General features: G+C 42.9%; 1 protein-coding gene across 1 annotated transcript; it reads right to left on the reverse strand.

Annotated features, from left to right (window-relative positions):
• Positions 1-45,321: 45,321 nt before the first annotated feature.
• Positions 45,322-111,662, reverse strand: LOC124622719. Its single transcript, XM_047148510.1, has 5 exons — positions 111,611-111,662; positions 84,061-84,164; positions 60,447-60,610; positions 50,828-50,932; positions 45,322-45,483 (listed from the first exon to the last, which is right to left on the reverse strand). Exons 1-5 carry the CDS (start codon positions 111,660-111,662, stop codon positions 45,351-45,353), a joined length of 558 nt encoding a protein of 185 aa, XP_047004466.1. The 3' UTR covers positions 45,322-45,350.
• Positions 111,663-144,179: the final 32,517 nt, after the last annotated feature.

Genomic DNA, 144,179 nt, shown 5'->3' on the forward strand with positions numbered 1-144,179 from the left:
ATACAGGTTGGCTGGCAGCTTTTCTAGGAGCTCTTTGCGGTGTGGAGGAGTAGCCATGTATGTGAAAAACGGTATCCCATTTGAGTCAATTGATGTTTCAAAGTACTGCACTGAAAAGGTGTTTGAATGTTGCGCATGTGTGGTTAAATTTAGTGGAGCTAAACTTCTTACTGTTGTTATTTATAGATCCCCAGACTCCGATTTCACAACATTTTTGCTAAAGCTAGAGGAGGTTCTTGGTTCACTTTATAGGAAATACAAAAAGTTAGTTATATGTGGTGACTTCAATATTAATTGTATAAGTGATTGTGCAAGGAAAAGGATGCTGGTAGACCTCCTTAATTCATATAATCTTATGCAAACCGTATTCTTTCCAACGAGAATGCAAGGGAACAGTAGAACAACCATAGACAATATTTTTGTTCATTCGTCATTATTAGAAGGGCATTCTGTTAGCAAAAAGGTGAATGGCCTTTCACATCATGATGCACAAATTTTAAGTCTAAAAGATTTTTGTGCTGCAACACATGTTAAATATAGTTACCAACTTTTTAGGAAAGCTGATCCAGTTGCTGTACAGACTTTTGTAAACCTTATCAAGGAACAAGAGTGGCAAGATGTTTATAGTGCTGATACAGTAGACGATAAATATAATGCTTTCCTCAAGACTTTTCTCGTGCTCTTTGAAAGTTGCTTTCCGTTAGAACGTTCAAAACAGGGTACTAGCACAAACAGGCAGCCTGGGTGGCTGACTAAAGGGATAAGAATATCTTGTAGAACAAAGTGGCAATTATATCAAAACGTTAGAAACAGTCAAAATCTAAATGCAGCAGCCCATTACAAACAGTATTGTAAGGTGATTAAAAAAGTTATTAGGAAGGCAAAAAGTATGTGGTATGCAGATAGAATAGCTAAGTCTCAGGATAAAATTAAAACCATATGGTCAGTCGTAAAGGAAGTGGCTGGTCTGCAGAGACAGGTCGAGAATATAGAATCAGTGCGTAGTGGGGATGTCCGTGTTACTGATAAGTCGCATATATGTACAGTACTTAATAATCACTTTCTGAATATAGCAGGTGAACTAAATAGAAACCTAGTCCCAACAGGGAATCATATAGCGCTCTTAGAGAAAAGTGTTCCGAGACTGTTACCTGAAATGCTCCTCCATGATACTGACAAGAGGGAGATTGAGTTAATAATTAAATCACTAAAGACCAAGAACTCTCATGGATATGACGGGGTATCTAGCAGAATACTGAAGTATTGTTCCACGTATGTTAGCTCAGTACTTAGCCATATCTGTAACTTTTCCTTTAGGAGTGGTCGGTTTCCTGACCGATTAAAGTACTCGGTAGTGAAGCCACTTTATAAAAAGGGAGACAGGGATAATGTTGACAATTATAGACCTATTTCTATGCCATCGGTGTTTGCTAAAGTTATCGAGAGGGTTGTATATACAAGGTTACTGCAGCATTTAAATTCACATAATTTGCTGTCAAATGTACAGTTTGGTTTTAGAAATGGCTTAACAACTGAAAATGCTATAGTCTCTTTTCTCTGTGAGGTTTTGGATGGATTAAATAAAAGGTTGCGAACGTTAGGTGTTTTCTTTGATTTAACGAAGGCTTTTGACTGTGTTGACCACAAAATATTACTGCAGAAGTTGGAACATTATGGAGTAAGGGGAGTAGCTTACAATTGGTTCGCCTCCTACTTTAAGAACAGAAAGCAAAAGGTAATCCTCCGCAATATTGAGAGTGGTAATGATGTTCAGTCCCAACGGGGCACTGTTAAATGGGGCGTTCCCCAAGGGTCGGTGCTGGGGCCACTGCTGTTTCTTATTTATGTAAATGATATGCCTTCTAGTATTACAGGTGATTCAAAAATATTTCTGTTTGCTGATGACACCACCTTGGTAGTGAAGGATCTTGTGTGTAATATTGAAACATTATCAAATAATGTAGTTCATGATATAAGTTCGTGGATTGTGGAAAATAATTTGATGCTAAATCACAGTAAGACTCAGTTTTTACAGTTTCTAACCCACAATTCAACAAGAACTGACATTTTAACCAGACAGAATGGGCATGTTATAAACGAGACGGAACAGTTCAAGTTCCTAGGCGTACGGATAGATAGTAAGCTGTTGTGGAAAGCCCATGTTCAGGATCTTGTTCAGAAACTAAATGCCGCTTTATTTACCATTAGAACAGTATCTGAAATAAGTGACATTTCAACACGAAAAGTAGTATACTTCGCATATTTTCATACGCTTATGTCATATGGTATTATTTTTTGGGGTAATTCTTCTGATTCAAAAAGGGTATTTTTGGCTCAAAAACGGGCTGTTCGAGCTATGTATGGTGTAAGTTCGAAAACCTCTTGTCGACCCCTATTCAATAGTCTGGGAATTTTGACATTGCCCTCACAGTATGTATTTTCTTTAATGTCGTTTGTTGTCAGCAATATTAGCTTATTCCCAAGAGTTAGCAGCTTTCACTCAGTTAATACTAGGCAGAAATCAAATCTGCATGTGGAATGCACTTCCTTGACTCTTGTGCAGAAAGGAGTGCAGTATTCTGCTGCATCCATTTTCAATAAGCTACCACAAGAACTCAAAAATCTTAGCAGTAGCCCAAACACTTTTAAGTCTAAACTGAAGAGTTTCCTCATGGCTCACTCCTTCTATTCTGTCGAGGAGCTCCTGGAAGAGCTAAAAAATTAAGCAAATTCCAGTGTTACATTCTTGATTTTCTTTATTTAAACTAACGACTTGTCGCCTGAATATGTTTCTTATATTTCATTTTATCTGTTTCTACAATCGTGTTATAATTTCATGTATTGACTCGTTCCATGACCATGGAGACTTCTCCTAAATGTGGTCCCACGGAACAATAAATAAATAAATAAAATCAATAAAAAAAGAAACCTAGAGGACCTGGCCACGCTACTGTGGCTGGCATGGCTCCACACCTCCCAGAACCTCACTGAATCTCTTCCTGCGTGTCGCACAGCAGTCGGTGCTGCGAAAAGTGGTTATTGAGGCTTTTGACAGGACGGTGTAGTTCTTACCAAATTAGCATGACAGTAGATATCAAACGAATTCACAGACGCGCTGGTAGCATCGTTATATGTCAACATACCTCACACAAAAGTGCAGCAGAGGTAGTGAGTAGATTTTAAAAATCTGTATCCGTGGAAGTCTGAATTATGATCCTGCTGCCTCTATCGTAAATCCTGCTTAAGGGGAGGTTTACTGTCTTTGGCCCGAAAAAAGCATGTCTTCGATAATATTTTTCTCGCGATGTGTTATAGATATCAATGTCAAATTTAGTCAAAATGTTTATTGATATTTCCTCTACAAACTGGAATTTTTTCGACCGGAAATGTAGAAGAGCAAAGGCGGAAGTGCCGTCGGAACGAAACAAAATTTCGATGTAGACCTCCACGCGTGGTGTGTCACAGGTCAGCCGGCTCGTCTGAAATCAAAATTGAGTTGACCTTAGCGAAGTATACAAGATTCTGTACGAGTTGTACCTCGCTTTCGTTATTTACACCATAGGAAACCAAATGGCGGCCATTTGAAAAAAATAGGGTTTTTTCATCGATTTTCCGACTTCGTCGGCCAAATAAAAATATTTGTAGTTGATGGATAGGAATAAAGTGGTACAACTCATAGTCAATTTAGTTAGCTTCGTCGGAAACAAAGAATCATGCCAATCGGTTCAGTAGTTTTGCAGTTACCATACCGCGCGATGAAAAAAAAGTCATTTCGAGAAAAACGCGTTTGAAGTTTTGTGTACATATAAATGCAATATTATGCAACTTACGTTCAATCTGATATTCCGGGTCCATAAGCTAGTCCTTCCTCTTCCTCATAGAGGTTGTTCTGCTCGATCTGGGCCATTCTGCGCTGCTCCAGAGCCGCTCGTACGACCGGTGACAAGCGGTTTTCGGCCGCTTAAATCCTGTGGTCGTCCGAATGCTTGGTGAAAAGCGTCGAATAGAATCGCAGGGTGACGTCCATTGTTGTCATGGTCTTCAGAATTGCTGAATCCAGGAAAGTCGCAATCTGCACAGTCTTCGCACCAGAATGCAAATGCTTGGGGGCTAACTTCCAAACACACGCGTTCAAACTTTCATTTGAATTTTGTGTGTTTCCTCCCAGGCACCGGTACAATAACTCGTCCTCCGAATGGGCCTCGTAGATGGGATGAATCACTTTTTGAACTTCTTTGGAGAGCGGCTGGTCGTGTTGATATTCGTCCAGATGTCCGGTAGCCTCTGCAATGCGCCACTTGCGCCAACTAGTTTCCCCAGCTGGACAATTTTGGAGTTGTGGGTGGTCATCCGTCGAATACTTGTGGAAATAACGTTGTATAAATTGACTTCTTCATTTGTTCCACAGAACTGGAACGCCGTCGGATTGTCAAGCCGCAGTACGTCGTAAGCTCCTCGATCACTTTGTCAGTTTTAGTCATGGGCAAGCGCATAGAATAATTTTTCGTAGCTATAAAGTAGAAATTCTCAAGAAATACTGGTGCATGAAAGAGGCCGATTTCAGGCAGGTGCATTTTTTTTGTTCAACTGCGAATAACAAACATTTCCGTTCCGTATTCGGAAAAACCGTTTCAGGGGTGGATTCTAAACACTTTTATGGATCCAAAAACGCAATTTCAAAAATTGATTTTTTGAACCAAAAGATAGTAAACCTCCCCCTAAGAATAATCAGAATAAGAAGAGAGATTAAGATACGTACAAAAGATCTGTAGTGAAGAAGGAAGTGAATCTGGGGGAATAAGAACCAAGAAATAAAAACAGAGATTAGAGCACGTACAGAGGAATATAATCAATCATTTTTCTCTCTCAGTACACTAATGAAACTGGGGAAAAGGTCGCTAATATTAATACCACAGCATATTTGCTTACGTACTTGGTGATGTTTATTCATAGATGAAGTAGCTCATGTTCTGTATTTCAGTTTCATGTTCATTTCATAGACCCATGGGATGTCATCACATTATTGTTGTTGGGTCTTCAGTCCGGAGACTAGTTTGATGCAGCTCCCGATGCTACTCTATCATGTTCAAACTCTTTCATCTCCAAATAACTGCTGCAACCTACATTCAATTGAATTTGAACCTGCTTACTGTGCTCATCTCTTCGACTCCTTTCACAATTTTTGCCCCCACATTTCCCCCCAGTACTAAACTGATGATACCTTGACGTCTCAGAATATGTCGTATCAGCTGCTCACTTCTATTAAGCAGGATATACCACAAGATTTATTCTGTCCAATACTGTTCAGTACCTCCTCATTTGTTATGCAATCTACTCATCTAATCTCAGATCGTTCTTTTCTTGCACCACATTTCAGAAACGTCTATCTCTTCCTGTCTGAACTGCTTGTGATTCACGTTTCATTACCGCACAAGGCTACACTTTAAATATATTCAGTCAAGACTTCCTAACGCATAAGTATTTATACGATATCAACAAATTTCTCTTTGTTAGAAATACTTTTCTTGGCATTGCCAGTCTCCTTTTTATATTCTTTCTACTTCTGCCACCGTCAGTTCTTTTACTGTCCAAATAACAAAACTCATTTACTACTTTAAGTGTCTCATTTCCTAATCTAATAGCGGCAGAATCCACGATTTCATTCGACTGCATTCAGTTACTCTTGTTTTGCTTTTGTTGATATTCGTCTTGTGTCCTCGTTCCAAGACAGTACTAATTCCGTTCAACTGCTCTCCCAAATCCTTTGCTATTTCTGACAAAATTACAGCGTCGTCGCCAATCTCAAAGTTTTTATTTCTTTTCCCTGTACCTCAATAGCCCATCTAATTTTTTTGTTTCCTTTACTGCTTGCACAATTTACAGATCGAATAACGTCGAGGGTAGGCCATAAACCCCTCCCACTTCCTATTAAATCGTTGCTTTCCTTTCATACCTTTGCCGCTTATAAACGACGACTGGTTTCGGTATAAGTTCTAAATAATCTTTCGCTCCATGTATTTCATCCTGCTACCTTCAGATTTTCAAAGATTGTATTGCAATCAACATTGTGAAAAGCTTTCTGAAAGTCTGCAAATGTTATAAATAGAACTTTCCTTGTTTGCAATCGGTCTTCTGAGATACGTAGCAGAATCAATATTGCGTAGTACGTTTCTAAATTTCTCCGCAACCTAAACTGATCTTCTCCGTGGACAGAGTATATGAGTTTTTATATTCGTATGTAAATAATTCGTGTTAGTATTATACAACTAAGACTTATCACAGAGACAGTTCCATAATATTGAGATCTGTCAGCACATTCATTCCTTGGAATTAGAATTATTAAATACTTCTTGTAGCATGAGGTTATCTCCACAGTCCCACTCATTTCGCACACCAAGCGAAATAGTTTTGGCGTGGCTGGTCCTCCTAAGGGTACTACTAGTTTTGAGGGAATATCTTCTACTCTGGGGGGTCTTGTTTCGACTTAGGACTTTTAGGGTTTGTCCAGTTCCTCTTACAGAATAACATATTTCAACTCATATTGCTCTGCTTCTTCCATCTTTTCTATAACCTTGCCTTCTAGTTAGAGATATGCGAAACAGTTTATTAAAAGTATTTAAATTCAAAATACAAATATATGCTTATTTTTTCTAATTCAAATGTAAATACAAAATGATTTTAAGTAAAAATGTTTAAATACAACAAGAAAACTAAGTCTTTTCAAAATACCTTGATTCAAATTAAATAACTCTAATCAGTAAACATTTTACATGGCATTTTTTCACTGATTTTAACGCTGGTAATTATTTAAATATTTCATCTTTCATTTTCCGCTTTTGCGGCGTCATTATTACTCCAACACAGGAAAATAGCCGTTCAACAGGAGCAGTTGTGATAAGTAGGTATTATACTTAAGGAAAAAAATTTACACTTGAATTTCTGTTTTATAAATCTTAACTATTGTCATTATCTTTCATATACTGTAGTGTTTCCCTATCTATTGTAGCGCCGCCTAAGGGGAAAATGACAGATGAAATATTTAAACTATTATCGGCGTTAAAACCAGTGCAATCAGGAGAATCAGAATCCTCAATAAATACAATAAGATCAACCTTTCCTTATCACAATGTTGAGTGTTTTTCCCATCTTCCTCTTCTTGTTTCATCTTCCACACTTTGGAAATAAACATTTCCTTAATGTATACTCTGCTAGCCTTCAGAAACCATTTCAGTTTGAAAAAAGGATAAGATATGGATGCTAATATGCCGTCCCTTGCCATTAGTTCCTCCAATTTATAGTATTTCTCAAAACATCTATTAAGATTTTCTGTAATGACTCCTGTAAGCTCATCTCAGTATGTAGGCTTATCCATTTGCATGCTGCATAGCATTTTCTGCATTCTTATTTATTCTGGCAGAAGACACCCATAGTTGGTATCTATGTCCCATCCAAAAATTCTGATGCTATCCGCTGAAGGTTTTGATTGCATTTCAATTTCTTTAAAAGCTTTTAATCCGTGTATCCTTCACTGTCAGTAGATTTGAATAGAATTATAATATGAATTCCATCATGTTGGATATGGATAAGTACAGGATATTCTCGTTGATTATACATGTGTTTCACAAGCTATCGAAGATCTTGAACACTCATTCCAAACTGCTTGACATTTTGACACAGTTGCTTCACAAACATTTTGAATTAATTAGAGATATACAAATCTCTTGAAGCTATTAAATGTAACGTGTACGGCCTAGCTCTCTCCTTCATAATATTGCCCTCAAGTACATCGCCCTTTTGTAGAGCCTCTATGTACTCCTTCCATCTCTCTGCTTTCCCTTCTTTGCTTATACCTGGTTTTCCATCTGAGCTCTTAATATTCATACAAGTGGTTCTCTTGTCTCCAAAGGCAGTACCTGTCTTACCCTTAGTGATATATGCCTCTACATTCTTATATTTGTCAGCTAGCCATCCCTGCTTAGCCATTTTGCACTTCTGTCGATCTCATTTTTGAGACGTTTGTATTTCTTTTTGCCTGCCTCATTTACTGCACTTTTATATTTTCTCCTTTCATCAATTAATTTCAATATACGCTCTGTTACGCTAGTATTTCTACCACTCCTCGTCTTTTTACCGACTTGATCCTCCTCTGCCTTCACTATTCATCTCTCAAAGCTATCCATTCTTGCTCAACTGTATTTCTTTCCCGCCGTTCTTTTTAATAGTTCCCTAATGCTCTCTCTGAAACTCTCTACAACCTCTGTTTCTTTCAGCTTATTAAAGTACCATATCCTTAAATTCCCACCTTTTTGCAATTTGCTCAGTTTTAATCTACAGTTCATAACCAATAAATGGTGGTCAGAGTCCACATCTACCCTTGCAAATGTCTTACAATTTAAAAGCTGGTTAATAAATCTGTGTCTTACCATTATATAATCTATTTGAAACCTTCCAGTGTATCCAGGCCTCTTCCATGTACACAGCCTTCTTTCTTGATTCTTAAAGCAAATGTTCTTTCAGCTTATCCAAGTACCACATCCTTAAATTCCCACCTTTATGCAAGTTATGCTCTGTGCAAAATTCTACCAGGAGGCCTCCTATTTCATTCCTTACCCCTATTACATTTTCTCCTACTACTTTTCCTTCTCTCCTTCTTCCTACTATCGAATTCCAGTCCCCCATAAGAATTAAATTTTCGTCTCCCTTCACTATCTGAATAAATTCTTTTCTCGAATCATACATTACTTCACTCTCTTCATCATCATCGGAGGTAGTGGGCATATAAACTTGTACTACTGCGGTAGGAGTGAGCTTCGTGCCTACCTTGGCTACAATAATTCGTTCACTGTGCTGTTCGTAGTAGCTTACCCGTACTCCTTTTTTATTCATTTTTAAACATTCTCCTGCATTACCCCAATTTGATTCTGTATTTGTAACCCTGTATTCACCTGACCAGAAGTCTTGTTCCTTCTGCCACCGAGCTTCAGTAATTCCCACTATATCTAACTTTAACCTGTCCATTTCTCTTTTTCAATTTTCTAACCTACCTGCCCGGTTAAGGGATCTGACATTCCACGCTCCGATACGTAGAATGCCAGTTTCCTTTCTGCTGATAATGATGTCCTCTTGAGTAGTCCCCTTGCAGAAATCCGAATGGGGACTAATTTACCTCTGGAATATTTTATCCAAGAGGACGCCATCATTATTTAACCATGCGGCAAAGCCGTATGCCCTTGGTAAAAATTACGGTGTAGGTTCTCTTTGCTTTCAGTCGTTCGCAGTACCAGCACAGCAAGGCTGTTTCGGTTAATGTTACAAGGCTAGATCAGTCAGTCATCCAGACTGTCGCCCCTGCAACTACTGAAAAGGCTGTTGTACCTCTCCACATTTGTCTGGTCTCCCAACAGATACCCCTCCTTTATGGTAGCACCTACGGTACGGCTATCTGTATCGCTGAGGGTGGCAAACCTCTCCACCAACAGCAAGGTCCATGGTTCATTTGGGGGGGGGGGGGGTTAATTTATGTATAGGAGATGAGATAATTATTGTTCCCTAGATATACGTGTTCTAAAGACTTACATTTGTGAAAAACAGGGCCTGTATTCTCTTCCGGCTGCTTCATTTGCTGTATTTTTATATTTTCTCCTTTCCGTAATTACATTCGATATCTCTCGTAATACGCAATCATTTCTATTAGGCCTTGGCGGTTACCTATTTCATCCTCTGCTGACTCACTATTACATGTCTCAAAGCTACTCAGTCTTCTGCTGTATTCCTTTCCTATATTCCATTCAATGTTGCCTAACGCTCCGTCTGAAATTGTCGAAACCTCTGGTTTTGTCAACTTACCGAAGTCCCATCCATTTAATTTGCTGCCTTTTCGCAGTATCTTTAGTTTTAATCTGCAGTTCATTACCAATAAATGACAGTCAGAGTACACACCCGCCCATTGTTTGAAACCTCCCAAAACCTTCACGTCTATTCTTCAGCCAAGTGTTAGCGATCATCAAATTACGACCTGTGCAAAATTGTACCAGGCGGCTCGGTCTTTCATTTATTTCCCACAGTACAAATTTCCTATCTACTATTCTTTTCCAGTTATGGAATTCCAGTCCCGCATCAAAATTAAGTATTCGTCTGTCTTAACTATCGGAATAATCTCGTCATACATTTCTTCAATTTCTTCATCATCTGCGGGGATAATTGCTGATAAACTTCCGCTATTGTCGGCCTTGTGTCCATCTTGGCTACGATAATGCATTCAGTATGATGTTCATAGTAGCTTACCCACTTTCCTGTTTTCTTATTTATTATTACACCTACCCTTGTCATTACCCTATTTGATTTTGTATTTATAACCCTCTACTCATCTGACAAGAAGTGCTGTTCATTCTGCCACCGAACTTCACTGATATCCACTATAGCTAAATCTGATCTAGTCATTTCCATTTTTAAATTCTGTAACCTACCTCTGTGGTTAACTTTCGAGTGGGTGCGCAGATTTTTTTAATTTTTTTTGCAAGAGTAGATGCGTGGGTTATTTAGTACCGCATCTTCTATAGTGGCGTCCAAAATTAAAGCAACAAGGCGCCATTTCCACGTCCTGTGTCTAATTCACGATATGATCATACAGACTGTCAACAGATGTTCGTACGATCGTGTTCTGCACGAAAGATGGCATTCTGATCAACGAAAAATCACGCTAACGATGACTTCAGGATACCTATGGAATGGGGCACTGTTTGCCGGGTAGTCCCATATCCATGGTTGCTGTGTACACAGTCAAGGATGGTGGATTATGGCGCATAACAAGACGCCTAACAGACTCTCTGCAGTGGAGGGTCATAGGAAGAATGGAAGGACAGTCGCGAACTGTTATGGCCCAAAAGCTTAATGTGAACCGTTGTGCTGTTTCTCGCATGTGGCGATAGTTTATAGACCAGAACAGGCCGGCCACGTTTGGCATCAAAAAGAGAGGAGCTTTGTTTGACAGTAAGGGCACGTCAATACCGCCTTAGCACTGCGTGGCAACTGGCGTCTAAAATGGCAGCATCCACAGGACGTATTGTATCGAGGCAAATTGGGTACAGAAGTCTTCGGCAGAGTGGTCTTCAGTGTCGGAGACCTGTTGTATGTGTACCTCTGACGTGTCTTCATAGAAGGGAACGTCTAGGGTGGAGTCGTCAGCATGCCACCTGGACGGAACCGTGGGCCAGTGTTCTTTTCAAAGATGATTCCCGATTTAGTACGGAGAGTGATTTTCGGTGGATTCGCATCTAGATGGAACGCGGAATACGATTTCGATACGCGAACGTTGTGGAAAGAGACCGATATGGCAAGGTTCAACTGCAGTTAGGTATCGTGACGCGATGTTGGGACCTCATGTGCAGTTGTTGCGAGGTGCTGTGCGCGCAGACACCGTACTGATAGACGATAATGCTCGACCGCGTAGAGTATGGGCGGTTGATGTTTTCTTGAAAACGGAGGCTAGGGCACACATGGCATGGCCTGCTCGCTCTTCCTATTTACATCCTATAGAGCATGTCTGGGATGCACTAGAGAGACAGGTTGTATCACGTCGGTATCCAACAACCACTTTCGAAGTCTTGCCTCAACATGAGATTGATGACATCATTCACAGCATTCCCCAGTTTTTATACTGAGCACATTAACCAGTTGGAGTTTGGTGCGAATCCATTAAGCTGGAAAAAAGAAGAACATTTTTGTCTATTGTTATGTGTGTAGCAGCTGTTTATGTTTTTTTATTCTTTACATTGTTTCTACTTTACTACCAGCTGTATATGCCGCTTTGCGGCAAAATAAACGCAATCTTGCAAAATTTCCTTTTCTTGCTTTAATTTTGAACTCCAGTGAATGATAAGTTATAATTTCTTTAGGAATCAGTTAAATATTTATATTTACACAACGTACTATAAAGAGAAACCTTTCAGAGCTAGTTGTGGCCCTCTGGATACCCATACCAGTACCGTCTGCTCCCAAAGTTCTTTTAAGTTTACATGTTGATTTTTTTTTACTCTCGTCAAAAATAAAACACCAAATTGGGAAATGATTTCATGTCTAGCAATAGCTTTAGAATCTCTTGTTCGTTTGAGGTTTGTTCTGAGTTTGTCAGTGTATTTGTTAGTATGGGATAGTACCATATCTATTACATCAGTTTCAGAAACCTTGTAAAAACGCATCTATCTCATCATAAATGTTGTACGAATAGCTTGTGAGACCAGGTAAAACTTTTATAATAATTTTTTGCTTACCTTACTTTGTTCGTTTAGAGGCCAGTTTTTTTGCTCCATTTGAAGTCATCTTCACCTAAGAACACCTCAATTTCTGAACTTATTCCTTCCTAACTCCCATTTTTGTCTTCCTGTTCAGAGATAGGGCGTAAGAAGGGTCAGATAAACAAATACCTAGAGCTGCCACATGACAGGGCTCAGCGTTACGCTACAGCATTACGAAATTCCGCAATGTGGAACTCAGTACCGCAGTGCACATCCTAGAAGGTTAAGGGATCTAACATTCCACACTCCAACAGGTGGAACTCCAGTTTTTATTTTCCTGATGACGGCATCCTCCTTAGTAACCCCCACGCACAGATCCGTTTTGGGGACTACTTTACTGCGAAATATTGAATGGTATAATCTTTCCAGGGAGAAGTTCATGAAATTCACCAAAAATCTCAGTTTTCAATTTATTTTTTATTTGTTAATAGAACTCATGAACTATAAGTTCTCAAAGTTTCAATTATGAAATCGAATCCAAAGCGCCTGAAAAATCATTAAATGTGTGATATGACATTCCTGCCATTCCCACCGTTTGAAGTAACACTTCAGTACTAGCTCGGTGAACAACGATCCCGTGCGTTATTTACAAGCAAACGCGCACGGAATACATATAGAAGGCTGTGATATATGCTCTCTGGTTTTATACATCTTCAGTGGCTTTGTTCCATTTTGTTCCATATCTTAGACACAATAACAAACCAGCTGAGTTGTTTACGAAGAAGCAGTTCTTTTTTTGCCACGTTTTCATCTGCTACATTTGTCAGAATTGAAATTTATGATGCATTTCTTGTATTTAGTTATGGGAACGTACGGAGTATGTACGTATTATAAAAGATATATTGAAAAAAAATAGATTCTGAGCACCTCTGTGTATCTGAAAGGTCAGTTGAATAATTGATAAAGGAAAGAAAGCAGAAAACAAGAAATCAGAATATTAGCCTTTAGGGAAAGAAGATTCTGAGCACAAATATTGGACCTTCTGAATTACTGACTTTAGGAAAAACTTAAGGTTGATCTTTAAATTGCATTTCCAAAAGATTGTGTTTTTTACAGTTTATCTGTCTTTTCTCAGAATCTATGAAGTCTATAATTATGAAATGTTGTACACTTATTTCTATAAACCAAATACATATTGTCTCAAGAGTAAATTTTGAAATTCTGAGTTTAAGCAGAGCAAAGTGCCTGGGATTTTCATACACTATTATATTTAAAAAATTATTAAAATAGTCCTATTCGATATATTCAAAAAATCTCATGTGAGAAGCTTACTATATGCAAAGGGATTAAATAGAGCAAATTTTTTAGAAATGTCTAGAGTAGTTCGTGAGAAGAAAGTACATATATTGTTGTTTGAAAATAAAATTTTTAAATTACATAAAAAATTTTAAGCTGTATGATCCAGGAAAATTAACAGTGCGTTTGTTAATTTCATGTAAAGTGTGGTACAAAATATCATTGTGGATGTGGTGCATCTCTTCAGTAGTGCGTGATTTTCTTGGATGTTTCCCCTTAACTATACAGCAAAGCTACAGACCATCAGGAAATGTAACAGCTGTAGTTTTCCTTTGCTATTAGTTGCTCACAGTACCAGCACAGCAAGCCGACGTTGACTGATGTTGTAAAGCCAGATCAATCCATCATGCAGAGTCTCGTCCCTGCAGCTACTGCAAAGCCTGCTACTCCTGTTCAGGAAGAACATGTTTGTCTGGCCTCTCCACAGATACTCACACGCTGTGTCTGTGCCTACAGTGCAGCTATCTGGGTTTGAACCTGGCTTTCCTACAAATTTTCACTCGTATCTTCAGTCTGTATATATACATCATAGACTTTTGAGACACTCGGAAAGGTCTCTGGAACCATACAGTTTCATTTGACAACTGAATAGACCATTCGCATTCCTCTTCAGGCTAAAATGACTTTATTAGGAGAAACGCGTCCTACTTGAGCTTTTGCTAGATTGGATTAAAACCATGATAATATTTGAACAGATATGTAATATAAGAAAAAAATTGATGTTGGTGAGTACTCTTACTCTCTCAAGAGATTTAGGAACTAAGGCCGGTATTACACTATCAAATTTCTTTGTCAAATATCTTTGTCAAAAATGTTTGATGGTGTAATAGGGAACTTTGTCAAATGTCGTCCAATATTTGATCAAATCTAGGGCCTCGCTGTAGATTTGATCAGAGAAGTCGCTTGTCTTCTGTTCACTACAATGTGACACATTACCACATGGAGCGCTAGCATCGCTGCAGCGTTCTGTCGTCTGTAGTGTTTTAATAAACATTGCTAGTAAATACAATTGGTGTGTGCCCACAACTACAAAGTTAATAGAGACGTATGAAGCCGATGAGGCGCTTTACAACGTGAGGCACCCTGAATACAGAAATAGATTAAGAAGATTGGAGACCTGACCTAACCTAACCTAACCTAACATAACCCTCTCCTGTTGCAAGGACTCGGGGTGTTACAGTGAGCCTGTCTTCTGCAGATGTAGTAGCAGTTCTTAAGTGAATATTGTGCTTTGTGATGTGAGGATACACTTCACTGAGCACATACAGAAATGTATGCTCATCCATTCTTAAGTAATTGATGTACGACTTGACGTCCTCCACTATAAGCTCACGTAACAAGTTCTGTAAAATGCTTTTGTCGTGTCGTCGTAAAACCCACGGCTTCACCCAGGTGTGTTTCCTTTTTTTCCCCCCGCTTCTCTTCCGCATGTGCGCGCGGTGCAATTGTGGTACATGCAACTGCTGCGTTTAATAACAAGTTGTTGTTGTCAGCTATCTTGAACTTTGACGAAAAATATTATGACAGTGTAATACGCCATCTCGCGCTACGTCAAAGATCTTTGTCGAATATATTTGACGGAATATTTGATCACATCTTTGATCAAATCTTTGACAAAGAAATTTGATAGTGTAATACCGGCCTAAGGAATGTAAAACTGGTCAGGCAATCAGCAGTGGACTTGAGCATCAAATCCACAGTGTGGGAACGAGAAGAAGGTTTAGAGAAGATTAGTTTAGCTAAAACAGCGCCAGAAAAAATGTCTCCATTATTGAAACATAGTATAAGAAAGTAAAAATCGTTCTTGGTTCTTTCCTTGCTGTAACAACGAGGACGCAAGTTAAACTTAATGATATCATTCACTTAATCCCCTGGACAGAGAAGATTTGTTTCAGAGCTGCTATGATTTCTCTGACGTGTTCAAACAATAGACAAGACAATCGAGTAAAAGCGGCCTGGATTTCTGATCACACATTCAGTCACTCAAACGTACTTCCTGAGAGCTCTTTCTACATTTTTACAAGGATGAAAGTATGGATATCTTGTTTGTAGACACATTGTAAAGGGAACGTTTTCCATTTTCAGAGCTCTCGATTTTTGTTCCAATGCGTGAGGCGGAAAATTGCTGCCTCCAAATGGAACAGCAGGGCGACCCCCCGGTACGGGTCGGCTGGCGACGCCACCGGCGGGAACCAGAGAGTCGTAGGAAGCGGTAATCGCTCGGCGCTGGCGGGGAGGTGTGGGGGCGGAGGAGGCGGAGGAGGAGGCGGAAGCGGTGAAAGGCCAATAGTCGATTGCCGCCCCCATGATGGAGCGCGACGGGGGACACCTCTCTACTATTGCGTTCTGTTCCGCTGCTACCGACAACAGAGGTTGTTTGACGGCCGACTTCGGCACACTTGTAGCGAAGACATATTGTTATAGTTCCTTTATTAGTATGGATTACTTGTATTGCTGTCTCCCCGTCGCACTGTGGTACTGGCGTAGCCAAGGAAACAGTTCTGCTGTCGACCAACTGCATACAACTTCGTTTTTACTTGGAAGCGCTATTTGCCAGTGTTATTAATAAACTACTACCCATTAACCCACGCAATACCAAGATTGGTGCAGGGTAATTACTTGCGCACCATCCGAAAATTTTGCGATATAGTCAGTTCCTGCATACGACAAAATTATGAGAAAAGCTCATTGTTTTTAATGAATTCTGAGAATTCTTCTACCTGATTCCATGTGTGTTTTACACTACTGGCCATTAAAACTGCTACACCAAGAAGAAATGCAAATAATAAATGGGTATTCATTGGATAAATATATTATACTAGAACTGACATGTGATTACATTTTCACGCAATTTGGGTGCATACATCCTGAGAAATCAGTACCCAGAACAAACACCTCTGGCCGTAATAATGGCCTTGATACGCCTGGGCACTGAGTCAAACCGAGCTTGGATGTCGTGTACAGGTACAGCTGCCCATTCAGTTTCAACACGATACCACAGTTCATCAAGAGTAGTGACTGGCGTATTGTGACGAGCCAGTTGCTCGGCCATCATTGACCAGACGCTTTCAATTGGTGAGAGGTCTGGAGAATTTGCTGGCCAGGACAGCAGTCGATCATTTTCTATATCCAGACAGGCCCGTACAGGACCTGCAACATGCAGTCGTGCATTATCCTGCTGAAATGTAGGGTTTCGCAGGGATCGAATGAAGGGTAGAGCCACGGGTCGTAACACATCTGAAATGTAACGTCCACTGTACAAAGTGCCGTCAATGCGAACAAGACGTGACCGAGACGCGTAACCAATAGTACCCCATACCATCACGCCAGGTGGTACGCCAGTGCGGCGATAACGAATACACGCTTCCAATGTGCGTTCACCGCGATGTCGCCAAACACGGATGCTATCATCATGATGCTGTACACAGAACCTGGATTCATCGGAAAAAATGACGTTTTGCCATTCGTGCACAAAGGTTCGTCGTTGAGTACACCATCGCAGGCGCTCTTGTCTGTGATGCAGCGTCAAGGGTAACCGCAGCCATGGTCTCCGAGCTGATAGTCCATGCTGCTGCAAACGTCGTCGAACTGTTCGTGCAGATGGTTTTTGTCTTGCAAACGTCCCCATCTGTTGACTCAGGGATGGACATGTGGTTGTACGATCCGTTACAGCCATGCGGATAACATGCCCGTCTTCTCGACTGCTAGTGATACGAGGCCGTTGGGATCCAGCACGGCGTTCCGTATTACCCTCCTGAACCCAGCGATTCCATATTCTGCTAACAGTCATTGGATCTCGACCAACGCGAGCAACAATGTCGCGATACGATAAACCGCTATCTCGATAGGCTACAATCCGATCTTTATCAAAGTCGGAAACGGTTCGCATTTCTCCTCCTTACATGAGGCATCACAACAACGTTTCATCAGGCAACGCCGGTCAACTGCTGTTTGTGTATGAGAAATCGGCTGGAAACTTTCGTCATGTCAGCACGTTGTAAGTGTCGCCACCGGCGCTAACTTTGTGTGAATGCTCTGAAAAGCTAATCATTTGCATATCGCAGCATCTTCTTCCTGTCAGTTAAATTTCGCGGCTGTAGCACGTCATCTTCGTGGTGTGTCAATTTTAATGGCAAGTAGTGTACATTTAACCTTGGAGCTGGCGCGCTGGGGTGCAACATTGCGGTATTTCGTAATGCTGCAGCTTAACGCTGAGCCCTGAGATGTGGCAGCCGTAGGTGTTTGTTTACCTGTGTCTCCTTCCCCCCAGCCCCCTCCTTCCCTCTGCCCCCTCTCCTCTACTCAGAGCCATCAGTACGGCGTTGTTTCCAAGGAAAACCGTAGTGGGGCACTCCGTACCTCGCACGGCCACTAGCGCTATACTTGTTTCTTTCTGACAATTTTGAACGTGTGTGCCATTTTCACTTTACTTAAGCAGAAGATTGAACTGTGAAATACCATTTCACGACAGTATTTGTTACAAGGATCGAAAAATATATACGTAACCTTTTTATACAGGGTGGAGAAAAATTGTGTCACGAAATTTTAACGCTGGATAGTTGATGGCAGTAGAAACCAAAATTACTAATGTTGTGTAGGTCGACAACCCACAATTTTTAAACTACGGAAACTTGGCGCTCCGGTTGGCCACGGGATTGGCCTGTTGCCGGATGCTCTGGACACTGCTGAAGACCGCGAATCCTATTTCACACGTGTGCGTATCACGTTGGGGCAGTGACGGGTCGAGGGACGTTTGCGCGTGTGTACCGACAACCATAGCGCTGCCCGTCAACCGACGAACGGCAACAGGGAAATCCTACCGCCAATCGGAGCGCGTGGCGCCATGTTTCCGTAGTTTAAAAATTGTGCGTTGTCGACCTGCACAGCATTAGCGATTTTGGTTCCTACTGGCATCAGCTATCCAGGATTAAAATTTCGTGGCACAATATTTACCCACCCTGTATATTTTTCGCGATGTAAGAGTCTTTAGCCAACACTTAGAATTTTTTGTCTACTTGTTTTTGGGTTCAAAGATTTTATAAAGCTTGATGACGTACCAGCGTACCTCCAAGAACTCGACGAAGCCGAGATACTTGGAATAAATCTTGCTGAGTTAGCTGGAAGCCAGGGTGGTCTGAGTGATGGTAAAGTTCTTTTTAACAACCAAGACCATGAAACTAATTGCAAATCGGAAGATGAAAGTGGGACTGAAGAAGAAAGGAGTTCAGAAATTGCGTATTTCTTAGGAAAGGACAGACAATGAAAACAAAAAAACCTAAGCAAAAAATATTACATATTTTCACCTGGTCTTCATTATACAAGAAATATTTCTAACGAAATTAACGCGTTTCAAGCTTTTTGAAACTAATATAATATATACGACAGTATCCCACACCAACAAATATATTGACAACCTTAAACCACACTTTAAACGTATGAGAGGCTGTGAAGTTATAGACAGATGTGGAATTACGGCACAATTGCCTGTTTTGTTTTTGATAGGTTAAAGAAAGGTCAACATATAAATGTAAAAGAACGTTGGGAGTCAGACGGTACAGTTACGGATCCCGAGGGCAACAATGAGCTATAAAAGACTTCTATTTGTAATGCATTGTATGAGGTTTGATGATGTTTCCACTCGAAAAGAAAGGAGAAAAAGCTTGAAAAATTAGCTGCTATCGGAAAGCTTTTACATTCCTTCTCATGCAACATGAAACGATGTATAATCCTACTGAATATGTTACGATCAGTCAAATGTTGACAGAATTTAAGGGCTGCTACTCTTTGATCCAGTACATAACACTGCACCCAGACCCGCCAAATACGGGATAAAAATATTTGCCACATCTGACGCAAACCCGTTCTACACTAGTAATATTGAAGTATATGTGGGAAAGAAGTGAGATGTGCCATTTCAAGTATTAAAATCAAACAGCAGAAACTGTACAAAGGCTTCTCAACGGCACCAAAGGTACACACAGGAATGTGACTAGTGGTTACTGGTACATTAGCAGCCAGTTGATAGGAATAGAGGTCGGCACAAGCCCAGATAACGATCTCACCTCAAGGATTCTGTTAAGGACCTCCGGTGTTGGGTTACACACTTGGGCACTCTGCTTGCCCCTCTCCCTCTCGCCTGGGGAACAATGTGAGTTGATCAAGGCCACCCTGCAGAATCACCCAGGCAGTTGTGTCACATGAGATAAAAATGCGTGGAATCCCCTGTCGACCGATAAGGATCATGCATACCTACCACACCTTCGTCTTTTATGATTGGGGCATTTGCATGGCAGGAGTTATTCAGGAGCTGGAGAGTATAGCGAAAGGATGCGACTATTAATAATAAATACCGTTAAGTCACATCACTTGAGCTCTATGTGTTAATACCAATATTACTTGACACTAATATAGACAACACACAGACAGATATGCAAGTTCTCTGTTTTAAATATTTCTCAATATTTTCCCTAATTTTGCGTATTTTCCACAATTTTTCATAATTTATAAGTGGAGACACTCTGGAGCACAGAGAGACGTCATGTCGTCACGTTTATAACAAATCACGTCACTCAACAACGACTGTCTGATAATAAGAATATTACGTGACACCAGCAGAGACCACACCCAGGCAGATCTGTAAGTGCATCTATTTTTACGTATTTTTCGTATTTTTCCCAGTTTTATGTATTTTCACAATATTCCTGTGTTACAGCTGGAGACATCTTGAACATAGGTATAGACCGAGCCTGTTTTGTTAATAACAAGTCACGATACTTGAGGTCTGTTTGTGTGTGTGTGAAATCTTATGGGACTTGACTGCTAAGGTCATCAGTCCCTAAGCTTACACACTAGTTAACCTAAATTATCCTAAGGGAGGGAGGACTCGAACCTCCACCGGGACCAGCCGCACAGTCCATGACTGCAGCGCCTTAGACCGCTCAGCTAATCCCACGCGGCCAAGAGGTCTGTTTGTTTCATACTTCGAGGCACTAGCTGAGCCCTCACCCAGACGTGAGTACTTTCAATTTTGCCGTGTTTGCCACAATTTTTCACATTGTATCCAGTTACATGCCAACATAGTATCATGTCGCAATGCGTCTCGTCGACATCATGAAGTTGTCATCGTTAGTCGCGATTTATGTATCATTACTAGTGTCTGACGTCATGCAGTTAGAAGCGAACACGTTTGTGGAAATAGTGATGTCGTAGAGAATTCTGAAAGCCATGATATTGTCCAAGAAATACCACACTACATTACTGACCTACGTTACGTTACAGAAAAATTATGATGCTTCCAACCAAAGGTACTTTATTTGCTGCACACGTATAAAGAGAGGCATCAAGTATCTGCACCAATTCCAGCACAAGTCTTGTCGCCTGCTGGAGGGTAGACCACACCGCTCTGACTCAAATGTGGAAGAGCTTAGCTGCAAATTTCAATGCTTGAGGACACTGTGCGCAGCAATTACCGGGAAAGTGGCGGTTGGTGGCTAACATTGACGACCAAGTGATCTCCTTCCTGCAGGAGTAACGGTAAACACATCCTAAGACGAAGGTGGAAACATCAATATACACCTAGATCAACATACACGTAGACTGCGAGAAACCCCTCACATGTATTCGCTAGATACTGCCGATGCGGTATGGAACTACCAGAACGAGTGTGCTCCACATGTATCCCTAACACTACGGCAGGCCATCTCCCCAGGAGTGGGAGAGAAATCTGCGCAATGTAGATGTAATCATTTCCGACCTACTAGCTGTCATAAAAGACGTTCAATCGTCCAGGGAGAGGGCGTCCTGCCACAGCAAATACCTTGAACGTTTAGGGCTAAACTTCTAAACTCATGTTTGTATTTGTTGAAACTTGTGTTTGTATGCATCTGGTTGGTATCTGAGAGATGTATAAAACCAATTTTGACATCTAAATACGCAAATTTCAGTTCAGGGCGACAGAACTGTGTTGAAATTTTGACATGAAATACGTGGAGCTTACGCTACACAATGCGGAAGCCAGACTAGCCAGCACATTAAACAATTCAGCGTGCGAGAAAGCAAGCCGTTTTTAACGAAATTTACACATCTTCAAGGTAAATGATGACAGCCAAAACAGTTTCAGGATAAAGATTTATTAAAATTCTTGACCACGGTTTCGGTATATCTAAATATACCTTCATCAGAAGTAAAATACACCTGTTTTCAGGATTTTAAATGAGATGTCAATGTGTTTCGAAGGTGGCTAGGAGTGGGAGGGGCGGGGGGGCGGTCGGGGTCGGTGTCAGTGTCTAGCGATGGATTCGGAGGTTCGAAAGAATGATGGATGTTCCTGCATTAGGTATGGGATGCTACTAATGCTAGAGCCACACCTAATAATAATATTGCTGTACACATTGCAGTGTGGATCCAGCATGCGCTTCGTCAGAGTCGAATCCATTTGCACAAATAGCCAAGATTTATCCATTTACGCAAAAAAGTTCATGGATCCACCGAAGCATCGTCTGAAAGACGTGTCCGCCAGCGCCACGTCCTGGAACATTGTTAGGGCTGGGTCCAGCACGCAGTGCATTCGGGATGGATTTGCCTGTGCAAATAGCCGGGGCAGCTCTATATGAATAATAATTTCTTGTTAATGATTGTATGGGCCCACCCATTTATGGTCTGGGGTAGCATCTGAAAGGTGAATCATTCTACGTTAAGTCCAACACTGCCGCCGCAGCTACTGCTGCCTCCGGCGTCGGTGGAGAGAGGGAGTGGGAAGTCAAAACGCGAGATAGTGTAAGTATGTGTTTACAGCAGAAGAATGTCAACACACTACCTCCAACAGCAATACACGTGTTTTAGAGGTGCTTTTGCCATTTGCAGGAATAAATATATATCCTGGCTGGGTTGGAGCTTTGTATGAAATTTGGGTGACATAAAACAAAATAGCAAGTCACATCTGGTCATGCAAGCAATTTGGTAGTAATAAGTTCCTATGGGACCAAACTGCTGAGGTTATCGGTCCCTAGGCTTACAAACTTAAACGAACATACACGAAGGACAACACACACACACACACACACCCATTCCCGAAGGACTCGAACGTTCGATGGGGGTAGCGGCGTGAACCGTGGCAAGGAACATGAGACCGGGCGGCTGCATCGTGCGGCTGTAAGCAATAATAGCATGTTTGTTCTTGTACGCTTACATATGGAAAAAAATGCTAAATACCGAAAAACATTGGAAAAGTCAAAGAAATTGGTAAAAAATATCTGGATATGACGTGGACAAACACCATATCTGTATCTATCTTAGATTGTGGTCGGAATGTGACACAAACACTAGACCAAAGTCCCTGGAGAGATCTCCAGGATGCTCTCCTAGAAAGCTACCACGAGTACGAGTGATCTATTTGAATCTACTAGAATCTCTTTCCAAATTGACTGAACTCCGTGCTAAGGTTGAGGGAGAGAGATCTCGTAGCAGACTCCTTAGAAAAAAATATATTGATTTTGTTGTTATCTGTACAGAATAAGTGATAGACATGGCATCAGAGACGTAGTTCGAAGAAAACAAAATCATTATACAGATGTCTCAATTGGTCGAGAGGAGGAACTGTGACGAGTAGATACAGAAGCGACAGCACATTTGCCTTACTAGTGGAGCGATAATGCATTCTAGAGAGACAAGACGAATTTGTTATACTTCCATTAGCTGTTTGGAGGAACTGTAATGTTACTTTATTCTGAAATTTGTGGCATTCTTTAACCCATACATGCTAGTTGCACGTCATATTTATTTGGAATCGTAAAAAATAGTTGGCTTCAGTGTAGACTGGTATTATTTTAGAATCGAAACACGCTGCTTGCATATTGACGAAACTATAGGCGAATTAACGGAGGTTTTCTGATAATGGATACAAAAGGGACTCTGCTGGTAACGTGGGCAGCGTAATTTTCATCTACATGACTCCGATGATCTCCTAATACTATCGTTTGGAGTTGTCTAATTTTATAATCATATTTATCGTACATTTAAATGTTTTTCTACTGTTGTTTCTGGCCACATAAGTTGTGAGGTAAATTTACTAGTTTCGACAAGCATGCGATGGAGTGCTCTGGTGGAGACTGAAAGAGTGTTGGTGAAGGATGGTCTAAGGCGCTTTCAGCGTTTATACTGCTTCCGTCCAGGTTGGACAACAGCTCTAGCTGCCATCCTGCGAGATCCTCCTCTCATAATCCATCGGTTGTAAAAACACTTGGAAACTATTGCTTGTAAACCAGATTTCTGTTTTCCAAACACTGTTGGACATCTTCGGTAAGTGAATTAGTGTGCCGTAGAAACATATTTTCCCTCCTGTCTCAATGCGGTCGGGATGGGAATATCGTCCGTTTGTCAGACATATTACAGTTGGGATTCTGGTAAACGCAAGACTGGGAAGCGTGGTTGTTATTTATGGTTTCCAAAACCGTCAAAAGCGATGTCTTTCCCAAAGATTTTTACTAGTGTGTTAACAATATTGGGGGAAAAGACAAGCGAGAATTATTCTGATAACGCAAAGAAGAGGCCTAGAAAAGATGGCATCGCTATATGACTGAAAGTGCTTCCATTGTTACTGAGATGTTGTTTTCTGTCATCGATACTAGTAATCGTCATCCTGTGTTTACCATACATTTACGAAAGCTGAAACATGAGAGAGAGGTGGCAAATACTAAAACAGGTCGATGTGAGATCTAAAACACATCATTCCGTGGAGTTAAAGTAGGTATGGATGATGTGTAAAGTGCTACACGTATTCCTGACAATCAGGTCGAGTAATCAGTTACGCAACTGTATCCCTATCGTCCAAATATACGTTCCAGCGGTTGATCTCCACAATAATACCGTATTTACATACACAGAATTGCTAAGATACATAGACTGATATAGGATTAACTCACCGCCAAACGGATAATTATTGTTGATATGACTGGCTGGAATGACGTCCACCCCCACCAAACTGGACTGATGAAGTATTACAGAACATACCAAACGGGGTACTGACAGCAGTGTTATGGTCCATATGTTGGTGGTAATCTATGTTACATTTCCAGATGACTATCTATTCGTCGTAAGCAACTCGGCATGGAAAATTCTATAGCAAATAAATCTGAGAATGCAAAGAACAACTACGCATATTCTCTAGAGGGTTTGGTTGGTTGCAATACAGAATACATTACGCCTTCCTGATACATATAGGAGACATTGTTTGTCGAGCAGACTATTTAAATTACAAAGATTGTTCCACAATTTGTCTATTGCAGATGGCTAATATTATCTCAGATGGAACTGATCATGAAGGCATTCCTGGCTATTGATCCTAAATTTTGAATACATCTTATATCTTCAGCTGGGTGTGGATGTCTTGCGAAAGACTGTAGTTTTAATGAGTGTATTTGGTAATGCGACGATGTAATACCTTGATACTCTACTTAAAAAAAGAAAATCAGGGCCTATAAATGTTTATAAAACTGTCTTGTGATACATCGATCGCAATGTAACAGTACGCACGTTGTCAGAACGATTCTTTTTAATGAGTCCGATCACGATGAAGTTACTGCTTATCTGTCTCAGAACGTTTTTCTCCTGGTACAATCGACTTCATAAAGTATCGCTGTGCAGATAGACTCTGCACCGTTACTCTCAGAAGTATTAGGATCCTCATGTATGGTTCGTCATAAACGACATTATGCTGTCGGAGCTCTAACAATACATGAGAGGTGGATTCGTGGTAGAATCTTAACGTCCAACATCTACTGATATTACTATCTATCTATCTATCTATATCCGAATCCCGCTCCAGCTACTGCCGGGTCTGGGTGCTGACGAGTCCTCTCCATTTGGCTCGGTCCTCCCACCACTTTTCTTCCTCCACTTGCTGCCAGGTCACACCTCTCCTTTCAACAGGTATTCTCACTCCCATTTTCCACCGTGTTCTTGGGCGCCCTCTAGGTCTTTTCCTATCCATCTTTAGTTCTTCCATAATTTGGGGGAGTCTCTGCCCATGCATCCTCTTAACATCCCCATATCATCTTAATCTGTTTCTTTCAATTTCTTCTCTCATACTTTCTTGTTTAAGGTCCTTTCTAATCTCTACATTCCTTACTCTGTCCATTATTGTTTTTTCCCTTAACTGCTCTGAGAAATTTCATTTCCCCTGCTTGCAGTCTGCTCCAGTCCCTTTCTGTCATTGTCCAAGTTTCTCCACCATAGGTGACAATAGGGATGTAATAATTCTTATACATAAGGAGTTTTGCTCTTTCTGAAACTTCATTATTCCAAATCAGATGTTTTATTGTTTGATATTACAGTAACGAGTAAAAGTATGACGTGCTTTTGCTACTATACAATGCTTTTTTCTGTTACTAGGACTGTATGCAGCAGCTCACAGCCGTGTAGTATAAATTAGTTTTAGTTCGTTTCTGTTCCTTCGGTTGTTACGGGTCTTCGCCAGGCGGTACACACAGTCGTCATTATGAATGGCCGGCTTTTGCTGATATCGGAGGCGCATGGGCCATCCTCGGCTATTGCTTCAGTTGCCGCATTGCGACCCAGGCGGTGCTAGTTATAAGATGGAAGCCGCTGGAGCAAATCGCAGTCCTGAAGAATGTTCGAAGCAACTTTGCATCGTAATTAGAATAACACAGGCACTGCAATATCGTATTGCTCTGCAAATACCAGGAAAGCGACTTTCAAGTGCAACGCCTGACCTGTACGGGAATACACATAATGGATGTACGAGTACAGGTCGTAGACGCATGGTGGACGATATATGAAAGTTTGGGTCTGGCCGTGACTCGTGCACGTGTAGCCGGAAATCCGGGTTCGTGTCCCGGTCCGGCACAAGTTTTCATTGTCGGCATTCGATTCTACAGCTGATGCGAATACATCGAATGTAATCTATAGAAAGTATTTTTACTAACATTAATAAACAATAATAAAGAACTTAGTTTTTTAATTGTTTTCAGGTGGCATAAAGTACACTCCCCCCCCCCCCCCTCCATTCCTCCTTGAAAATGCACGTTATGGAAAATGCTTACAGTTGAAACTGCTATACCCTGAAGGATATCAACTAACGAATTTGTACTTATTTTTCGTGTAAAAAAATAGATGATTAAATCTGTAAGTGATGTGAGGTATAGGGCGTGCGTAATTTAGTATACAGAGCCGGTTATCACCTCTGGCACGCACAACACATATCAGCAGGGCAGGCATCCAGTCGAACTGAGCTGTGGTGGCAGATACAGGTCCTTCATTCCGAGCTGCTTCAGTCCTCTTCCAGTCTTTCTCAGTCGCAGTGGCTGGCAAACGGTGGCTTTCCAGTCTCGTGGCAACCCATACCCATCACCAGTTGTTCTGGTTAGGAGATACTTCTAGAACATGTGTGTCCAGGGTACAGTGGATCACTCTGCGAGTAGAGCTAGGTCAGGATAGCACGGGCAACAGGCGGTCTTGCGTTATGTTTATTGAAAGATAACGTTATGGAGACCTCAGCCAACGGCCATGCGTCGTCGGATACATCTGTTCTCGTGTAATTGTTGAAGTTAGGCAACGTCGAGCGTGGTCAGTACTTGATGTGTATCCACCTGGGTGCACCAAATGCTGTTAATTGTTTTCCCTTCGCCTTTACGGCAAATGGACAGAATGTTGGTGGCTTAAAGTCCCCGATCACCAGTATCTGGGAATCTCTACTGTGTGGCATGAACTGAGGGCAAGGGACACACTTGATGGTGATCCATCCACCGGTGGGGACGTTAAGCTCAGCGGCCCTTGTAATGTAATTCCAGAGAGGTAAACTATGTCCCGGCACCGGGTGTCACCGTCTCTCTTCTCTCATCATCATTCAACACAAACATGATACCACAGTACGTTCACCCACTACAGCCTCCTACACTTATCATATAAACACCTAATTCTAGTACTTCGCGAAAGCCGAAGGACAGAAAAACGTTCCCGATTAGGCGGCTGAATTTGCCCTTCGTGATCTCTTAGCCAGCAGTACCACATGACGTCGGGGCGACGTGGACTGGAGCAACCGACCACACGAATGCGACAGCTCACGTGTCTCACCGCTTTGCCACCTCAATCACTGAGACTAAGTGTACAACAACACCGTACAGTCTCAGAAACACGATCTACAGAAAACCGCAACTTTACAAACACTTTTGGACCGAAAAAGACGTAATAAGTTCCCACAAAATAATCAAAACTAGAGCGATACCACAACTGCAGATAATCGCTCCGTTAATTGCCTGCCGTATTATCAGCGGGTGTGGCGATAATTGAACGCACTTCAACGGCACTAAACAGAAAATATGGAGCTTGTAGTGAAGGGAGAGCGAGCGGCATTGAAATAAACTGGCAGCGGCGACGCACACGTTGACGACGTTACCCGGACTCGTGCTGAGACTGGGCGGCAGCGTAGGCTGCTGCAACTCTGAGCGCATCCGAGAGGATGTGGCTGAGCGCCTGATGGTCTGCAGGCTCTCCTGGCCACGGTCATCCGCAGAAGTATATGCAAGACTGGGAAAGTTTTTTATATAAATCACTCAGTGAGTTCAAGTATATGTCATGCACCAGGAACCTAATTCGACGGCGAATACAAAAATCTTTTCACATCTCAAACGTTTAATACGAGGGTCACTCCAAAAGAAATGCACATTATTTTTTTAAAACTCCATCTTTTGTTCTACATGTTTGAAAGTTTTCCAGTGTGTAGATACATCTTTTAGTAACAATATTTTCATTTCTCCTCATAATTTCCATCCCTCTTAACTGCCTTACTCCATCTTGGAACCAGCGCCTGTATACCCGCACGGTGAAATTCTGGATCAACCTGTTGGAGCCACTGTTTGGCAGCGTGCACAAAGGAGTCATTGTGGTGTCACCGCCAGACACCACACTTGCTAGGTGGCAGTTTTAAATCGGCCGCGGTCCATTAGTACATGTCGGACCCGCGTGTCGCCACTGTGTGATCGCAGACCGAGCGCCACCACAAGGCAGGTCTCGAGATACGGAATAGCACTCGCCCCAGTTGTACGGACGACTTTGCTAGCGACTAAACTGACGAAGCCACGCTCCTTTGCCGAGCAGATAGAATAGCCTTCAGCTAAGTCCATGGCTACGACCTAGCAAGGCGCCATTAGCCTTACATAGCTTGTATCTAAAGAGTCTCACTTGAATCGTCAAGAGCTATGTACCACAAGGATGGATTAAAGTTAAGTATTCCAGAAGCTACGTACTTTTCTTTATAGCATTCATACGTATCCTGTTTCAGACCTCACGCCATCCTGCTTTAGCTTAGCGCATGCCTTTCGGCTACTTCCGTAGCGTGGCTGTCTTGCTACGCCACAACAGTCATCATCTTCAAACATTGTTCCACGAAGAGAGTCTTTCAGTTTCCCAAAGAGATGATAGTCACATGGAGCCAGGTCAGGACTGTAAGGCGCATGTTTCAGTGTTGTCCATCCAAGTTTTGTGATGGCTTCCATGGTTTTTTGACTGACATGTGGCCGTGCATTGTCGTGCAACAGCAAAACATCCTGCATTTGCCGGTGTGGTCGAACACGACTCAGTTGAGCTTGAAGTTTCTTCAGTGTCGTCACATATGTATCAAAATTTATGGTGGTTCCGCTTGGCATGATGTCCATAAGCAAGAGTCCTTCGGAATCGAAAAACACCGTAGCTGTAACTTTTCCAGCAGAACGTGTGGTTTTGAATTTTTTTTCTTGGGTGAATTTGCATGATGCCACTCCATTGATTGCCTCTTCGTCTCTGGTGAAAAATGATGGAGCCATGTTTCATCACTTGTCACAATTCTTCCAAGAAATTCATATCCACCATTCTCTTGCTGTTCCAAAAGTTCAACATTCTGGGAACCCACCTGGCACAAACTTTTTTTTAACGCCAGCACTTTCAGTATTCTGCAAACACTTCCTTCCCCTATCCCAACGTAGCATGACAATTCGTTCACCGTGATGCGTCTGTCAGCAGTCACCAATTCGTTAACTCTCTACACATTGTCTGCAGTGTGTGCAGTACGAGGCCTGCCGCTGCGAGGACAATCCTCAATATTACCGTGCCCGCTTTCGTCGTGTAACCTGCTTGCCCGCCGACTAACTGTACTGCGATCGACAGCAGCGTCTCCATACACCTTTTTCAACCTCTTGTAGGTGTTTCCCACTGTCTCGTTTTCACAGCACAGGAATGCTATGACAGCACTTTGCTTCTGACGAACGTCAAGTGGAGCAGCCATCTTGAAGACATCCTGTGACGGCGCCACTAACGGGAACAGATTGAACTAAGTTTGGAAACAAGCGCGAAGGATGTATCTACACACTGTAAAACTTTCACACATGCAGAATGAAAACTGTGTTTTTACAAAAATAGTGTGCATTTCTTTTGGAGTGACCCTCGTATTCTTTCAATATTTTTTAAAGGCTGCTTTCAGATCTAAGAGGTACGTATAATTTAGTGGCATGGTGTAGTCTTCCGTCCAAAGGTTAGTTTGCAACAGCTCTCCAAGCTTCTCTTCCCTGTGCAAGGCTGTTCACCTCTTCACAACTACTGCAACTTACATCCATTGAAATTTCTTTATTTAAATGAATGTGTCTGTAATCAAATTGCAGAATGACTTATTTGATTCTGAAACAGCTGAGTAAAACTGAACGTACTGAGCCTACTTCCTCTTTATTTTTTCTTATCATGTCAACACTGACCCACAATATCCTAGCGTAACACAATCTGACTGCTCAAAAAAAAAGGATAACCTGACTTCATTATCCGTAGTATCTTTTAACAATTTCACGTTTGAGCTCTCTGCAAACCGTTAATTTTGTTGCAGTTCAAGGCAACATGTCGCACCCTCTAACATCCCAAATCTTCACTGAGACACGCTGAACAACTGAATGCAATATGTAGACGCAAGATTGCTTCACTTCTATCTTAGGCATTGTTATTCCGTGAATTACCCTGTAAACCAACTCCTAGTTACCCACGTAATAAACAGCAATTGAAGATTTCCTAATGTGGGTTGATTTCTCCGAAAGCATACAACTGTTTGAGGAGAGAAAAGTATCCTTTGCCCTGCTATTTGAACGCTCCTACCATGGTCGAGGTAGCTTGGTTAGAGCTCGTGTAGAACTGTCTGAAACCTTTGAGGAGGTATGTGTTGTGACGGCAAGACAGCCAAGTCACAATGAGAGGAAGCCGAAAGGCACGCGTTAAGCTCACGCAGATTGGCGTGAGGTCTGGAAAAGTTAAAGGAATTAATAGTAGCAAATAAAGTACGTAGTTGATGTAATACTTAACTTTAATCCACAATTGTAGAACATCTCTCTTGACGGTACATGTTATAGCCACAATGTAAAATAATATCAAATGCTATGGCGCCTTGCTAGGTCGTAGCAAATGACGTAGCTGAAGGCTATGCTAACTATCGTCTGGGCAAATGAGAGCGTATTTGTCAGTGATCCATCTCTGGCAAAGTCGGCTGTACAACTGGGGCGAGTGCTAGTACGTCTCTCTAGACCTGCCGTGTGGTGGCGCTCGGTCTGTAATCACTGACAGTGGCGACACGCGGGTCCGGCGTATACTAATGGACCGCGGCCGATTTAAAGGCTACCACCTACCAAGTGTGGTGTCTGGCGGCGACACCACAGTATGTATTCATAACCTCAATATAATGAACACTGTTAGTCGAATAAGTTACAATTGCTAATGTGCTCCCAGTAGTGATGGCCCGCATCCTATTTGTGACGTGCAAGTAACTCGCATATAGTGACTTCGACATCAAATTATTAATGAGCTCACAGAATTAACAGTATGAGAACTGGAAGGATCTGAAGTACACATTGTATCTGTTGCTTTCGGCATTGGTGTCAAAAATTTGGAAGTATGGAAACAGCATGGGCTATTCGCATTTAAAAAATGTTTCTCAAACCACAGAGGTGGTGAGAGTATAGTCTGGTGTTCTGTACTGTAATGCAGCATTGCGGAAATTGCCAAGAAACTACTTACCATACAATGGACTTACCTCCCAAGATATCATAACCGTTACAAAGACATTAATACAGGATATTTCAGTTGCATTACATATATCAGAAGCAGATATGAATATTACTGGACGTGTACGACGAATTGTGAAGGCAGTTGCACAGTTACTTTTACACCACTCCGTCGAAGCTGTGAAATACACTTTAAGGGTGTGCACAGAAAGAAAGTGAGCTACTTGTGCAGAGGGGCCAGCGTGAGGCGGCTTGATCCAGCATAGAAAATATCCCATTGTTATGTAATGAGGCAACACACAATGGCAGCCAGGTGGTGGCAGCGACCTGCGTGGCCGTGCATCTGACAGCGAGCCACAATGAACACGACATTGTTTGCCCGCTTTTGGCGGGCTGGTTGACGATGTGCTGCACCGTCAGAGCCGGCCGCGGTGGTCTCGCGGTTAAGGCGCTCAGTCCGGAACCGCGCGACTGCTACGGTCGCAGGTTCGAATCCTGCCTCGGGCATGGATGTGTGTGATGTCCTTAGGTTAGTTAGGTTTAAGTAGTTCTAAGTTCTAGGGGACTGGTGACCACAGAAGTTAAGTCCCATAGTGCTCAGAGCCATTTGAACCATTTTTTTTTTTTGCACCGTCAGAATCGAGGCGTATGCCCTGAAATCTTTCTCAGACGATTTTGTACAAACTTATCAGTAACAAAAAACGTTTCATGTTACTTGTAGTGTCATATGTCATCTTCATGGTGAAGTGCCCAAAATTGCAAAAAAATTGTCATACTTCTTGAGATATTCTTGTTTAAATAAGAAGTTGCATGAAATTCATAAGTCTGCAATGAAAAATACGAGTCGCTATGATTTTGCGTTTGGTGCATGTTACACGATATGTTGCTGTGAATGAAATTTAGCCAAGATATTGAAATTTCCTTTATACTTGGGAGAAGGTGTCTGTCTCCAGTCTCGAGAAAATGGAATTTCTGTAGCACCTGCACTTCAAACTTCACACGCTTGAGAACAGAATATGCATAACAAGCCTCATAGCTCCTAAAGCTTCTGAGATATCTATACGAGATTTTTGCAAGTCATACCACAAAAAGAGGAGGGTATTTTACTATATGGTTAACTACAGAACTTTCTTATCTGTGGTTGTATAGTAGAGGCACTGGTTGTTATTTTATTTTTTCAGCAGAGTAGTGTAGTTTTTTAAGTGTCTTTGACACCTATTGAATAGAGCATTTGCTACTATGGAAATGAACGTGTAATTTCTTATCTTGTATGACACAGTGAGGTTTCCTATAAGGTACTGACCACTCTGGTCACCCATTGCTTGTTGATCGCTTTCAAACCTAACTATTTTCGGGGGGAAGGAAAATTTTTCTTTGTGCTCTAATGCTTTTAGGTAATTTTGAAATGATTTTAGGTGCATGATTTATACAAATATATGGGCCCGTTTTCATATGGACTCTCAACATTTGGCGTCATTTTGTCTACTAAAATAAATAATTTTGAAGTATTCACTGTTACAATAAATCAACCTATAATTCGATAATTACGACACAAAATAAAAAAACAATATTTAATTATACATTGGAGTAAATCTGATCAACAACTCCAATGAATTCTTGGAGTCACCAGCTGCTGCACGCTACTATATTCACTTGCTGATATTTTTACAGTGATACCCAACACGTAGAAGCACATGTGCACGATGAAAAGATTGAACATTCACAGATGTGTACATGAGGTTTGCATTGAAGAAAAATATTTCTGTTGTAGATAATACACACTAAATATTAATGTATACAATTGCAGCAAGGACTCATGAAAGGGTAAATAAGACACTCTGTTTCAGTATTCTATCACAATAGCCATTTCAAGGTAAGTTTGTGCAGTTTACACTTATTTCGGTAAAAAAGCAAAATTATACCTGACTACAAGAGACATGTAGCCTTTCTTATAACTGATGAAGCTTCTTCACATGAGAAATGGTTAACAGTTCAGACAAAAATAAATCGCCAAAGCCCTTAGAGTTTTGAAAGAATCCTGTAATCCACAGTACTTCTAATAGTGAAGGACTGGGATGAAAATTTAGTAAAGAATTTTCTCTCTTTCTTTCATCAGAGAAACGTGAAAATAATTCGCTGCTAATGGTGTATCATATTTCCGTTTCTATCCCCTTTCAGAGCGAAGTGGTGAACTACTCGTGAGTAAAAAAGTTATAAATATATGTAGTCTGTCTGTAAGAAAATAAAAGATGATTGTGGTGCAGAAGTTCACAACTTCTCTCTGAATATGGTACACTATTTCCTGCGAATTGTTTTCACATTTCTCAGATGAAGAAAGGAGAGAAAAATGCTTTGGTAAGATTCCATGTCAGTCATTTACTATAAAATGTATGATGGGTTAAGGAATTATGCCAAAATTTCAACAGAATTGTCCAGTTATTTTTGTTTGAATTGTTAAGCTTTCCTCCTTTAAAGAACCATCATCAGTTATGATGAACGGTTACATTTTTGTTGTTTAATTTTGCTTTTTTGCCAAAACACAGTATAATGTGTACAAACTCGCCTTGCAGTAGCATAATTCTGAAACAGTGTCGTATTGCGGTTGGCGACCAGAGAGATCAAAAGCTTACAGAAAACATCATTGTTTCGGTTCACAGTAACATAAGGGAAGAAATTCCATGTTTATTTTCATACTAGCGAAATCTCTTTTCAATAGCTGTTGAAGACTCTTAAAAAAGCACAGTACACTGGACTGAAAAATTAAAAAAAAAGAAGTAGCTTCTGCTATATCGCCGTAGATAAGAAAGTTTTTTGTTTTAACCATATAGCAAAATACTAGCCCCTTCGCACGCTATCAATTTCCAAAATCTCATATCGATATCTCGAACAGATTAGGATATATAAGAGATGTTATCGATATTTCATTCTCATGCATGTGCGGTCGGCAATGAACGTGCTAGAATTCCATTTTCTCGAGATAGGAAACAAGTAGCGACCTCCTCACAAGTCTAAAGAAAAATTCAATATCTTAACTAAATTTCAATCAGAGCAACATATGGTGTAGTACGCATAAAACGCGAAATTGTAGCGACGCTATTTGTCATCACATACTTTTTCGAACTTCGTGCAGCAATTTACTGAAATGAAAATATCACAGTAAGTATGACCATTAGCAAGACTATGGGCACTTCACGATGAAGATGAGTAGCAGACTAACCAGCGTTCTTTGTATGCACCCATTGGCGTGTATAGCCACGCTGGACGGCGCGGCGAATCGGTATGCAGTCTGCAGGCTTTCATTCTGAGGCAAGAAAAAAACGACGCACCTCGGAGTTACGCGAATGGGACGGAAATCGGTAGATATGATGCACGTATACAGACAAACGAATGATTACAATTTCAAAAAAACTGGATCATTTGTTCAAGAGAAAGAGCTTCACAAATTGAGCAAGTCATAAACTCATTGGTCCGTTTCTGCCCCTTACGGAAGTAGTTATTAGGCTTGCCATTGCTTGCCAGAGTTGTTTGATATCATCTTGGATGGTTTAGTGCCAGATACTGTCCAGTTGGTGCATTAGGTCGTCAAAATTCACAGCTGGTTGGAGAGCCCTGCCCATAATGCTCCAAATCTCAACTGGGGAGATCCCGGAGACCTTGCTGGCCAAGGAAGGATTTAGCAAGGGCGAAGGCAAGCTTTAGAAACTAAAACCGCCTGCGAGCTTCATTGCTGAAATGGAGACAAAATAGGGCGTAGAATGACGTCTACGTACCACTATGCTGTAAGGATGACGCGGATGACAACCGAAGGGGTCCTGCTGTGAGATGAACTGGCACCCCAGACCATCACTCCAGGTACTCGGGCCGAATGCCGGGCAAGTCACATTAGTGTCCCACCGCCGTCCGGGGCGCCTCCAGACACCCCTTCACTCGTGACAGGGCTTCAGTTCGAGAACGGGATGCATCACTGAAGACAATTCTACACTCATGCTCATAAATTAAGGATAATTCCAGAATGTGGTGCCACACAACGTGACACTACACAAAACTGGCGCTAATAGCATAGGCACATAGGGAACACACACGACACAGATCTCTAAGTCCACGGTATTGGTGATAAGTTGAGAAAACCGTCCTGAAACACATGTGCAACAAAATACCACTGCTTCCTCCGCATGTACGCCGACATCAATATGGGATATGATCACCGTGCACACGTACACAGGCCGCACAACGGGTTGGTATACTCTGGATCAGGTGGTCGAGCAGCTGCTGGGGTATAGCCTCCCATTCTTGTACCAGTGCCTGTCGGAACTCCTGAAGTGTCCTAGGGGTTTGAAGACGTACAGCGATACGTCGACCGAGAGCATCCCAGACGTGCTCGATGGGGTTTACGTCTGGAGAACAGGGAGGCCACTCCATTCGCCTGGTACTCCTCCACGATGGCAGCTCGATGGGGCCGTACGTTATCATCCATCAGGAGGAAGGTGGGACCCACTGCACCCCTGAAAAGGCGGACATACTGGTGCAAAATCACGTCCCGTTACACCTGACTTGTTACATTTCCTCTGTCAAAGACATGCAGGGTTGTACGTGCACCAATCATAATCCCAGCCCACACCATCAATCCACGACCTCCATACAGGTCCCTTACAAGGACATTAAGGGGTTGGTATCTGGTTCCTGGTTCACGCCAGATGAAAACCCGGTGAGAATCACTGTTCAGACTATACCTGGACTCGTCCGTAAACATAACCTGGGACAACTGTTCCAATGACCATATACTGTGTTCTTGACACCAGGATTTACGGGCTCTCCTGTGACCAGGGGTCAGTGGAATACACCTTGCAGGTCTCCAGGGGAATAAACCATATCTGGTCAGTCGTCTGCAGATTGTGTGTCTGGAGACAACTGTTCCAACGGCTGGGGTAAGGTCCCGAGCAAGGCTACCTTCAGTACTCCTTGGCCGTCTGCGGGCACTGATGGTGAGATATCGGTCTTCTTGTGGTGTTGTACACTGTGGACGTCCCGTACTGCAGTGCCTGGACACGTTTCCTGTCTGCTAGAATCGTTGCCATAATCCTGAGATCGCACTTTGTGGCACACGGAGGGCCCGTGCTACGACATGCTGTGTTTGACCAGCCTCCAGTCGTCATCAATATGTGTTCTTTGAGCCATTTTCAAAAAACAGTCACCCGTAGCACGACTGAAAACGTCTGCACACTTGTTAGCTGCACCGTACTCTGACTTGCACCAACACACCTCTGCATATGCGAACTGCTGCCAGTGCCACCATGCAACGACCGCAGGTCAAATGCACCTTATGGTCATACCCCGAGGTGATTTAAACCCGCAAACCGCCCACCAGAGCATTTTTTCACCATGTATCAGCATTATCCTTAATATATGAGCATGACGGTACTTCAGTCAATTATATTCCACATTGAAACACATCTGGAGACAATCTTATATTTCACTCTACACTTCTCTGAGAAGTGACATGGCCATTAGCATCAGCATCAAAGTTTCTCGTTGACGTCATCTTATTTGTGTGTTGATAACGAAGCTAAACGGAAACTATGTAAAGTAACAAAAAAATGGTTCAAATAGCTCTGAGCAGTATGGGACTTAACATCTAAGGTCATCAGTCCCCTAGAACTTAGAAATACTTAAACCTAACTAACCTAAGGCAGGATTCGAACCTGCGACCGTAGCAGTCGCGCGGTTCCGGACTGAAGCGCCTAGAACCGCTCGGTCATAGCGGCCGGCTGTAACGTAACATCCTGTGTTTTATGGGGCATGTTGTTGCAATGAGTGACAGCACAGTGATTTGTCTACTCTTATTTACTTCACCAGTAATTCAGTTTTCAGTACAAAACTTCAGCTCGCAACACGAACTACATCTCTACCCGCACACGAAAAGCGCACTACTTAGACACGGCAGCTAGGTGTCTTCACTATGACGTCACAGCAGGCAGCCCTGGCTGACCGAGTTCTGGGCGGGAAGCTAGGGTGCATCCCATTGGGTCTCAGGCATTGTCACATACTGAAACAAAGTGCATTCACAGAGAACGTATATTACAAAACGCAAAAATGCAGATTCTCTCATGTAGCTAATTTTTGTGTGCTATTCGAGCTGGTGAACCGTGCGCGCATTTCAGATGAAGCAGGCACGCGCGTGGTTGTGAACCTGTAAGTAGCAACACAGCTCCAACAATGCACCCTGTTCGCCTTTGTTCTCTATTAACATTAAACTACGAAGAATAACCAGTACTGCAGCAACGACTGAGCAGCATTGCTGCACGGCGGTAAGCGAGTCTCTCTTGTAATGCTGGTTACTTTTCGTGTTTTGTCTGCAGCTCACGGTCTTGTGGTAGCGTTCTCGCTTCCCGCGCACGGGGTCCCTGGTTCGATTCCCTGCGGGGTCAGGGATTTTCCCTGCCTCGAGATGACTGGGTGTTGTTGTTGTCGTCATCATCATCATGACTCATCCCCATTACGGTCGGAGGAAGGCAGTGGCAAACCACCTCCGCTAGGACCTTGTCTAGTCGGCGGTGCGGGTCTCCCGCATCGTTCTCTACGCTCCTCGGAGTATAGGACCTTATCATCATCTCGATGTTTTAGTGTCCCTGTTAATAAATACGGATAAAGCATATATCGCATTAGACTAATTACAGTGCGTTCCAAAGAATGGACACGTAAAATTCCGCTTTAATAATAATTTGGTTTGTAACGGGAAACAAACTGACCCTTTCCGTCGACTCTAGCCGTCGCTTAAAGCCCTGCCGAAACACCAGAGAAAACGCGCCAGAGAGCTTTTAGGACGGACACCATGCATATATTGTAGCCACTTGCTGACAGTGTATTTTACCTCTGACCAGGAAATGTGTTCCCTCCTAAGCAAGTGTTAGTGTTGCATAACCTGAACATCAGTTGTCGCACTGGCTTGAGAAGAAAAACGGATAAAAAAGACCCTAAATTTCCCTATCTGTATGCTAGCAACAGATGAACAGGCATTAAGGGAGGATGTTGAAACGAAGCTGGAAAACACTTGTTCTCGGAAGTTGACGTTATATAACATAGCTGCACTCCAAATCTAGCCCTCCCCCGCCTTCTGCCCACCCACTCCCTCCGTCCTCCACTGTGTTCACCTGGTCTGTAATAGTGGACGGTTGTCCGCCACAGAGCTAACGACATTTTTATAGTTCCTATTGCAGTAACACACCTGTTGCAGTACCATTCTGTGACGTGCCGTGCACATCGACGATTTAGAAGCCACGTTTGCACTGCCTCTACTTCCCGTAGCGTCTTCTTTTGACGTGTAGGTAGCTCTTGTGAGCAGCATTCTGCTAAGGATTGTTTTGTTTTCCGACCACTGCCACATTTTCACGTAAGTGAGCTATGCATTTTCACCTGCCGACGCTGAAAACTAGAAGATTTACTACACAGTACTATTTGAAGCTGCAGACAACAATCGACTACACTTCATGAATTCTGAGTCTTTCTTAGATATACTATTTACAAGCTTACCCTGTTCTTGTCGATCCTGGCACAGCATATTGTAAGCAGAAATGGTTTGTAGTATTCTTCTCTTGTGTGGCATAGAAAGGTGTGAACCATTTGGCCAGCAGCCCAGTTATGTAAATAATTTAATTTCAAATACAATTCTAAATCATATATCACGACAACTCCTTCTACATCATAAATAATGATGAAAATGGTCAGACCGCTACCATATTTTTCATTCACAAAAAGCACTTTAAATATAATACTCACTCTTGTGAGGTAACAATAATGATCGATGTACACGTAAATATCCAAACTAACACTACGTCTGCTGTGCCTGTGTGAAATGTGTAAAAAATAAAATGTTTCCAATACCGTCATCTGTCAATCACAGGTTTGGAAAGACTGTCCATTGCTTTCTGAACTGCCCTACAGATCTTCTGCAGTCTCGCTCATACTGAAACAGATTTGTTAGTATTCTGCTACTATTTATAAGAGTATCATTTCTGTCTTAAGTAGTGGTTGCCTGTCTGGAGCATTCCATATATTGTCTTCTGTAATGTGACCCTAACGCGTGAAGAGCCAAACTGATTGCAGGAACTGTCTCATTGCTATGTGTAATATTTCTTCTTTCTTCTTCCCTGTCGCCTGTTCTTTACTTCTGTATGTCAGGCGAAAACTGTGCGTTTTATACAGCTTTAACCTTGTCAAAGTATTTTCTTACACTTCAGTTCTTTGTTTTTGTACCGTATACACAGGACGTCACATCCTTTAGGGTCGATGTAATACAGACTTCGGGGCGTCCGTAACTGAGTTTTTCAATATAATGAGCTAATAGTTAGGAATGGATATTCATTTATTTAATTAGCATAAATAACTTTTACCTAATAATAATAACTTAGGCGGCTGGAGTGGCCGAGCGGTTCTAGGCGCTACAGCCTGGAACCGCGCGACCGCTACGGTCGCAGGTTCGAATCCTGCCTCGGGCGTGGATGTGTGTGATGTCCTTAGGTTAGTTAGGTTTAAGTAGTTCTAAGTTCTAGGGGACTGATGACCTGAGCAGTTAAGTCCCATAGTGCTCAGAGCCAATAGTAACTTAACCCAATAACTACTATGGCGAATAAGATTTTTACACTCTCTCAGTAATCCCAGTGGTCTCTTGGCAATGAGAAGAGGCAGCTAGGAGCATACCAAGTAGTCCCTTTTTAGTTTCTGCGTGGGTGTTATAAAGTACACAACGCAGACATCAGAGGCGATTGCGTATTATTTTTCTAGGCAGTACCACCAGTGTCGACCAGAAACATAAGCTGTTTGCAAACGTATTCCAACAGCTCTTGAAATGCTCATTCTTGACAATTGCTTCCTTACCTAAAAGACTCGGTGTAGCGTTATCTACTATCTCAATGACTTTGGCTCAAACCACGACTCGAGTCTGTCCACGTGGTTCGTCCCAGTAACCTATTACCTTACGTACGAGTTGGATACTTTTATGTCTGTCACGCTTTTTGTGCTGTTGATCTTTAATACTGATGCAGATACAAGCTGTTTTGAACTGACATGTATCCTGCAATTGATGTCGTTTCATATCAGAGAATAGTGTATTGTCTGACTGAAACTGATTATACTTTTAGGTAATAAAATGACATACAGCTTTTGTACAGCTCATGATTTTTCAAACATAAGGGCAGACAAATGAAAACGAAACATATGGAATAAAGCAAGTAAAGTGATTATTCCAGAATGAGATTTTTCACTCTGCAGCGGAGTGTGCGCTTATATGAAACTTCCTGGCAGATTAAAACTGTGTGCCGGACCGAGACTCGAACTCGGGAACTTTGCCTTTCGCGGGCAAGTGTTCTTCCAACTTTTTTTTATTTTTAATTTTTTTATTATTATTACAGCCATTTGAAACGTGCACACTGTAGTCTCGTCTTGGTCTGCCTCGACAGTTTTTAACTTCTACACTTCCCTCCTTTACCAAACTCAAGACTCCTTGATGGCTCAGATTGTGTCCTACCAACCGATGTCTTTTATAATTATGCTACAGATATCTTTTCTTTACAACTCAAGTCACTAGCTCTCTGTTAGTTATGCGATCAATTCGTCTAAGCTTCAGCATTCTTGTGTGTAAGCACTTGTCGAAAGCTTGTGTTCTCTTTTTGTTTGAAATTTCCATCGATGAAGAGTGACTTCCTTGCTGGCACTTACATTTGGAAAACTTTAATCTTTACTATGTAACTTTTCGTATCATTACTTTCAGAAAGAGAGGTGCTGCACCCTGTGTAAAACCTCGTGAAATTAATCACGGAAGTTTACCAACTGAGCTACCCAAGCACGGCTGACGCCCTGTCCTCACAGCCTTACTTCTGCCAGTACCTCGTCTCCTACCTTCCAAACTTTACAGAAGCTCTCCTGCGAACCTTGCAAAACTAGACTCCTGAAAGAAAGGATATTGCGGAGAATGAGATTCGCACTCTGCAGCGGAGTGTCCGTGATATGAAACTTCCTGGCAGATTAAAAGTGTGTGCCGGACCGAGACTCGAACTCGGGAGTTCGAGTCTCGGTCCGGTACATAGTTTTAATCTGCCAGGAAGTTTCAAAGTGATTATTAGTGAGACATGACTGTCAATGCCTTCATGGAAAAATGTTTTCCTACGGAACCATGACTGTACCCAGGCCCGCCAACGTGTTGCCAAGGTTGTTTTAACTGCACTGTAGGAGATTCGCTGCGAAGCCCTTACACATGTCAATACAGTCCCGATCTCTCCCCGTACAACTACCATATTTTTGGAGCCATGAAGACAGACATTCGTAGCTTTTGATCCGCTTAAGACGAAGAGGTGGACGCCTGGTTAGAATTACGATTCCTTAGGCCATTGCAAACATTTTTCCGTGAAGTCAAAACCGTCTTGTCTCACAGTAGCTTAAACGTATTGATAGTTATGGCGATTACTTTAGAAATAATAAACAGTTTACTTATTTTTTCCTATTGTCTGCCCCTTATCTATTTAGAAACTGTAAATCACTACCACCTTAAAAATGTCACTGTCCTTGACTTATTATTCGATATGGGTTATTCCACTTTATATAGTGTGTAACAGGTAGAAGTGCACATAATTTTATATATGGGACCTTAGTATATACACACATCAGCGTGTGCATTGTTTATTCTCTGTGTCGAACGGTCTCCCCACAAACATGTCACAAACTTTAAGACCTGATATTTTCTGCCCAGCAATAACTGCGCCACTAAGTCCACTACGTCTGCCAGTATAGAGTATCAGTTTTGCGTCCATCCCTCCGCACTTGAACAACTTCTAAGTAGGATGTTTAGGTTTTTATGTTGGCAACGCCACGTAGTGCTCTGTATGAAAATCGCTGACTGCACTGTGGGCAGTCTGTGGCTGGTTGGACTCATTGTTGGAATATTCGCTTGGTGCAGTTGGAGATGAGAGGCCAGCAGTGGTGGATGTGGAGAGAGAGATGCGAGAGTTTTGAGAACGGACGATCTGAACGTGTGTCCGCCAGATAAAGGAGATTTGTAAAGAATGAATTGATAGATATATACGTGATGACTTTTGAACACTATTAAGTTAAATACAATGCTTGTTCTCTATCAAAATGTTTCATTTGATAACTATGCCTGTCAGTAGTTAGTGCCTTCAGTAGGTAGAATCTTTTATTTAGCTGGCAGTACTGTCGCTCGCTGTATTACCGTAGTTCGAGTAACGAAGATTTTTGTGAGGTAAGTGATTCATGAAAGGTATAGGTTATTGTTAGTCAGGGTCATCCTTTTGTAGGGATTATTGAAAGTCAGACTGCGTTGCCCTAAAAATATTGTGTGTCAGTTTAGTAAAGCCGGCCGCGGTGGCCGTGCGGTTCTAGGCGCTCCAGTCTGGAGCCGCGCTGCTGCTGCGGTCGCAGGTTCGAATCCTGCCTCGGGCATGGGTGTGTGTGATGTCCTTAGGTTAGTTAGGTTTAAGTAGTTCTAAGTTCTAGGGGACTGATGACCACAGCAGTTGAGTCCCATAGTGCTCAGAGCCATTTAGTTTAGTGATGATCAGAATAACTAAAGAGAAAAATGTCTAAGTACGTTCAGGTTTGCTCAGCTGTTTGAAAAACATATAACGTAAGAGGTTTACCAGCATAGTAATATAAAATTTTCCAAAGGGGACGTTTCAAACTGACCTGCTACACAGGGGAAAATAAGCATTAATGGTTTCGTTTTATCACATGAACTTGGAGGTATTAACCAACCTAAAAAAGGACAGCTTGTAACAGCTGTAATTATTAGTCTGAAAATGACGAAAATACTGATGTAACATCTGCACTTACACCCATTACGCCCTGTAGATTTATACACTCCTGGAAATTGAAATTAGAACACCGTGAATTCATTGTCCCAGGAAGGGGAAACTTTATTGACACATTCCTGGGGTCAGATACATCACATGATCACACTGACAGAACCACAGGCACATAGACACAGGCAACAGAGCATGCACAATGTCGGCACTAGTACAGTGTATATCCACCTTTCGCAGCAATGCAGGCTGCTATTCTCCCATGGAGACGATCGTAGAGATGCTGGATGTAGTCCTGTGGAACGGCTTGCCATGCCATTTCCACCTGGCGCCTCAGTTGGACCAGCGTTCGTGCTGGACGTGCAGACCGCGTGAGACGACGCTTCATCCAGTCCCAAACATGCTCAATGGGGGACAGATCCGGAGATCTTGCTGGCCAGGGTAGTTGACTTACACCTTCTAGAGCACGTTGGGTGGCACGGGATACATGCGGACGTGCATTGTCCTGTTGGAACAGCAAGTTCCCTTGCCGGTCTAGGAATGGTAGAACGATGGGTTCGCTGACGGTTTGGATGGACCGTGCACTATTCAGAGTCTCCTCGACGATCACCAGTGGTGTACGGCCAGTGTAGGAGATCGCTCCCCTCACCATGATGCCGGGTGTTGGCCCTGTGTGCCTCGGTCGTATGCAGTCCTGATTGTGGCGCTCACCTGCACGGCGCCAAACACGCATACGACCATCATTGGCACCAAGGCAGAAGCGACTCTCATCGCTGAAGACGACACGTCTCCATTCGTCCCTCCATTCACGCCTGTCGCGACACCACTGGAGGCGGGCTGCACGATGTTGGGGCGTGAGCGGAAGACGGCCTAACGGTGTGCGGGACCGTAGCCCAGCTTCATGGAGACGGTTGCGAATGGTCCTCGCCGATACCCCAGGAGCAACAGTGTCCCTAATTTGCTGGGAAGTGGCGGTGCGGTCCCCTACGGCACTGCGTAGGATCCTACGGTCTTGGCGTGCATCCGTGCGTCGCTGCGGTCCGGTCCCAGGTCGACGGGCACGTGCACCTTCCACCGACCACTGGTGACAACATCGGTGTACTGTGGAGACCTCACGCCCCACGTGTTGAGTAATTCGACGGTACGTCCACCCGGCCTCCCACCTGCCCACTATAAGCCTTCGCTCAAAGTCCGTCAACTGCACATACGGTTCACGTCCACGCTGTCGCGGCATGCTACCAGTGTTAAAGACTGCGATGGAGCTCCGTATGCCACGGCAAACTGGCTGACACTGACGGCGGCGGTGCACAAATGCTGCGCAGCTAGCGCCATTCGACGGCCAACACCGCGGTTCCTGGTGTGTCCGCTGTGCCGTGCGTGTGATCATTGCTTGTACAGCCCTCTCGCAGTGTCCGGAGCAAGTATGGTGGGTCTGACACACCGGTGTCAATGTGTTCTTTTTTCCATTTCCAGGAGTGTATAATAGTGCATAATAATTTAAATAAATTCTTATTTGTATATTACTCTCCGAAGATCGTTTCCTACTTATACTATTATGATTTGGTGCTCACCAAATACAATCATTGACAGTTGGTCACTAAGTATATTAAGTCAGAAATTTTAAACTTATATTGCTACTTCGAATTATGAATATATCGTACATCATAACAGATCTCCTTTTGTCCCAGTACCTAGTGTTTCTGTTGTTTCATCATAATGGGCTTGCGTGTTCGACATCAGAGTATGTGGCATTCCTGTGTCATCGGTCATTTTCTGCTCTACATTCCCATGTTCATGTTCAAAAATTGTAAATGTATAAGGAATACACGAAGTTAAATAAAGAAGTTTTCAATGCGGTTGTCAATGGGACCCCTTTTATTGTGTGCACAAACATACGTAGACACATGCTCCAGATGAAAAGCGTTTCCACGTCAGATGTCATCGTCGGGATCGAGCATGACGGTCATGTGGAGCAGCGACAGTGGGCAGGACTCGTGCAGGCGCTCACAGCCCCCCTCCAGCACGTGGTACGGCTGCAGATGCTGGGCCTCGTCTGCTGGTACACTGGAACATAAAAGAGAGCCGCGATCGCAGTTCTCATCCCGTACAGTTAGGTGCTACATCAACCCAAAGATTCATTCACTTGCAGCCAAAGTGAGGCACATAGTTTCAAATGTGTTTTATTTTCAGGCCACGCTCCGGATATGCTATAGATTCCAGACAGGGACTGACTAACATAGGTAAATATGAATTGGAGGGAATCAGATTGCAGACCGCAACTAACAAACTGTAACATAAATTCAGTCTCTCAGGCAAAGTTTTGCTAAGGTGGCTGGATCAGTGCCTATAACGCTACGATATTCTTGTAAGTAGAGTAGATGGTACACTATCACTGAACGTAATTAATGACCTCCTGCATAATTTACGTGCCACTGCCCTTTGATGTAAAAAACACTTGTACTTTATACACTACTGGCCATTAAAATTGCTACACCACGAAGATGACGCGCTACAGATGCGAAATTTAACCGACAGGAAGAAGATGCTGTGATATGCAAATGATTAGATTTTCAGAGCATTTACACAACGTTGGCGCCGGCTGACATGAGGAAAGTTTCCAACCGATTTCTCATACACAAACAGCAGTTGACCGGCGTTAACTGGTGAAACGTTGTTGTGATGCCTCCTGTAAGGGGGAGAAATGCGTACCATCACGTTTCCGACTTTGATAAAGGTCGGATTGTAGCCCACCGCGATTGCGGTTTATCGTATCGCCACATTGCTGCTCGCGTTGGTCGAGATCCAATGACTGTGTAACACCACAGCTCTTATGCTGTATGGATTCATTTTGCTTTATTTAATGTTACATTGTTGATCGCCTGTGAATGTGTTCAAATCGATAGCATAAAATTGTGTATTCTTTTCTTTGTCAAACCTTTGATGTCGTGATTTGATTCTATGCAAAGTAGTGTATCTGCAATTTGTATTCTTTGTCCCATTTGGAGGGAACAGAACTTATTGTATGTAATTGTAATTTTGTGTGAATAATTTTTTGTAGAAGTGTCAATATGTGAAAATGTCCTGTTTTATTTAATGTATTTGTTTGCTGTTATGTAAATTGCTGATCCTCACTTAGGGTTCTTAGTTAGTTTGTATGTAAATGGTGTAGTGGTTCCCCTCGGGAACGGAACTGTGTAGCGCGCGCAAATTGTGGTTGGCCTAGGTGGAAAAGGTGGAACTGATAGTCAGTCGGAGGCGAGCTACGAGTCGGGGACAAGCCACCAGTCGGAAAGGAGCTACCAGTCTGTGCACTGTCAATGTAAAGGTGCATATCATGCTGATTCAGAGAGAGGCTTTTACTGCTTCTTTCCAATGCCTCGGATGGGTGGATAAATAGCTGGATCTATTCTGGAATTTGTATGAATCATCGCCATGAAGATACGATAAAGTCCGGCAATTCTACCTGTAATTCCACCTACCAACATGCAGTTGCCACCACATTGCGCAATCACTGTAACGTAATACTACACTCCTGGAAATGGAAAAAAGAACACATTGACACCGGTGTGTCAGACCCACCATACTTGCTCCGGACACTGCGAAAGGGCTGTACAAGCAATGATCACACGCACGGCACAGCGGACACACCAGGAACCGCGGTGTTGGCCGTCGAATGGCGCTAGCTGCGCAGCATTTGTGCACCGCCGCCGTCAGTGTCAGCCAGTTTGCCGTGGCATACGGAACTCCATCGCAGTCTTTAACACTGGTAGCATGCCGCGACAGCGTGGACGTGAACCGTATGTGCAGTTGACGGATTTTGAGTGAGGGCATATAGTGGGCATGCGGGAGGCCGGGTGGACGTACCGCCGAATTGCTCAACACGTGGGGCGTGAGGTCTCCACAGTACATCGATGTCGTCGCCAGTGGTCGGCGGAAGGTGCACGTGCCCGTCGACCTGGGACCGGACCGCAGCGACGCACGGATGCACGCCAAGACCGTAGGATCCTACGCAGTGCCGTAGGGAACCGCACCGCCACTTCCCAGCAAATTAGGGACACTGTTGCTCCTGGGGTATCGGCGAGGACCATTCGCAACCGTCTCCATGAAGCTGGGCTACGGTCCCGCACACCGTTAGGCCGTCTTCCGCTCACGCCCCAACATCGTGCAGCCCGCCTCCAGTGATGTCGCGACAGGCGTGAATGGAGGGACGAATGGAGACGTGTCGTCTTCAGCGATGAGAGTCGCTTCTGCCTTGGTGCCAATGATGGTCGTATGCGTGTTTGGCGCCGTGCAGGTGAGCGCCACAATCAGGACTGCATACGACCGAGGCACACAGGGCCAACACCCGGCATCATGGTGTGGGGAGCGATCTCCTACACTGGCCGTACACCACTGGTGATCGTCGAGGGGACACTGAATAGTGCACGGTACATCCAAACCGTCATCGAACCCATCGTTCTACCATTCCTAGACCGGCAAGGGAACTTGCTGTTCCAACAGGACAATGCACGTCCGCATGTATCCCGTGCCACCCAACGTGCTCTAGAAGGTGTAAGTCAACTACCCTGGCCAGCAAGATCTCCGGATCTGTCCCCCATTGAGCATGTTTGGGACTGGATGAAGCGTCGTCTCACGCGGTCTGCACGTCCAGCACGAACGCTGGTCCAACTGAGGCGCCAGGTGGAAATGGCATGGCAAGCCGTTCCACAGGACTACATCCAGCATCTCTACGATCGTCTCCATGGGAGAATAGCAGTCTGCATTGCTGCGAAAGGTGGATATACACTGTACTAGTGCCGACATTGTGCATGCTCTGTTGCCTGTGTCTATGTGCCTGTGGTTCTGTCAGTGTGATCATGTGATGTATCTGACCCCAGGAATGTGTCAATAAAGTTTCCCCTTCCTGGGACAATGAATTCATGGTGTTCTTATTTCAATTTCCAGGAGTGTATATTGATGTACAGTGAAGGATCAGCCTAATGGATGTGTTAGTGTGCTGAAATATAAGGTAATTCACATCGGAATTTATTTACCTACCTTGATTTTACTCCTCATCATAACACCTCTCAGGGTCCTCTCCGTTTGAAGTAAAGTGATTACCGAGTGTCCTTACTGAAAGTACGTTGAAGCCTAGAGCTTTGTTAAATAATGCCTCTTGAACTTATTAGAAAGGTAGTTAAAGCTAATGTGGTAACAGAGTGAGTTAAGGCAAATGTTATTTGTCCAATAATAATTTTCATATTGAAACTGTTATTTAAAGTGCTGTTACCTACTTCAAACTTTAGGCTGAGTCTTATAAAGTTAATGATCACGTTGTTGTCGGTAGTAAATTCTAAAAAGGAGAGTCAGTTCCTTGCCATTTTGTCAACATTGTGTTTCGTTGTAGTAAAAGTGAGAAAGCTGCAGTTGTGAAACGTTACATTCTCATGTATGCCAAGTGTTTGTCTCTCTTGTGTGCATATTAACGGTATAAAGACCACTCAGTTTGTGTAAACCCTGAAAGTGATACTGTTTTTCTGTACTTGTTATAATTTTGAAAATAGTTCCTGCTGCTCCAACTGTTAGCTTCAATCTTAAAACATATGTGTGTTAGAGTTCATTGCACTCGCGTGTTGCTAAGTCTAGGATGTGTCTGTTGTGTTGTCCATTATAGTTACTTATACCTACTTTCATAAACGAGAATGTTAATCTTTCTATTGCCTAATTAGGCTGGCGACCGTTCCCCTTATTCTATAAACAGTATAGCTAGGCAAAATTTTGTTTGTCACTATTCCAATATTAACGTAATTATGACTTTCATTTCCGATAAGCCACTTCCATTAGGAACAATACGGTCAACTTAACAAAATTCCTCTCAGAGGGTAACACTGCTCTGTTGCTTTGTGCCATAGTTACTTTTACAAAATTGTTTTATGTTACAACCTGCTTCTGGCATTGAGGTTATGGTACAGTAGTTAGCAGACGGGGAGTGTTATAACTGTTAGCAGAATATAGATCGGTAGGTACAGGAGGGTAATACAGCACGCCGTACTGGGTCCCAACGGCCTCGTATCAGAAGCAGTCGAGATGACAGGCATCTTATCCGCATGGCTGTAACGGATCGTGCAGCCACGTCTCGATCCCTGAGTCAACAGATGGGGACGTTTGCTATACAACAACCATCTGCACGAACAGTTCGACGACGTTTGCAGCAGCATGGACTATCAGCTCGGAGACCATGGCTGCGGTTACCCTTGACGCTGCATCACAGACAGGAGCTCCTGCGATGGTGTACCCAACAACGAACCTGCGTGCACGAATGGCGAAACGTCATTTTTTCGGATGAATCCAGGTTCTGTTTACAGCATCATGATGGTCACATCCGTGTTTGGCGACATCGCGGTGGACGCACATTGGAAGCGTGTATTCGTCATCGCCATTCTGGCGCATCACCCGGCGTGTGGGTATAGGGTGCCATTGGTTACACTTCACGGTCACCTCTTGTTCGCATTGACGGCACTTTGAACAGTGGCCGTTACGTTTCAGATGTGTTACGACCCGTGGCTCTACCCTTCATTCGATCCCTGCGAAAACCTACATTTCAGCAGGATAATGCACGACCGCATGTTGCAGGTGCTGTACGGGCCTTTCTGGATAGAGAAAATGTTCGACTGCTGCCCTGGCCAGCACATTCTCCAGATCCCTCACCAACTGAAAACGTCTGGTCAGTGGTGTCCGAGCAACTGGCTCGTCACAATACGCCAGTCACTACTCTTTATGAACTGTGGTATCGTGTTGAAGCTGCATGGGCAGCTGTACCTGTACACGCCATCCAAGCTCTGTTTGACTCAATGCCCAGGCGTATGAAGGTCGTTATTACGGCTAGAGTTGGTTGTTCTGGGTACTGATTTCTCAGGATCTATGCACTCACATTACTTGAAAATGTAATCACATGTCAGTTCTAGTATAATATATTGGTCCAATGAATACCCGTTTATCGTCTGCATTTCTTCTTGGTGTATCAATTTTAATAGCCAGTAGTGTATTACTCCTGTACGTTACCGAGTGGTCAGCTTCGGTTCATGGTGCTCATGGTGCTGAGAAAACGACCATTGGCAGCGGTGGGCTTCAACAGGGGCATTCTGTCGGGCATTATTTCAGAAACACATTAACACACCCGTTGGACTCCGTGTCAAGAGGTCACGATATTCTAACTGACGACAGCTTAATTATGGTTACTGGAAAAAGGACAGTGTCATGGTCTTACAGAAATGAGTCGTGGATATTTTATTTATATCGCTTCCTTCCTTTTGTAGATGTTTCGGTTTCTCGTACACCTTCTACCAATTTATAATTAATCTTTGTACTACGTATTTGAAGATGAAGTGAGCTGGAACTGTTTTCAAGTGTGTTTGTAGTCTATGCTCACCTGAATATCCGGTGCAGCAGCTTCTGCACGAGACCTCGTGGCTTCTCGAGGCTCGCCGCTTCACAGATGGCTCGCAGCACGCATGCGCGGCCGTCCAGACCGTGTCTGTGGGAACACAAGTATCATTTCAGAAAACGGTGTTTTCCTGAGCAGTATTGACAGAGAAAACATTGATCCGGCTGCAGCACTAGCTTCTAACTCTATACATCTGTCTACTTATTCTGTGCTATATTTTGTATAAGGGTCTGAGATGTTCCATCCGCCTCCTTCCTCAGATGCCACAAATGCTGCAGGTGAAGCGATCAGTGCTACCGCAAGAAAGTGCAAAAGTCAAGATCATCTGTTTTAAAAAACGCACTCGTCGGTTCAGGGCGATATAGTTGTTTTATACGGAGAAATGCATCAATCCAGTCGTGGACTCAAGACCGCAACTACAACAACTGCTGTAAAATTGATACCGGACAGTCATAAGACGTTAATCATGGCAGTGAAGTGCCAGTCAGTTGTATGGAATCGACGCCGTCGACGGGTCGATCTAGAGGCGTGACAGAAAGGCGGGAGTGAACCAACGTGTTTTGACGTGCCCGTAATCACACCGCGAATTAAGCTGCCCGATTTGTTGGTGTGTCAACGGGGACTGTCCAACATGCTGTTGTTGTTGTCGTGGTCCTCAGTCGGGGGACTGGCTTGATGCATCTCTCCATATTAGTTTATACTGTGCTAGACACTTCATCCCTGAGTAACTACTGAAACCTACATCCACTTCAAACTGCTTATTGTACTGATGCCCAGGTCATCCTCTACAGTTACCCCCCACCAATCCACACACACACACACACACACACACACACACACACACACATCGATTAAAAAGATTTATCTTTGAAGATTGCTTAAATAGGCTCAGTGCAGTTACAGTTCAAATGGAAATAGAGCTGCCATAGTTGCTAAGCGAGAGAAGCTTGAGAGTGAAAGAAGAATATGGTTCAACATCTTGTATGGGGTATCACATATCGCTACCACCCCACAGGCGTCGTAACGTTGCCAACAGAATTGCAAATTTCCGTCAGACGCAAGTAGCGGTCTTGTGGCATCTGGCGGACCCAATGGTGCTCGCCTGCTGAGCCACACCTGCAGTGGCTCCATATCATAAGCGCCCTCAGCCGCCGCAATGTAGCACGGCCGGCAGCAGGCACACAGCCCACCCAGACTTGGGGTCTCTCTGCTACGCGGCGCTACGCGGACGCCGCCTAGTCAGTGCCTGACACCATCGTTTGTGCTTTACTTCAGAGAGACTCATCTTTGTCGCTACTGTATAAGCTGGATTCTGTTTCTTACTGTAATATTTCAACATTAGAACACAAATGTCCTTCAGTTAACTAATGTTACAAACGTTCGCAATTTTTAAGACACAGAAAAAGTATCTAGCATTTGTGGACTTAGAGTAAGCTTTTGGCAATGTTGACTGTAATACCTTCTTTCAAATTCTGAAGGAGGCAGGGGTAAAATATAGGGAGCGAAAGGCTATTTACAATTGCTACAAAAACCTGATGACAGTTACAAGAGTCGAGGGGCATGAAAGGGAAGCAGTGGATGGGAAGGGAGTGAGACAGGGTTGTAGCCTATCCCCGATGCTATTCAATCTGTATACTGAGCAAGCAGATAAGGAAACAAAAGAAAAATTTGGAGTAGGAATTAAAATCCTTGGAGAAGAAATAAAAACTTTGAGGTTCGCCGATGACATTGTAATTCTGTCAGAGACAGCAAAGGACCTGAAAGAGCAGTTGAACGGAATGGACAGTGTCCTGAAACGAGGATATAAGATGAACATCAACAAATGGAAAACGAGGATAATGGAATGTAGTCGAATTAAATCGGGTGATGATGAGGGAATTAGATTACGAAATGAGACACATAAGGTAGTAAATGAGTTTTACTATTTGGGGAGCAAAATAACTGATGATGGTCGAAGTAGAAAGGATATAAAATGTAGACTGGCAATGGCAAGGAAAGAGTTTCTGAAGAAGGGAAATTTGTTAACATCGAGTATAGATTTAAATGCCTGGAAGACTTTCTGAAAGTATTGTGTGGAGTGTAGCCATGTATGGAAGTGAAACATGGACGACGAATAGTTTAGACAAGAAGAGAATAGAAAATTTCGAAATGGGTGCTACAGAAGAATGCTGAGGATTAGATGGGTAGACCGCAAACTAATGAGGAGGTATTGAATAGAATTGGCGAGAAGAGAAATTTGTGGCACAACTTGACTAGGAGAAGGGATCGATTGGTAGGACATGTTCTGAGGCATTAAGGGACCACCAATTTAGTATTAGAGGGCACCACAGAGGGTAAAAATCGTAGGAGGGAGACCAAGAGATGAATACAGTAAGCAGATTCAGAAGGATGTAGTTGCAGTAGGTACTGGGAGATGAAGAATCTTGCACAGGATAGAGTGGCATGGAGAGCAGTATCAAACCAAGTCTCTGGACTGAAGAACACAACAACAACAAAGAAAAAGTAAGCAAAATTTGGTAACACATTTTATTATTAATTAATTGTCACTAATAAACAATACAGGCAACAGTTTATAACCACAGAAACAATAGTTTTTGACAACAATGAGAACATTTATTTCGAACAATTAGTGCATAATTGCGCTCGATGCTCTTTACAAAATGCCTTGCACAAAAGGTTCTCATTCTTCTGTTTTTCGACGGACATATGTGGCAGATAGTTCTCCTCGGGGCAGATGATGCTCCAATATTTCCACCTATGTTCTCACGATAGGGTTCGATTCCAAGAACAGACTGTATAGTGAGACGCAAGTCATTTGATATTCTTGGTATGTGTAGCTTGCTTTGCATCCATGATGAGAGTAGCTCTTCACTCAGTCGTATTAGGATGTGTTTCCTGTTTGGGACATCCTCCTTTTCACGGGCGGTGTTGTGAACGTGGATTATTCACATATTAACACACATAATTTTCAAAATTCCGTAAAACACAGACAAAAGCCAGCGTTTAGTCTTCCGGCTGCAAGAAATGTTGCGTGACATCTGCTCTAAAGAATCAACGACTTTTCGTGTCGTTGAAGCAATGAATCATCTTAGGTTTCTTAGTTACTTCATCTATTTCAGCTTGGTCGTGCATTGTCGATAACAGAAGGACTATTTTATTTGATTAGGTTTATATGAGACACGAGTCACAGATGAACATGGATGTTCCTATCTCTCTCTTCTTGGTTGTAAGTAGTTCTGGAGGTATTTCTCGCTTATTCTGTCTCAAAGTACCAACGAGAGTGAGGTTCTCATTTAGCAGATCGTCAGATAACTAATTAGATGTGAACCACTTATCAAGTGTAACATTTCGGTTAGATCCTCTCTCTCTCTCTCTCTCTCTCTCTCTCTCTCTCTCTCTTTTATAGATCTCCTTTACGTAGTATTCTCCAAATGGCGGGCCGTTAGTATCTGTGCCTTTGCCGAGATATGGAGAAGCATCAACCATATATTTTGCTTCTGCTTCACACGCCCTGACAATTTTAATCTCATATTTAGCGGGCTTGTTGGCTATGAACATGCGAAACGAATATCTACCTCGAAAAGCAAGGAGTTGTTCGTCCACTGTAATGAATGAGCCTGGTCTGTAATAGTTATGGCAGTTGGTAACAAATTCATCCCATAATTCCCTGACAGCTGCAAATGGACCGGACTGCTTTCGTTCCTCACGAGTCAACTTATCATCAAACCTCAGACAAGAAAATAAAAACTCAAATCGCTCGGAACTCATGGCTGCTTTATATCTAGGGTTACATAAATTACTGTCAAATCAAAGCTGCTGTCAAGATCAGGGTACCAATTATAGCTTTTAATTCTTAATTGGAAGTTGTACTCTGAGTTCTCTCTGGATTTTGATGTTTTGATCCTCATTACCTCCTTGTTCGTGTGATTTACTATTAATTGTAACATGCCATCTGTGAAAAATAAAGAAAATATGTCTAACGGCGTAGTGGCATTCCTAGCGCCATTGATATGGGATTGAATATTATGATTAATATCCCTCTGAGGTGTACGCGCTGTCTATTTTTTTAGGAGCCGGTGACGTCAATTCCTACCCTGTTCGAAGCCGAATGATTCAGTCATTGCCATCGAAAGATGAAGAAACACTTTTACCTAAATTTGAAATGACGGGTGAAAGTGTTGACGAGGAAAATGAAGAAACATTCCTGGGTCGCTTTTTTGATCGCAACAGAGAATCGCTCCCTTTTTCACCAGAATTTGGAGGGTCTCTACCAACGATTTTAGTTTGGCGTTCTTCACCCTCGCCATCTGCAGGGCCAATATCATCATCTTCAACGTTATCATCTTCGCTTTTCGAGTCGTAAATGTTGCTGTCATTCTCCTCTTGCTCCAGCTCATGAAGTAATTTCCTTATTTTGTCTCTCAGGTTTGAGTCATTTGCCTATAGTAAATCTGACATCTGAAATTAAATACGAGATAGTAATAGACTGAGTTTATAAATTCTCGTATTATCATCTCAGTAAACAAAGCCTGGATCATGCATAAAATTAATCATAAATCCATATTGCGAGCATTACTAACCTTATAAGATGAAACGAAGTTACTTCTTGGCAATCATAAGCACATCAATCAGTCTCTAAAGCTGGGAAGGTACTGACGAGATGGAAGCGCTTGTGACCTTCCCGCGCTTTTCAAGCAACAATGAAGAATTGGCAGTCGTAATAATTACGAACGTTAGTGTTATAGGTTTAATAAGTCTTAGTACACTTAGAGAGATACAAGTTAAGTAAGCCTTTTGTTTACTGTGTTAACTTGTTCGCTAATCATTTCTGCTCCTGTCCACCTTTCCAAAGACAACAGCTCCCGCACCACTCTGAAGCCCACCTCTTCTTACTGCTATATACGAAGTCATACACAAGACTGTCCACACTGAAGTCATTAGAGGCGAAGCAAAAGCTCGGGAAATGAACCTTTCGGGAACTCACCGTAGTCGGTTTAAGATCATCGAGGAAAATCTAAATCTCGATAGCCAATCGGAGAGCCTCTCGTCCCAAACGAGTGTTGAGCGCGCAATTTGCGAGTTGTATGCTGGACTGAGACCAACTGGAAAGAGATATGGGGCGTTTTTGGTATGGGATAAACTTAGGCGGGAGAGCTTTTTTCTGCGGTGAACCACGGGTGAAATTTTTTAGTTGAAAGCAACCTTAGTGAGAACGTGTGCAAATTTTACGTAGCAAAAAGAAAAACGGCGCTTTGAGATGACCAGTTTTAAATAAACGAGGAAAGTTTTCACCTGTTTGTAGAGTCGTATTATCACAGGTCGAACAATCCAATTTACACAAATATTTATTTAATTTAACTCTGTAAAGATCTGAGCGCTTGCAGAGATTGATCTTCACATGAGGAAAACGATTCATTGGTATTTGATTGAATTTCTTGATGGATTTCGCACTAGCTATAGCAGTGCGCAACTGATATACAACGTTATACGAAACACGGGGAGTAAGTCAGCTGCAACCCGTGACCTGTTAGCCTTTGTGACTTCGCGAAACCGCATGTGTGTCAGTAGCGCCACAAATATTATCACTTTTCGGTAAGACAGCTACAATAATGTAGATACCACATTGACCTAAAAAGCAGAATTACATAATGTGCTAGGCAACAGTTAGTAATCTTTGCAAAGAAATAGTGTGTTAGCTGCAGTACCTTATCTTATACAGAATCCGCGAGATACACGGGAACGCAAATTACCGTTGTTTCACTCCCAATACGTTTATATAAGTTAAAGGAGTGAGCCGCGTTCCCACAAATCAGGACAAATACAAAAGCAATTGATTATTTAAAATCAAGTTCAATCCTTTAGAGATTAGTTAATTATTTCATTTGTAGTGAAACTGTTTGCGCATGGTGTAAATTTTATCTAAAGAAGAGGCAACATCTCCAATAGCCGTCAGATACGAATACAATGTTAAGCTACAGTACATTGGACACCTCTATTTAAATGTGATACAACAGCGAACATTCACATACATAATTATCATTGGCCATTCCCGACCACATACTAAGAATCTGCCACTCGCTATTACGTCCAGTTGAAATTCAGTTCACTGTCAACAAATGCTCTTGTCGTTTGCACTGAATGTAAGAGAACAGCCCAGATTATAAATTCGATAGAGGTAGAGCAGTTTCTAGGCTGGTCAGGTGAAGCGTGTAACTAACACTGGAGACATGGCTGGAATAGACAAACTGTTATCCGGCTACTGTGGACAGATGGTCAATGGAATATGCAAAAGTAGGTGCAGTCCTCACCAGTCAATATTCTTCCACTCTTCGGAGAAGGAATACGTAAGAAGAGAAATATAAACCAGAAAAATACTATCTCAGCCACCATCGCTCCACACTCTCCATTCGTCTGACCTCGTGGTACTATTCAAACGAACCACTGCTTGATTTTTGTGAAGTTCAGTTTATAGCCATACTACACTTGCTTCTGTAAACTAAACGTCAAGATTTTTATAGTACGCCGAGTGCAAACTCTAAATATGAAATAGATAAAACATTAAAATGAAGTAATTCTTTTCAAAACACCTCTTATTAAAAGGTTTTCCCAAATATTCACATTGTGGGGGTATTGTGCGTTCCCATCAATAAGGGAGAGAGGAAAGAGAGGGCTAGCTTTCTTACGGAAGAGAGTGACCACATCTATAGCTTAAAGTTGTTGTGACAAGTGTTAACTACACTCTGCGGTCCGTGGAGGGCTGTTGTTCACACTACGCAGGCTGAAAGTAAAATTTTAATAAGCAGTGCGGCTTGATACTTGATAAGGTGTTCGTCGCTGATGCAAAAATTAATCAGGAAACAAAATTCAAAAACACAAGATACGTTCGTAGCTCAAAAGGCAAGGTAACAAGTCTTCCGCGAGAAACATCTCATTCAGGAAACAAACAAGTACCAAATTTATTAAGGCGCTGGTATGCACATTTGTTTTCCACGTAGTGTCGACGGTTGTCGTATTATTTGTTCCATAGTTAAACCAATCTGTCGATACCGGCAGCAAAGAAACCAGGAACCAGGTCTAGAAGCAGCTTAAGAAGAGCCTTCTGGAGGTTTGCGTCTGTTCTGGAGTGGCAGACGGTCAGATGCGTCTGTAACGGTTCGAACAGATGGAAATCACTTGGTGTTGAATTCAGATTCCCATGAAGTAATGAGTGCTGTCGACAAGGGATCTCAGATCGATTCCACATTACTAGATTTCCAGAAGTCTTTTGATACCATTCCTCACAGGCGACTATTAATCAAATTGAACGCATATGGAGTATCGTCCCAGTTGTGTAACTGGATTCGTGATTTCCTCTGAGAGAGGTCAGAGTTCGTAGTGATAGACGGCAAAAAGTGCGGGGTCATCCACATGGGTACTAAAAGAAATCCGATAAATTTTGATATACGATAAATTGCATAAATCTAAGGTCTGTCAATTCGACTAAATACCTAGGAATTACAATTACGAGCAGCTTAAATTGGAAAGACCACATAGATAATATTGTGGGGAAGGCGAAACAAAGACTGCGCTTTGTTGGCAGAACACTTAGAAGATGCGATACACCCACTAAAGAGACAGCCTGCATTACACTTGTCCATCCTCTGCTGGAATATTGCTGCGCGGTGTGGCATCCTTACCAAGTAGGACTGACGGAGGACATCGAGAAAACGTAAAGAAGGGCATCTCGTTTCGTGTTTTCGTGCAATAAGGGTGAGAGTGTTGCAGATATGATACACGAGTTGGGGTGGCAGTCACTGAAACAAAGGCCTTTTTCTTTGCGGCGAGATCTATTTACGAAATTTCAATCACCAACTTTCTCTTCCGAATGCGAAAATATTTTGTTGACATCCACCTACCTAGGGGAAAATGATCATCATAATAAAATCAGAGACATCACAGCTCGAACGGAAAGATTTAGGTTTTCCTTTTTCCCACGCGCCATTCGAGAGTGGAATGGTAGAGAAGTAGTATGAAAATGGTTCGATGAACCCTCTGCCAGGCACTTAAGTGTGAACTGCAGAGTAACCGTGTAGATGTAGATATACCGGACCAAAACGCACTTAACCGAAGTCGTATGCGGTCGCCTGTAGTCGTTCAGCAAAATGACACCTGTCTAAAACAGTCCATGTCGATTCCTCTGAATCGCCTTCTGCAATCTTTCTAATGTAGTACAATAAGAGGTAGCATGAACGGAGACTCAACCGCTGTCTTTGCGAGTCGATGCGGTGGAGAAATGGAACACCCTTCCCCTGATAACTCGGTAAGTGCTGGAGGGGCAGCCACATTCCCTTTGCTTCATTCTGATTTACCAGTGTCCCGTGGTAGTACAAAGTGTTGTGCGTGATATACATTACACTGCCAATGGAGATGATGAGTTCGCGAGGAATCTACCTCAAATAAATGCGACGATCGCCTTGAATGAATACTTAGACACTGCTCACGTTGTCGTCTGTGGTGGATGCGTTTGATTGCGCTCACTGTTGTACGTCTCGCACATCTGTTTTGCCTTCATCAAATTTGTAACTCCAAAACCGTACCTGTTTTCGCGATATTACACCTGCTCTGTAACCTACGTCCAGTCGTCGATGAATTGCAGCTGGGATCGTTTCCTTTCGACGCAAAACACTTATTAGACTTAGCATTTCAAACGTCGACAATATACTCAGCAATGCCTCCGACTTGAAACTCTACCGACGAAGCATTTTTTTATGTCATCAGTCTTCTGACGGATTCAATGCGACCCGCCACTGTTTCCTCTGCTGTGCCAGCCCCTTCATCTCGGGGTAGCTTTTGGACCCTTCGTGCTGAAGTATTTCTTGAATTTATTCCAGTCTCAGTCTTCTACAGTTTATAACCCCAACAGCTCCATCTAGTACAATGGAAGTTATCATCTGATGTCTTAACACATCTCCTATCATCCTGTCGATTCTTCTAGTCGGTGTTTTCCAAATGTTCCTTTCTTCGCCCATTCTGCTAATAGCCTCCTCATCCCTTATCTTATTGGTACACCTAATTTTCAACACCCTTCTGCAGCACCACACCTCAGACGCATCGATTCTCATCTTTACTGGTCTGCCCACAGTGAATGATTCACTAGCATACAGTGCTGAGTTCCAAACTTATGTTCTCAGAAATTTCTTCCTCGTATTAAGGCGGATGCTTGATACTACAACACTTTTGTTGACCAAGAAGCCCTCTTTGCCTACGCTAATCTGCCTTTTATTTCATCCTTGCTTCGTCCGTCATGCGTTATTTTGCTACCTATATGGACTTTGGCTTTCATTCCAATGGGATATGAAGCTAGAGTTATTGAGAAGCTCGATAAAGACGCTGAAAACGAGAATGTAATGGTAGTTTTTAAGAAGTAAAGAGGCGAGTATGAGAACTATTACAACAACGCCTATCCAAATCAGTTATTCAAAACATCGTATCAAGCCACATGATCATTTCCTTTTCTCAAAAAGTATCTATTGCACAACCTGTCAACAGCTAGAAGTAAATGCTTCAGGCTCATTTTCGCCGTAGTGTTAACGATGAAACGTGACAAAGAAATATTATTACTCACTGCGAAATAAGGTGTTCCAGATCTCCGTAGACGTCTCTTCGGAATATTCGTTTTAACGGGAAGTCTTTCGCACCTGTAGGCAGTGGATAGTTGACTCTGAATCCGTAAGAGAAGGCGAAGAGATTGGTGTACGGCAATATGTCTTTCTTAATGTTCAGTCGCACCTGCAGAGATAAAGAAAATTATGTAACAAATTTACATTTCTTTATAAATTATTTTACGAAAATGGTGCTTAAATATTCTTAGTGTGAAAAGTAAAACATAGCAAAGTCTGAACCACAAGGCTATTGAATGAGAAGCTCATTAGTAAAGAACTTTTGAAAACAGTCAGACATGTTACAGTGGAAAAATATGCACTAACTGCAATGGAAAATGATATCCTTGAACACCTTGCCCGGACGATACGAAGCTGATATTCCAATATTCCCAAGCCTGTTGTGGTGTCTTCATTAAAGTCTAATCCTTATGCAAGATTATTTTCAGTAATTTAAGTACACAGAAACATAATACTAGGTCTACAACTTCGCTGCCGCCGTTTTTCAACACATGGCAGTAGCGGCAAGTCGTGATGCAGATGGCAAGTCGTGTCATATAATAATCTGAGGCGTTTGTAAACATAACGCCATCAAAATATTAGTCGATTTGTAATTGCAATATAAAGCTGTTCCTGAGTGAATATGTCTACTTACGAGCTTAGTTCTCGTCACTGCCGGGAAGTTTTAATTTTCTGTTTTAATACGAAGTCGTCTGCGGCTGAAGCTCAAAACGTGCGGTAAGATCTGTAGTGAACGAACGTGCAGAGAACGATTTAAAAGCTTCAAGAACAGTGATTTTGATGTGGAAGACCGGCATGACGATGGAAGAGAGAAGGTTTTCGAAGCTACCGAAACCGGTGGACAGAATCACAGGAGATCGTTATCGAATACAGTTGCTGCGTTTGAGTCGAACACTGAAAGACAAACCACCACAGTATAGTGATAGACATTAAAATACGATTTTGCAGTATGACAGTGCTCGTCCCCACGTCGCAAAACCAAGCAAAACATACTTGGAAACGTCTAAATGGGAAGTCCTACCCCACCCGCCGTATTCTCCAAACACTGCTCCCTCTACTTACCACCTTTTTCGATCAATGGCACACGGCCCGGCTGACCAGAACTTTCAGTCATGCTGACATGTGCAAAAGCGGATCGATTCAAGGATCTCCTCAAAAGAAGTCCAGTTCTTCCACCGCTGGATTCGTATGCTGCCCGAAAGATGGGAGAAAGTAGCGGCCAATGATAACAACTACTCTGACTCGTAAATGCTTGTAATTTTTACAATGAAGTCTCAAACATCGAGAAAAAAACAGTGGAAGCAAAGTTGTAGACCTTGTACATGTAATAATATAAATTCCGCGTAGCTCAACGGTCTGATGCGAGTCTTTTAACTGGCACAGCTTTGGCAACTTTCATGTCGTAACTTACCACACTAATTCAATCGGAGAAAGGGGACCTAAATTTTAACGTGAGATCCGGATCACGTGTCGCTCCTAGCAAATCTCCAGATGACAGAGTTGCAGGCTAGGTTAAAGGTCGACTCAAGCATTCCGTGGTCTGACCAACGTTTAGTTCCATGACCTGTCGAGGCACGCATATTAGAACTAGACCCGACTTCTAATTGGCTGTTGGTTGAGTCTAACTGTACTGGAACATTTCAGACGGAAATCGTGGCACAGTATAATAGGAGGACATCATGGTGCGTCTTATCGCCATCTTTCGGACTTTGAGTAAGGTCTAATCACTGGCATGGGCGATATGCGATCATCGCACGGAAACATTGTGTAGACACAGGGCTCAGCCTCAGAGCAATAGTATGATACTAAGAGTAAGCGCGGATCTTTGCGGAACATCTATACTACGAGGAGACAGTAGGATTGTTCGATTGATTCTGACGAATATAGGGATGACAACAACTGAAACTCGGGTGGACGTCACGGGCAGAGTGTCATGTCATCAAGAACCGAGAGGAACAGGTTACTGGAAGGTAGAAACCGAGTCAGTGGTTCACTGAGTGGCACTCTGTGATATCAGCGATAGCAACTTGTACGCAGACGATCTGATGAAAGGTGAAACTAAGTAGTTATTCTAGTGATTCATACCTCCATAATTATTGAAATTGTGGTATGAGGAGCTATTGTATACGACAACAGAAATGATTTTGGGAATTATTGATGAGAGCCTGAACGTTTGCCAGTATGTGGCGAGAATGGTACACACTGCTCTCACAACCTCTATGAATGCGGCACCAAATGACAAATTCCTTTGTAATGATTCCATGACCTAAAAACGCCTTGAAGTACGTACGGATCCTTGACCGGCATGCTCGACACACTCATTTGTTATCCAAAAGGCACGTCTGGGATGCAATACTACGCTCGAGCCAGCGTTTCTCAAACACAGAGCATGTATTTCATGTGTGTTAAAACGTTCTCAACACAACATTCAGACGCTGTTTGCTTCCATAACGTGACGAATGCAAGAGTGTATTCATACTGATGTTGATGATGGACTTCTTTCCGAACAAAATGAAAGTTCAATCATTTGATACCCTTTATATGATGGACGTGTTCACAGAATTTTATAAATGTCGGCCCTATGCTTCATGATGTAAACGTCGCCCTTATAAGAACTTATTTTCGGTCACAAAAAAAGCCATTCCTTGTATGAAAAATAGTGTTCATACGTGGTTGCTGTTACGGGTGTCTAACGTTACCGGAATTTTTCATGTAGCATGCCCAAAAGACGACATTCAGACGTTCTTAGGCGACACGACGTGTATGAGAGTGTATTCGTTTTTTTTTTTTTTTTTTTTTTTTTTTGTAAACATTTTTGGAAAACAGAGATCAATTAATTATTATATTTTGACTAAAGTTCAGTCTTGATCACACCATTTATGTTTTAATGATATAGGTAACCGGTTTCGGTTCTTTCTACAAAACCATCATCAGACCCATGGCTCCCTTAGGATGGTAGGCGGAGCTCTCCTCAGCTGCTACGAAGTCAATTGATCAGTTGACTTCGTAGCAGCTGAGGAGAGCTCCGCCTACCATCCTAAGGGAGCCATGGGTCTGATGATGGTTTTGTAGAAAGAACCGAAACCGGTTACCTATATCATTAAAACATAAATGGTGTGATCAAGACTGAACTTTAGTCAAAATATAAGAGTGTATTCGTGCCTGATTTAGATGATGGACATGAGTTCGAAATGGAATGAAAGTTTTATCATTGAACAACCATAATGCGATGAAAACTCCGCTACGCTTGATAAGTACCGGAAAGGTATAACACTTTGCTTTTTCAATTAAGATTTTCTCCAACATTGTCCTCACTCAACTTACTTACCCACATTTACCAGGGGCCCACAACATGACCATCCACACACACACACACACACACACACACACACAGAGAGAGAGAGAGAGAGAGAGAGAGAGACACAGCAGAGCCACTTACATCTTTTCCTCGCGTCATTAGCTCATCAGTGTCTATTTTCTAAGAGTTCTTGTTTTGCTTTACTTTTGTAAACCTACGCCTGAAGAGGGGCTACTGTTTATCCGATGAGGAGATTTCACAGGTATTCTGTGGACTGAATAGGATGCGTGATTTAAAGTTGGCCCTGAAAATGATGAGAGTGTGTACAGAGATGAAATTAGTGTGAGATGTGTCGATATCCACGCAGCACGCCAGGAATTTTAAAGATAATAGATATAACTCGCAAGAACCTCCCACATGGACTAAACCTCCAGAAATGTCTCAGTTTAGCCACTGAGACCATAGAAGATGGTTTTTTTTTGTTTTGGTTTTACGGCGCAAAACTGCTATGGTCATTAGCGCCCGGTCCGTGACTTAGGAAACAGTAAAAACCGAAAATGGAAACCAGCAGCAATCGGAACGAAACTCAAAAAATTGGAGAAACTAAAAGCAGAAGGAAAGCTTAAAAATCCACTACAGAAAGGGGTTGGTTGTCCCCCAAAAAAAAGCTTCAAATGACTGACGTCATTTCCCTGGCACTAATGAACTCGAGAACGCGATCGGCCGAGCGCGTGTCATCTGCTAAAATTGACGAGATATCAGGCGACAGCTGTAGACGGGCGCGTAACGGAGTAAAATAGGGGCACTCAATTAAAAGGTGTCTTACCGTCCACAGCTGAGAGCAGTGGGGACAGAGTGGGGGAGGATCGCCGCTTAAAAGATGTCGATGACTAAAAAGACAGTGCCCTATCCGGAGTCTAGTTAAAATTACCTCCTCCCAACGAAGCACAAGGAAGACCTTTCACGTCCCGCAATTTATCATGGGGAAGTGTCGAGCAATGTGCGTGCCATAAAAGAACAACACGACGATATAAAATGCTCCGTAGATCGGCGAAGGGAATCGATTGAATAGCTGGCCGAAGAAGAGAGACTGCAGCCTTGGCCGCTATATCGGCCGCCTCATTTCCACCGATACCAACGTGTCCCGGGAGCCAGAGGAACGCCACCGAGACGCCTCCCAGGTGAAGCAAGCGCAGACAGTCCTGAATCCGGTGGACCAGAGGATGCACAGGGTAAAGAGCTTGGAGACTGAGGAGAGAGCTGAAAGAATATGAGCAGATAACATACTGTATCCGCTGATGGCGGCGGATGTAGTGGACAGCCTGGAGAACAGCGTAAAGCTCCGCAGTATAAACCGAACACTGGTCGGGAAGCCGAAATTGATTTGGGGTGTCGCCAACAATATGGGCACTCCCTACACCTAACGATGTTTTCGAGCCGTCAGTGTAGATAAATGTGGCTTCCTTCATTTGTGCACATAGTGCAGCAAATGCCCGACGATAAACAAGTGAAGGGGTACCATCCTTGGGAAATTGACAAAGGTCACGGAGCAGGCAGATCCGGGGACGGAGCCAAGGCGGTGCTGTACCCCAAGTTGTCAAGAAGGTTTTAGGAAAGCGGAAGGAAAGAGAATGGAGCAGTTGACGGAAGCGGACTCCCGGTAGTAGTAGGGAGGAGGGGCGGCTTGCATACCCAACATCAAAGGAGGCGTCGAAATTAATGTCATGGGCTGGATTAGTAGGCATGGAAGACAGATGGCTAGCATAACGACTCAGAAGGACTGCTCGCCGATTGGACAGCGGAGGTTCAGCAGTCTCAGCATAAAGGCTTTCCACAGGGCTGGTGTAAAATGCTCCAGACACTAAAAGTAATCCACGGTGGTGGATAGAGTCGAGACGACGAAGAATAGACGGCCGAGCAGACGAGTAAACTATGCTTCCATAGTACAATTTCGAGCGCACTAAGGCGCGATAGAGGCGGAGAAGGACCACTCGGTCCGCTCCCCAGGAGGTAGCATTCAGGACACGGAGAGTGTTGAGCGATCGCAGATAGCGAGCCGAAAGATAGGAAACGTGGGAGGACCAGCACAGTTTTCTGTCAAACATAAGACCCAAGAATTTAGCGACGTCCGAAAACGGAAGGTTGACCGGTCCTAGGTGTAAGGAGGGTGGAAAAAACTCCTTACGTCGCCAAAAATTAACACAAACGATCTTACTGGTAGAAAAACGGAAGCCGGTTTCAATGCTCCAAGAGTGGAGGCGATCGAGACATCCTTGAAGACGTCGTTCAAGAAGGCTGGTCCGTTGAGAGCTGTAGTAGCTAGCAAAATCGTCCACAAAGAGGGAGCCCGAGACATCAGGAAGGAGACAATCCATGATTGGATTTATGGCAATAGCAAACAGTACAACACTTAGCACGGAGCCCTGGGGTACCCCGTTTTCTTGGGAGAACGTACGGGAGAGAGTAGTGTTCACCCGCACTCTAAATGTGCGCTCTGCCATAAATTCGGGAAGAAAAAGGGGCAGCCGAGCTCGAAAGCCCCAAGAGAACAGTGTGCGGAGGATGCCTGTCCTCCAACAGGTATCGTATGCTCTCTCCAGATCAAAAAATATTGCTATTGTTTGGCGTTTCCGGAGAAAATTGTTCATGATATAAGTGGAGAGAGCAACAAGATGGTCAACTGCAGAACGATGCTTTCGGAGACCGCATTGGGCAGGTGTTAAAAGACTGCGGGACTCCAGCCACCAAGCTAAACGGCAATTCACCATACGCTCCAAAACCTTACAGACACTACTCGTGAGAGAAATGGGGCGATAGCTAGAGGGGAGATGTTTGTCTTTTCCAGGTTTCGGAACAGGAACGACGATAGCGTCCCGTCATCGTCTGGGAAAAGTACTGTCGGTCCAAATTTGATTATAAATGCGAAGGAGGTAACGCAGACTACGGGTTGATAAATGCAGCAACATTTGGATGTGGATACCATCCGGTCCTGGGGCGGAGGAGCGAGAAGAAGAGAGGGCATGTTGGAGTTCCCGCATGGAGAAAACAGTATTATAGTTTTAGCGATTTTGAGAGAAGAAAGCAAGAGGTTGTACTTCCGCTGCACGTTTCTTCGGGAGAAACGCTGGCACGTAATTTGAAGAACTCTAAATCTCAGCAAAGTGTTTACCCAAGAAGTTAGAAATTGCGACGGGGTCCACTAACGTATCACGCGCGACAGTGAGCCCAGAGACTGGGGAGAAACTATTCGCGCCTGATAACCGTCGAATCCGACTCCAAACTTCCGAGAAGGGAGTGAAGGTGTTAAATGAGCTAATAAAGAATTTCCAGCTTGCCTTCTTGCTATCGCGGATGCCGCGACGGCATCGCGCACGGAACTGCTTATAGCGGATACAGTTGGCCAAAGTAGGATGGTGGCGGAAAACGCGAAGAGCACGTCGCCGCTCACGTATTGCGTCACGGCATGCCTCGTTCCACCAAGGAACTGGGGGCCGTCGGGGCAATTCGGAGGTGCGTGGTATTGAACGTTCCGCAGCTGTAAGAATAACGTCGGTAATATGTGTGACCTCATCGTCGACGCTAGGAAAGTGACGGTCATCGAATGTCGCTACAGACGAAAAAAGTGTCCAATCGGCTTGGGCAAACTTCCAGCGTCGCGGGCGCATATAGGGCAGTTGAGGCTGCAGTCTAAGGACACATGGAAAGTGATCACTCGAGTGTGTATCATCAAGGGCGAACCATTCGAAGCGCCGAGCTAGCGGAACAGTACCGACCGAAAGGTCCAAATGAGAGAAATTTGTCGTGGAGGCAGACAAAAATGTAGGGACCCCAGTGTTGAGGCAAACTAGATCCGCTTGGTGGAAGACGTCTAGTAATAGTGAGCCACATGGACAAGGATGTGGAGATCCCCAAAGTGGGTGGTGGCCATTGAAGTCCCCAACCAGCAAATAGGGGGGTGGAAGCTGACCAAGAAGATGAAGGAGATCAGCTCGTGCCATTGGTGTGGACGATGGAATGTATACAGTACAAAGAGAAAAGGTATATCCAGAAAGGGAAAGACGGACAGCGACAGCTTGGAAGGAAGTGTTTAAGTGGATTGGGTGATAATGGAGAGTATCATGGAGAAGAATCATGAGTCCTTCATGGGCTGGAGTGCCTTCAACAGGGGGGAGATCAAATCGGATGGACTGAAAATGGGGGAGAACAAAGCGATCATGGGGACGCAGCTTTGTTTCCTGAGGACAGAAGATGACCGGCGAGTAGGATCGTAAGAGGATCGACAATTCATCCCGATTGGCTCGAATTCCGCGGACATTCCAGTGGATAATGGACATAGGGTGCACAGAAAATGGAGGAATGTGACCAAGGTTGCCGTCAACTCAATGACTGCTTAGAGCTTGCCACCGACAGCATGGAATGGCATTCAGCCGAAGGCAGAAGATCCTGATCCGTAGGTTGTTCTGAAGCAGCTCCTGCCACCAGCGATTGGCCGGTTGATCGGCCGCCAGCAGTGCGCCTCGGCGACACAGAAGACGGCCGAGGGCGATTTCCGCCAGGTGGTGCTGTAGATGGGACACGCCTTGGCAGAGAAGGAGATGAACTGGGTTTCTTAGTAGCCTTCTTGGAAATATGATGTTTAGATGGAGGAGGAACCGATGGTTGTGAAGTTGGGGTACGTAAAAAATCTTCACGAGTATGCTCTTTTTTCGAAATCTTGGTGTCTGACTTTTGGGCTCGAGGTTTAGCAGAACCCGATGAAGGGTGAGCCATAGAGTGGGCGCCGGCCGAAGTGGCCGTGCGGTTAAAGGCGCTGCAGTCTGGAACCGCAAGACCGCTGCGGTCGCAGGTTCGAATCCTGCCTCGGGCATGGATGTTTGTGATGTCCTTAGGTTAGGTTTAACTAGTTCTAAGTTCTAGGGGACTAATGACCTCAGCAGTTGAGTCCCATAGTGCTCAGAGCCATTTGAACCATAGAGTGGGCAGGCGAAAGTGGTGAGGTTGAACGGACGATCTTTGCGCTGGCCGATCTGACGACCGTGGCACTAAAGGTGAGGTCGCAAGTCTGCGTGGCCGCCATTTTGTCGGCCGAGGAGAAGCAAGGACAGTACTATATTTTCCTCTCTGAGGCACGGTGGGCTGTCGACTAGCGAATAATTTTCGAGCAGCAGAGGTCGACACCTTTTCCTTCACTCTGATTTCCTGGATGAGCTTTTCATCTTTAGAAATGGGGCAATCTCGAGAGGAAGCAGCGTGGTCACCCATACAGTTGATGCAGCGAGGGGATGGAGGTGGACAAGCACCCTCATGGGCATCCTTGCCACACGTAACACATTTGGCCGGATTGGAACAGGACTGGCTGGTGTGATTGAACCGCTGACACCAATAGCAATACGTAGGGTTTGGGACATAAGGACGAACAGAAATTATCTCATATCCTGCTTTGATTTTGGATGGGAGTTGAACTATGTCAAATGTCAAGAAGACAGTGCGGGTTGGAATGATGTTCGTGTCAACCCTTTTCATAACTCTATGAACAGCCGTTACGCCCTGGTCAGACAGGTAGTGCCCCCATCGAGGGAGCGTGTATAAACGACTCCACGCGAGGAATTTAAAGTACGGTGCGGTTCCTCCCGGACAGGGAAGGTGTGGAGAAGTGAAGTACGCAGCAATTTTTGTGCCTAGAGGGCACTGACTGTTTCTAACAACGAGGTGCCATTCCGTAATCTGGAACAAGACTTTACAGGACCTGCAATTGCGTCGACACCTTTCTGAATAATGAAAGGGTTGACCGTGGAGAAGTCTTGACCTTCATCAGACTGAGAAACAACAAAGAACTGTGGCAACGATGGAAGAACTGTCTGTGGCTGAGACTCATTGAACTTGCGCTTGTGAGCAGACATAGTGGAAGGTGAGGAAACCATTGCGGAAGAATCCCCCATGATTACCGGCGTCTGCGATGGCGCGCTCCTCCCTTTTGGGGGCCCTCTCTGAGGGCACTCCCGCCTTAGGTGATTGTTCACACCTCAGGTCACACCTCCCGACAAACGGGCGGAGAGACCAATCGGCACTTTCGGAAGGTATCAGCTCGGGTAATCACCCCTCCCTGGGCCTGGCCGTTACCAGGGGGTACGTACGTGTCCTACCTGTCTACCCGGGGAGGGGAATTACGCGTTACCCCGTCACCGGCTACGCACGAAGATGCGTGGGTCGGCCTTCAGACACGCACAGGGAGGAAGAAAGAGAAAGGGAAAAACAAAGAAAGGGGAAGGGAAAGAAGAGAGGTCTCAAACGCTGCAGTGGAGAAAAGGGTAAAGAGAAGAGGTAAGGAAGAGAGAAGGACAAAGGAAGGATGAAGACATACAAGCAGAGAAGGCGAAGAATGCGTTAAATTTACGAGTGTCCGTCTCCGGATGTAGACACAAACCATACTCCCAGAGGGGGAGAAAGGGAAGGAAAGAGCCAGAGGTGAGGGGAGGGTGAGAAAAGATGGGGGATAGGGAAGGATGTGGAAAAGGAAGGTATGCAGCCCGGAAAGGAAGGAGGGCCACATTAGCTCGGGGTCCCGTGCTCGCTATGCACGTATCCACAAAAGAAAAATGGTTCAAATGGCTCTGAGCACTATGGGACTCAACTGCTGAGGTCATTAGTCCCCTAGAACTTAGAACTAGTTAAACCTAACTAACCTAAGGACATCACAAACATCCATGCCCGAGGCAGGATTCGAACCTGCGACCGTAGCGGTCTTGCGGTTCCAGACTGCAGCGCCTTTAACCGCACGGCCACTTCGGCCGGCTATCCACAAAAGAGTTGTGGACCCCCTGGGGGGATAGAAGATGGTATAAGAGGCGTACAGTATTACTGCCCGTGCTTTTACACCCGAGTTTTGCGGAGATTATGACAATCCATCCTTGAACTATTTTCGTGTGTCGCCGTCTATAATTCTTTTTACCTGTTCTGCCGAGAAGTTCTCTAAGTTTATGTCCCTCGCAAAGGCAGTGTCAGGGTGTCGGGTTCTGTGTAAAGTGCAATTTTACATCCTGTGATTCTAAGTGATCAATCGGGAATCTATATGGTTCAGAATAACGTTCAAAATGAATGTCATTATGATGTATTTATTTACTAAACACCATAAACTGGTAATGTCGACAGAGTTGATAATGATTAACTGAAATCTAGCAATTTCCTGAGAGCATGGTCTTACGACAGAACTAGATCAGAAGGCATCCTATTGGCAACTGACTATTATGGCGCACAACCTGTGTCTCGTACTTGCACTCGTTATATTTCATAGCCGTTCGTACATTTTCTTTAGCCTAAACAATATTCATTTTTTTATTAAGTTGAAAGATTTCTGGCGTTATAATATTGTTGCAAGAAAGTATTTATGACCTGTAGGGTTCTCCTTGTATCCGTACTGGAAAAAGCGGATTTATTAAACAAAATTACTTGCTTCCCTACATGAAATCTTTCGCCTGACTGTCTGCGTTCCGCAGTACGACTTACTCTCTGAATGCTACATGATGTCTACAGGCGCGATACAAAACTGTTGAAGTGGACAATTAAAAAATAAAATGTGGGTTAAACCGAAGTGGTACCTAACAAACTGCATTATCGAGATGGAGATCTTTACGTCGAATATGGGTTGAAACGTTAAGATATGCAAGCCCTTTGGTATTGTTCTAGAGGAGCAGGCTGTATGTCGATACTGAAATTCAATGTTTCCCTTCGTCTTCAGCGACACAAACAAAACTCTACTACACTCGTCACATGACGAGTAAATTCATTACACTAAACTGATACAGATAAGGTACCTACACCCATACCTGCACATCGCGATGGCGAGGTCTCAGAGTGCGCAGTGAAGTTTCCGGCTGAACAATGCGACACGACTCTTTACTTTTTTTTCCATGGCGAGCATTGGGACCGAGCGAGGTGGCACACTGCTTACCACAATGGTTCAAATGTCTCTGATCACTATGGGACTTAACTTCTGAGGTCATCAGCCCCCTAAAACTTAGAACTATTTGAACCCAACTATCCTAAGGACATCACACACACCCATGCCCGAGGCAGGATTCGAACCTGCAACCGTAGCGGTCGCGCGGTTCCAGACTGTAGCACCTAGAACCGCACGGCCACCCCGGCCGGCTTACCACAATGCAACTGTGTGCAGCAGGACAACATTTGAAGTTCCCGTCCAGCCATGCAAATTACGTTTGCCGCGATTTCCCAAATTCACGTAAGGCAAACGCCGGGATGGCTCCTTTAAAAAGGCGACGGTCGATTTCCTTTTCCATTATTTCGCTATCGACGTTAAACCCCAATCTGCCTTCCGTCCTTCTTTCTTTCTAGCATCAGAGAGCATCAGATGGTTGATGTTTTGATAAATAAGTTATTTATTAGGAAGTTCAAATGGTTCAAATGGCCCTAAGCACTATGGGACTTAACATTTGAGGTCATCAGCCCCCTAGACTTAGTACTACTTAAACCTAACTTACCTCTGCCGGCACGGTAGCGCAGCGTGTTCGGTCAGAGGGTTAGATACCCTCTGTAATAAAAAACTGAGTGAACGGATCAACGAAGAACCAGAACGAGTGCCATCGGACGTCCGCCCCGAACATATTCAACGAACAATATAGAACAAAATGAGACCAAAAAAAACCTAAGTACTTCACACACATCCATGCCCGAGGCAGGATTCCAACCTGCGACCGTAGCAGCCGCGTGGTTCCGGACTGAAGCGCCTAGAACCGCTCGACCACAGCGGCCAGTTATTAGGAAGTATCCGTTATTTGAAAATGCATTAGGAAATTTAATATTTCAGAAGTAATACCCTTAGACATTCGTCTATGTAAAAAAGAATACAACGAATTAGGTATTCATTGCAGTGTTATTTCTATAAAATACTTGAAGAACGATGCTTAGATCGGTACGAAACGTCCAATGTTGTCAAGGAAAATAAATTCAAAAGTAATAAAAACATCATAATTTCTTTTGGTTTCCATGTGGGCTACTTTACGAAACATTTTTCATTTAAAGAAAACTTTTGTGCTTCTTGTTACACTTACCATGTTCTGATGACTGCGATGATTAACAAGTCCATCTTTGTTAAACCGATTTGTCATTTATTTATTTACTTTTGCCTTCAGTGATAATGAGTGTATTATTTTGTATATTCAACGGGAACAATAAATCGCTCTGATTACTAAATTGTTTGATTTTCACGTGTGAACCATGAACCCCGAGAACATCTTTGTCAGTTGTGCTAAACAACCAGCTAATAATTCGCAATACAGGTCGTAAAATTAAATAATTAGTGAAATAAAGTATGTTCTTCCGTGAAAAACCCGCTAATGAATTCAGGAAAGACACGTCTGGCTACATATACTCCTTTCCGTATCAGCAAAGCATTTTCATTCCGTCGGAATCGCCTTTCCTGTTTACAGCAAGTCAAACGTGAAGCAACATTGCCTCTATCCTACGTAAGTACGTTTTATTTACGAGACACTGTCCTGACGTCACTACGTACGTACGGAAATCCGTGACATCAGCGGCGCCCCAGTTCCTATTAGCCACTTGTCGTCTCAGCTAGCTATTCCGCGCTTCGCATTGGCTCAACTCTAATTAGCACGTATCGTCGCAAATTCCAAAAACAAGCAACCTGTATGAGCAGCTCATTGTGGCAAATGACTAATGCAGACACTCGTGAGTACACACCCGCACACGCACACACACACGGAGAGAGAGAGAGAGAGAGAGAGAAAGAGAGGGGAGGGGGGGGGGGCAGCGAGGGAGACTACACACCGGCGCAGGGGCCTAACGAACTTCGCTAACAAAGTGAGCACCACCGCGGATCGTGACCGACATACTGACGCATGCGGACGTCAGAAATCTCTTTTGTGCTGATGCCCGAATGCTCTTAACCCTTACAATCACTAACATACTTTCCTCCTTCCCGATAAAACATCGTATACCCAAACATTTCTCCAGTTAGTTACAACAGGCTCTTAATAGCACCGTTTTGTAATATAATGACTCTTCGCTTACATCCACTTTTCCTACATAAATTCGAAAAGTAGCGTGTATCAGTGTTTTTGGACTAGAGGCAAATTCTGACTCTGAAGAGGTGCAGCTTGTCTAACACATCTCCTCACTGCCATACTGACTGCAATGAACTCATTCTGTACCACGTTCACACGACTACTTCAAGTATGGTCTGAGGTACCGTCTGCAATTGCAGTTGCTTCTTGGTGTTATCATTAACCGACATAGGAGCTACACCTTTGCTCGCTACCTTCAATATTACCATCTTGACATCAACCACATTTAATGCAGGCTGTCTTCCGGAAGTGAAAGCGGAAATCTATACATAGTTAATTCACAATTTGGATTTTCTAAACAGAAACTTTCCACAGTAGATTTTTCTGTTGCGCTTATTACTAACGCGTTGTAACATCCGAGCAGTAACACATATATGTCTGATATATACTGGCTCACACACAATGTTGTGATAGGTTTCCTCTCATACGGACGTATTATCTCTACAAAATCGTTTACAGTCTACGAATGACATTGCAGGTACATTAACTACGACTGAATGAGAAGGTAAATATTGACAAACGCCATTTCAGAACATACACTACTGGGCATTAAAATTGCTACACCACGAAGATGACGTGCTACAGACGCGCAATTTAACCGACAAGAAGAAGATGCTGTGATATGCAAATGATTAGCTTTTCAGACCATTCACACAGGGTTGGCGCCGGTGGCGACACCTGCAACGAGCTGACACGAGGAAAGTTTCAAACCGATTTCTCATACACAAACAGCAGTTAACTGGCGTTGCCTGGTGAAACGTTGATGTGATGCCTCGTATAAGGAGGAGAAATGCGTACCATCACATTTCCGACTCTGATAAAGGTCGCATTGCAACCTATCGCGATTGCGGCTTATAGTATCGCGACGTTGCTGCTCGCGTTGGTCCAGATTCAATGACTGTTAGCAGAATATGGAATCGGTGGGTTCAGGAGGGTAATAAGGAACGCCGTGCTGGATCCCAACGGCCTCGTATCACCAGGAATCGAGATGGCACGCATCTAATCCGCATAGCTGTAACGGATCGTGCAGCCACGTCTCGATCCGTGAGTCAACAGATGGGGACGTTTGGGAGACAACAACCACCTGCACGAACAGTTCGACGACGTTTGCAGCAGCATGGACTATCAGCTTGGAGACCATGGTTGCGGTTACCCTTGACACGAATGGTATTTCGGTTCAATCCAGGTTCTGTTTACAGCATCATGATCGTCGCATCCGTGTTCAGCGACATCGCGGTGAACACACATTCGAAGCTTGTATTCGTCATCGCCATACTGGCGTATCACCCGGCGTGATGGTATGCGGTGCCATTGGTTACACGTCTCGGTCACCTCTTGTTCGCATTGACGGCACTTTGAACAGTGGGCGTAACATTTCACATGAGTTACGACCCGTGGCTCTACCCTTCATTCGATCCCTGCGAAACCCTACATTTCAACAGGATAAATCTCTTGTTCGCAATGGCGGCACTTTGAACAGTGGACGCTACATTTCAGATGTGTTACGACCCGTGGCTCTACCCTTCATTCGATCCCTGTGAAACCCTACATTTCGGCAGAATAATGCACGACCGCATGTTGCAGGTCCTGTACGGACCTTTCTGGATACAGAAAATGTTCGACTGCTGCCCTGGCCAGCACATTCTCCAGATCTCTCAACAGTTGAAAACGTCTGGCCAATGGCGGCCGAGCAACTGGCTCGTCATAATACGCCAGTCACTACTCTTGATGAACTGTGGTATCGTGTTGCATGGGCAGCTGTACCTGTACACGCCATCCAAGCTGTGTTTGACTCAATGCCCAGGCATATCAAGGCCGCTATTACGGCCAGAGGTGGTTGTTCTGGGTACTGATTTCCCAGGATCTATGCACCCAAATTGCGTGAAAATGTAATCATATGTCAGTTCTAGTATAATACACTCCTGGAAATGGAAAAAAGAACACATTGACACCGGTGTGTCAGACCCACCATACTTGCTCCGGACACTGCGAGAGGGCTGTACAAGCAATGATCACACGCACGGCACAGCGGACACACCAGGAACCGCGGTGTTGGCCGTCGAATGGCGCTAGCTGCGCAGCATTTGTGCACCGCCGCCGTCAGTGTCAGCCAGTTTGCCGTGGCATACGGAGCTCCATCGCAGTCTTTAACACTGGTAGCATGCCGCGACAGCGTGGACGTGAACCGTATGTGCAGTTGACGGACTTTGAGCGAGGGCGTATAGTGGGCATGCGGGAGGCCGGGTGGACGTACCGCCGAATTGCTCAACACGTGGGGCGTGAGGTCTCCACAGTACATCGATGTTGTCGCCAGTGGTCGGCGGAAGGTGCACGTGCCCGTCGACCTGGGACCGGACCGCAGCGACGCACGGATGCACGCCAAGACCGTAGGATCCTACGCAGTGCCGTAGGGGACCGCACCGCCACTTCCCAGCAAATTAGGGACACTGTTGCTCCTGGGGTATCGGCGAGGACCATTCGCAACCGTCTCCATGAAGCTGGGCTACGGTCCCGCACACCGTTAGGCCGTCTTCCGCTCACGCCCCAACATCGTGCAGTCCGCCTCCAGTGGTGTCGCGACAGGCGTGAATGGAGGGACGAATGGAGACGTGTCGTCTTCAGCGATGAGAGTCGCTTCTGCCTTGGTGCCAATGATGGTCGTATGCGTGTTTGGCGCCGTGCAGGTGAGCGCCACAATCAGGACTGCATACGACCGAGGCACACAGGGCCAACACCCGGCATCATGGTGTGGGGAGCGATCTCCTACACTGGCCGTACACCACTGGTGATCGTCGAGGGGACACTGAATAGTGCACGGTACATCCAAACCGTCATCGAACCCATCGTTCTACCATTCCTAGACCGGCAAGGGAACTTGCTGTTCCAACAGGACAATGCACGTCCGCATGTATCCCGTGCCACCCAACGTGCTCTAGAAGGTGTAAGTCAACTACCCTGGCCAGCAAGATCTCCGGATCTGTCCCCCATTGAGCATGTTTGGGACTGGATGAAGCGTCGTCTCACGCGGTCTGCACGTCCAGCACGAACGCTGGTCCAACTGAGGCGCCAGGTGGAAATGGCATGGCAAGCCGTTCCACAGGACTACATCCAGCATCTCTACGATCGTCTCCATGGGAGAATAGCAGCCTGCATTGCTGCGAAAGGGGTGATATACACTGTACTAGTGCCGACATTGTGCATGCTCTGTTGCCTGTGTCTATGTGCCTGTGGTTCTGTCAGTGTGATCATGTGATGTATCTGACCCCAGGAATGTGTCAATAAAGTTCACCCTTCCTGGGACAATGAATTCACGGTGTTCTTATTTCAATTTCCAGGAGTGTATATTTGTCCAATGAATACCCATTTATCATCTGCATTTATTCTTGGTGTAGCAATTTCAATGGCCAGTAGTGTATAACGTTGCGAACTTTAGGAAGTTAAATCCCCACTGTGTTTGTGCATCTTCAGTAACTTTTACGCAAAGGAAGTCGAATACGACATTATATTTCGATTGGTGTATACTCGTTTTTGTGTATGATAACGCAAGACCGAAAAAGGGTAAATTAGGAGCATTTCAGATGTGTTGTGGTAAAAAATTATTAAAAACCAAACGATATATTAATTACCAAATCCGGAGGTAACCATCTACGTGGAGAACAGAACTGGTAGCCTGATCAATGTAGGTGTACAGAACTAACGCAGAAAGGAAAATAAAGTATAAAGTCGTTACAGTTTTCAAAAGATGTAAATAGAATCTAAGTCCGACTCTGCAGCTGAGTGGCCAGCGCGGTCTACTGCCAAGCGAAGGACCGTGTTCGATTCTCGTTGGTGGGAGGACTCGAACGGGCTGCAGTGAGATTCGAGAGACCAACTGAGAAGACCCACGGCCGGGTAATAGCGGCTCCAGGTCATGAAAACTGACAACGGCCTGGAGAGCGGTGTGCTGAATCCACGCTCTTTTCCGTACCACATTCTGTGACGCCTTTAGTAGAAGATGACACGGTGGTCGGTCGGTATCGATGAGGCCTCCGGAGCCTGTGGACAGAGTTTAAATACAGTCTAAACATTCTAGGGAGTTTCTAAGAAGAGCTTAAGATATTATAAAAAGAATTGCAGGCCAGTAACCACTACTGGTGGGCGATACTGAGTTATGACGATGCTCAGAAAACTGGAACAGGGGGGCCCAGTGGTCGAGACAGCTGACTCTCATCTAATAGTATCTGAGTGCGAATTAAATTTTTCTGTGGCTTTCGTAAATCATCCGTGGATAATGCCTTATTGGTTCCTTTGTATAGCCGATGGACGAATGATTTCATTCTACATCCTTATCCAAATGAGAATTTGTAAATTATATAATTAACAGCACAATATTTGATAGAAACATTACTGTGTTAGCGGGATGAATGGCTGTGTAGAGACAGCCAAATAATAATAAAATAAAAAATAAAAAAATTGCAGTTTTACGTCTGCAGCACGGCACGGAAGTACAATTTGGGTTGGCATGGGGACTTAGAAACGGGGATCTCTTGAAGTGTGGTGTCAGAGGTAAATTTTAAAAGCTAAATGGAAGATTAATTGGGAACTGAAGTATTAGACAGAGAAGATGAAGAGAGAGATGTAGAAAGTATTCCTACAAGGGGAAGGATCTGGCTTGGTAAAGTCTGACTAATGGTTAAGATGGGTGGTCTTTTTGTACCTAACATTAATATTATGAGGTTGAGTGTAGGCGATACGTACTAGGAGTAGTCATATGGTTTTAATTATCACTTCGTAAAAAAGTACTTAATTACTTGCTTGTTTGTTTGTAAGTGCATGTCTACAGCCTCGGCACACCCAGATATCCCCACGCCACTGTAACATGGGACGCTACCAGTGAAGCCAAAACAAAATGGCGCAGGCTATTGGCAAAGACCAGTACTGTACGATGTTTCATTTTCTACACTGGGAAGGGAACAGCCCTACGACAATGCACACTAACTAGGGGAACACGACAAGTGCCCTAACCCGATTTCCTAGAAACTTAACTCACTGGAAGAGGAGTCAAAAGCAGCGAAAACGCATCTCGACTTATCCGTAGATACTCGACCGTTTTTGAGAAAAGAACCGTCAAAGTATTCGAAGAATTTAGATGTCTTTTAGCATGCGATGAGCTCGGTGTCGCGGCCTACCAGATTTGTGCTTCGTGTTCGAAACCAGCTTATTGTTTTTATTTTATTTTATGTCCGTAAAAGGTTACTATACGAATGTGTCTTATCGAGGTAAGGTATACAATGGCGTTATATTAATCTTAAAATTATAACTGGGTTTCACAAAAAGTGTCATGCGACCATTGTATACACTACTGGCCATTAAAATAGCTACACCACGAAGATGATGTGCTACAGACGCGAAATTTAACCGATAGGAAGAAGATGCTGTGATATGCAAATGATTAGCTTTCTAGAGCATTCGCACAAGGTTGACACCGGTTGCGACACTTACAACGTGCTGACAAGAGGAAAGTTTCCAACCGATTTCTCATACACAAACAGCAGTTGATCGGCATTGTCTGGTGAAACGTTGTTGTGATGACTCGTGCAAGGAGGAGAAATGCGTACCATCACGTTTCCGACTTTGATAAAGGTCGGATTGTAGCCTGTCGTGATTGCGATTTATCGTATCGCGACATTGCTGCTCGCGTTGGTCGAGATCCAATGACCGTTAGCAAAATATGGAATCGGTGGGTTCAGGAGGGTAATAAGGAACGCCGTGCTGGATCCCAACGGCCTCGTACCACTAGCACTCGAGATGACAGGCATCTTATCCGCATGGCTGTAACGGATCGTGCAGTCACGTCTTGATCCCTGAGTCAACAGATGGGGACGTTTGCAAGACAACAACCATCCGCACGAACAGTTCGACGACGTTTGCAACAGCATGGACTATCAGCTCGGAGACAGTGGCTGCGGTTACCCTTGAGGCTGCATCACAGACAGGAGCGCCTGCGATGGTGTACTCAAGGACGATCCTGGGTGCACGAATGGCAAAACGTCATTTTTTCGGATGAATCCAGGTTCTGTTTACAGCATCATGATGGTCGCATCGGTGTTTGGCGACATCGCGGTGAACGCACATTGGAAGCGTGTATTCGTCATCGCCATACTGGCATATCACCCGGTGTGATGGTACGGGGTGGCATTGGTTACACGTCTCTGTCACCTCTTGTTCGCACTGACGGCACTTTAAACAGTGGGCGTTACATTTCACATGAGTTACGACCCGTGGCTCTACCCTTCATTCGATGCCTGCGAAACCCTACATTTAAGCAGGATAATGCACGACCGCATGTTCCAGGTCCTGTACGGGCCACTCTGGATGCAGAAAATGTTCGACTGCTGCCCTGGCCAGCACATTCTCCAGATCTCTCACCAACTGAAAACGTCTGGTCAATGGTGGCCGAGCAACTGGCTCGTCACAATACGCCAGTCACTACTCTTGATGAACTGTGGTATCGTGTTGAAGCTGCATGAGCAGGTGTACCTGTACACACCATCCAAGCTCTGTTTGACTCAATGCCGAGGCGAATGAAGGTCGTTATTACGGCCAGAGGTGGTTGTTTTGGGTACTGATTTCTCAGGATCTATGCACCCAAATTGCGTGAAAACGTAATTACATGTTAGTTTTAGTATAATATATTTGTCCAATGAATACCCGTTTGTCATCTGCATTTCTTCTTGGTGTAGCAATTTTAATGGACAGTAGAATAACATATCTGTGTGTGGTATATTCAAGAGTTACAATCTTTTTAAATCCTCATATTCTTATATTACGTTCTTATTTCGATTCTTACGTTCTATTCTGATGTGTGATCTTCAGGAAGATCTGGTGCATTTACTGCGGTGATACCGGTCGTAGAAACATTCGAAAGACAGGAATTTCGAACACCACGAGCATCGTGCGAAGGTAAGTTTCCCAAAGAGACATTTCTCCGTAAGAAGCTCACTGGGAAAAAAAGCGTCGTTAACATTTCTGAAGGTTTCATGTGCTGGTAGTAACTTCGCGGCAAACGACCATAACGGATCATTTTTCGAAAACTGGCGCTTACAACTGATTAAAAATCCATATCGACTACAGAAATTTCACCGAAAAGAATTTCAATCAAGTTTTCATTCATTATTGTTTTTTTTTTCATTTTTCTCTAAATTCATTCACCATTCATAAATACAAATAAGGAGAACGTTGTTAGAATATGAAAAGAAAAACATTCGTTTGGCAGTGCACTACGGACGCAGGTACAGAAAGTAAAAACAGAAATTAAAATAATAAATTGGTTTCGAATACAGTGTGCGGGAGCTTGAAACCACGACGCTGATCACAGTGCCACTGCTTTGACTGGTTTCTTTACTCGCGAAAAGGAATGTAGTTAATCGGGAAATTCTGACCGTCGTTTTCTCAGAAACGTTTCTACATTCAAGCCGAAACACATGTTCGCTTCGACCGATGACCTCAGCAGTTTGGCCCCTTAGGAGTAAAAAAATTAAAAAAAAAACGTTCGCTTCATTTGACCTTTCTTCCGCTCAACAAAGGTTCTGGCAAATCGGACTACGCTTCTTGCCGTGTTCACCCTAGAGGGAGCGTACGGCAACAGTGCACCAGTTGCTGACGCAGTTGTCGAGTAGGCCCGTTTGACGAAGAATGAAATGGCACACTATGTTTGATGAACAGTGAGGCTAAGTGAAAATCCTAGTGTTCCAAAACAGGCACATCACAAGTGAGACGAAAATGGAGTAAGGGGAAATTAGTCACGGATCAGATTTCAGCATCTTACACAATTTTTTTAAGCTGAAAAAGTCGCCACACTCTTGTGTTCTGCGACTGCTCAAAAGCATTCAACAATGCCAGCGAGCGGAGTTTAAGGGCGCTCAGTGCAGAGGTTATCAGCAAAATCCGTCCGAAACGAGGTAGCTCCGGAAATGTTGCAGCCATGTCAGGACAATTCAAATGACTTCCTCAGTCTCCTAATAGCCAAGGAACAGCGTGCACCACGAAGCCCATCGAGGCAAAGGATAGAAGCAAACAACGGAAGTACACTGACGAACCAAAACATTACGACCATCTGCTTAGTAGCTTGTTTGTCCGTTTTGAAACCAAATAGATCACTGATTCGATTACTAACACAGGTCCGATACAAGCGCAGGAGAATATCTCCCGTAGTACAATACTGTCCCCAAAAGTCCGCGTCCCTGGCGCCCTGTGCGTTTCGAGCCGCCATTCACCTCGATGACTATGCGGAGACGACCATCGACCTAGTGTAGCAGAAATGTGATTCACGCCAAGAGGGGAGACGTTTGCATGGATCGACGGTCTAATGCCGATGGTTCCGTGACCAATGCACTCATAACTGACCGCGTCGTTGAGTCAACATGTAAACACGTAGGAGTGATCTTCTGCACAGCTCCATGTTCAGCAATGAACGATGAACGGTATGCTTTGAAACACTTGTGGGTATACCAGCATTGTTCTCTTTCGGCAGAGATGCCACAGATCACCATCTAATCTACTTTACAGAGCAAACAAGCCTCCGACCCCGCATTCTGTGAAGAGTTGTAGACATCCAACCATTTAGCGCCTAATGGTAGTTCCACTGTCCTACCTCTTTCCGTAGATGCTCACGACAGTAGCACGTGAACATTCGACCAGCTTCGCCGTTTTGGATATACTCGTTCACAGACTCCGCGAAATAATAATATCCCCTTTATCAAAGTCGGTTATCTCAATGGATTTCCCCGTTAGCAGCCCATATCGTCGCTGGGTCGATCCTCCGTCCGTGTTACCGCATTCCGTGTCGGCAGTGCCAACTGGCAGCATCCAGCATCGCAGTGGGCAGTGGTCATAATGTTTTGGCTTATCTGTGTACGTTTAATCACCACCGCCGAGAAATGCAACAAGCGAGAGATCATCCGACAAAGTGATGTTGAATGGTTTTGTCGGAACTGCAATGGTGTGCTACCAACAAGATAAGGTCGTAAAGAGCAACCGCTGCAGGAACAAACTGGCAAAATGTCCTCACGAGCCGTCTGGAGTGGCCGAGCGTTCAAGGCGCTACAGTCTGGAACCGCGCGACCGCTACAGTCGTAGGTTCGAATCCTGCCTCGGACATGGATGTGTGTGATGTCCTTAGGTTACTTAGGTTTAAGTAGTTCTAAGTTCTAGGGGACTGACGACCTCAGAAGTTAAGTCCCATAGTGCTCAGAACCATTTGAACCATTTTTGTCCTCACGAGGTTACAAGAGGTTGTAAAGACGAAGTGTCGGGGAAAGCTGTTCGTGCTCCACTTTATCGCCCCAGATGACAAAGATGCTGCTTTTCTGGCCTATCAAAGTTTGGCTCATCTCCTTTTTACTCTTATCAGAAGACCCTGCGTAGGAGACACTTCCAGATTCTCTCGAGGTGGGGCGTTTCCTGAACAACTGAAATGTAGATTTTAACACCACGGTCTCTGTGGTGTCACCGCCAGACACCACACTTGCTAGGTGGTAGCTTAAATCGGCCGCGGTCCATTTAGTACATGTCGGACCCGCGTGTCGCCACTGTGTGATCGCAGACCGAGCGCCACCACAAGGCAGGTCTCGAGATACGATATAGCACTCGCCCCAGTTGTACGACGACTTTGCTAGCGACTACACTTACGAAGCCTTTCTCTCATTTGCCGAGAGACTGTTAGAATAGCCTTCAGCTAAGTCCATGGCTACGACCTAGCAAGGCGCCATTAGCCTTACATAGTTTGATAGCTATCGTATAAATTGTCTCATCAAGAATGCTGTATTCACATCAAAGAATAAAAGATAAGTATTCGAGGAGCTGCATACTTTTCTTATTAGAATTCACTACTTATCCTGTTCCAGAATTCACTCCCGTCTCCGTTAGATAGCTTCCATTTCGGCCTCCTCTATCTACAAGGTGTTGGCACATTTACCAACACATCAGTCTCCACCCAGTCACCCGCTGTTGTGAAAAAGTCATCCGATTGAAGTGTAAGTTCGTGGAGCACGACTGACACCGTCGAGAAGATCCATGTTCGCGGGTATATTTTTTTCGAGGTGACGGACAGAACATTACGACTTCGCCTCTTGTGGCTGGCGTTCCAGCTGGTGAGGAGAGAGAGCTGGCCGGACAACTCACCCAGCAGGTGGTGCCCTCGAGGAAGACGAGTCTGCGCTTGACGCGCGCGGCTCGCGGCTCCGCCCCCGCAGCCACCACGAGCAGCACCAGCAGCACGCCGCTGGCGCCCCGCATCCCGCCGCCGCCTCCCACTCGCTCGCCGCCTCCGCACTGCCGGGTCGCCGCCGCCCGCTCGCCGCTTCCCGCTGCGTGCTCCACTCTGCGCTCGCTACGTGCGTCTGCCGCTTGTTTGTCGCGGCGTTTTAGCGCCCGCGTCTTTCACGAGGGTGCCGGCTGGGTCCATACAGTTCCCGCTATTACTCGCTTTCCGGGTCGACCGCTAGGGCCGTGCGTAGCGTCTCGCATGAAACGAGAGCATACTCCTCGAAGGGAGATTCCTCCGTAGTTCCTAACACTGTCAGTGCAGAGAGAGCGATCCGTTATTTTAATGAATGTGGATTTTTTTCTTTTGTAAAATATTTGCTGGCTAAGCTCGCTTATGGTAAAATAGATAACTAGTTTCGACGGTTTCCGATCATCTTGAGAGCTGAGAGATATTGAAATAACGGGTTGCAAGACAGGACTTGCATCAATATTAGTGGTATTTAGAAAAGAATTTAACAAAATTACTGAACAGTGCGTACTACAATACAAAAAGGCGATGTCTAAGTGCTGCCTACTTCTAGCGCTTTCTTCACCTGTGAGGCTGAGCCCTCAACGCCGGGCCAGTCTGTTTACAACCAGCTAATGGTCGCTGGCATCTGCCAATATGACTCTATTGTATGGCGCTTCCAGGCGCGACAACACTGCTCGTCTTTACTCACTATATACTCAGGTTGCAATCACGAGTTCTGAAGTACGCCTTAAATGTAATGTTTTCTTGTAACTTAATGATAGTATTTTGTCATTTGTGACATACATAGGCTCACATTATCTACATCTACATCTACATGGTTACTCTGCAATTCACACTTAAGTGCCTGGAATAGGGTTCATCAAACCATTTTATTACTACTTCTCTACCATTCCACTCTCGAATGGCGCGTGGGAAAAAGGAACACCTAAATCTTTCCGTTCGAGCTCTGATGTCTCTTATTTTATTATGATGATCATTCATCCCTTCGTACGCGGGTGTCAAAAATATGTTTGCGTATTCGGAAGAGAAAGTTGGTGATTGGAATTTCGTAAATAGACCTTGCCGCAAAGAAAACCGCCTTTGTTTCAGTGACTGCCATCCCAACTCACGTATCATATCACTGACACTCTCACCCCTATTGCGCGATAACACGAAACGAGCTGCCCTTGTTTACACTTTTTCGGTGTCCTCCATCAATCCTGCCTGGTAAGGATCCTACACCGCGCATCAATATTCCAGCAGAGGAAGGACAAGTGTAATGTCCGCTGTCTCTTTAGTGGGTGTGTTGCATCTTCTAACTGTTCTCGCAACAAAGCGCCGTCTTTGTTTCGCCTTCCCCAGAATATTATCTACGTGGTCATTCCAATTTAAGTTGTTCGTAATTGTAATTCCTATGTATTTAGTCGAATTGACAGCCCTTGAATTTGTGCGATTTATCGTATACCCAAAATTTATCGGACTTCTTTTAGTACCCATGTGGATGATCTCGCTCTTTTCTTTGTTTAGTACCAATTGCCACTTTTCGCACCATGCAGTAATCCTCTCTAGATCATTTTGTAATTGGAATTGATCGTCTGATGATTTTACTTGACGGTAAATTACAGCGTCATCTGCAAACAATCTAAGGGGGCTGCTCAGATTATCGCCTAGATCATTCATATAAATCAGGAACAGCAGAGGGCCTATGACACTACCTTGCCGAACGCCAGATATCACTTCTGTTCTACTCGATGATTTACCGTCTGTCACTATGAACTGTGACATCCCTGAGAGGAAATGACGAATCCAGTCACACAACTGAGACGACGCTCCATATGCAGGCAATTTTATTAATAGTCGCTTGTGAGGAACGGTATCAAAAACCTTCTGAAAATCTAGGAATATGGAATCGATTTGAGATCACTTGTCGACAGCACTTATAACTTCATGGACAAGAACGATATTTTCTGAATCCGTGTTAGTTATGTGTCAATGAGTCATTTTCTTCAAGGTGATTGATAATGTTCGAGTACAGTATATGGTCCAAAAGCCTAGTGCAAAATGAGGTCAGTGATACGGACCCGTAATTCAGTGGGTTACTCCTATTTCCTTTCTTGAATATTGGTGTGACCTGTGCTACTTTCCAGTCTTTAGGAACAGACCTTTCGTCAAGTGAGCGGTTGTATATGATTGCTAAGAAAGGCACTATTGTGTCTGCATACTCTGAGAGGAACCTGATTGGTATACCATCTGGCCCGGAAGAGTTGCATTTCTTAAGTGATTTGAGTTGTTTCGCAATACATAAGATATCTACTTTTATGTCACTCATACTAACAGCTGTACTGGTTTCGAATTCTGGAATATTTACTTCGTCTTCTTTCGTGAAGGAATTACGGAAAACTAGTTATGAGACGGTCCGACAGAAGCTTGGAATATAAAGTCTTTCGGAAGGCAACACATACGGACAGATATTTACATAAAAATTCTAATCATCATCCACAACAAAAAAGGGGTGTCATAAAAAGTCTTATCGATCGAGCGGAACGGACATGTACACCTCAACATTTGGATGCTGAAGTGAAACATCTGAAGCAGGCTTTTGAAAAAAAAGGCTACTCAAGAAAAGAGATAAATAGAATTTTGCGTCCAAGGAATAGAAGACCAAAAGATAAGAATGAACCACAACGACAGAAAAATACAGTAGTTCTCCCTTTTATTAAAAACGTAACAGATCGGATCGGTAAGATTTTACGAAAACATGACATAAAACCTGTCTTTAAACCAACAAAGAAAATAAGTCAAGTACTACGATCTGTGAAGGACAAACGCCCTCCCCTGTCGACATGTGGTGTGTATAAAATTCCATGTACCTGTGGTAAAGTTTGTATTATTACTACCAAAAGAAGCATAAACACGCGACTGAAAGAGCATAAAAGTCTTTGTCGACTTGGAAAAATAGAAAAATCAGCTGTAGCGGAACATGCTCTTCAACCAGGCAACCACCAAGTGAAGTTTTCGGATACCGAAGTTTTATCTACAACGTTAAATTACTATCCACGGCTATATAGAGAAGCTATTGAAATTTATAAACATCACGATAATTTTAATAGGAAAGAGGAGGCTATGAAACTTAGCGATATATGGTCAGTGGCTCTACAAAATTGTTAACAATTTTTATCTTTGACAAGGTGGTAATCGATAGTCAACCTTATCTTTGCTATGGATTATCACTGCTCATCACGTGTCACCTGAACCACGCCCCCCTTTCTCACAATATATAAGTCGCTCTCAGACACCCGACCAGTCAGTCGGCAAGACTCAGCGAAGCAGCGCCTCTGAGGAAGTCCAGCGCAGTTCTGGACGAAACGTAAGGAGCAGAAAAGTTCTTGGACCACGACCTCACATCCCGGAAAGTATATCAACAGCCATGTCACCCGGTCGTGAAAGCCTTCATTCTACAAACTGAATTTAGTAACTCCGCTTTAGTGGCACCATCATCGGTAACATTTCCATCGCTATCGCGCAGTGACGGTATTGACTGTCTTTTGCCACTGGTGTACTTTACATACGACCAGAATCTCTTTGGTTTTTCTACCATATTTTGAGACAATGCTATTAAAAGCATCTCGCATTGACGTCCCCACTAAATTTCGAACTTCCGTGAAACTTAGCCAGTCTTGGTGATTTTGCGTTCTTCTGAATTTGGCATGCTTTTTTCGTTACTTCTGCAACAGTGTTCTGACGTGTTTTGTGTGCCATGGTTGATCAGTCCCGTCTTTTATTAACTTATGCGTATGAATCTATCTATTGCTGTTGATACTGTATCTTTGAATTTGAGCCATATCTGGTCTACACTTACATAATTAGCTTGGAAGGAATGGAGACTCTCTCCTAGGAAGGCATCAAGAGAATTTTTATCTGCTGTATTAAATAAATATATTTTGCGTTTATTTTTAGTGGTTTTGGTTGATATGGTTTTGAGCCTCACTACAATGATCTTGTGTTCACTAATCCCTGTATCCGTCATGACGCTCCCTATTAGCTCAAGATTATTTGTGGCTAAGAGGTCAAGTGTGTTTTCGCAACCATTTACAATTCGTATGGGCTCGCGAACAAACTGGTCAAAGTAATTCTCAGAGAAAGCATTTAGTACAATTTCGGATGATGTTTTCTGTCTACCACCGGCTTTGAACATCTATTTTCGCCAACAAATCGAGGGTAGATTGAAGTCTCCACCAATTATAACTGTATGACTGGGGTACTTATTTGTAATGATTTTCAAGTTTTGTTTGAAGCTTCCAGCTATTATGATGCTTCTGTGTCCGTTTTACGTCATTTTTAGATAGCAGATGCAGTCGATGCACTTTACAGTTGACATTCTCTTGCGTTGTTAACAACCAATTGACAAATTGGCCTCTTATCTTAAACACAGCTTTTTGTATTGTGGTATGTACTGATCAACAATTTCGTTAAAACATTCTCTAAATACCATTAATGATGAATGTAATTCCTATCTTGCAATACTTCAATCCAATACATTTCAGATCTGGATATGACTGCAAACGGTCGAAACTACTTATCTATTTCTCAATATCCTCTGATGGCTGGTAAGTATTTAAAAAAAATCAACATTCATCATAGATTCATCTATCTGTGATAGAGACTGCGGCGATCGATCACAGGCTTGCACTTACCATTCTGTTTGGGCAAAGCGTGAAGCTAACAGATGCCTTCAAACTTTAACTTCAGTGTTTAACTAGAATCCTCAATAACTTGTAACTGATTTTCAGCTAATTTTCATGGCAGGCGCATGTGGTAACCCAATCAGAATCAATGATACACACTGAGAACGACTAAACTTTTGCAAGCGCAACGTTACATTTGTTTATGTTTCTGAGAAGGAAACTGATGAGTTAAAGTTGGGAGGGTTACATGCAAAACTAATTGATTCCTAGTGTAAAGAGGTTCGCCCTTTATGCAAACACACGTGCAATCCTATGTGATGGCCATTTGTAGGATCTGACTTAGCACTGAAATCTGAGACTATTGTTGTTGTTATTATTGGTCTTCAGTGTGAAGACTGAAGACTACTCTATCCTGTGAAATTCTTTTTATCTCTGGATAAGCACTGCAACCTACATCCTTCTGAATCTGCTTACTCTATTGACCCTTGGTCACCTTCTACGATCTCACCCTCCATCCCTACCCCCCTCTCTGGAACCGCGCGACCGCTACGGACGCAGGTTCGAATCCTACCTCGGGCATGGATGTGTGTGATGTCCTTAGGTTAGTTCGGTTTAAGTAGTTCTAAGTTCTAGGGGGCTGATGACCTTAGAAGTTAAGTCCCATAGTGCTCAGAGCCATTTGAGCCTCCCCCCTCACTTCCCTCCAATAATAAATTGGTGACCCCTCCATGTCTCAGAAAGCGTCCTATCCGTTCTCTTAGTCAAGTTCTGCCACAAATTTCTTGTCTCCCCAGTTCTATTCAGTAACCTCTTTTTGGTTACATCATCTACCCATGTAATTTTCAGCATTCTCCAGGAGCACGACATTTCAAAAGTCCATTCTCTTTTTGCCTAAACAGTTTATTATCCATGTCCACTACCATACATAGATACACGCCAGGCATTGACCTTAAAAAAAAGACTTCCTAAGTCTTAAATCTATATTCGAAATAAGAAATTTCTGTTCTACAGATACGATTTTCTTGCCATTTTTGTCTACATTTTTTATCCTGTCTTCTTCGGCCATCATCAGTTATTTTGCTGACAAATAGCAAAACCCATCTACCACCTTCGGTGCCTCGTTTCCGAATGTGAAATTAGGCCTCCTAAAATATTAACCTCTGATTTAGAGTGATTTCCGACGAACTTATTAAAAGAACTGAGCTGAAGGTAGAGCTGTCAGTGGAACTGCATTCATCAGCAGACTGCGACACAAATATCTACGGGAAAGCTGAAATATAACGTAAAATATGAGACTAATATATGGCGATACGAAGCGAGTGCGCTGCTTGTTTAAACAACAGAGCCGTTAAAAGGGACAAGGAGTCAAGATATGATCGGTTCTGGTCGTGAACATGCAAAGATACGTGATTGGCTCTGAGCACTATGGGACTTAACATCTATGGTCATCAGTCCCCTAGAACTTAGAACTACTTAAACCTAACTAACCTAAGGACATCACACAACACCCAGCCATCACGAGGCAGAGAAAATCCCTGACCCCGCCGGGAATCGAACCCGGGAACCCGGGCGTGGGAAGCGAGAACGCTACCGCACGACCACGAGATGCGGGCGATACGTGATTCCAACGACGAACAAAGGGACTTCCAACAAAATAAGGAGACGAAACCGGATACTGCAGCAAATTCAGTCTGATGTTCACTGTTTGAGGTACGTTATAAGCAGCTTTACATGGGCGACTACAAGCGATGCAAGGGATAACACAAATGGGCATAATATTTTAGCTTTCTACAGTATACAGAAAAATAGCTTCACTAAAACAGTTTGCTCACGTGTCATTGAATGTGAGAGAGCCTAAATTGCGTGAATGCTCACAGATAAAAGAGTACGATTGAGTCTCGCTATCTACGTGCAAACACGATCCTGAACTGGTCAAAAAGGAAGGCAAGATTCGTCCGAATTTGATCAACAACACTGTCGAACCACGCCTCAATAAACAAACGCGCTTTGTATGACTGTACTCAGATTCGCATGAAAAGTGTTGCTTGGCGTAAGAGCAAAAATGGCTCTGAGCACTGTGAGACTCAATATCTGAGGTCATCAGTCCCAGAACTTAGAACTACTTAAACCTAACTAACCTAAGGACATCACGCACATCCATGCCCGAGGCAGGATTCGAACCTGCGACCGTAGCGGTCGCGCGGTTCCAGATTGAAGCGCCTAGAACCGCTGGGCCACACCAGCCGGCTGTGTAAGAGCATGTATCTATCTCACTAACAAGTATGATGCACCATGGAGCAGGCTGTAGCCAGAGTCCGCCACCTCACCGTACGGAATCGGGCCTCAGACAGGTGCGAACAAAACAGAATTCAGCGCCATACAACCGAAAATAGGCGGCCAGTAGCCTCATTGCGTTTTGCCGTCGGCAGTTCCAAACTTGTGCGAGGTAGGTGACGCACGTTTCGTCGAAAGATGCGACAAGCCACCGGAGCATGTTAGCTCTGGAAGTATCTGCTTCTTTGGAAACCAGCAGAGTGCGTATGAAACGAGTCGATGCGAATAGCAGACGCACTGAATGCAGTGGAGTATTGTTCAGACCGCCTTCGCACTATCCAATTTCGCTTAAAATATAACTTTTTCTTGTCCGTGGGACGAAATGATGAATGCACCATGGGCGCGAAAACTTGATGGGTTTCTGGAACATTTCAGTAGCATTAACAGTAACACGCGGTTCACTATGGAAGCAGAAAGCAACGACCCCTTAATCTTCCTCGACATCCTCGCGCGCCACAAATTGAGAGGGTGCTTTGGGCCCACAGTATGTACAGAAAACCTGCGCACGCATACCTTTACTTTCATGCCATTGGCGATCGCTCGACAAAGAAGCGCTCTGTGATTAAGATGTTGGTACAATGTGCAAGAACGACATCAGACGCCGATAACCTACAACGTTAGCTAAACCACCCATGCAATGTCTTCAGAAACAACCATTAAAACGAATATCAGTTATGAAGTGACCTTACATAACAGTCACATAAGAAAAGGTTGAAATGGCTCTAAGCACTACGGGATTTAACATCTGAGGTCATCAGTCCCCTAGACTTAGAACTACTTAAACCTAACCTAAGGACATCACACACATCCATGCTCGAGGCAGGATTCGAACCTGCGACAGTAGCAGAAGGGTGGTTTCGGACTGAAGCGCATAGAACCGCTCGGCCACAGCGGCAGGTATCACATAACACTACCTCCAAAGAGCAGCAACAGAAGTTCACGATTTTGACTTTCTGTGGTGAAACACGTATGTAACGCAGCAGCGATGGCGAGGCATTGTAGCATCTGTGACCAGAGTGTATGCGCTTGACCGCGCGAGTGTTGCGAGCGGCTCTCAGTCAGTAGTAGTCTTTGCGAGTTAGTTGTCGCTATGCAGAGTAGCAGTCAGTCAGTCGTTGCGAGTCTGTAGCTCTGTCTAGTTGAGAGCAGTACTCAGTCGGTAGTCGTCATGCAGAGCGGTCGGTCAGTAGTAGCAGCCCAGTGCGGTTGTGTGATGTAGGCGGTCGGCAACAATGGTCAAGATGAGGAATGAGGTATACTGTTAATTAATATAATCATTAGATAATGAAAAATTTTATTTATTGTAATTATTCTCCAACAAGTCTCCCAATAATAATTTTTTATTTCAAAAGCATTTTCTCAAAAGTTTAATTTTTTGAACTAAAGATCTCGTTGCACTTCCCATTTCATTCCACTTCTTTTTGAAGAAAAATTTCACTAGAATTACAAAAAAAAAGGAGAATATTATTATTTGCAATGTAGTTCCTCCAAGTGGTGCGCAACAGCAAGAGCAGATATGTGACATCCATTTATTCTGAGGTAAGACTTTAATTCTGATTGTTTTTACACAGGGCCAAAAACCGATATTTCGGTTTAATTGAATTTTCTTGTCACTGAATGGACTTTAATTTTTTGAAGGATTTATAATTGAGTCAGATTGCGAATTTCACATTTGTTGCCATTGTCAGTACATTTGATTGTAGGCAGGTTACGCATAGAGCCATGTCCATCAGCATTTCTAATTAGTATCGTCCTTTTCTTTTAAAATTTTTGTAGGGAGGTTACACTTGGCCCCCATTTCTATTAAGTATTGCTATATTTTCTTATAAAAAAAATTGCGGTGGGGAGGTTACACTTGGCGACACCCAGTCCAGGATCGTATTTCGTTGAGAGTCTTTTGAGCGACAGTCAGATATCTGCTCTTATTTGCTTAGATAATTAGGATTTGGCGCAACGCTTTTAATAATATTGTGACTTTCTTTCTACAGGTCAACGGCAATTTGCTGCTTTGTTGTATTTGTGTGTTGCTTTTGCATTGTGCTTATTTGCTTTGTGAAAAATTTTGACTTTTGTAAAAATGCCGCGAAAGACTGTGAATAGTGTATCGCGAAGTATTGTGAATGAAATTACCGACTTAAACAACGTGACCGATAGTAATTGTGATACGCAACGTAATGATGACAATCCTGCGTTCACTAACAATCAGTGCATTCCAACCACTAATGATGACTTTCACCTTAATGATGAACAAACGAACTCAATTGTCTCGTCTGTTAACTTGACGACAATTGATGACGCAGAATGCTCTATGGTAATGAGCGCTGTAGAGCTTAACACACCCGATTTGGAAAATTCAAGTAATGTACAGTCAAATCTGTCTAATGAAAATGAACAGATCACACAAAGTAGGACAGATGTATTTAATTCCGAAACAATGACTGATAGTATACATTTGACTGACAAACCTTTTTGTAAATCTCAGAATAACCAAATGGTTACAGTAAGCGAGAGAGTTCCAGATCCACCACTAAACAGCACAGAGAGTATAAACGCTAACTTTGGCTTTGAACAAATTATGGTAAGATTGCTACAACAACAGAGTGAAAATTTCAAACAGTTTAATGAAAGATTTAATAAAATCGATGAAAATTTCAAACAACAGAACGAAAAACTTGACAATAATGACAAAAAACAAGACAAACTTAGTGAACAAATTAGAGACGTTGCCGCGCAGTGCCATGACACTAAGGAACAGTTGCGCGCGGAAATTGAGGCGTGTTCACAAAAAAATAGCGAAGAAATTAAATCTGTTGCGCAAGAATTAAGAGAAATGCAAACAGTCGCAACAGAAACACTCAGAGACGAAATTAGCGGAGTCGCTAAACAATGCTCTGAAAAAGCTGCACAATTACGGGACGAGTTTAAAGCAATGACGGTAGAACTTTCGCGCACTATGGACGCAAAGATAGACGCGAAATTCGAACAGCAGAACACTCAGATTAACGAGCGCTTTAGTCAGCACATACAGAACAGTGATACGCGTTTCCGCAGATTTATTCAAGATCAAAACAAAGTAAAACGACAAGTCATGGAAACAATCACTGCACAGAGACAAGAGGACAAACGTAAAATATTCGCGAAAGCGAAGACGTATGTAGACAATAATATTACTACAGTGTCCGACAAAATTAATACCATAGAACAATTGAACGAGGAATTACGGGATGAAATTTCTGATCTTAAAGCAAAAACGGATACACACACAGTAAATATTCAAACAGTGACAGATAGATTCGAACAACTAGATCTAACACAGGATTGCGATGTCATCAAAGCTGATGTTAAAAAACTGAGCGAAACTACGCGCAAGTTGCAAAAACAGATTAATGCGTCTGATTCTAAAACCGATGATCAGGTTAAAATACTGACTGAAAAATGTGATGAATTAGCCAGTCGTATTGATGTTATCGAAAATACTAATGACAATAAATCAGACGATACTGCACCGGTTTCTTTTATCCAAACACCTGAATTTCAAAATTTACAGCTGACAATTAATGAAATCGATTCATCTAACAACACGTTACGTCGGAAGTTATCAAATTTACAACAAGAAGTAACAGAGATGAAAAACATTTCAGTTAATAACATACCACAACAGACGCCACTTTATGAACATTTGTCAGACTCACGCAGCGTGTATAATGTGAGCAATTTACAGCAACTACGCGACTTAAAATCCGAAAAGCCACGCGAATTAAAATCTGAAAAGCTACGCAACTTGAAAACCGAAATGACAGAGACGAACAGATTCACACACAAACCCGAACGTGTTCTCAAATTCAGTGACGAGAACGTTGATAATAAGCAGTTTGCATTTGTAAGAAAATGTAAGGAATTTAATAATGGCAGAACACAGATACACGATTTGCACTGTATACGACAATTTATTTTTGTACTTTCACCGCTATTATCTGTAATGGAGAAACTAGCTTTGAACCTGAAGCGACAAATTGCTATTGTATTTTCATCAGCATTGCCTGTAATGAGGAAACTAGAATTAACATGGATACAACTATTTGCTTTTGAATTTTTACCGCTATTGCGTGCAACGCAAAAGCTAAAATTTATTTGCAGTGCGTAATAGACCTCAGGGGATTCATTACGCTTTAATGAATATGTGCCGTAGCGAGCATAGGGCCCCGAGCTGTAGTAGTGCTGTTTCATCTTTAGTTTTCTGCACTGCTGCCTTCTCTTCTACTATCCTTTATATCTATCAAAACTGCTCTTTAACTATTGCTCTTTGTAGAATTAGGAAAAATATGTAATGAAAACCGGATATGACAAATCTTTACCGAATGTGACAATTTTCAGTAGGCACTCCCGTAATGACAACTACCGCAGTAATTTTAATAACAGATAAAATCGTAATCATCAGTATGTGTAAAATTAACAGCAAACGCATTTTTTTAGTAACAATAGACGTTTTTCACCGCAACAGCATGAAAGTCAGCCGCTTAGCATACCTAACCAACAATGCATTCTACAAGGTCAACCAAACTTTAATGTTCCGCCGCGTGCACGTATAGTCCCAGCTCCAACAAATAGTAACGCATGGCAGCAAAGAAATAACTACGTACAGATAACACACTATTTCAACTCGTATCGCAATGCGCCGTATAGAAATTACTATCATGACAGACGTAAAAAAAAATGATGAGCACAATTTTCAGCGTACACTTAATAACAGTCGATCTTATGAGCAGCAACAACATCAACAACAACAAATAATCATGAATGGAACAGACAATAGGTGTCATCCATAGCGTAACACGTCAGTAAGAAATAACAGAACAGTTCATATAGTGGATATGCCACAGCATCCTCCCGTAAATAACAGGACGAACGATAGAATTTAACCAGATACAGCACAGATTGCATACTACAGTAACGCAAACATTACTTTTGACACGCAGAATTTTGTTCACGAGAATGTTATTTGAAACATGCTTTATTGAATGCTCTACTTTTATCGCACCCAGATCTCACCAGAAATTTTTCCATTGCCACTGACAGCTCTAACACCGCTTTAGGTGTACATATTTTTCAGGAAATTGAAGAAGATGGTTCTACAGTAATTAAAAACATCGCATTTGCAAGTCGCATTTTGTCACCTGCTGAACGAAATTATTCCGTTACAGAACTGGAAACATTATGTGTTGTATGGGCTTTTACGAGATTTCGGCACTTTCTTTATGGCAGACATACCACCGTTTACACAGACCATAGAGCGATACAATTTTTACTTTCAGCTAAATTCACTCACGACAGGTTAAGCAGATGGAAACTATATTTACAGGAATTTAATTTTACAATAGTTCACATTCCAGGTACGCAAAATGTTATAGCAGACGCACTATCGCGTTCTCTCAGTAACAATCAGCAAGACGTAACAACCAACTTCTGCAAAGCAAATTTCAGTGTCATGTACATTCAGCAGGTTGCATTTGAAAATTTTATTTCATCGTCATTACAGGACATAGCACAAGAACAAAATAAGGACAATGTGTGGAAAGAAATTAAACACCTTTGGCAAGATAGGAAAAATGTTACGATTAGGAACCACTACACTGTACGCAATGACATTCTGTTTCGCCGCTCTCATCCTGACAGCAACATTTGGTTATTATGCATTCCTGACGAACTGGTTAACAAACTAATTTGGTACACTCATTTAAGTTACGCACATTACGGAGCACGAAAATGTTTTCTTATACTGAGACAGAACTGTTATTTTACCAACATGGAAAAACGTATACGACGAGTTTTAGCGTCTTGTAAAATTTGCCAGAAAGCTAAATCAGACACCACTTCACATATTCCTCCTTTATATCCCATTATACCTGTGAAATTAAGACACATGGCCGCAGTAGATATTTTTGGTCCGATTCCGAGAACTAACAGAGGTTTTTGCTACATTTTTGTCGCTGTTGAGCTCACTTCAAAATTTGTTACTTTCACTCCGTTACGCAAAGCTACTGCTAAAACTGTTTCAAATGCATTTATAAAACATTTTCTATCTCATGTAGGGCATGTAATGAAAGTAATTTCCGACAATGGATCACAATTTCGTAGTAGTATATGGACACGCATGTTACGAGCTAGAAACATTTCTCCGATCTATATATCCAAGTACCACGCTTCTTCGAACCCTTGTGAAAGATTAATGAAGGAAATTGGTAAGCTGTGCAGAATATACTGCCACAAAAGACATATTGATTGGGATACACACATACTCTCATTCCAAGATGTAATTAATTCCATTCCAAATGAATCCACTATGCTATCTCCGACTGTTATACTGAAAAACGTTGAACCACCGAACAAAATTAAAGAATTAATAGAATTCCCCAAAAATCGTCGCCTACGACACCACGAAATAATTGACATTGCGCTGAACAACATCAAACGTGCCGCAGAGCGCCGGAGAAGACAGCAAAAACAGGTTTGTACACGCCGCGACTTTCACGTTGGACAGAAGATATTAGTACGTACACACTATTTATCCAGCAAATTAAAAGGTAAGTGCAGTAAATTTGAACTTCTATACGCAGGTCCGTATCGGATTCGCAGCATCCCTCACCCCAATGTTGTACACGTCGAAACTTTGAGAACCAGAAAATCGAAAGGCAATCACCATATCTCAAACATTAAACCGTTTATTGAGTGAAACCACTGTATGATTCAACACACTATGATGCCATTTACTAATGCAATTAATTCACCTGACTAATTATTGATGATTATCGTATTTTTTTTCTTGGCAAGTGCCCGGCAAGGTAAGGTTAGCAGGTCGCTTTTCTTGTCGTCACACATCAGACCATGCATATTTTTCCAGATGAATTTACACATTTACGACTATTTCTGCAATTATATTTATGTGACTACTTATTGATGATTATCGTATTTTTTTTCTTGGCAAGTGCCCGGCAAGGTAAGGTTAGCAGGTCGCTCTTCTTGTCGTTACACATCAGACCGTGCATATTTTTCCAGATGAATTTACACATTTACGACTATTTCTGCAATTATATTTATGTGACTACTTATTGATGATTATCGTATTTTTTTCTTGGCAAGTGCCCGGCAAGGTAAGGTTAGCAGGTCGCTTTTCTTGTCGTTACACATCAGACCGTGCACATTTTCCATTTTTTTTGTGTATATGACTGTACTCCAGTTTTGTTTGTATGCACTATGAAATAGTTAAGATATAACACACACCAGTCGACTTTGACATTTTTTTTTTGCCTTATGACATCTCAACATCGTGACTGTTTCACATTTTTTTTGCTACTGCATTGTATTATTCTGTGTACATTTTTTCGCATCCGAACACTGTCAATGTCTTGGACATATTACGTTTTCTGTCATGTTATGCTGTATGGTTAATTGTGTCACCATAAACCAGTCATTATTTAGTGGGTATAGGATTTAAATGCAAGACATTAATCTTTGTTCATCAATTTCAGAAAGGAATGATGATTCTAAGAAATAAATTTAACATAAATGGGAATTTCACCTACGGAATAAACGAAAGGAGATGCAATAACTTTATGAGGAAGAGTAAATGGATCAGGATTAACAAACATTAACAAGAATATACTATACTCATCACAGAATAGCAGTCTTAACTAATTTTTTCTTTCAGAATACAAGGTGATTGATGCAGGCTGTCAGACTGAACTACACATCTTAGTTTTAGTGATGAAATATGCTAGAGATAAGGAATAGTTATGTAATGAGTAACGAAGTGATTTTTTGCAGATGATAATGAGTACTGATGAATAATGATGAAGGATATGGTATTATGAATAATGAAGTTTTTCTTTACAGGTGATGATAATGGTGAAGTTATGATGATATGGATAATGAAGTTTTTTTTCTTTATGCCACGTAGTTATTTAAGTATTTGTTGCGGTTTGCTTTGACAGCAGGTGTTACATTGCATAGTAGGATGACGGAAAGTTTTGGAAAGGACAGCTATGGAACACATTTTATACACATTTCACTACTTGTTAATTCGAAGTTCACTACTTTTCAGCATAGCGTGCGTTTCTTCTTTCAGGTCAATAATCCGTTTTTGTATTTTTTCCAGGAGAAGTTTTTCATGACACTTACTAAACCTGTTACTTATTATACCTGTTCTAGTACTTGCATTTTTATATTTTTTTTTACCCATTTGTGTTTATCATTTATAAATGTGATCACATGTACTGCCTTGTTACATAATCTTGCTACAGCTGACTCATGACGAATGACGTTACCTATCCTCATTTGCAGCAATAGGTCAAAAGCAAAAAGTATTATGCCTCAGCAATTAATTATCGATCCCAACGCAATGCATTGCTACCAAAAAAATGTATTACCAGTCCCACATAATGTCACTAGTTTATGATAATTCTGAATAATACTGATCAACTCTGAATAGCATGTCACTCGAGTAATGACCTCTTAATGAGACTATATTCAAAATGATGCTTTGTCACTAGCTAATAACTGCCACTGTTTATTGTAATGAGTGTAATGCCCATGATTATTAATGCTATGACTGTAATTAACTGATTTTTAATAATGACTTCGTAATAATCTGAATAATACTGAATGATGATTTTATTCAATACTTGCTGGCCACTGAGTGCCAATAATTAATGTCACTCCACGAATTGTTATTAATTATGCCATTGATTAGCTCTTGTTTCCAATGTTGATACTTTGTAATTTGAAATGAATGTGACGGTTTAATAATGCTTTGTAATTAATTAAGGCTAATAATTCTTAATATATTGAAATGACAAATGATCAATTAATTAACTGTAATTATACAAATGATTAATTAACTGTAATTAGACAAATGATTAATTAACGACAAATGATTAATTAACTGTAATTAGACAAATGATTAATTAACGACAAATGATTAATTAACTGTAATTATACAAATGATTAATTAACTGTAATTAGACAAATGATTAATTAATGACAAATGATTAATTAACTGTAATTAGGAGAAGGTTAATGATTCTTAATTATACTCTGTAACTGAAAAGAATGCGATTATTTCATAATATTTTGTAACCAGGAAAAGAAGGCTACTGATTCTATGTAAAACAATTAATGAACATTTTTCTGTAATACTACATACTTGGTACAGAAATGTTCAATAACTGGGCTATGAATGCCACGAACTATCAATGAAGACTGTAATTGTCAATATTATGTGACTTGATGTGCTTCACCTCATAAGCTGACTACCCTGAATTACTGCAATGTCCATTTGTCCTGTTTATCCCAGTGATCATGGAGCACTATATTTGGTTTTGCACTAATTCTACGTTGGTGTGCCTTGTAAGAGTGTGGTGTTGACACGACATGCTGTCCACCACCATGAGCGATGAAGACATTATTATGGTCCCACTGTTTGGTGTACCTAATGTACTGCCAAAATGAAAACATGGAACATTACTACGACAGTTCAGTGTCTTGGCTACACTGATAAATTCTGATGGGAAAAGAACTTCAAGTTGTGTCACTTGGTGTTGTACTACTGTGGAAAGATATGGACTTTCAGAGCAGCTGTGTGCAATCTAAAGTGCTACAACCATGATGCAATCCTTCCCTTTCCTATCCTGATTCTTGTCACATAAAGAAAAAATTTTTTTGGTAACATCATTTATGTTCATAGGTTATACATTTTTCGATTCGCTAAACTCCAGTGTGAGTACACTTATGTCACTGGTCGACATGATGTTTGCCATTATGTTTATTTGTTGTGAAAATACTAAAGACATTTTTCAGTGCATGTGCACTTTGGACATGAATTTTTTTTTTGCCATTATGTTTATTTGTTGTGAAAATACTAAAGACATTTTTCAGTGCATGTGCACTTTGGACATGAATTTTTTTTTTGCCATTATGTTTATTTGTTGTGAAAATGCTAAAGACATTTTTCAGTGCATGTACACTTGTCAACATAATATTTTTTGCCAGTCTGTTTATTTGTTCTGAATATGCTAAAGAATTTTTTCAGTGCCTGTGCACTTTGTTATCTGTCAAATAATTTGTATATACTTTTCTGATTTGCTACTATGTTTTGTACTCACATTTTGTCTTTGTCTGATATATTTTGTACTTAGTGCGTGTGCACAACATTTACTTTATGTACTACATCTAATTATTCTTGCCAGTCTGTTTATTTGTTCTGCATATGCTAAAGAATTTTTTCAGTGCCTGTGCACTTTATCTGTCAAAAAGTTTGTATATACTTTTTTCTGATTTGCTACTATGTTTAGTATTCACATTTTGTCCTTGTCTGATATATTTTGTACTTAGTGCGTGTGCACAACATTTAAATATTCTGTAAGTGGTAGGATTTTGTTAATTAAAGAAAAATTTTGCCGCGCTTGGCAAGTCCAAATGACTCACCATCGCTGCCAAATTTTTGCCCCCCGAGTGGAGGGTTATGAAACACGTATGTAACGCAGCAGCGATGGCGAGGCATTGTAGCATCTGTGACCAGAGTGTATGCGCTTGACCGCGCGAGTGTTGCGAGCGGCTCTCAGTCAGTAGTAGTCTTTGCGAGTTAGTTGTCGCTATGCAGAGTAGCAGTCAGTCAGTCGTTGCGAGTCTGTAGCTCTGTCTAGTTGAGAGCAGTACTCAGTCGGTAGTCGTCATGCAGAGCGGTCGGTCAGTAGTAGCAGCCCAGTGCGGTTGTGTGATGTAGGCGGTCGGCAACAATGGTCAAGATGAGGAATGAGGTATACTGTTAATTAATATAATCATTAGATAATGAAAAATTTTATTTATTGTAATTATTCTCCAACAAGTCTCCCAATAATAATTTTTTATTTCAAAAGCATTTTCTCAAAAGTTTAATTTTTTGAACTAAAGATCTCGTTGCACTTCCCATTTCATTCCACTTCTTTTTGAAGAAAAATTTCACTAGAATTACAAAAAAAAAGGAGAATATTATTATTTGCAATGTAGTTCCTCCAAGTGGTGCGCAACAGCAAGAGCAGATATGTGACATCCATTTATTCTGAGGTAAGACTTTAATTCTGATTGTTTTTACACAGGGCCAAAAACCGATATTTCGGTTTAATTGAATTTTCTTGTCACTGAATGGACTTTAATTTTTTGAAGGATTTATAATTGAGTCAGATTGCGAATTTCACATTTGTTGCCATTGTCAGTACATTTGATTGTAGGCAGGTTACGCATAGAGCCATGTCCATCAGCATTTCTAATTAGTATCGTCCTTTTCTTTTAAAATTTTTGTAGGGAGGTTACACTTGGCTCCCATTTGTATTAAGTTTTGTCCTTTTTCTTTTTCTTTTAAAATTACGGTGGGGAGGTTACAGTGGTCACGGGTCAGTTAAGGTAAGACGTCTAGTGAAAAGACATAAAATCAACTCAATATGTAGGCCTTAACAGTAAAACTAGCAAGATCAGTTAAAGATGCGGCATGTCTCAGCACACTCACCATCATCATCATCATCATCATCATCATCATCATCAGCCAATTCAATCATTAAATGATGTGGTTTCGAGTTGTGGATTCAGGTACGCTTTGAGCAGTCTTCTCCAAGTGAGACGGTCTTGGGCAGTTCTCTGCCAGGTGTTACCAGCGATCTTCTTGATGTCTTTCTCCCATCTGTCTGGTGGTCTTCCTCTAGGCCTCCGGTGCTCTCTCGGACTCCCCTCAAGGTTTACAAAATATCCTTCGAGTGCGACCAGTCTTACGTCGGACAAACAGTGCGCTCTGTAGAACAACACAGCAAGGAGCGTAAGATGTTTCATCGTCTCCGCTACTCCGAACGACTTGCCTAGCTGAACATGCTCTAGAAAAATGTCACCCTGTCTAATTTGACGATACTTTTGTGGCGGCTCACGCTAATTGCTCAAGGGACAATCTGATTACTGTAGTCAATTAAATAAAATCGCCGACACAGAGACCGCGGTCTAAAGCTCTGCACGGCATGGGATTCAGAGAATCGCGAGGTTGGAGAGGGCACAAGAACCCAGAGTCGACGTATGCCCATAAGGTACACGGCGATACCGCGGGTACCAATGACGTCACAGTCGGCAGCTAGGGTCCAACTGGATATACGCCTCTCGTGGTGTGCGTCACAGTACATGATACTACAGGTCTTACGAACTGGAGCGACCATATCAGGCAAGGGGCGAGTTCCTACTTCACACAGATTTAATACTTATGCAGTTGTGCATTTAAATACAGTCAAGCAGTCGATAACACATGACTCAGTTAATGACGTCAGTAGGTACCTCTCCTTTCACATATTGATTTCGCGCCTGGTACCGGCCGAAGGCGAGGTTTCACGATGTATGTTGGGCAAGGCAACTAGTGTGACCTATCAATTTCTCGTGGTCTTCTGGCAGCTACAGTACATAAGGCGTACCACTAGGCTATCAAGAATGGCCAAGGTGTACTTCGCTGTGAGGTCATGGCATTTTAATCACTTGACGTCACTGAAAGGTGAAGAACATTTTATTCATTGCTATCGCAGTGAAACTACCGTATTATTACATCTTGATACTCGCTGTCATTCTTGTTATTTACACTGCAGCGCCAAAGAAACTGGTATAGGCATGCGCATTTAAATACAGAGATACGTAAACAGGCAGAACACGGCGCTGCGGTCGGCAAATGGTTCAAATGGCTCTGAGCACTATGCGACTTAACATCTGAGGTCATCAGTCCCCTAGAACTGCTTAAGCCTGACTAACCTAAGGACATCACACGCATCCATACCCCAGGCAAGATTCGAACCTGCGACCGTAGCGGCCGCGCGGTTCCAGACTGAAGATCCTACAACCGCTCAGTCACAACGACCGGCCGGTCGGCAACGCCTATCTAAGACAACAAGTGTCTGGCGCGGTTGTTAGATTGGTTACTGCTGCTACAATGGCAGGTTATCAAGGTTTGGCTCAAATGGCTCTGAGCACTATGGGACTCAACTGCTGTGATTATCAGTCCCCTAGATCTTAGAACTACTTAAACTTAACTAACCTAAGGACATCGCACACATCCATGCCCGAGGCAGGATTCAAACCTGCGACCGTAGAAGTCGCCCGGTTCCGGACTGCGCGCCTAGAACCGCGAGACCACCGCGGCCGGCTTATCAAGGTTTAAGTGAGTTTGAACATAGTACTACACTCGGTGCACGAGCGATGGAGCACAGCATCTCCGAGGCAGCGATGAAGTAAGAATTTTTCCGTACGACCATTTCACGAATGTACAATGACTATCAGGAATCCGGTAAAACATCAAGTCTCCAACATCGCTGCGGCCGGAAAAAGATCGTGCAACATCGGGACCAACAACGGCAGAAGAGAATCGTTCGACGTGACAGAAGTGCATCCCTACCGGATATTGTTGCAGATTTCAGTGCTGGGCCATCAATAAGAGTCAGCGTGTGAACCATTCAACGAAACATCATCGATATGGGCTTTCGGTACCGAAGGCCCACTCGTATACCCTTCATTACTGTATGACACAAAGCTTTACGCCTCGCCTGGACCCGTCAACACCTATATTGGACTGCTGATGACTGGAAACATGTTGCCTGGTCGGATGAGTCTCGTTTCAAATTGTATCGAGCGGATGGGTGTTTACGGCTATGGAGACAACTTCATGAATCCATGGATCCTGCATGTCATCATGGGACTGTTCAAGCTGGTGGAGGCTCTGTAATGGTGTGGGCGTGTGCAGTTGGGGTCTGACCGCCTGCATCCATTCATGTCCATTGTGCATTCCGACGGAGTTGGGCAACTGCAACAGGACAGTGCGACACCCCACACGTCCAGAATTGATACAGAGTAGCTCCAGGAATACTCTTCTGTGTTTAAACACTTCCGCTGGCCACCAAACTCCCCAGACATGAACGTCATTGAGCTTATACGGGATGCCTAGCAACGTGTTGTTCAGACGAGATCTCCATCCCCTCGTACTCTTACGGATTTATGGACAGCCGTGCAGGATTCATGGTGTCCATTCCCTCAAGCAATACTTCAGACATTAGTCGAGTCCATGCCACGTCGTGTTGCGGCGCTTCTGCGTGCTCGTGGGGCCCTACACGATATTAGGCAGGTGTACCAGTTTCTTTGGATCTTCAGTTTGTTAGTTCGTTCATTTTTACATGCTATCGATGCGATGACGGCGGTTTAAATAAAAAGCAGTCGCCAAATCAATTACAGTCTCGAAGAAGCTACGAACTGTTCTGTACGTGTTCAGTGCACCTGCCTTTTACAGATTCCTACAGAGCGAAGGCTGCTGTTTCAGGGTACCTGTTACCTATTGACAGTCAGTCTGACCGTGTAGCCTCAAGCGTTAGCACTGCACTGCAGGGATTCTGAGAGGCTAGCCTTATTCTGCCTCCAATCCGCCTTGCGTATTTACGACGAAGGCTGGTGGACTGGTCAGCTTGGATGGGGGTTTTACGTGGTTTCCCACATCCGACTAGTTGAATGCCAGGCTGCTATCCTTGTCCCGCCTCAGATACACCTTGCACTAACATTCAGTCCGCCCCACTGGGATTGGTGACGCCAGGAACGGCATCCGGCCACTACTTTCACTAACAATGCGAAACCCACATCACAAATGCCGTCCGCGTAGCGTACGGGAAAAGACAACGAAGGAGAAGAAGGCTTTTGACAGTCCGTTTTCAAAAAACATCGATGTCCGATGTTACCACAGGGACGGTGAGAACAGACCTCTGTAGCCACATAGCCTTCATCTCATATGTCACGTCACTACATGTGGTCATCTTCTGATTGCAGGTAGCTTGTAAGCTGTGGGTTTTGGGTTTCAGGGTTGTTATAAGGAAGGTGACAGAAGCTTAATTAATCACTGTTATGTCAGATCTATTAAAACAGATTGTTATTGTGGTATCACCGTCAGACACCACACTTGCTAGGTGGTTGCCTTTAAATCGGCCGCGGTCCGTTAGTATACGCCGGACCCGCGTGTCGCCACTATCTGTGATTGCAGACCGAGCGCCGCCACACGGCAGGTCTAGTCTAGAGAGACTCCCTAGCACTCGCCCCAGTTGTACAGCCGACTTTGTTAGCGATGGTTCACTGACTACATACGCTCTCATTTGCCGAGACGACAGTTTAGCACAGACTTCCGCTACGCAATTTGCTACGACCTAGCAAGACGCCATATTCAGTTACTACGAATGTATTCTGAACAGATAATATTGTGAATCATGTACAGTCAATAACGACGTTCATCATTAATGGATTAAAGTTAAGTATCAAACTAATTACGTCCGCTTTCTGAATTTTAATTCCTTGTCATGTTCCAGACCTCACGTCAGTATAGTCCTTCCCTCCTCACGCCAGCCTGCGTTAGCTAAAACGCGTGCATTTCGGCCTCCACTAGTAACACGGTGTTGGCTCTTCCGCCAACACAACAGTTATCATGTTACAGTTGCAGTAAATTTAAAATTTTGCTTTGTACAACAGTGATAGAATCGTACTTGCAATACGGAGAGAAGTCTTTCATTAACGGAAGTTTTATATCCAGATGTAATGTACCATATGATCTCCCATCGATACCCACACTTACCTTAGCTGTCAAAATGGTTCAAATGGCTCTGAGCACTATGGGACTTAACTGCTGAGGTCATCAGTCCCCTAGAACTTAGAACTACTTAAACGTAACTAACCTAACGACATCACACACATCGATGCCCGAGGCAGGATTCGAACCTGCGTCCGTAGCGGTCGCGCGGGTCCAGACTGTAGCACCTAGAACCGCTCAGCCACTCAGGTCGGCCTTAGCTGTCATCTATTCCTTGAACTTTCAGGACATATTTCCTGTAGTTTTGCGTCGCACTGGCCTGATCTTGTATCGCCGTCAGAAATTCCTTACTTTCTGCATGCAGATCTGTGTCTGTCTATCAACTGTTCGTTGCTTGAAAATAGACATTATCGTGGTTGAAGTCTTCGCATGTTTCCCGCGCGGTTCTCTACTAACACAGCCTGTCATCATGGTGTCAATCATTTCCGTCTTCGACTTTTGGGATGTTCTCGATGTTTCTGCCAGACTGAGTGGCGAGTAATTAATGCGTACGACTGCTATTACCATATGAGTTGGAGAATGCTGTTGTAAAACTACTGCTCCGGATGCCAGTGTCGCTTTTGATGCAGCTGCTCATATATTAGTCTCCTTCCCCATTTTCTGATTTAAGGTGAACTTCCTGAAAATTCCCTTTGTTTTCATCTGCATTTTTTGCAGTTTCCTTTTGTCCAGCAAATGATGTCAAAAGTGTAAGGTAGCACTGGAAATGCATGTGTATTAATGCCCCGAAGGTATTTCTTACATTTAGTTTAGACCTGACTATATTCTGATAACGAAAGCATTCGTGAAGCGTTGTTTAATGGTTTTATGAAACAGCTGTCTTCCTTGAAGGAGATCCAAATACTTGCAATTGTCGAATTCTTCTTATTATTTTTAGCATTCATCTCTTATCACAATGAGAGCAAAGCCACATTCAACAGTTTTCCGCTTTTTTAATGAATCACAGCGCGTTTCGGAGCTTATGCTTCATCTTCAGGTAGTTTCGCAAGTTATATACGATATGATATTTGCTTACTTTTGTTTTCTATCCGTAAACTGTTTTCTACGACAACAGGATTTGTCCCCCTGCACATCGCTCCTATGGATGTGAGGAAAAAATACTCAAGGATTTTTTTCTTCAGAAAGAAATTGTTCCTTAAAGAACAACCACACATGCCTTTTGCTGTACATAAAAGTTCGCATAAAAGTTTGTAGCTATAAATAAGCTCACCAAACAGAATCTTGGTTATTCCGTTAAGATAGCTCTCAGATCGCTTGAGAGCGCTGCAGATGGTGTAGACCTGGTACCACGTACGCACGTGGCATTTCACGGCCAACATACTTCACGATAACAAAGTGGTGTGTATGTGCTAATCTGTCGTACGGAATCAGTGCAGTAAAGTGGGTCGGCATAGAGACGTGACAGAAAGGTAGAAAGGAACTATCACCCTTTGACGCGCCCATGTTCTCACCATGAAACAAGTTCCTCGATTTGTTGGCTTATGATGGCGTGCTGGCCACCGTGTCTGTAAGGAATGCTGTACCACTCTCCGCCGTGTAACACAACGTGAGAACAGTAGTAGTAAAGAGGGCCTAACCGACAGGGACCGCAGAAGATTGTCGGGCCTTATCGTTGACAGTCGGTTTTAAACCTGCAAGGAATTCTGGTGTCAGTGCATGGAGAACCATCTGAAACAGTTTCCAAGCGAAGGTTGCGGAGATAACTGTTTGCAGTGGATATTTGGAGTCTTGTACCTCGAAACAGGCCGTTGCCAGCTGTGGCACTCAATGCTGCCCGTCGTCAGTGGGCCAAGGAACACAGACGGCAGTCATATAGAGTTATCCAATGAGTCGTGATTTCCCCTTGTCATGAAGTGGAGTAATTTTCTAAGGGGCTGAGGTTGTGCATAAAAATTATGTAATGTTGGATGAGGGAGTGCTAAATCGAGTTTCAAGAGACGCAATAGCCGTTTTTGCAGGACGAGGTGGATGCGGCTCGACGGATTTCCCCGAAGGGGCGGTGTGACGTGGAACCGTTCATCGCCATGGAGTTGGAGTCCAGCCGGCCTTGTGCGCCTACAAGAGCAATGGAGTCCAAAAATGGAGCCTAGAATCAAGGTCCGGGAGTTTTTTTGTGTGTCCTATTTCATTTAAAAAATTACTTCCTAAAATCAAGGGACAGAGGCAGAGGGAGTCAGTCTTCGAACGAGGCGGTCTGGACAATTTATTAAATTTTTCGGAGTCACAGATATTGTAAACAAACATTAAGAGATAATGCAGCGTGGAGAGAGGTATCGGCTCCTGGGTCTGTGGCACAGACATTCATGTGCAGACGCTACCACTCGAAAAAGATACTTCGTCCTGGAGACTTGTGCGTTCGCCATGTGGCGTGTTGAAGCAACTTATTGACTCTCTTGACGGCCGAATTGAAACAGTTATGGCTCAAATGCCTCTGAGCACTATGCGACTTAACTTCTGAGGTCATCAGTCCCCTAGAACTTAGAACTACTTAAACCTAACTAACCTAAGGACGTCACACACAACCATGCCCGAGGTAGGATTCGAACCTGCGACCGTAGCGGTCGCGCAGTTCCAGACTGAAGCGCCTACCACCGCTCGGCCACTCCGGCCGGCTTGACACAGTTATCAAGGCTGGGTGCAATGCTACATGCTATTTCCATCATGTCTCCTCGAGGTAACTGATATTTCGTCTTGTGTGTTTATCTTATGACGTACTGTTCAAGTTTTTTACACGCTTATTCACGAGTAGCTAAGCACCCCTCGGGGTTGCTGGTTTCATTAAAGGTAACAGCGATTAAAGGTAGCATCGCTGTTATCTTTAATAAAAAACTTTCGAACTCAGTTGGTTCGTATTGATCCCAACCATCTATTAGTCGATCTCCACCTCCCGCCGCCCTCTCTATGCCAATCTGCTCCTACCCGTATGTTTGTTCATCTTCTCCTCCCCATATCCAGCTCCTCCTTCCCCTCTCTATCTCTTTCGCCTCCTCTCCCAAACTTCTCTGTCCGTCATCCCCACCCCAACAGTAAGTTGGTGGTTCTCACCCTCATAGTAAGTAACATGTGTACCATGTTTGATTGAAATGGATCCACTGGTTTACGAGGCCCTTTTTATCCACAGCTTAACCCGTCTACATCCATGTCACATGTATGTAATATGTTTCACACATATTTGTACGCATATTTCACCTGTATCTCTAGCTAAATTTGCCATACAGTTTCGTTTTCGCGCGCCACAATGTTTTTGACGTATTATCTTCAGAATTACACGTCGTCAGCGATACGATTTTGCAGGTATGTTCAGCGATATATATGTATACTGTGTGCTAAATGTGCTGGGAACAGAGTTAGTAATAAAGAAGCCGTAAATTAAAACGTTATGCACGATGCCGCACTTTTTCACGCATCTCGCTGTTTGTGATGTCATACCTCGTGAATTATTTCTTGCACAGTTATATAATTTGCAGATGCGTTCACTGGTGTATGTGAACAGTGTCTACAAAATGTGTCGCCAGTACAGTTTTACTGCGTACACAAAATGGTTCAAATGGCTCTGAGCACTATGGGACTTAATTGCTGAGGTCATCAGTTCCCTAGAACTTAGAACTACTTAAACCTAACTAACCTAAGGACACCACACACATCCATGCCCAGGCAGGATTCGAACCTGCGACCGTAGCGGTCGCGCGGTTCCAGACTGTAGCGCCCAGAACTGCGTAAACCTGAAAACGTTGTAAGCGATAAACTTTTTTCGTCGTTTTGTGGTAGGTGTCAGACAGCAAAAGTTTCGTAAGGCCTTGAAATTATGCACAAAGTTTGTTTCAAGTGACTAAGTGCTCTCATTCTCAAGTAGCGTATGAATGAAGTCGGGGTATTTGCGCTTCGTGGTCTACACTTCCTTTCCACCCCCGACCCTATCCCTTTCCTAGGAAGATCGTTCTTACTCCCACACCGCGTCTTTCCAGACAGTAAGTGATATGTGTACCAAATTTGGCCCAAACCGATCGGTTAGTTTAGGAGGACACGTGGAAGATACACACATACACACCGTTTTAGAATATTTGTGGATTTTACCAAGTTAAGTCAGTAACAACACAGGGAAGTTCCACAGGAAAATTCCAAGGCTACAATTCACTGCATTTCTGATCCACCTCGCCATAACTGTAAATTTTAGATTTATTTTTATGTATAAACCATAAATATAAACCTAACACTCTCATTGTGGATAAGACTGGGTGTAAACACGATTAGCTAAGTTGGCATATGAGGGGCAACAATTTTCATTTTATCTTAACATGCGACGGAATCAGTGGTACAGCGTGTGAATATCAAGGCAAGGCGTTGTGGTGTCGCCTGGCCGTTGATTGAGAGCAGACAGATTTTTTATCTCTGCATGCTCGTGTAGCCATGGCTTCGTGGGCAACGCTCAGAGCAGCTTAACGTGTTTCTAGTTCGTCACTTCCTCCCTAACCTCTCCAGGTGAAACAACCCACCAGTGGTCGATGCACCCCCACAGTCCTGGCTGGGGCACCCACTCGGTGGCTTCTAATGCTCATTCATCGTTTCCGTCTGCAGTAATTAGACTGAAGATACGGCATCTGAGTTATGAGTGCAGCCTGGAGCTCAGATGGCTGGAACAAAGTAGAATATTAAATCTAAAGAGAAACTACCTGCCACGACTTGGAAACTAAGGATATCAGAGTGGCAGTTAACATCAGGATGAAGCAGGAATCAGACTCAAAGTCTGAAAACTGAGTAGAAATCAGAATTACATACCTCCAGAACGCACAGGCAGAATAAATACCCACTCCGAGTCACTTAGCATCATCTCGCATGAAACTCTCCTGAAAGAATCCTCAGAACGAACCTCAGAATGACTATCTACATGGCTGTCTAGTTGACATTAAAAAATCTTTCCCCCCAGAGGAATCCTTCTCTGTACACAGACCCTTCAAATGGTGTCTTTAGAAGAATCGCAAATGATCTCTTGAATCTTACTGCTCGGCAGTTTTGTTCTTCTTCCCCAACTCTTGTCCTCCAGGGTGTTGAATTTACGGTCATACCAACTTGCTATTGCTCAGTTACCAGTGTCACCTCACGAACGATCGATTCTGGTTAACTCCACCGTGTCAGCTTTGGTTTCAGGGTGGTAGCCTTTTCCATATCGCTTTGAAATGTCTGTGGACTATTACAGGTAGACGTCGAGCACGTGAACTAGGGTGGCGTTTCCACGCCGTCGCCACAGTTTAGACGCCAGCCACCGCTAGCAGTCAGTCTGTTCCCTTGCCCCCCCCCCCCCTTTTTCATTTTTCATGTTTTCAGTGAGTCTTTAAATGGGACACACCTTTCAGTGAGAAGCACAGCACCTGTAATTCTCATCTGTATGTCTTCTGTAGCTTTGAGCGAAGTATCAGGATAACAACGCATGGCGTAAGTGGAAAATCTTACTCCAGAGCATCGGGCTGTAAAGTATTCCAGTAAAAATTCTTTTTAAAAGTAGTTACATGTTTGAAGCTTTTTAAAGGACAATTCAGAGTGCTCTGAGATGAATCAGCAGGCATAAGATCGATTTTACCGGACGCAAAATAATTATTTCTATTTATCTAGATAACTTTTGTGGCGGTACGCCACATAACGTGATAAAAATGATATTAAATAACATCGCAAATACGTGTATACCAAAAGTGACGTTACAACGAAATATGCTATTGTGTGAATTTTCAAAAATATAAATATTATCACTTCTCAGAAAAATAACAAAGACTCTGTAATCACATAATATGATCTGCGAATGTAATTGCAATATCAGTTTTTTTTCTTTTTTGCAAAAAGATTTTCTCTCTTCCCTTTTGTTTTTGTGTAGTGTACGAAGCCATTTTGTGACGAGGCACGGAACCGTGTAAGTTTCATGTCATATTTAGCCTAAATATAATCAAATATTACTTAATAGTGTTGTCAAATTTTGTATGCACCAGCTCAGCTCATGAAGTGGCAAAATTAGTACCTTTATGCAACTTTTATAGGGGGACATTGGTGCAGAATTCAGCGCCATTGCCCTAAATGATAACGGCCCAGAGTCGTAATAAATATCTTAAAATTCTCTGTTTTTTGACAAGTAAAATTAAATGTAGGAGATTCCTCTTGATTAGCAGTTCTTCCTTTGCAACAATAAAGTTATCAGTATTTCCAATATTGAATCATATTTAAGTAAACTTGAGATCAGTAAATTTTTTCGCTTAACGAAATCGTGAGAATCTCCTCAGCGTTGCATTTTCTCGAAAGAAAAAATTAACTATCAAAGATTAATTTTAATAACAAATACAGTCATATACTTGCAATTTTGATTATATATCGAACCAAAACATTAAAGCCCTCACACTTTAAATTACGAGTAGCACATTCAAAACTTAAGTGGTGGCATCTTCTAATATAAAAACAGCGTGTCGGGCAAATTAACTGCGAGAAGCATCGCAACTGAGTCATTGACGTAAATAGTTTACCAGTTGTGAAGCAGGCAAAATAACATTAATTTCAACTTTCCATAATATATAAAAACCATTACATAAAGCACCACCACACTGTGGGTAATTAAGAGTTTATCAGAGGTAAATAAAATTTACTGGATAAAACAACAGGTACATCTCGATTCTATCCTCATATAACTGAGTGACTGAGTGAATGCAGAAGCTTATAGCACAGTTGTTAATTACGTTCTATAGACTACTTGAGCAGTTCTTAACAATGATTTACACACTAAGCTAAAACTCTGTTCGCTTTTTTCCAATTTTATTTGTATCTCCTGTGACATCATCATCTCAGAAGCGAGGCAACAAATGGTGTCTGTTCTGAGTATATGTGTGCTGACAGCAGAAGTTTTGGGTCAACCGTGGAATTCCATGAAATTCTCAGCCTGTAATAATGCTAAAAATTTGAAACTACTCTTAAATTTTTAGCTGCAGCTATATATCTCACCATGAGCAGTTCCAAGCTGAAGCCCATTACCAGATACATGTGATTACCTTACTCTCATGAAAATGGTACTTTACGTGTCACGTCAAGATGCTATTACTTTATATTTCTCACGGTAAACTTCTTGTTGTTTTAATTTGTTCCGTACGATTTAGTACTATTTTAGTTTTCCAGCTTATGTAATGTTATGAAACTAGATCACTGTGATGGAATCAGTGCCACTGCTTAGGAGAAACCTCATCTCTCATATTGTTGCTGCGGTGTTCAGTGCAAAGACTGGTCTGATGCAGCTTTCCACCCTGGTCTATCCTGCCCAGAGCTCCTCATCCCTTCACAACTGCTGCAGTTCCCATCTCTTAGAACATACCAACCTTAGTTAAGTCGTGGACTTCCTCCACAATTTTTAGCACTCACACTTTCTTCAGTTACCAAACTGACAACTGCCTTACACCTTAGGATGTGACCTACCTTTTAATCAGGGTGTGCCATAAATTAATTTCTCCCAAGTCCGATTCAGATCCTCTTCATTAATTTTGCTATTTACCCATCTAATCGTTAACATTTTTCTGTAGCTTCACATTTCATAAGCTTCTATTCTCTTCTTGTACGAATTTTATATCGCACACGTTTCACTTCTGTTCATGTCTACACTCCCGTCAAATACCTTAAGAAAAAACTTCCTAAAGCTTAAATTTATATTCGCTGTTTAAAAAATTCACGTTTAAGAAATGTTTCTGTTGCTGTTGCCAAACTGCATTTTATAGTCTTCATCAGTACTTCTGCTACCAAACAATCGAAACTCCCCCACCACTTTTTAAGCTACATTTCCTTCTTCAATTTCCTCATATCAACTAATTTCATTTAACTTTATTCCATTATCCCTTCTTTACTTTTGTTTGTTTCACCTTATAGTCTCCTTTCGAAACACCATCCATTCCATTCAATGGCTCTTACAAGTCCTTTCCCGTCTCTGAGAGGAATACAATGTCAGTGGCAAACTTCAAACTTTTTAATCTGAAGAAATTACGTTTTTTCGGAGACTTTATTTTCGATAAGGACAGAAGGTTAAGCAATGGCACAAATTTTAATTGATTGCTTCACCTTCTACCCTTATCAAATCCAAAGGTTTTATTTTCTGCCTTCAATTTCAGTTATTTCCAAATTTCTCACTGACTTCCTTCAAATCTTCTGCAGTGTACAGATCGACTAAAACAGTAGGTGCGCTACAACCCCGTCTCATTCCCTTCTCAATCACTGCTTTCCCTTCATATTATTGGCTTATAATAGCAGTCTGGTTCCTATACAAAGTTTAGGTGACCTATTATGTTCGATATAATTGGTACGGGGAAACTAAACTGGGAAAATGCGAGGGTTGACTGAAAAGTAATGCCTACATCTTCGTAACTCTTTAACAGTTGGCAGCATTGGTATGCGGCAGCTATTGGCTTGTTCCGTAGTCTCTTCTCTACAGCTCCAGTTGGCTGGAAGCCTTAGCATTTGTGTTGTTACAGTGTAAAGTGTGGAACCCTGCGCAGACGGTCGGTCAATGTGATGTAAGCAATGCGCAGACATTGAATTTTTGACAGTGGAGGGTGTCACCCCAAGATTCATCAGAGAATGAAAGCAGTTTATGGTGATTGTGTTGATGTGAGTACTGTGCATCTTCATTCTCGTAACGCGAGAGGAGTTCCTGGCAAATTTCAAGTCTGTGCGCTTTCATTTCAGGAGTCAGCATCCGGGGGTACCCATTGTGTACAGATCTTCCGATAGCCAATGAAAGCAATAATGTGACCCACACGATCTTGTGAAATGACGATTGTGCTTGAGTTTCTCTCCGAGTGATACGACGATGGTCCTGAATCAATCTGTTAACATTTTGCTTGTGAAACTCGGTGATTGCTGTCACAGGACGTCCAATTCTTTCTTTGTCACTGAGGTCAGATGTTCTCGCCTCAACATCTTTAAACTTACTCGCCCAACGACACACAGTACTCAAATCAACACAGTACCATAAACTGCTTTCATACTCTGATGAATCTCCTTTGGGATGACACCTTCTGCTGACAAGAATTCAATAACTGCCCGTTGCTTACATAGCACTAACCGACCGTCTGCGCAGGGTTCCATACTTTACTCTGTCAGACCACAACCGTTCAGTGCTACTGGAGCTGTAGAGAAGAGGCTGCGGAACAAGCCAGTACCTGCCGCATACCAATGCTGCCAACTGTTGAAGAGTTACGGAGGAGGAGGCATTACTTTTCAGTCAAACCTCGTATTTACTGACATAGTTACGCTGAATGTACAAACTCCAGAGCCTTTAGGGAAGTATAACTACAACACAAAAAGTGCTTTTTGGAGTATATACAGGGTGTTACAAAAAGGTACGGCCAAACTTTCAGGAAACATTCCTCACACACAAATAAAGAAAAGATGTTATGTGGACATGTGTCCGGAAATGCTTAATTTCCATGTTAGACCTCATTTTAGTTTCGTCAGTATGTACTCCAACGTGATCAAATTGTAAATTTTCACAATCAACATGTATGGGCTGACGAGAATCTGCACGCAATTGTGCAATCACTTCATCAACACAGATTTTCTGTTAGCGTTTGGGCAGGCATTGTTGGTGATGTCTTGATTGGGCCCCATGTTCTTCCACCTACGCTCAATGGAGCACGTTATCATGATTTCATACGGGATACTCTACCTGTGCTGCTAGCACATGTGCCTTTACAAGTACGACACAACATGTGGTTCATGCACGATTGAGCTCTTGCACATTTCAGTCGATGTGTTCGTACGCTTCTCAACAACAGATTTGGTGACCGATGGATTGGTAGAGGCGGACCAATTCCATGGCCTCCACGCTCTCCTGACCTCAACCCTCTTGACTTTCATTTATGGGGGCATTTGAAAGCTCTTGTCCACGCAACCCCGGTACCAAATGTAGAGACTCTTCGTGCTCGTATTGTGGACGGCTGTGATACAATACGCCATTCTCCAGGGCTGCATCAGCGCATCAGGGATTCCATGAAACGCAGGGTGGATGCATGTATCCTCGCTAACGGATGACATTTTGAACATTTTTTGCAACAAAGTGTTTGAAGTTACGCTGGTACGTTCTGTTGCTGTGTGTTTCCATTCCATGATTAATGTGATTTGAAGAGAAGTAATAAAATGAGCTCTAACATGGAAAGTAAGCGTTTCCGGCCTCATGTCCACATAACATATTTTCTTTCTTTGTGTGTGAGGAATGTTTCCTGAAAGTTTGGCCGTATCTTTTTGTAACACCCTGTATATTCAATATTTCTTCAGAAAATTTACTGTGACAAGGAGAATTCTTGAACACTGTAGTAAACAGTACAGATATGTAGAACGTCAATAATCGGAAGACGAGTACTCAGATCCCTTGCTGAACGATGTAACTGGTAGAACGAGCCGCTACATAGCACACGCTAAGTCTGTACCAAGCACGAGTATCGAAAATGTTAATGTTCCTAGATGCAACCTAGGCGCGAAGTTTTGGTTGAAGAGCGGCGGTGGACGACAGACTGGACGGCGGCAGCGGCGATGGCTCTGGCGAAGGTCATCGGTTCTCGACTGCCGATATCACTGTCTTCTGCTGCCCCAGGGCGAGCTTAAACACTCGCCGTGCGGAGTACTGTAACTTTCTGATTGGCTTCATGGCTGGGTCTCGGAAGCAGAAAACAGTCTAGATCGGCGTGCACCGACGCTGTCTGGGCTCGACGATTGATATGTTGGCGCGGCCGCCGCCGTCACTCTTTGATGTTATGCCCGCTGACTTTTTAGCCCAGTTCTAGTGCGGCCGGCAGACATTAGGCCGCCAGCACTCCGCAGTAGGTGCGCCACAGCGTCAAGTTTCGCTCGGTGTATTTTATATCTGCTGCCTTCAGGCTGTCGAAGAGTGTGTTGCGAACATTGTCAAATGCTTTCTCTGAAGCTGCAAACGCTATAAATGTAGCGTTTTTCTTTCCTCAACCTGTCTTGTAATGTAAATCGTAGGCTCAGTATTGCCTCGCGTGATCCTACATTTCTCTGGAAACCAAACTGATCTTCCTCGAGGTCGACTTTACCCGTTTTTCCATTTTTCTGTAAATAAATCGTATCAATATTTTGCAACAATCAATTATGAAATTTTAGAATTGGAGTAGTTACTCTCTTGTTGACGGCTGATGATATTTCATCAGTCTCATACATCTTGAAATACCAGGTGGAACAGTGTTGTCACAGCCCGCTCTTCCAAGGATCTAAATAATTCTGAGGAATGTCTTTTTCTCCAGGGGCCTTATTTCGAACTAGGTCTTTCAATGCTTTGTCAATTACTTCTCCCAGTATCATAACTCCTATCTCATCTTTATTTCCTTCTTCTTCCCTTTCCGTAACATTCTATTCAAGTTCATGTCCCTCTTACATCCTCTTTTAATATTCCTTTCCCCTTTCAGCTTTCTCCCCTTTACGTAGCACTGGCTTCTCGTCCAGGCTCTTGATATTCCGACAACAGCGTCTCTCTCTCTCTCTCTCTCCCTTTTCTTAAGGCCTATTTAATTCTCTTACATACAGCTATTATCATTCTACTAGTCACGTAACTTCTGCAACTTTGCCCTCTGTCTTATAGCCATACCTGTTCATCCATTTTTTACTTTCTGTTCTGTCAGTCTGATGGTTTAGACGTCTGTATTGCCTTTAACAGCTTAATTCGCTACGGTTTTACATTTTCGACTGTTGCGAATTAAATTCAACGTCTCATGTAATATCCAAGGTTTTCTGCTGGTCTTTTCCTTCTTAATTATTTCATCCTCTGCTGCCTTGTCTATTTCATCTCTCAAAGCAACCCTCTCGTCTTCTATTGCATTCCTTCCCCTTTTCCTTTGTGAAACGCCCAACAGCCTCTGGTTCCCTCAATTAATCCAGGTCTCATCTGCTTATCTGCTTATTTTCCTACCTTCATGCAATTTCTTCCATTTCGACCTGAAGTTTAAAGCAAACAAATCATCGCCAGAGCCGATTTCCGCACCTGAAAACTTTTTAAAGTTCGAAATTTAAGTCGAAATCTCTGCTTTACAATCATATAATTTATCTGAATCTTACCTGTGACAGAATACTTCCACGAACACAACTTGCTCTCGAGATTCCTAAATCAAGTGTTTGCAGTGAGTAAATTATGTTTATTGCATAATTCCCCTTTTATTCCTTTCCCCCGGTCCATATTTTGCTGTTATTTTCTCTGCTCTTCCTTTTCCTATCATCGATTTACATCTCCCATCACAATCACATTTTCGTCTGCCTTAACGATTTGAATAATCTGTTTTGTGCCATCGCACATTCTTTGAATCTCTTCTTCATATGCAGAGTTAGTAGGCTTGTGAATCTGTATTAATGTTAATATGTGTTGATTTCGTGTTTATCTTGCCTTCGGTAATACGCTCACTATGCTGCTCTTTGTAGCTTATCCATATTCCTTGTTTCTTTTTCATTATTTGACCTATTCCTGCATTACTCCTATTTGATTTTGTGCTGACAAGTCGTTACTCACCTTACCAGACGCTCTATTCCTCCTCCCAGTGCACTTTACTGGTGTATCGCAGCTGCAAACAAACCACCTGGCACCGGAAAGGTCTCTGTTTCATGGAGCGGATCTTTCAGTGAAACATAGTTTATCTGTATTTGTAAAGAAAAGTAAGGCCCTGAATCCATCTGTTTTTGGTCTCTGCCTATACGTTCCCGTCGCTGACTCACCTGTCTGCGAAAACATCTTTGCCACTGCAATGAAGTATTAATGAGAATGACAGTATTACATGCAAAGGGAAATGGTATGCTGTTGAATACCGGCGATGAAAAGCCCAAGATGAACATTTTTTCAGAAAAATGACTGAAATCCGTGTAAATGACATGCGTACAGAAAAACTGCGGTTCTTCCTTGTTTGAATTTGGTGAACATATTCATTTCTCATTAGCGCTGCTGCTGTGTTGGTTACTGTAATGTAAGTGTAATTAATAATAGTCCATCATACCTCAATGGTTGTAGGTTTGTTGTAATTTATTACGGTTTTTTACTTGTTCACTGATGTAACTGCGTTTATGAGAAATTTTACTGTATTTACATACTGTACTGCACTCAGAACGTGTTGATTGTAGATTCCTAGGTTTTTATCAAAAGCTTATGCCTTCGGTGACGTAAAGAGACATACTGACGAATCCCACAAAATTGTCTACATGGCAAAAGCCATATTATAATTTAATAACGAGCCAAAGGTGTTGATTGCCGGGCTGTGGTTCTGAAAACATGAGACGGGTTTAGCTCGCTGGTAATACATTTGAACTTCCCCTCAGAAAATTAAGAATTACTGTGCTGGAAAAACTTACTTTATTTGATACAGAAACAGCTGAGTAAAACGGAACGTACTGAGACTGTTTTCTCTTTACTTATTCTGATCATTTGTAAACTGACACACAATATTTTTAGGGCAACGCAGCCTGCCTTTCAATAATCCCTACAAAAGAATAGCCCTGACTAACAATAATCTATACCTTTCATGAATCACTTACCTCACAAAAATCTTCGTTGCTCGAACTACTGCAATACAGCGAGCGCCAATACTTCCAGCTAAATAAAAGATTCTAACTACTGAAGGCATTAACTACTGATAGGCATAGTTAGTAAATGAAAGATTTTGATAGAGAACAAACAATGTATTTACCTTAATAGTGTTCAAAAGTCATTATCTCAGTTCATGACACCCAGTCTTACAAATTTCCTTTTTCTGACGGTTCCGCTCATAGTAACCTCTCAAAACTCTGGCATCTCTCTCCCCACATCCACCACTTCTGGCGGCTCACCTAAAAAAATGGTTCAAATGGCTCTAAGCACTACGGGATTTAACATCTGAGGTCATCAGTCCCCTAGACTTAGAACTACTTAAACCTCACCTAAGGACATCACACACATCCATGCCCGAGGCAGGATTCGAACCTGCGACAGTAGCAGAAGGGTGGTTTCGGACTGAAGCGCATAGAACCGCTCGGCCACAGCGGCAGGTATCACATAATACTACCTTCAAAGAGCAGCAACAGAAGTTCACAATTTTGACTTTCTGTGGTCACGGGTCAGTTAAGGTAAGACGTCTAGTGAAAAGACATAAAATCAACTCAATATCTAGGCCTTAACAGTAAAACTAGCAAGATCAGTTAAAGATGCGGCATGTCTCAGCACACTCATCATCATCATCATCATCATCATCAGCCAATTCAATCATTAAATGATGTGGCTTCGAGTTGTGGATCAGGTAAGCTTCAGCAGTCTTCTCCAAGTGAGACGGTCTTGGGCAGTTCTCTGGCAGGTGTTACCAGCGATCTTCTTGATGTCTTTGTCCCATCTGTCTTGTGGTCTTCCTCTAGGCCTCCGGTGCTCTCTCGGACTCCCCTCAAGGTTTACAAAATATCCTTCGAGTGCGACCAATCTTACGTCGGATAAACAGTGCGCTCTGTAGAACAACACAGCAAGGAGCGTAAGATGTTTCATCGTCTCCGCTACTCCGAACGACTTGCCTAGCTGAACATGCTCTAGAAAAATGTCACCGGGCCTAATTTGACGATACTTTTGTGACGGTTCACGCTAATTGCTCAAGGGACAATCTGATTACTGTAGTCAATTAAATAAAATCGCCGACACAGAGACCGCGGTCTAAAGCTCTGCACGGCATGGGATTCAGAGAATCGCGAGGTTGGAGAGGGCACAAGAACCCAGAGTCGACGTATGCCCATAAGCTACACGGCGATACCGCGGGTACCAATGACGTCACAGTCGGCAGCTAGGGTCCAACTGGATATACGCCTCTCGTGGTGTGCGTCACGGTACATGATACTACAGGTCTTACGAACTGGAGCGACCATATCATGCAAGGGGCGAGTTACTACTTCACACAGATTTAATACTTACGCAGTTGTGCATTTAAATACAGTCAAGCAGTCGATAACACATGACTCAGTTAATGACGTCAGTAGGTACCTCTCCTTTCACATATTGATTTCCCGCCTGGTACCGGCCGAAGGCGAGGTTTCACGATGTATGTTGGGCAAGGCAACTAGTGTGACCTATCAATTTCTCGTGGTCTTCTGGCAGCTACAGTACATAAGGCGTACCACTAGGCTATCAAGAATGGCCAAGGTGTACTTCGCTGTGAGGTCATGGCATTTTAATCACTTGACGTCACTGAAAGGTGAAGAACATTTTATTCATTGCTAACGCAGTGAAACTACCGTATTATTACATCTTGATACTCGCTGTCATTCTTGTTATTTACACTGCAGCGCCAAAGAAACTGGTATAGGCATGGGCATTTAAATACAGAGATACGTAAACAGGCAGAACACGGCGCTGCGGTCGGCAAATGGTTCAAATGGCTCTGAGCACTATGGGACTTAACATCTGAGGTCATCAGTCCCCTAGAACTACTTAAGCCTGACTAACCTAAGGACATCACACGCATCCACACCCCAGGCAAGATTCGAACCTGCGACCGTAGCGGCCGCGCGGTTCCAGACTGAAGATCCTACAACCGCTCAGTCACAACGACCGGTCGGTCGGCAACGCCTATCTAAAGACAACCAGTGTCTGGCGCAGTTGTTAGATTGGTTACTGCTGCTACAATGGCAGGTTATCAAGATTTGGCTCAAATGGCTCTGAGCACTATGGGACTCAACTGCTGTGGTTATCAGTCCCCTAGAACTTAGAACTACTTAAACCTAACTAACCTAAGGACATCACACACATCCATGCCCGAGGCAGGATTCGAACCTGCGACCGTAGCAGTCGCACGGTTCCGGACTGCGCGCCTAGAACCGCGAGACCACCGCGGCCGGCTTATCAAGGTTTAAGTGAGTTTGAACATAGTACTACACTCGGTGCACGAGCGATGGGGCACAGCATCTCCGAGGCAGCGATGAAGTAAGAATTTTTCCGTACGACCATTTCACGAATGTACCGTGACTATCAGGAATCCGGTAAAACATCAAGTCTCCAATATCGCTGCGGCCGGAAAAAGATCGTGCAACATCGGGACCAACAACGGCAGAAGAGAATCGTTCGACGTGACAGAAGTGCATCCCTACCGGATATGTTGCAGATTTCAGTGCTGGGCCATCAATAAGAGTCAGCGTGTGAACCATTCAACGAAACATCATCGATATGGGCTTTCGGTACCGAAGGCCCACTCGTATACCCTTCATTACTGTATGACACAAAGCTTTACGCCTCGCCTGGACCCGTCAACACCGATATTGGACTGCTGATGACTGGAAACATGTTGCCTGGTCGGATGAGTCTCGTTTCAAATTGTATCGAGCGGATGGATGTGTACGGCTATGGAGACAACTTCATGAATCCATGGATCCTGCATGTCATCAGGGGACTGTTCAAGCTGGTGGAAGCTCTGTAATGGTGTGGGCGTGTGCAGTTGGGGTCTGATCGCCTGCATCCATTCATGTCCATTGTGCATTCCGACGGAGTTGGGCAACTGCAACAGGACAGTGCGACACCCCACACGTCCAGAATTGATACAGAGTAGCTTCAGGAATACTCTTCTGTGTTTAAACACTTCCGCTGGCCACCAAACTCCCCAGACATGAACGCCATTGAGCTTATACGGGATGCCTAGCAACGTGTTGTTCAGACGAGATTTCCATCCCCTCGTACTCTTACGGATTTATGGACAGCCGTGCAGGATTCATGGTGTCCATTTCCTCAAGCAATACTTCAGACATTAGTCGAGTCCATGCCACGTCGTGTTGCGGCGCTTCTGCGTGCTCGTGGGGCCCTACACGATATTAGGCACGTGTACCAGTTTCTTTGGATCTTCAGTTTGTTAGTTCATTCATTTTTACATGCTATCGATGCGATGACGGCGGTTTAAATAAAAAGCAGTCGCCAAATCAATTACAGTCTCGAAGAAGCTACGAACTGTTCTGTACGTGTTCAGTGCACCTGCCTTTTACAGATTCCTACAGAGCGAAGGCTGCTGTTTCAGGGTACCTGTTACCTATTGACAGTCAGTCTGACCGTGTAGCCTCAAGCGTTAGCACTGCACTGCAGCGATTCTGAGAGGCTAGCCTTATCCTGCCTCCAATCCGCCTTGCGTATTTACGACGAAGGCTGGTGGACTGGTCAGCTTGGATGGGGGTTTTACGTGGTTTCCCACATCCGACTAGTTGAATGCCAGGCTGCTATCCTTGTCCCGCCTCAGATACGCCTTACACTAACATTCAGTCCGCCCCACTGGGATTGGTGACGCCAGGAACGGCATCCGGCCGCTACTTTCACTAACAATGCGAAACCCACACCACAAATGCCGTCCGCGTAGCGTACGGGAAAAGACAACGAAGGAGAAGGAGGCTTTGACAGTCCGTTTTCAAAAACATCGATGTCCGATGTTACCACAGGGACGGTGAGAACAGACCTTTGTAGCCACATAGCCTTCATCTCATATGTCACGTCACTACATGTGGTCATCTTCTGATTGCAGGTAGCTTGTAAGTTGTGGGTTTTGGGTTTCAGGGTTGTTATAAGGAAGGTGACAGAAGCTTAATTAATCACTGTTATGTCAGATCTATTAAAACAGATTGATATTGTGGTATCACCGTCAGACACCACACTTGCTAGGTGGTTGCCTTTAAATCGGCCGCGGTCCGTTAGTATACGCCGGACCCGCGAGTCGCCACTATCAGTGATTGCAGGCCGAGCGCCGCCACACGGCAGGTCTAGTCTAGAGAGACTCCCTAGCACTCGCCCCAGTTGTACAGCCGACTTTGCTAGCGATGGTTCACTGACTACATACGCTCTCATTTGCCGAGACGACGGTTTAGCAAAGACTTCCGCTACGCAATTTGCTACGACCTAGCAAGACGCCATATTCAGTTACTACGAATGTATTCTGAACAGATAATATTGTGAATCATGTACAGTCAATAGCGACGTTCATCATTAATGGATTAAAGTTAAGTATCAAACTAATTACGTCCGCTTTCTGAATTCTAATTCCTTGTCATGTTCCAGACCTCACGTCAGTATAGTCCTTCCCTCCTCACGCCAGCCTACGTGAGCTAAAACGCGTGCATTTCGGCCTCCACTAGTAACACGGTGTTGGCTCTTCCGCCAACACAACAGTTATCATGTTACAGCTGCAGTAAATTTAAAATTTTGCTTTGTACAACAGTGATAGAATCGTACTTGCAATACGGAGAGAAGTCTTTCATTAACGGAAGTTTTATATCCAGATGTAATGTACCATATGATCTCCCATCGATACCCACACTTACCTTAGCACAAAGTTTGTTTCAAGTGACTAAGTGCTCTCATTCTCAAGTAGCGTATGAATGAAGTCGGGGTATTTGCGCTTCGTGGTCTACACTTCCTTTCCACCCCCGACCCTATCCCTTTCCTAGGAAGATCGTTCTTACTCCCACACCGCGTCTTTCCAGACAGTAAGTGATATGTGTACCAAATTTGGCCCAAACCGATCGGTTAGTTTAGGAGGACACGTGGAAGATACACACATACACACCACATATCTGTGGATTTTACCAAGTTAAGTCAGTAACAACGCAGGGAAGTTCCACAGGAAAATTCCAAGGCTACAATTCACTGCATTTCTGATCCACCTCGCCCTAACTGTAAATTTTAGATTTATTTTTATGTATAAACTATAAATATAAACCTAACACTCTCATTGTTGATATGACTGGGTGTAAACACGATTAGCTAAGTTGGCATATGAGGGGCAACGATTAATCATTTTATCTCACCATGCGACGGAATCAGTGGTACAGCGTGATGTCAGCACAATGTGTGAATATCAAGGCAAGGCGTTGTGGTGTCGCCTGGCCGTTGATTGAGAGCAGACAGATTTTTTATCTCTGCATGCTCGTGTAGCCATGGCTTCGTGGGCAGCACTCAGAGCAGCTTAACGTGTTTCTAGTTCGTCACTTCCTCCCTAACCTCTCCAGGTGAAACAACCCACCAGTGGTCGATGCAGCCCCACAGTCCTGGCTGGGGCACCCACTCGGTGGTTTCTAATGCTCATTAATCGTTTCCGTCTGCAGTAATTAAACTGAAGATGCGGCATCTGAGTTGTGAGTGCAGCCTGGAGCTCAGGTGGCTGGAACAAAGTAGAATATTAAATCTAAAGAGAAACTACCTGCCACGACTTGGAAACTAAGGATATCAGAGTGGCAGTTAACATCAGGATGAAGCAGGAATCAGACTCAAAGTCTGAAAACTGAGTAGAAATCAGAATTACATACCTCCAGAACGCACAGGCAGAATAAATACCCACTCCGAATCACTTAGCATCATCTCGCATGAAACTCTCCTGAAAGAATCCTCAGAACGAACCTCAGAATGACTATCTACATGGCTGTCTAGCTGACATTAAAAAATCTTTCCCCCCAGAGGAATCCTTCTCTGTACACAGACCCTTCAAATGGTGTCTTTAGAAGAACCGCAAATGATCTCTTGAATCTTACTGCTCGGCAGTTTTGTTCTTCTTCCCCAACTCTTGTCCTCCAGGGTGTTGAATTTACGGTCATACCAACTTGCTATTGCTCAGTTACCAGTGTCACCTCACGAACGATCGACTCTGGTTAACTCCACCGTGTCAGCTTTGGTTTCAGGGTGGTAGCCTTTTCCATATCGCTTTGAAATGTCTGTGGACTATTACAGGTAGATGTCGAGCACGTGAACTAGGGTGGCGTTTCCACGCCGTCGCCACAGTTTAGACGCCAGCCACCGCTAGCAGTCAGTCTGTTCCCTTGCCCCCCCCCCCTTTTTTCATGTTTTCAGTGAGTCTTTAAATGGGACATACCTTTCAGTGAGAAGCACAGCACCTGTAATTCTCATCTGTATGTCTTCTGTAGCTTTGAGTGAAGTATCAGGATAACAACGCATGGCGTAAGTGGAATCTCTTACTCCAGAGCATCGGGCTGTAAAGTATTCCAGTAAAAATTCTTTTTAAAAGTAGTTACATGTTTGAAGCTTTTTAAAGGACAATTCAGAGTGCTCTGAGATGAATCAGCAGGCATAAGATCGATTTTACCGGACGTAAAATAATTATTTCTATTTATCTAGATAACTTTTGTGGCGGTACGCCACATAACGTGATAAAAATGATATTAAATAACATCGCAAATACGAGTATACCAAAAGTGGCGTTACAACGAAATATGTTATTGTGTGAATTTTCAAAAATATAAATATTATCACTTCTCAGAAAAATAACAAAGACTCTGTAATCACATAATATGATCTGCGAATGTTTTTTTTTTCTTTCTTGCAAAAAGATTTTCTCTCTTCCCTTTTGTTTTTGTGTAGTGTAAGATGCCATTTTTTGACGAGGCACGAAACCGTGTAAGTTTCATGTCATATTTAGCCTAAATATAATCAAATATTACTTAACAGTGTTGTCAAATTTTGTATGCACCAGCTCAGCTCATGAAGTGGCAAAATTAGTACCTTTATGCAACTTTTATAGGGGGACATTGGTGCAGAATTCAGCGCCATTGCCCTAAATGATAACGGCCCAGAGTCGTAATAAATATCTTAAAATTCTCTGTTTTTTGACAAGTAAAATTAAATGTAGGAGATTCCTCTTGATTAGCATTTCTTCCTTTGCAACAATAAAAGTTATCAGTATTTCCAATAGTGAATCATATTTAAGTAAACTTGAGATCAGTAAATTTTTTCGCTTAACGAAATCGTGAGAATCTCCTCAGCGTTGCATTTTCTGGAAAGAAAAAATTAACTATCAAAGATTAATTTTAATAACAAATACAGTCATATACTTGCAATTTTGATTATATATCGAACCAAAACATTAAAGCCCCCACACTTTAAATTACGAGTAGCACATTCAAAACTTAAGTGGTGGCATCTTCTAATATAAAAACAGCGTTTCGGGCAAATTAACTGCGAGAAGCATCGCAACTGAGTCATTGACGTAAATAGTTTACCAGTTGTGAAGCAGGCAAAATAACATTAATTTCAACTTTCCATAATATATAAAAACCATTACATAAAGCACCACATTCAACAAGTTACTAAATTGTGAAGATCCCCCAGAACTTCTTCAGATAAACACAGAAACCCCAATTAAAACACCAGCAGAAAATATAAATCCACCTACAATTAATGAGGTCTACAGAGCTTTGAAAGAACTCAAAAACTACAAAGCAAGTGGAGAAGATCAAACGTTTGCTGAACTTTGGAAATATGCAGCAGAACCAGTAAAGATAGCATTACACCAATGCATAGTAAAAATCTGGAATGAAGAGAAATTACCAGAAAATTGGACTACTGCTATAATACATCCATTACATAAGAAAGGAGAAAAATCAAATCCAGACAACTATAGAGGAATTTCCCTTTTGGACTGCACGTATAAGATCATGTCAAGAATACTATACAACCGCTGTAAAGATCAACTAGAACTGGAACTGGGAGAATATCAAGGAGGGTTTAGATCCTGGAGAAGCTGCCCAGAACAGATAATCACCTTGAAGTTAGTTATGGATGTCTACAAAAGAAGGCAAAAACAACTAGTCATAACCTTTGTAGATTTCAAAAAGGCGTATGATTGCATCCATAGATCTTCAATGATGAAAATATTAAGGAATTTTGGACTTCATCCTAAATTAATAAAAATGATACAGTTAACCTTAACAAACACCAAATCCAAAGTAAAATTTAGAGGAGAAATATCTGAACCATTTACGATTAAAACAGGGTTGAGACAAGGAGATTGTTTATCACCATTGCTATTCAATTGTGCTCTTGAATATGTAATGAGAGAATGGTACAAGGAAAATCCTATGAATATTAAAATTGGAACTAAGAAAGATAAAATAAACCTAAATTGCTTGGGATTTGCTGATGACCTAGCATTACTAGCTAATATTCAGGAAGCCACGAAACAAATAACAAGCTTACAAAATATAGCACAAAAATTAGGACTCCAGATATCATTTGAAAAGACTGAAATAATGGTAACGGATCCACTTGTAATAGATCACATCACAGTGAACAATAGGGAAATTAAAATAGTGAAACAATTTAAATACCTGGGTGAAATTATAACACATAAATTGGACGAGAAACCTGCATGGCGAGCAAGAACTAATAAAATGATAAAAGCTCAAAAACTAACATGGTCTACGTACAATAAAAAATGTCTATCAATTAAAACAAAATTAAAACATTACAAGACGGTGGTTCAACCAGAGGTTACATACGGAAGTGAAACTCTTTTTAAAGTCACCCAGAAAAACAGAATTGACAAAATTTTAAAAGTAGAGAGAAGAATTGCTAGAACATGCATAAATAAGAAATATCAAAAAGCTGGGCAATGGCGGATAGTTCCAAATGAAGTGGTATACAGAGAACTGGAGCCCATCACCGATACTATACGAAAGAAAAGGATCTCTTTTTGTGGTCACATTCTGAGGACACCAGAAACCAGATTATCAAGGAAAATTATTGAGAAACTCTGGAATTTGAAACAACAAGGAGGATGGCTTAAGGAAATAAGAGAGGATATGGAAGAACTGGAAATAGCTCTGGATGATTTGCAGAACAAAACGCCAAATTTAAAGAAGTTGAGGGACACAGAAATAAGATTTAAACCAAAAATTGACAAACGACATACAATGAAAAGGGTATTTACAGATGAGGAACGACGAAAAGCATCGGAAAGAATGAAGAGATACTGGGCCACTCGGAAGGGGAAAATACCAAAGAAGAGGACCAGAAATGATTGACTGAAGTGGTCCAATGAGGCCGTAAAAGCAGAAGAAGAAGAAGAAGAAAGCACCACCTAATTAAGAGTTTATCAGAGGTAAATAAAATTTACTGGATAAAACAACAGGTACATCTCGATTCTATCCTCTTATAACTGAGTGACTGAGTGAATGCAGAAGCTTATAGCACAGTTGTTAATTACGTTCTATAGACAACTTGAGCAGTTCTTAACAATGATTTACACACTAAGCTAAAACTCTGTTCGCTTTTTTCCAATTTTATTTGTATCTCCTGTGACATCATCATTTCAGGAGCGAGGCAACAAATGATGTCTGTTCTGAGTATATGTGTGCTGACAGCAGAAGTTTTGGGTCAACCGTGGAATTCCATGAAATTCTCAGCCTGTAATAATGCTAAAAATTTGAAACTACTCTTAAATTTTTAGCTGCAGCTATATACCTCACCATGAGCAGTGCCAAGCTGAAGCCCATTACCAGATACATGTGATTACCTTACTCTCATCAAAATGGTACTTTACGTGTCACGTCAAGAAGCTATTACTTTATATTTCTCACGGTAAACTTTTTGTTGTTTTAATTTGTTCTGTACGATTTAGTACTATTTTAGTTTTCCAGCTTATGTAATGTTGTGAAACTGGATCACTGTGATGGAATCAGTGCCACTGCCCAGGAGAACCGTCATCTCTCATGTTGTTGCAGCGGTGTTCAGTGCAAAGACTGGTCTGACGCAGCTTTCCACCCTGGTCTATCCTGCGCAGAGCTCCTCATCCCTTCGCAACTGCTGCAGTTCCCATCTCTTAGAACATACCAACCTTAGTTAAGTCGTGGACTTCCTCCACAATTTTTAGCACTCACACTTTCTTCAGTTACCAAACTGACAACTGCCTTACACCTCAGGATGTGACCTACCTTTTAATCAGGGTGTGCCATAAATTATTTTCTCCCAAGTCCGATTCAGATCCTCTTCATTAATTTTGCTATTTACCCATCTAATCGTTAACATTTTTCTGTAGCTTCACATTTCATAAGCTTCTATTCTCTTCTTGTACGAATTTTATATCGCACACGTTTCACTTCTGTTCATGTCTACACTCCCGACAAATACCTTAAGAAAAAACTTCCTAAAGCTTAAATTTATATTCGCTGTTTAAAAAATTCACGTTTAAGAAATGTTTCTGTTGCTGTTGCCAAACTACATTTTATAGTCTTAATCAGTACTTCTGCTACCAAACAATCGAAACTCCTCCACCACTTTTTAAGCTCCATTTCCTTCTTCAATTTCCTCATATCAACTAATTTCATTTAACTTTATTCCATTATCCCTTCTTTACTTTTGTTTGTTTCACCTTATAGTCTCCTTTCGAAACACCATCCATTCCATTCAATGGCTCTTACAAGTCCTTTCCCGTCTCTGAGTGGAATACAATGTCAGTGGCAAACTTCAAACTTTTTAATCTGAAGAAATTACGTTTTTTCGGAGACTTTATTTTCGATAAGGACAGAAGGTTAAGCAATGGCACAAATTTTAATTGATTGCTTCACCTTCTACCCTTATCAAATCCAAAGGTTTTATTTTCTGCCTTCAATTTCAGTTATTTCCAAATTTCTCACTGACTTCCTTCAAATCTTCTGCAGTGTACAGATCGACTAAAACAGTAGGTGCGCTACAACCCCGTCTCATTCCCTTCTCAATCACAGCTTTCCCTTCATATTATTGGCTTATAATAGCAGTCTGGTTCCTATACAAAGTGTAGGTGACCTATTATGTTCGATATAATTGGTACGGGGAAACTAAACTGGGAAAATGCGAGGGTTGACTGAAAAGTAATGCCTACATCTTCGTAACTCTTTAACAGTTGGCAGCATTGGTATGCGGCAGCTATTGGCTTGTTCCGTAGTCTCTTCTCTACAGCTCCAGTTGGCTGGAAGCCTTAGCATTGAACGGTTGTGTTGTTACAGTGTAAAGTGTGGAATCCTGCACAGACGGTCGGTCAATGTGATTTACGAGTAAGCAATGCGCAGACATTGAATTTTTGACAGTGGAAGGTGTCACCCCAAAGGAGATACATCAGAGAATGAAAGCAGTTTATGGTGATTGTGTTGATGTGAGTACTGTGCATCTTCATTCTCGTAACGCGAGAGGAGTTCCTGGCAAATTTCAAGTCTGTGCGCTTTCATTTCAGGAGTCAGCATCCGAGGGTACCCATTGTGTACAGATCTTCCGATAGCCAATGAAAGCAATAATGTGACCCACACGATCTTGTGAAATGACGATTGTGCTTGCAGTTTCTCTCTGAGTGATACGACGATGGTCCTGAATCAATCTGTTGACATTTTGCTTGTGAAACTCGGTGATTGCTGTCACAGGACGTCCAACTCTTTCTTTGTCACTGAGGTCAGATGTTCTCGCCTCAACATCTTTAAACTTACTCGCTCAACGACACACAGTACTCAAATCAACACAGTACCATAAACTGCTTTCATACTCTGTTGAATCTCCTTTGGGATGACACCTTCTGCTGTCAAGAATTCAATAACTGCCCGTTGCTTACATAGCACTAACCGACCGTCTTCGCAGGGTTCCATACTTTACTCTGTCACACCACAACCGTTCAGTGCTACTGGAGCTGTAGAGAAGAGGCTGCGGAACAAGCCAGTACCTGCCGCATACCAATGCTGCCAACTGTTGAAGAGTTACGGAGGAGGAGGCATTGCTTTTCAGTCAAACCTTGTATTTACTGACATAGTTATGCTGAATGTACAAACTCCAGAGCTTTTAGGCAAGTATAACTACAACACAAAAAGTGCTTTTTGGAGTATCTTTCAATACTAATCACTTAACACCATATACAGGGTGTTACAAAAAGGTACGGCCAAACTTTCAGGAAACATTCCTCACACACAAATAAAGAAAAGATGTTATGTGGACATGTGTCCGGAAACGCTTAATTTCCATGTTAGAGCTCATTTTAGTTTCGTCAGTATGTACTCCAACGGGATCAAATTGTAAATTTTCACAATCAACATGTGTGGGCTGACGAGAATCTGCACGCAATTGTGCAATCACGTCATCAACACAGATTTTCTGTGAACGTTTGGGCAGGCATTGTTGGTGATGTCTTGATTGGGCCCCATGTTCTTCCACCTACGCTCAATGGAGCACGTTATCATGATTTCATACGGGATACTCTACCTATGTTGCTAGAACATCTGCCTTTACAAGTACGACACAACATGTGGTTCATGCACGATGGAGCTCCTGCACATTTCAGTCGAAGTGTTCGTACGCTTCTCAACAACAGATTTGGTGACCGATGGATTGGTAGAGGCGTACCAATTCCATGGCCTCCACGCTCTCCTGACCTCAACCCTCTTGGCTTTCATTTATGGGGGCATTTGAAAGCTCTTGTCCACGCAACCCCGGTACCAAATGTAGAGACTCTTCGTGCTCATATTGCGGACGGCTGTGATACAATACGCCATTCTCCAGGGCTGCACCAGCGCATCAGGGATTCCATGAAACGCAGGGTGGATGCATGTATCCTCGCTAACGGAGGACATTTTGAACATTTTTTGCAACAAAGTGTTTGAAGTTACGCTGGTACGTTGTGTTGCTGTGTGTTTCCATTCCATGATTAATGTGATTTGAAGAGAAGTAATAAAATGAGTTCTAACATGGAAAGTAAGCGTTTCCGGCCACATGTCCACATAACATATTTTCTTTCTTTGTGTGTGAGGAATGTTTCCTGAAAGTTTGGCCGTACCTTTTTGTAACACCCTGTATATTCAATATTTCTTCAGAAAATTTACTGTGACAAGGAGAATTCTTGAACACTGTAGTAAACAGTACAGATATGTAGAACGTCAATAATCGGAAGACGAGTACTCAGATCCCTTGCTGGACGATGTAACTGGTAGAACGAGCCGCTACATAGCACACGCTAAGTCTGTACCAAGCACGAGTATCGAAAATGTTAATGTTCCTAGATGCAATCTCAAAATGATGACGAAGTCCAGATGTGCCTAGCCGGCAGAGTCCGGTCCCCGGGGGCGCGAAGTTTTGGTTGAAGAGCGGCGGTGGACGACAGACTGGACGGCGACAGCGGCGGTGGCTCTGGCGAAGGTCATCGGTTCTCGACTGCCGATATCACTGTCTTCTGCTGCTCCAGGGCGAGCTTAAACACTCGCCGTGCGGAGTACTGTAACTTTCTGATTGGCTTCATGGCTGGGTCTCGGAAGCAGAAAACAGTCTAGATCGGCGTGCACCGACGCTGTCTGGGCTCGACGATTGATATGTTGGCGCGGCCGCCGCCGTCACTCTTTGATGTTATGCCCGCTGACTTTTTAGCCCAGTTCCAGTGCGGCCGGCAGACATTAGGCCGCCAGCGCTCCGCAGTAGGAGCGCCACAGCGTCAAGTTTCGCTCGGTGTATTTTATATCTGCTGCCATCAGGCTGTCGAAGAGTGTGTTGCGAACATTGTCAAACGCTTTCTCTGAATCTGCAAACGCTATAAATGTAGCGTTTTTCTTTCCTCAACCTGTCTTGTAATGTAAATCGTAGGCTCAGTATTGCCTCGCGTGATCCTACATTTCTCCGGAAACCAAACTGATCTTCCTCGAGGTCGACTTTACCCCTTTTTCCATTTTTCTGTAAATATTTTGCAACAATCAATTATGAAATTGTAGAATTGGAGTAGTTACTCTCTTGTTGACGGCTGATGATATTTCATCAGTCTCATACATCTTGAAGTACCAGGTGGAACAGTGTTGTCACAGCCCGCTCTTCCAAGGATCTAAATAATTCTGAGGAATGTCTTTTTCTCCAGGGGCCTTATTTCGAACTAGGTCTTTCAATGCTTTGTCAATTACTTCTACCAGTATCATAACTCCTATCTCATCTTTATTTCCTTCTTCTTCCCTTTCTGTAACATTCTATTCAAGTTCATGTCCCTTGTACATCCCCTTTTAATATTCCTTTCCCCTTTCAGCTTTCTCCCCTTTACGTAGCACTGGCTTCTCGTCCAGGCTCTTGATATTCCGACAACAGCGTCTCTCTCTCTCTCTCTCTCTCCCTTTTCTTAAGGCCTATTTAATTCTCTTACATACAGCTATTATCATTCTACTAGTCACGTAACTTCTGCAACTTTGCCCTCTGTTTATAGCCATACCTGTTCATCCATTTTTTACTTTCTGTTCTGTCAGTCTGATGGTTTAGACGTCTGTATTGCCTTTAACAGCTTAATTCGCTACAGTTTTACATTTTCGACTGTTGCGAATTAAATTCAACGTCTCATGTAATATCCAAGGTTTTCTGCTGGTCTTTTCCTTCTTAATTATTTCATCCTCTGCTGGCTTGTCTATTTCATCTCTCAAAGCAACCCGCTCGTCTTCTATTGCATTCCTTCCCCTTTTCCTTTGTGAAACGCTCAACAGCCTCTGTTTCCCTCAATTACTCCAGGTCTCATCTGCTTATCTGCTTTTTTTCCTACCTTCATGCAATTTCTTCCATTTCGACCTGTAGTTTAAAGCAAACAAATCATCGCCAGAGCCGATTTCCGCGCCTGAAAACTTTTTAAAGTTCGAAATTTAAGTCGAAATCTCTGCTTTACAATCATATAATTTATATGAATCTTACCTGTGACAGAATACTTCCACGAACACAACTTGCTCTCGAGATTCCTAAATCGTTTGCAGTGAATTAATTATGTTTATTGCATAATTCCCCTTTTATTCCTTTCCCCCGGTCCATATTTTGCTGTTATTTTCTCTGCTCTTCATTTTCCTATCATCGATTTCCATCTCCCATCACAATCACATTTTCGTCTGCCTTAACAATTTGAATAATTTGTTTTGTGCCATCGCACATTCTTTGAATCTCTTCTTCATATGCAGAGTTAGTAGGCTTGTGAATCCGTATTAATGTTAATATGTGTTGATTTCGTGTTTATCTTGCCTTCGGTAATACGCTCACTATGCTGCTCTTTGTAGCTTATCCATATTCCTTGTTTCTTTTTCATTATTAGACCTACTCCTGCATTACTCCTATGTGATTTTGTGCTGACAAGTCGTTACTCACCTTACCAGACGCTCTATTCCTCCTCCCAGTGCACTTTACTGGTGCATCGCAGCTGCAAACATAGTTTATCTGTATTTGTAAAGAACAGTAAGGCCCTGAATCCATCTGTTTTTGGTCTCTGCCTATACGTTCCCGTCGCTGACTCACCTGTCTGCGAAAACATCTTTGCCACTGCAATGAAGTATTAATGAGAATGACAGTATTACATGCAAAGGGGAATGGTATGCTGTTGAATACCGGCGATGAAAAGCCCAAGGTGAACATTTTTTTCAGAAAAATGACTGAAATCCGTGTAAATGACATGCGTACAGAAAAACTGCGATTCTTCCTTGTGTGAATTTGGTGAACATATTCATTTCTCATTAGCGCTGCTGCTGTGTTGGTTACTGTACGGTATGTGTAATTAATAACAGTCCATCATAGCTCAATGGTTATAGGTTTGTTGTAATTTCTTACGGTTTTTTACTTGTTCACTGACGTAACTGCGTTTATGAGAAATTTTACTGTATTTACATACTGTACTGCACTCAGAACGTGTTGATTGTAGATTCCTAGGTTTTTAACAAAAGCTTATGCCTTCGGTGACGTAAAGAGACATAACTGACGAATCCCACAAAATTGTCTACATGGCAAAAGCCATATTATAATTTAATAACGAGCCAAAGGTGTTGATTGCCGGGCTGTGGTTGTGAAAACATGAGACGGGTTTAGCTCGCTGGTAATACATTTGAACTTCCCCTCAGAAAATTAAGAATGACTGTGCTGGAAAAACTTACTTTATTTGATACAGAAACAGCTGAGTAAAACGGAACGTACTGAGACTGTTTCCTCTTTACTCATTCTGATCATTTCTAAACTGACACACAATATTTTAGCGCAACCCATTCTGACTTTCAATAATCCCTACAAAAGAATAGCCCTGACTAACAATAATCTATTTCATGAATCACTTACCTCACAAAAATCTTCGTTACTCGAACTACTGCAATACAGCGAGCGCCAATACTTCCAGCTAAATAAAAGATTCTAATTACTGAAGGCAGAGTTAGTAGGCTTGTGAATCTGTATTAATGTTAATATGTGTTGATTTCGTGTTTATCTTGAATAGGATTGATAGGAATAGTTAGTAAATGAAAGATTTTGATATAGAACAAACAATGTATTTACCTTAATAGTGTTCAAAAGTCATTATATCAGTTCATGACATCCAGTCTTACAAATTTCCTTTTCGTCCAGATCGCCCGCTCATAGTAACCTCTCAAAACTCTGGCATCTCTCTCCCCACATCCATCACTGCTGGCGGCTCACCTAAAAAATGGTTCAGATGGTTCTAAGCACTATGGGACTTAACATCTGAGGTCATCAGTCCCCTATAACTTAGAACTACTCAAACCTAACTAACCTAAGGACATCACACACACCCATGCCCGAGGCAGGATTCGAACCTGCGATCGCAGCAGCCGCGTGGTTCCAGAGTGAAGCGCCTAGAACGGTTCGGCCACCGCGGCCGGCAGGCTCACGTCCAACTGCCCAACGCTACAAGCTGTTCACATCCAACTGCTCAACGCTACACTAGCAAATATTCCAACAATGAGTCCAACCAGCCACAGCCTGCACACAGTGCAATCAGCGATTTTCGTACAGAGCACTACGTGTCGTTACTAACATAAAAACCTAAACAGCCTACTTACAACGTGGGTAATGTCCTCATGGCCAAGTAATTAATATCCTGCAGATAAAAAAAAAATCATGAAGTACCTGCCTCGTTGTTAGCTCGCCTAATATTTCGCTGATAATAGCTTGGCCCCACCAAGGATCTAATCTTGAGTATAGAGGATCATACATATTACTTTTTAAATCGAAAATTAATCAGTTTGTGTACTAATGTATTATATTTGAATATATGACTATCTGCTTATACTGCACAGTTGATTTATTAGCATTCAGGCACCATGTAGCTTCCTGCTATCATTTCCGTTTGGATATGCTTGTCATCGTGTTTATAGGAGTATTGGGTTATTCATAAGTACCTCTGGGGTTTCACAAATAGCTGTACTAAAACTACAGAGGAAATAGAAAATAGATGCTTCAGTGGATAGAGCAAATTTTTAACTCGCATAAGAGTTGCTCTGTATGTACGCCGTCAGCGACACAGTAAATGGCAATAAGTTCCGTGTGATTGATTGATGTCTCTGCCCTGTTGCCAGGGATGGCGCAGCGAGAGAAGATCGCTTTGGGAATCGGTATGTTGCGTTCATTGTCTGTAGGTGTGAACCAATTCTGTTGTATCACAGATCGATACCACCCTTTCCGGCGCCTTGACGCACGTGTCCGACACACGCCAATAGCGGTAGCGCGGGGATCCGCTGGATCCAATGATGCGCGCCTGCTGAGACAGTGAAGGATGGCCAGCGGCAGCTACACAGCTCAGTCTCAGTAGCAGTCTTCAGACTTGGTCAGCCGTCGACAGTCTGCTCAAACATGATTAAGAGGAGCCTCAAACTGTACGGCGCTCTTTAGTTTGCTTCTTCTAATAACTGATGTTATTGCGATTTGTCCCTTTTGTAAAGTTTCTTCGCAACGCCCTGGAGGAAGCTACAAGTTAAGTAAACCTCTGTTTACTGAGGTTAAATGTCCGCTAGTCATTTCTGCTCCTGTTTAGATTCCCTACGACAACAGCTGCTACACAACTCAGTAGCCCGCCTCTCCTTACCACTATGTACAAAGTCGTATACAAGAAGTTCTATGTGATAATTCCGAGCAGATGATTTGTCTACATGTTCTGACACGCAAGACCCTTGGTGGTGCACTCTGCAACTATATCATGGTGCGTATTATTAATAGAAACTCGGAGATATGTCCTATAAGTTGCTATTGTGTGTAAGTCTCGTAGTTTTTGTGTAGTTGACTTTGGAAATCCTGGCGGTACTAAGCAATAACGCTGTATGTTACTCACATTAGAGCGATGATTTACGATACCGGCTACAGCGTGCTATAGTATCCTCCAACCGATAGAGATTGATAATTCTGGTCTGTAATTCTACATATCCGATTTCTATGTATGTGTATGGTGTCTGTTTTTTCGGACATGTCCAAAAGAACAGACACCATGGTGGGTCGTGACAGCCGTGAAGAATGGAATTTCAATGGATTACAAATATCAGCTGTATGCGGGACGTTGATAGAAATCAACGGGAAGAGATGAAAATTTGTGCCCGACCTGGATTCGAACCCGGGATTTCCTGCTTACTAGGCAGGCAGGAGTACACATCTGATGTATGCTATTTATTGAAATTCGATTCCTACGTTCTTTTCCAGTCACAGGAGATCTTTGCCGAACGAGAGATCCTCGACAAACTTGAGATAGGTAAGCGGCTAATACTGCAGTTATTCAGTGCTAAATCTAATAGGAATTTTCTCACTCTTCTTATCGCTTTCAGAATATACCTGTCTTATTTACAATTCATAGCAGTAATTCCCAATCGTGAATAGATTCGAAACAAGAGAACAAAATAAAAGTGTCTCACTTGTAGTGGTAGGGCCTGTTGCTGCAGCCATGTCATGATAACATGAACTAATATGCCAAACATGGCCAGCAATGCATAAGCTAAATCTGCTTCAGGCACTCATCGTTGGACTGTGTAGACATGTTGCTACATTCGTCTACCAGTGCGATTTTCAAATCACGAGAGGTCCGAGATATGTTCACACATTACACTTGACGTGTCTCGTACAGCATTCGACTGTAGGTGTGTGGGAATTAGCCTAGTGACCACGCAGTCCGCTCTGTTCAGCGGTCGTGCTCACGCAGCAGGGTCCCAATTAAGCTGGCTGTTCCCTGCGGCTATTCGGTGCGAGGAATACAGCTAATTACAGCGCGACTTGGTGCAGTGGCTCATCAGTACCCCGAAATGTCCTGACGCCCTGGCATGTGGGCATTTCGTTTCAGTTTGTGGAACGTACCTGCTCGAGCACAACAAGACTCAAACATTCCCACTTACCTTCTATTTGTGTCGGCCCAACACACTACAAAATATTTAAGTTCCTCCGCGTCATCGTATATTGCGCCAAGACAGTTTGTGAACTTTCGTCATCCTTTGTTTACATTGTTTACATACAAGTATTTAGGCCCATACTGGAAAATTCTTCAGGTTTGATACTTTATTCGCCATTTTATATTCCTCGAAATTTTGATTTTGTCAGAGATGAAAAAATACAAATTGGCCTGAAGAAACACGCGTTTATTTTTACAAAACAATACTTTTTCTGTTTTCAACATAATCCCCTTGAACATTTATGTACTTGTTCCAACGGGCTACAAGCTTTTTTTTATTGTGGCTGCAAAGAACTCTTTATCTTGATGTGTTAACCAATTTCCTGCAAACTTTTTCACGTACTCGTTGTCCTGGAACCTCTTCCCACGTAATGCCTCCTTCAGTGCACCAACAAAAGGAAATAAATCACTCGGCGCTAAATCAGGACTGTAAGGAGATGAAGCAGTACTTCCCAGCCCATTTTGTCGCTGGTTTCACGGGTTAGTTGAGCAATATGAGGAAGTGCGGTATCTTGCTGGAGAATGACACCTCTCCACCGCGTGGAGTGGCCGCGAGGTTCGAGACGCCATGTGACGGACTGCGCGGCCCCTCCCGCCGGAGGTTCGAGATCTCCCTCGGGCATGGGTATGTGTGTTGTTCTTAGCATAAGTTAGTTTAAGTAGTGTGTAAGTCTAGGGACCGATGACTTCAGCAGTTTGGTCCCTTAGGAGCTGACACACATTTGAACATTTTGACACCTCTCCTCTGAGATCCACGACGTCTCTCTCTCTCTCTCATGGTTGGCTTCACCTTGTTTAAAAGCAAATCCGACTAGTGTTGGCTGCTCATTTTACGCTGACCTTCGAGATAATCACAAAAAAGTGGACCTTCAGCATCCCAAAATACCGTTATCATGACTTTTCCTGATGATGCTTGGGTTTTCAATTTTTTGTTGACAGGTGAACTGGTGTGCTTTCACTCCATGCTTTGTCTTTATGATTTTGGCTCATAATAGTGAACTCAAGTTTCATCACATGTTAAAATTTTATTGAGGAATTGCTGACCTTCTCTTTCATAACATTCCTTTATCTCTGTGCACACTCACGTCCTTGTTTCCTTGTGTAGCCGCGTCAACTCCTTTGGGACCCATCCTGCACATGTTTTGCGGCACTTCAGCTTGTTACAGATAATGTTATGAACTGTACCAGTACTAACTTGAACCTTAGTAACTATCATTTCCACAGTCATACGTTAGTCGACACGAAAAATGTCATCAATTCGACTTTCAAGTGAGGGAGTTGAAGCTGCAACTGCTCGGCCAAAACGGTGCTCGTCAGTCACTGAGTCGCTACCATTTTGGACTGCTCTGCCCACTTGTAAAAATTTGCACAATTCGTACAACCTTCACCATGGACTGCAGACATTCTACAGTATTCACTGGTTTCTCCCTTTCAGGAAGTAAAAAACGAATAGCAGAACGTTGTTCAGCTAATGTGGACGTTTCAAGCGGACTCGCCATCTTGAAATGTATTTTTGAGGTCATAAACAAAACAATATTGATACATCAGCTCATCCCAGTGATGCGAACTTAAAGCCATTAAAGTACCAAACTTGCCCAACTGCCCAACTGCCAGTTTTTTCCCCAGACCAATTTGTCTCTCTCTCTCTCTCTCTCTCTCTCTCTCTCTATATATATATATATATATATATATATATATATATATATATATATATATATATATATATATATATATATATATATATATAGAGAGAGAGAGAGAGAGAGAGAGAGAGAGAGAGAGAGAGAGAAATTGGTCTGGGGAAAAAACTGTCAGTTGGGCAAGTTTGGTACTTTAAGTGCTAAGAAGAAAAGGAAAAGATGAATTAGATGAATTATGAACTTCCGAACTGAAAGTAATTTGAAGTATGTTATTTGGTCCATGGATAAAATGGATTGATATGTATTATACGAATTTTTTTATATAGTCCTATACAGCCACAGCGGCTTCCTTTTAGTCGTGACGGATCACGAGCATACGTGGTTAACTTCAAAAATACGCATGTCGCGTATTTTCTGTTCATCGTATTCTGTTAAAGGCTCTTGCTTTTTGAAGATGGTCAATGTATGGCTGAAACTGGTCCCGTCTAAATCAGTGATATTTTGATAGTTTCAACAGCAAATAACAAGAAATATACAACTTTTGCCCCCTTCAAGGAGAAGGGTGCATGTTAGTTATTCTTGAAAAGTAGAAACACATTTTTCACTTCTCATAAATGAACGCATCGTGTAGTAATCTATGGGCGCTTGTAATAAAGACATGGAACATAATGACGGATTGGAGCGATTTATTAAATACTTATGGGTACAGCGTATGCTTCAAACATCAGAAGTTCATAACATACCTCTTTATCGAAACGTAAATTCTTCAAATTTTATGGAATGGTATGTTGATAAAATCATTGCTGTTTCCACCAAAGGTGCAGCAGTTTCTCAAGGGGCACTACTACTGACAAAAAACAATAGCTGCAACCTGCTTCTGTATAAACAGAAGCAGCGTTCTCACCCGATGTGTAGCGAGTACGTGTCATTTGTGTCGCGAGATTTTTAATGTTTTCTAATCTTCCGGTAAAAATCTAGAACATAAAAAATATATCGCCAATCGTTTCTTCTCACGGACTACCAACATTGAAAAGGATATTTGTGAATGACAAACGCTTTTTGTTGCAATTCCTAATAAACAGAATGTAGATGGCATTGCTTCTGCCTGCGCTGAGTACTAATCATATTTTTATCGAAGCATGTAGTACTCGTCATAAAATTTTACGTTTGTTGCATGGTGGTTTCACTGTGTTGCAGTTTTAATTACCAGCACTGTAATTCCTTAGTAATGTGGCCTGCCCCCTTGTCTCTATGTGTAAAGACTTGAACCCATCTGTTGTAGCCAGTTATTCAATCCTTTGAGTTTGCTTATTACACCATACAGCGACTTCCTTTAAACGTTTCACTTTTTTCATTGCACAAACTTGGCAACGCACCGCAGCAAACTAGACTTGAAACAAGTGAATAAATAGCTATTGAAAATTAATTCAAGCCTTCAAATACCGAAAACGGAATAAAGATGACACCAGGACAATGAACGTCCCGAATTTTTGGTAATGTTTATAGGACATACAACAGAAGTTTTGTTTCCTCCACTAGTAATAAACAAGGCAGTAGGCTAGCACACAACATAGGAACAAATTCTCGAACTCGAGCATATGTACGATACACTTGTAACACAACACATTAAGATCACCTGCTTTTAATGCCGTGTTGGTCCACCTTTCGAACGCAATACAATAGCGATTCTGCGTGTCATGGGTTCGACAAGTCATTGGTAGGTTTCTAGAGGCATCTGGCACCAGATGTCTGAGCACAGGTAATGCAATTCCCATAAACTACAAGCTGGTGATTTATGAGCGCAGAATTGGCGACCAGTGGCGTCTAAGACGTGTACCATTGCGTTCAGATCCGGCGAATTTGGTCGTGAAGACATCAACGTTATTTTATTCTCGTGCTCCTCGAAACACTGTATCACGATTCTGCATATGACACAGACAGTTACCCTGCTGGAAGCTCCTGCACTGCCGTGGAAGTCATCAAGCATGGAGGGGTGTAACTGGTCACGTAGCCCATAGCTAGTATGACGTCATCATTTAGTCACGCAGGTCCTATGGAAGAACAGTCAAGTAAGTATCCCTCATAGATTAAGTGTTCCCGTCGTCCTTTAACCGTGGCGTGGTATATGTTTCGAGCAGCCGTTGACGTAGATGACACCATATCCGAGTGTGACCGCCTAGCTGCAGCAACAAACGATATTCATTCGACCAAGTGAAACTTTTATGTTGATGTATGGTGCTATTTCGATGATCCCGTGCCCACTGTAGTCGTAATTGACAATGGCGTTGGGTCAACTTGGGAACACTTAGCGGTCGTCTGCTGTGGAGCGCCGGCCGAAGTGGCCGAGCGGTTCTAGGCGCTACAGTGTGGAGCCGCGCGACCGCTACGGTCGCAGGTTCGAATCCTACCTAGGGCATGGATGTGTGTGATGTACTTACGTTGGTTAGGTTTAAGTAGTTCTAAGTTCTAGGGGACTGATGACCACAGCAGTTAAGTCCCATAGTGCTCAGAGCCATTTGAACCATTTTGCTGTGGAGCCGTATGTTCAACGATGTGCTCTGAGTGGTGTATTCCGAAACACTCGTCCTCTGTCGTCAGATTTGCAACAAGTCGCCGCCAAGGCCGCTCTTCAGAGAAAGTAACCCCCGACCTCCACGTCCTGTGATGAGATGTGGGCCTCGAGCAACTTGTCGAGAGTCTCGCCGTACTTCAACAAGGGTTGCTGATAAAATATCGATATTTTTCCAAAAACATCTATATATCTCGTCAATATGTTTTCCGCAG

Source organism: Schistocerca americana, chromosome 7 (assembly GCF_021461395.2).
Source record: "Schistocerca americana isolate TAMUIC-IGC-003095 chromosome 7, iqSchAmer2.1, whole genome shotgun sequence".
Classification (NCBI taxonomy): domain Eukaryota; kingdom Metazoa; phylum Arthropoda; class Insecta; order Orthoptera; family Acrididae; genus Schistocerca; species Schistocerca americana.

What these genes read in the sequence shown, in the direction of transcription:
- LOC124622719 (XM_047148510.1), bottom strand. Translation starts at nt 111,662, where the DNA reads ATGATGCTAAGTGACTCGGAGTGGGTATTTATTCTGCCTGTGCGTTCT. An exon ending in CTGGAACACCTTATTTCGCA is followed by an intron (nt 50,933 to 60,446) that starts GTGAGTAATAAT and finishes GTGTTCCCACAG; the next exon opens with ACACGGTCTGGACGGCCGCG. An exon ending in CTGCTGCACCGGATATTCAG is followed by an intron (nt 45,484 to 50,827) that starts GTGAGCATAGAC and finishes TTTATGTTCCAG; the next exon opens with TGTACCAGCAGACGAGGCCC.